This window comes from Sciurus vulgaris (genome assembly GCF_902686455.1).
Source record: "Sciurus vulgaris genome assembly, chromosome: 13".
Lineage (NCBI taxonomy): Eukaryota > Metazoa > Chordata > Mammalia > Rodentia > Sciuridae > Sciurus > Sciurus vulgaris.
The window spans coordinates 100,316,328-100,445,228 of NC_136474.1; the positions used below are offsets into that span (position 1 = coordinate 100,316,328).

The 128,901-nt window shown below is 49.6% G+C and overlaps 3 protein-coding genes across 6 annotated transcripts; 1 reads left to right on the top strand and 2 right to left on the bottom strand.

Annotated features, from left to right (window-relative positions):
- The first annotated feature begins 8,612 nt into the window (after nt 1-8,612).
- ADNP2 (ADNP homeobox 2) lies at nt 8,613-45,185 on the top strand. Of its 4 annotated transcripts, none has more exons than XM_079109150.1 (4): nt 9,156-9,283; nt 17,349-17,469; nt 38,282-38,371; nt 41,710-45,185. In XM_079109150.1, the coding sequence occupies exons 2-4, from the start codon at nt 17,362-17,364 to the stop codon at nt 44,980-44,982; spliced, it is 3,471 nt and encodes a 1,156-aa protein (XP_078965276.1). In that variant the 5' UTR covers nt 9,156-9,283; nt 17,349-17,361; the 3' UTR covers nt 44,983-45,185. The 4 variants fall into 4 exon arrangements, with proteins under 4 accessions (XP_078965275.1, XP_078965276.1, XP_078965277.1 ...); XM_079109151.1 differs by having other exon boundaries at nt 9,182-9,287; XM_079109149.1 differs by lacking the exon at nt 17,349-17,469 and having other exon boundaries at nt 8,613-9,283.
- Nucleotides 45,186-53,663: 8,478 nt separating this feature from the next.
- Nucleotides 53,664-109,382, bottom strand: PARD6G (par-6 family cell polarity regulator gamma). The gene is made up of 3 exons (XM_079109185.1): nt 109,075-109,382; nt 86,624-86,846; nt 53,664-56,267 (listed from the first exon to the last, which is right to left on the bottom strand). Exons 1-3 carry the CDS (start codon nt 109,144-109,146, stop codon nt 55,411-55,413), a joined length of 1,152 nt encoding a protein of 383 aa, XP_078965311.1. The 5' UTR covers nt 109,147-109,382; the 3' UTR covers nt 53,664-55,410.
- Nucleotides 62,625-63,244, bottom strand: LOC306642838 (adenosine 5'-monophosphoramidase HINT2-like). Its single transcript, XM_079108627.1, has one exon. It carries the CDS (start codon nt 63,203-63,205, stop codon nt 62,729-62,731), a length of 477 nt encoding a protein of 158 aa, XP_078964753.1. The 5' UTR covers nt 63,206-63,244; the 3' UTR covers nt 62,625-62,728.
- Nucleotides 109,383-128,901: the final 19,519 nt, after the last annotated feature.

The following is a 128,901-nucleotide window of genomic DNA, read 5'->3' on the forward strand; positions in this document are numbered from 1 at the left end:
CAAGCATAAGGCCCTAAGTTCAATCCCCAGCACCACAAAAAAAAAAAAAAAAAAGAGGTACAGTTGGTGGAGTTTTTTGTTGATGGTAAACATCTCCGAGGACAGATCACATGACAAGTCATAAAACATTCTTCAGTGAGTTTTAAACAATTGAAATCATATGAAGTATTTCTTCTGATCACAATAGAATGAAGCTAGAAGTGAATAAAATAAGAAAACTGGAAATTCATAAACAAATGAAAATTAAACAGCACACTTTTTAAAAGAACAATGGTCATGGGAGAAATCACTAAGCAACCTTGAAAATATTTTGGAATGACTGAAGACAAAACTATAGCATGCCAAAACTTATGAGATATAGTGAAGGTAGTACTCAGAAGTTATATGGGTAAGTGCTATATTAAAAAAGAAGGAAGTTCTCATATTAGCAATTTAACTTCATATCTTATGATCTAGAAAGAGAAGAGCAAACTAATCCCCAGAACAGAGGAAGGAAGGAAGTAATAAAATTAGGCAGAAATAAATGGAATCAAGGGTAGAAAAACAATGGAATCCACAAAAACAAAAGTGAGTTTTTTTAGATCAACACAACAGACAATTCTTTACCTTAGATCAACTAAGAAAAAAGAAGAGAAGGGATGGGGAGATAGCTCGGTCAGTAGAGTGCTTGCCTCACAAGCACAAGGCCCTGGGTTCGATCCCCAGCACCACCACAACAACAACAAAAAAAACAACAGAGAAGGTGCACAAACTGAAATCAGAAATCAAAAAGGGACACTAATACTGAACTGACCGAAGTTAAAAGCCTTTGAGGAGACTGTTATGATCAATTTTATGCCAACACATTAGATGATTTAGAAATTCACAACTCTGGGAAACACAAATCACCAATACTGACTCAAGAGAAAATCTCAATAGAATCCATAACAATAGAGATTGAATCAGTTATCAAAAACTTCTAGAAGGAAAGCCCAGGACCAGAGGGCTTCGCTGACAAGTCTATAAAACAGTTTGAGAAGACACAGCATGAATCCTTCCAAACTATTCCGAGAACACCAAAGGAGGGAACCCTTGCTAATGCATTCCATGAGGCCAGCACCACCTGAGACCAACAGGGTCACCACAGAGAAAGCCACAGACACACCCACTCAGTGGATGTGACCTTCCCAGGGTCACAGTAAGGGAGTATCACAAACCAGGCAGCTGAGGACAGCATGAGCGTCCTGGAGCCAAAATGCTGAAGTTGAAGGGCTGCTGGGCTTTGCCCTTTGGGGTCCCTGTGGGGGTCCTGTGGGGGTCCCTGTGGGGCCCCTGTGGGGGTCTGCAGGAAGTCTGTCCTTCAACCCCTGTTGTCTCTCGACCCCCTGATGGTTTTCCCAGAACCTCTGGAGCTCCCTGGCTTACTCTGCTTCACTCCTTCAGCTTCCTACCATGGTCTCCCTGAGTGTCTGTCTGCACAGAACTGTGTTCTTACAGGCGCACCAGTCATATTGGTATAGAGCTCCCCAACTCCATTTTTAAAGAAATAAACAGCATCTGAAATGGAAATGATTTCCGTTTGGTTTTTTTTGAGAATATCTCTTTGTTGAAATGATCTTTTGCTTCCTGCAGGTGCTCTTTCAGCTTATTGGTATTATCATTCATTGCCTGCATTTGCTCTCTTATCTCATCTTTTGCTTCGCGAATCATCTTAATCATGTATAATCTGAAGTCCTTTTCTGACATTTCTTCTAACATACTGTCATTGGATTCTATTACTATAGAATCTAGATTTGTTTGAATCATTTTCTTCCCTTGTTTTTTCATGTTGTTCATGTATCTTCCCCTCTAGCGCTGCAGATCTGGGGTATTGCAGATTTCCCCCTATAGGCTTATAGTGGCCCTATAGGTTTCCAAAACCCTTTCTTTAAGGGGAGATCAATATTAGCAGTGCCCAAACCAGACACTATGCAATCCTAGACCAAATAGCCCCTATGGGGACAATAACATCCTGTAAATAAGGGAGAAAGCGACTCTGAGGGAACAGGTAAACAGAAGGAAAAGAAAGCAAAAAACGTAAAGGAATAAAAACTTAATTTTTTTTTTAAAAAGGAGAAAAAAGAAAATCTACTGTATAATAGTCATATACTAATGAAACCTCCCATTGTTCAGTAGCCCGATGCAGGAGAGGTACCTGACAATGAGCTTCAAGCCTCCAGCAGGCGTCTCAGGATGGGATTTGCCCCACCCGAAGATCGGAGGTACTGCTTCCAGGATTATCCAAGATGGCTGCTCTGGCTTCCAAATGTGTTGGCAAATGGGGAGCTGCAGCTCAGGGGTGGACGTGGTCAGCTGGAGGTCCTGGAGACAGGATGCAGTTGGTCCGGCAGGGGTCCTGGAGGTCCGAAGTGTTTGGTGTGGTTGTGGGATCCTGGAGGCCGGGTGCAATCAGTCGGTCTGGGGTCCTGGTGATAGGGCGCAGTCAGTTGGTCTGGGGGTCCTGGTGGCAGGGAGCAGTCAGTTGATGTGAAGGCCCCAGAGGCAGGGAGTGATTGGTCGGGCTGAGGGATCCTGGAGACGGGACTCGGTCAGTCTGGCCAGGGGTCCTACAGGGCCTGGCTGTTGTCTCAAAATGGCGGCAGCCACGTGTAATCAAACCTGTAGGTACTGTGACAGTGAACTTCCAGGCAGCAGCAGGCAGCTGGTTCTCCACTGGCGGTCTGTGGTCAGTCTGCTGGCAGCTGTTGGACGATCGGGGAGGTGAACCTCGAGCGTTGGGTGATGGATAGGGGTAAGGCAGGCAATGGACAGGCGAGAGGCAGGCAAATGGCGGATGATAGACGCCTGACAGTGAGCAATCTGCTCTCAAAAAAGGCGTCGATATGCTGGCAGACTGCAGGTCATCACAGCAGACAAATGGGGTAAAGAGCAGGGGATCGATAAGCAGCAAAAACTGCCTCACCGAGAAACAGATATCCTCTGCTTGAATCCGGCGTTGCGGAGCGACAAGGAACGCAGCCTCCCTCTAGACCGCCATCTTGGATCCCTGAAATGGAAATGAAGAAGCAAACTATTCGTTTTCATGAAGCTGGTTCTACGTATAGAAAATCACAGAGAATTCACACTAATCTGCTCAAGCTGATAAGCTACAGAACACCGCTTAAGTAAATGGAAAGAGAACCACGTTTATGGATTGGGAGACAATGTATTTAAGATGGCAAAGCCACCTGGATACAGTGCCACATGCAGCCTGTAGGACAGTGAACAGATGTAAAGTTGTGGTATTGACAGGACTGCATGAAGTTAACTGTGGTACACTGCACTACTGTGACTTTTTGGGGGAGCCCTCTGTTGCCAATCAGAGTGCCCAGGAGTCACCAGAGTGTGTCAGTATCAGGGCAGACAGCAGCTGGACCCCAGCAAGTTGTGTCTGCAAAAAGGGATCTCACAGCTCTCGCTGAACATAACACATAAACACGAGTACATGTTGGTTTACTGTTCAAGTTTGTAGACTTCTGGTCCATAGCGGGCTGGCAGTAGCTAAGCTTTGAGGAGTTAAAAATTATATGTGGAGTTCAAAGTGGACTGTGAGTGGAGAGAAGACCCCAAAGAACCCCAAGCAGTCATGCCACCAGCCCAGTCACCATTATCTCCATCACACTCTGCCAGGCCCCATCACCCATGCCTATCACCATCCCCAACATATCCCGACATCACCACTACAGCCCAGTGTCACTATCGCACAGATACATATCACCACTGCACCCCACATGTCACCACCAGATCAGCTGTCATCATCACCCATCACACGCACCCTGCCAGTCACTGTCACACCCTACCCATCACTATTTTTTAATACTTTTTTTAGATGTTGATAGACCTTTATTTTATTCATTCATTTACATGCAGTGCTGAGAATCAAACCAGTGCCTCACACATGCTAGGCCAGTGCTCCACTACTGAATCACACCCCCAGCCCTACCCATTACTCAGCCATTGCCATCCCTGAGGAGCATGGGAGGCCCAGAGCCCACAGCTGTCTGATTGGCATGGCTCCACCCGGCTCCAGCACAGATGGCAGCTCAGGACTTAAAACTGATTGGGATTTGCTGGAGGCATCTCTTTTCACTCCTTTCCTGGTCTGAAGTTGTGGGGAAATAACAAGTGTTGGGAGGGTGGTATATTGGCAGCAATTGGCAGAAGATCAGATCATCAGAAGGAAACCTTTGGGAACAGTAAAATGGTTCAAAGTAAGAGTTGGACATGGCTCCATCAACAGGAAAACACCAAAGAAGATGTATCTGCACACAGGTGGCCATGATAAAGAACCCAGGGAGATCCTTGAAACACAGGAGATAGAGACGCTAGGTAGCTTGGTGGTGAAGGAGAAGTGGGTGTGAAGAAGCAAATGAGTCAGTTCCAGGGAGTAAACATGCAGTGGATGCAACCATCCCAGATTCTACCCACAACATAGGGATCTCCACAAACCATTGCAGGACTGCAAGAACAGAGTGAGGATGAGGAGCAACTGGTGAGTGCCCAGGGCCAGGCCCAACAACACCACTTGATGTAGGTCAACATTTCATGGCACACTGTGTGGGACCCCAAGGCTCAACCATAGACTTGTATAGAAACAATATCAGGTACTGTTTTCTAGAGTGCAGGAGGGCCAGGAAGACCTCCCAGGATGGGTGCTGGGTGCTGCCAGGGTGTAGGAGGGCCAGGAAGACCTCCTGAGCAGGGTGCTGTGTGGACTATAGAAGGGGACGACAGGAGGAAAATTCGGTTCCCCTATATTGAATGTCTTTTGAGGAGATTGTTGAGGGAGTGGGTGAGAGGTATACAGATTTTTCAGTCAGTGGATGGAAGAACACCTTGTTCCTCCACATATCTAATGTTTTCTATGTATATTGCAGAATTTAAAGACAGGAAGAATACAATTTGTTGAACAAGAGGACAGGAAGTTCACAGGTTCTTGATTCAGCAGGAAGGAAGAACAGTTTTGTTCACCTTACACCTTACATGACTCTGGTTACTGTTAAGCAAAAGAGAATTCTCACTTCTATCAGGACCTGCATCCATTGTGGACACTTGAAAATTTTGGTGCACTCCTGCTTTTTGGAAAGGTAATGTTATAAAATCCGAGGCACCGGGGGTGTTGAAGTTAGCACTCTAGAAGATCCTGTGCTGCTCAGTTTTGGGGTTTTATCTTAGCTAAAACCCCAAAGACCAACCTGTTGTTCTGGGAGTGTAGCTCAGTAAGTGAGTGCTTGCCTGGCATGTGGCACTGCTCACTGTGCGCCCCACACTAACCCTCTGGTGGGACTTATCAAGCACAGAGGCCATTTGTTCACATCGCTCATGAAGCTCGTGTTGTTCCTCTCACTTAGTCAAACTCTGGCATTTTTAGAAGGTTGTTGGTGGACTCTAAATGGACATCAGCTAACTCTCAGTGGAACTACTCATCATGCTACAGAGAAACTGATTGTATCTGAAGTTACATTAGCCAGAAAACTTAAAAAAAACTTAAAAAAAACTTAAAAAAAACTCTGAGGTGATTTTCAGGCCCACAGAGCAATCAGGGATGAGTCATAAAAGTTGAACCTGTTGGGGCCAAACCCCAAGAGCCCTTGTATACCTTTGGAGAATTTAATCCCGCTCTTTCCCTGCATGGGGTCTGAGTAAATTTTAGTGTGTTTGTGTGTGCATGTGTATCTGTCTGTCTCTGGGATGCATTGATGCACTTCCTTGTCCAGAGCTTCAGCCCTTACAGCTACTTCATGTTTCCTACCTGGACATCCCACTTTTCATATCCAGTGAGGAAGGAACACACTTTGGGCCCATTATATCAGAACTGTTATCTCTTCCTCAGAAACCACACTGTCTTTACCCCCATGGATTCTGGGAAACTTGAAAGAACAATGACATCTTTAAACTAAAAGTAGGAAAATTGGCAGAAACCCTTGTGATCCTTTGGCCAAAAGTACTCCTACTAGCTTTTGTGGATACAAGGTTCTCTCCCACAAGGACACACTTATGAAATGGTGTAAGGGACTGAATGTTTCTCCCCAAAATTCAAGTCGAAATGCTTCTCCCTCCCCACATGATGGTATGAGAGTAAGGCCTTTTGGAGGTAATTGGGTTGGGAGGGTGTGACCTCCATGCATATAATCCATGCTTTTGTCCCACAGGCCTGAGGCAGATCCATCAGCCCCTGTATCGTGGGGGAAGGATATAGTGAGAGGGTGGCTTTTCATAGGAAGTGGGCTGTCACCACACACCAAATGTGTCAGTGCCTTAGTCTTGGACTTCCAGCCTCCAGAGCTGCGGAAATAAATTTCTATCTTTTTATAAGCCACCCAGTGTATACTGTTTTGTTACAGAGGCCTGAATGAACTGAGGCTACTTGTAATGGAATGATCTATGCATTTAGGGATTTCACCTCTGATATTAGACTCTGGCCTATTTTATACAGACTGGCAACATTTTGCCAAGGACTCGTATTACCAGGCCCTGCACCAATAGGAGTCTTCCTGAGTGGCCAAACCTGGAGACCTGTGTCTGTTGGGAGAGATGGGCATGGGGGAAGGGGGGTGTATCTCTTGGGAAATCTATTCTCAGATTTCATGGGAACAACAAATACCTCACAGGAGGTTCTTCAGTAAGGACTCTCATAATTCAGAGTCAGAAGCACCCAACATAGGAAGTGGGCAATGTGTGTAGTGTTTGGGGGAGCAGGAGAGAGCTGAGGACTGGCCAGTTCTGGAAAATCTCCTGCCATGTTGACCAATGGGGCTTGATCCTGAGGGGATCTGGAATGAAGGAAAGAAGGACCTTGCCTTCAGAAAAGACCTGCTTTCCAACAGATTACTAAGCGACTGGCTAGGGAATGTGCCTGGGTCAAGCTGGAGGTCAGGCAGGCGATGACCAGCCTGCACACAGTGCCAATGAGAAAACAGACTTGAGGAACCTTAGGCTGTGACCTGCAGAACTGAAGCTGTGAAAACACATGGCTTACTATGCTGAGGGGACAACTGGGAGCATTTTGAATCTAAGGTGCCTGTGGGACACTCAGGTGGAGCTGCCTAATTGGCAGCCAGAAAAATAAAACTGAAACATAGGAAAGAGATGGAGATATTGGTTTGGTTCAAGTGATGAGGTTTGTAATTGAGATTAGTAAGGAAGAATATGCAGAATAAAAATGAAAAGCATGGGATTTCCAACACCTGGTACCATGCCTGACAGCAGCAAGTGGGTAGAGAACATGTGTTGAATGAAGAAGGAAAGCAGGCCAAATCTTGAGGACACCAACATTCAAGGATGGGTGAGGAAGTACGAGAACAAGGAGAGACTGGAGGAGATTAAAGAGCAAGTTGAGGAAGAAGGGCTTAGAAAAGGGGGAGTGCACAGGTGGTCACAGAGGAACGACAGGGCTGAGGATGAAAGTGTTCTCTTTTTGGAGGTTTTTGCAGAGTGGTGGGGCAAGAGATGAAGATGAGGAGTGAAGGGGTCAGGAGATGGGCCGTCCTAGACAGAGGACTATCTGCCAAGGTTGGTGGCCAGTCCATTGCCCACCTGTGCCTGAATCTTGTTTGCCTTGCCCTCTACTGAGCAGGGAAGGGAAGAAATGAGGTGAGGCGTTTAAGAGTACCTGGGACCAGAGGCATTATTTAACTATACTTTCCTCTCACTCCCACTTTCTCAAGGAAAGTCTACAGGAACAGCACACCTATTTACCACTGTAATTTACAATAAAAAATAAGGCATGATTCATAAATATATAGGGCAAAATCTCCTCCAATTATGACTTATCTTCCCAAAGGAATTTAGTGCAAATTGTGGTCAAGTGGCATCAGACCAGCATTTAAAAGTTGATATGGGCATTTACTGAGTGCCCAGTATGTGTCTAGTCATGGGCTAAATTGAGCAGAAGGCACCAGTAGAGAGAGAAAAGCTGCAATTTGGGGAGTGTGGATGATGCACAAAGAGGCTCTGGACAGGGCAGGGGAGATCCAGGAATGAGCAGGTGATGGACGGCCTTGGGCTGGGCATAGTCTGATAGTTCTCTGAACCTAGACAAAGCCTGATGGTTATCAGTAGACAGGTATGTATGTAGGGTTGGGAGGCCAAGGAAGCCCACATTTTGATGTGGTTTTCTGAAAGGAGACATGGCCTTCTGTGGAAAAGGAGATCTGGCAGGGCAGGTCCTGTCCGGGAGTTGCCAGACCTGGACAGCTCTGGAATAGTCTTTGAGGCACTGGGATAGGACAGGGGCCCTGGTAAAAGGTGTACTGTCAAACATTTTAAAAGTAGATGTTTGGGTTCGCCCTTCTCAATGCTTAAGCTTCCTGAGGTCTGCCTCCCACCCGCATTGCCCTCTGGCGGCTCTGCACCCCAGAGGCGGGCAGTCCACGCGAGGGTCTTGGTGACCAAACGATGGAAACCAAGAGCCACTTGGGAGAGCTTCTACTCCAAGTCTTTGCGCAATTTGATAAATATTCTACTATTATTACACAACTTAAAAAAATCTGGGCAAAAGTGAACTTTTTAAGAGTTTATGCAAATGCATACAATTAACTCTCTTCTTACACAACATATAGTAAATGTATCTTAAAAAATCATAATTCTCAAGAAAAAGTGGGACACAGGAGGCCCTAATCCGACATTCACCAAGATGTGTCAATCAAGGGCACACTTGTCCAAGTTCTGAGAGCCGAAGCCCTATTCTCCAATGGCAAGGCAGTATTCTAACAGTTTGTTTCTTATTGGCCGAGGTGTGGGCGGGGCCATTCCCTGGTGGGGCTGCCATTAGCTCCGCCCCCATTCCATGCAAATGAAGTCAAAGCTTTGGCCAGACCACGTGGCTAGTCACGTGGCCGATGACGCACTCTCTCCACCCCTTGATGACGTCATTACCAACCAAAACTCTCACGAGAGCTTGCCCAGAGAGGTGGGAGGCTGGCAGGACCGTCCACTGGGTCTGGAGGGCCCAATGTTGGGGGTGGCCTCCGGCAGGCCCCACCCCTCTCCAGAGCCTCGAGTGCTGCAGGACCCAGGGGCCCAAAGGGCCCCGTGGGAAGTGTCCAAGGGCCCCCAAGCAAGTCTGCGCCCATTGGCTGGCTACGCCGACATGCAAATGAGGCGACGTCACTTCCTGAGCCAGCTGAGCGCCATCTTCCCTTTCTGGCGCGCGGGAGGAGGGACGGGGCGCGGGGCGGGCGCGGGCGGGGGTCCCGCCGCGCGGGGCGGAGGACGCGGCGGCGCTGCGAGCGGCGGCGGGACGCGGCGCTCCTCGCGCCCGGCGGTAGGTATGGCCCGGCCCGCGCGGCGACGCCCTCGGTCCGTACCCGGCGGCCCACCCGGTGGTCCGCCCCAGCGTCCACCCGACGGTCAGCCCGGCCGTCCCCACCGTCGTCCGCCCCGCGTCCTCCCTGCCGCGGCGCCTCAGGACTTCGGGACGTTCGCAGTGCGCGACTCGCGGCCCCCGACGCGCCCTCCCGCCCCGCCCGCCGGTCACGTGGGTGCCGTGCCGCCCCGGGGGAGGGGGAGGGGCGGGGACAGGGACGAGGCAGAGGGGACGGGAGGGCGACAGGGACGGAGGGCGGGAGGGCGGGTCCGAGGGGACGGGAGGGCCGAGCCCAGAGGGGAGTGGAAAGGACTCGGGCGGCGCGGGCAGGGTGCCCTCCGCAGCGACGCGGGAACCACCCAGCAGCGCCTCCCTGGCCGGGCAGCCAGCCTGGCTCTCCCGCGGGATCCGCGGAAGAGCGGCGTGCGGGAGGCTTGCGGGGAGGTAGGGCAGCGCGGCCGCACCTGGAGCGCCCGGTTTTCCAGGGCATCCCCTGTTCTTTCACTGTTGATTGGTGTGGAAGGTCGATGAGCACAGGCCGACTCTTTAAAATTAAACTTTGCGGATGCCATTGATGGCCTTGAAATAGAGTCCCTTTACCAAATTTCTACAAGCATTTGGCCTAGGAACGTCAAAAATTGGAACTGCCAGTTCAAGTGTGGCATGTTGCCGAGCAATACATAATTACACATCTTAAATACCTCTGATTTGAGTGGAAGACCCTCCTGTCATTAAAACTTACTGAACATGAATAAAAATGGTGATAACTGCCTCAGGAGTTGTGGCGGAGACTCGAGGAGTAGGGGAAGCGGGTACCTGTAACTGCAGGTGGAACTGATGGAATGGTGCTGAAGGTTGTTGGAGATGCACACGATTTACAAATGGGGTCTTGAGGCTGGCAAGGTGTGCGGTTGAGAGAGGACCTTTGTAAGAAGTAAGAGTTGTGAAAAACTTGTTTGGCTTTGACTGGAAGGCAAGTCGTGTGTGCGACTTACCTAATTATATTACCTGGTAATGGCCACATTACCAGTGTTTTAGCATTTCAGGTCGAAGTGGGACTCTCTGGAGACATTATTGAGTCAGTGGTCCTTCAACCAAGTGACAGGTCTGTTTAGAAAGGCTGGGTGGGAGCAGGGAGGAAAGCTTAGTGCAGACTTCTAGTTGAAATGGGAGGACCGTGAGGGCTGGGTCTTTGGTTATGGGGGATGATGATAGGCAAGATTTTTAGTTGAAGAGAGCTTGGGGTTTTTGGGATACCTTTTAAAGTTTAAAGCCAAGCTTGCAATGTGCAAACATCAATGGTAGAATCTTTCTGTGGTTTGAATCCAGACCTTCTGGATCTTGCTTTTCTGTGTGGCGCACACATTTGTGTTTTTAAAGTTGGTTTAAAAGAAAGCCCTGTACCCTAATAGTTAGAACATTTTGATTAGTTTTTTTGGAGATAGCCAAGTGCTTACTGCTGGTGTTGACTCCATCCTAGTAGCTGCCCAGGAATTAGACCACATTCCCAGTTTTACAACAGGCAACTGAGGCCCAGAGGTAGTAAGTAATTTGCTAAGATCACACAGCTGATAAGTGGTGGAGCTGACCTCACCTGCCAGATGGCCTCAACCTGTGGCTGGGATTGTTGTGCTCCCTCTCAAAACAAAGGCCTTTAAAATTGAAAAGTAAGCTCTGTCTTAAAAAGTGTTTTGAAATTTTTAGAGTCTATGTTTTCCATAATCAACTATTTTCAAATGACCAGAATACCAAAAACAGCCAAGGAACCCTTTGAATATGCCTTCAGGAAAAATTTTTGTGTGCAGCCCTGTAATTTTGTTGTGGTTCCATGTCTACTGCAAACTGAGGTTGAAGACAAGTTGCCCTGCAGGAGGTGTGGAAACCACCCGTTGCTTTCCTAGCTCTGTCAGTCCACCAGACGGACGTTTTGTATGGAATCTTATGTTAGAACAATACAAAATTATGGGTGAAAGTCAGCTTCCTCTTCTCCAGGTGGTTCAGGCATCTTGACTTGCTTGAAGGTTAGAACCTTCTATAATTAACCTGTTTTGTTTTATTGTTATTTCGTTTGTTTCCCTAAAGCAGTGAACTACTAAGCAAAACAAAACAAAACAACCTTTCTCTTCTCCTTTAAAATAAAAAAGGAATCTGTGTGCTTTTTTTTTTTTTTTTTTTTTTTTTTGGGACCACAATATCAATGACAAGGGCATTTACATTTAGGAATCGATTGAAGAAAGAGTGGACTGACAGTTCCCAAGCATGACAAATAACTATAGAACCTGTTTTGAGACCTGCCAGGTCTGACACCATTTCAGTAGCCCCACTTGTGAGAATTGTGCTCTTGTTTCTGGGAGTGCGCACACCTTCCTGGTGAGTTTGCCTCCCAGACAGTGTAATGAATGTGACTGTCTTGCCACCACTCCAGTGGTTTCCTTGTTTGAGATGAGTGGATGAGGATCCTCTCTGTGGATGTGGAGAAAGAACCCCAGAGGTTAGAAGATAGAGGAGCTTGAAGGAGGAGGTCAAGCAAGTGTGATGGAGCCAGGCACATCTGGTAGAGTTGGTAGAGTAGCCAAATTATTGTTGCATCTTGCTTTGTCACAGCAGCCAGTTGGCTTGATGGTGACCTTGTGCATAGATTTTTGAAACACATCATGAGGTTCTTGGCAGCTTGTCTTCTAGGGTGTGGCCTTTGGAAAACAGACAATTCCATGCATTTTGTTTTAAAATCTTATTTTTTACTTCATTTCTATGAGTATACCCCCCAGTTCTTCAATGTTAACAATCATTAAAGCTCTAAGATACACTTTCCATTTAGGTAAACTTGTCTGAAACTTTTCCAAATTGGCTTTAAAAACTGTTTCATTGTTACTGCCCAAAATTCATCCCTCCGACAATAATCCTCTCTGCCTCCCTTTCCCGTTTTGCTTAAGCAAAATACCCTGGGTATATTCAGAGTTCCCTCCTTTACCTCAGTTTCTGATGTGATCTCTTGGCCTGCAGTGGGCCCTGGCTTCCCACAGCCTTCCCTCTTGTACCTCGGTGCAGTTCTTCTGACCCAGTTTTACTTTATGTCTTGTTCATTTAGTGAACTCGTACTGTGTAGTTCCTGCCCTGAGGAAGTCCAGTTCAGTAGGGGGCAGAGCTTAGTGGGTACCTGTGGCAGAAAGGGAGTGTGGACGAGGTGGTGCTGGTGACCCAGCCCTGGGGCTCACAGCCTGCTGGTGGTGGTGGGGAATGCAGGAGGGATGTGAGAGGGAGATTGCTTGCCCAGAAGTTGCCCTTTGAAATTTTGGAAAGTGTGGAAATTGTGATTTTTTTTTTTTTTTTTCTCCTGCTTGTCCTTATTGCTGTCTGTTATCAATCCTAAACATTATTATTTAAAAAAAATTTTTTTTAGATTTTTTTTTTTTTTTTTTTGGGTGCTGAGGATTGAACCCAGGGCCTTGTGCTTACAAGGCAAGCACTCTACCAACTGAGCTATCTTCCCAGCCCCCTTTTTAGATGTTGATGGACCTTTATTCATTTATATATTTGCGGTGCTGAGAATTGGACCCAGTGCCTCGCACATGCTAGACAAGTGCTCTACCACTGAAATAGAACTCTAGCCCTTAAAAGTTATTTTGATAGTAAAAAAGTTAACATTTGTTATTTAATATGACATTTATTCAACTAATGAAGTTGAGTAACAAAAGTGTTTGCCACTTGAACTTGACTAACATTTCTTTTTGGCTTTTAGAATGAATTTACACAATTAAATTTTTTTTGAAATAGTTTCAGATTTATGGAAGTGTTACAGTACAGAGAACTTTTCCCCTTGACTCATTTGAGAGTACATTGCTAACAGAGGTGCCACATTACCCCCGATATTGACTTTCCTGCACAGAAGAACATTGTCCTACATACCTATCAAGACCATCAAAATCAACACATATGGCACCTAATCTCAGATACCTTGAAAATTTTGCTTCTTTCTGGTGGCATTTGTAGGGAAGGATCTAGTTTAGAATTGACTTGTTGTGTTTAGTTATCTTAATTAAGTCTCCTTCAGTCTGGGATAGTTCCAGCTTTTCCTTCCATGATATGTTTACTTAAATGTAGGTTGATTTTTGGTAAATTTATAGAATTCTGTCACCACTCCAATCTAATATTAGGACATTTCTAGAATCCCCCCACCAACCCTGTCTATTTACTTACATGCTTCCATCCTCCAAACCTAGTATGCCCTTCATTTCTAAATATTTCTGAACATTTCATGTGAATGGAGTTGGATGATATGCGGGCTCTTGTATCTAGTCTCTTGCCTAGCGTGATGATTTTGGATTGATGCTGTAGCATGTATCAGTACTCTGGTACTTTATATTGCCCAGTAGTATTCCATTTGTTATTTGTTCACAGTTTTATGGGCACACTAGTTTTCTAAGGTTTGGCTGTAACGAACTTTGCTGCCTTCTGTGATCTTGACGTTAAGGGTACTGTGGTTGGTGGTTTGTATACTGTAGGTGATCTTGGCATTTTTTTTTTTTTTTTTGCGGTGCTGGGGATTGAACCCAGGGCCTTGTGCTTGTGAGGCAAGCACTCTACCAACTGAGCTACATCCCCAGCCTGATCTTGGCATTGTTAGTATTGCGACTGGTTGACTTGTCTACTTTGGGTGATCTTGGGGGTGATCTTGGGGTTCTGGGTATTGTGGTTGGTTGACTTATCTGCCTTGGGTGGTCTTGGGGTTCTGGGTATTGTGGTTGGGTGACTTACCTGCCTTGGGTGGTCTTCATGTTCTGGGTATTATGGCTGGTTGAATGTCTTGGGTGGTCTTTGTGTTCTGGGTATTATGGCTGGTTGAATGTCTTGGGTGGTCTTTGTGTTCTGGGTATTATATGGCTGGTTGAATGTCTTGGGTGGTCTTCATGTTCTGGGTATTATGGCTGGTTGAATATCTTGGGTGGTCTTGGCATTCTGGATATTGTGGCTGGTTGAATGTCTTGGGTGGTCTTCACGTTCTGGGTATTGTGGTTGGTTGACTTATCTGCCTTGGGTGGTCTTCATGTTCTGGGTATTGTGGTTGGTTGACTTGAATGCCTTGGGTAGTCTTTATATTCTGGCTATTGTGGTTGGTTGACTTGAATGCCTTTGGTAGTCTTTATGTTCTGGCTGTTGTGGCTGGTTGAATGTCTTGGGTGGTCTTCGTGTTCTGGGTATTGTGTTTGGTTGACTTACCTGCCTTGGGTGGTATTTGTGTTCTGGGTATCATGGCTGGTTGAATATCTTGGGTGGTCTTGGCATTCTGGGTATTGTGGCTGGCTGACTTGTGCAGTGTCTCTTCCCTGGGCTTGTGTGCCTGGCTAATGCTGATAAGTGTTATGTGGGGAGGAAAGTATCCTGCTCTTCATCACTCTTTCAGCTTATTTATATCAGTGTGGACTTGAGTTTATAGTTTGTGGGCTTTTGTTCTACTTAACTGTTGCTGTTTTCAAACCTCCTCAAAAGGAGAGTAAAAGTGTTTATTAAAATGGCGCACTAGTTGTGGGTCAGAATTCATACCACTTACCTTTCTTCAGTGTGGAGAGACTAGGAGGCAGCGGTGACTCGGCATTGGGCCAGCAGTGGTGTCCGAGGTCTCCTTCCTCTTTCACCATGGTCTGTTGCATCCTTATGAGCATAGTGTCTGGATTCTGTCTCTCTGAAAGAAACGTGTACTTTTTTTATATACAGGGTATATACCCAGGGTGTCACTTCTGAGGTGAGAGCTCTACCACTGAGCTGTATCCTCAGTCCTTGTTTTAAACTTGAGATGGGCTTGCTCAGTTGTCCTAGCTGGACTCCAGTTGTGATCCTCCTGCCTTAGCCTCCCAAGTAGGTAGGATTATAAGCATGCACCATGGTGCCTGGCTTGTGTGGTGGTTCTACCATCTAGGTTGGAGGCTTTGCTGGCATTGCTTCTTCCATACTTTATTGGTCAAGAGAGTGAGTATAGATGCTGCACTTAGGGGAGGTGCTTCCAGGTGCTGTGTTAAGAAGCTTATGTGATGGGAGCAGCAGTTGCGCCTCTTTTAGTGCCCTCATTTGCTGGGTGCTCAGGTGTAGTGGCATTGGCCATGTGACCCTCAGCGCTGGGTGCTTTGTGTCCTCATTCTCTGAGAATTGCCTTATTTTCTGGAGTGAGATGTTCTCGGCCTGTCTTGCCTTTACTATATGTCAACCCTGGAATTGGCCATTTTACCAAGGAATGCTGATTTTTTTTTTTTTTTTTTTTTATGATTGTAGTGTTTAGGAATTGAGATGGTTGTGCCCACTGCTGCTGGGATGTGTGACTGGAATCTCTTCTGGACAGAGTGTTGAGTGTGTGTATAGACACACACACATCTTTTTGTTGAAGACGGGTCACATCAGTGCCTCTCCTCTGGTCAGGTTCTACGGGGTTTATTTAATTTTATGCTGGTTTGGATATTTAAATGATAACTAATGAGATACAATTTTTATGCCATGTAGTTCATGCATTTAAAATGTGCAGCTTAGTGACTGTTGGCATAGTCAGTTGTGCACGTGTTGGCCACATTGATTGTCGAATATCATGGTTCCAAAAAGAAACCCTTTTCTTCAGCCATCACCTCCTTGTTCTCCCTCCTCAGGCCACCACCATTGTGCTTTCTGTGTGTAGATGGGTCTATTCTTTACCCTTCACACATGGAATCGTCCTCTGTCCTCAGGATTGTTTTGGGATTTGTCCATGTGGGAGCATGTTGCTGGTGCCTTGTTTCTTCTGATGGTCCCAATGTGGATGCAGCTGTCACGCTTGTTCAGTGTCTCTTGATGGACCCTGAGTTGTTATGCTTTTGGCTGCTGTGATCACCCTGCCCTGAACATCCTGGTCCATGTTTTGAGGTGCATATGTGCTGTTTCTGTCTCTTGGGTGGACTTGCTAGTTCACGTGATGCCTGTATTCTTCATCTTCAGAAGCACTGCCAGGCTGTTTTCCAAACTGCTGCTTTTTACTTTACCCTTAACAAGAATTCCACTTTCTCCATATCCTTGCCCATACATGTTGTTTTTCTTTTTTGTTTTAACTTTTTGAATCGTAGACATCCTGATGGATGTAAGTATTTTGTTGTAGTTCTGATTTCAATTCCCTAGTGACTAAAGATACTGAGCATCTTTTTACATCCCGATTTTATCTGCTTTGGAAAAGTGTTCGGATCCTGTGCCCATTTTAATATTGGATTATTGTTCTTTTAATTATTGAGTTACACAAATTCTTTTCTGGATTTAATTTTGTGCGGTACTGGGGATTGAACCCAGGGCCTTGTGCTTACGAGGCAAACACTTTACCAATTGAACTATATCCCCAGCCCTGATTTTTGCTGTTTTGATGATGACTTAGCTTTAAAGTTTTAAATTTTGTCCACGTAACCTATTTTCCTCTTTTGTTTATAGTGCTTTTTTTGTCCTATCTGAGAATATTGCCACATTCAAAGCCATGAAGATTTGTCTGTCTTTTTTCTTTTTGTGGTCCTGGGGATGTAATGCAGGACCTTCGTACATCCCTGGCCCCACTTTTAAATTTTACTTTATTTTATTTAAAAAATGTGTGTGTGTGTATGTGTATGAAATAGGGACATAATACCTTTATTTTATTCACTTTTATGTGGTGCTGAGGATTGAACCCAGTGCCTCACGCATGCCAGGCAAGTGCTCTACCGCTGAGCCACAGTTCCATCCCTCACTTTATTTTGAGACAGGGTCTTGCTGAGTTGCTCAGGCTGGCCTGGAACTAGCCCTCCTCCTGCCTTGCTGTTCCTCGCTTTCTTGCAGGCGTGTTGTGGTTGTCCATGTGGCTGTGTGATGCACTTGGTACTGCAGGTGGCGTGGGGAAGGAGCCTTGTTCTTTTGCATGTCACTTTCCAGTTTTTCCCAGCTCTTGTTTGTTGAAATTATATTTTATTCCTAGTGTTTAACCAACACTGTTAAAAAACGTATTTTTATATATTTATTTTCATCTTACAGTTTTGTTTTCTTTCCTTTTAAGGAAAATTTCAAAAATGTTTCAAATTCCTGTGGAAAATCTTGACAACATCAGAAAGGTGCGGAAAAGGGTGAAAGGCATTCTTGTGGATGTCGGGCTTGACAGCTGCAGGGAGTTGCTGAAGGTAAGAGGATGTCAGAGCAGCTGAAGACCTGGAGCATGTGGGAGAGTGGGCCTGCCTTCCCCAGTGGCTGTGGGAGCCCGAGGGCTGGTCTGTCTTTCTAATCGAGCAGTTGGAGCTGTTCAAGTTCTGAGCTACTTTTAGGAGGGAATTTTTGTAGTTATTAGTGACAAAAAATATTTGTTTGCAGGCATAACACTTTCTCAGTGTTAGAGAGATCAACAGGTGGGCATGCACATGTGCCATGCTAGTTTCACTTCTTTTATTGCCCTGATTCATGAACTTTGTATGTGAAGTCTTAAGTTTCAAAATTAAGGCCACAGTCATACTTTTTGATAAATTTAATTGCTTCTCATTTTTTTTTCTTATAACATTGTGACCATATGGTGGGCATATATAGTTTAAAAATGTTAAATTAGGGTTGATATCTATTCTTATAGTCATTGATAATTTTGTACATGTATTATTCATCACTAGAGAAATAGAAATGCTGTCTACTTTGAACTTTTAAAACTTGTAAAGAATTTGGGTCACAGTATGATGACCTGGGAAGAGCTCAATTTCTTAATCTTGAAATTTTAGACTTTCTACCAGATTTTTATTTACAAAAAGGCAATTTTTCCCGTCAATGGTCAGGGCTCTCAAGTAGATCAGTACTATGATTTTCTGAGGGGCCCCAGACAGGTCTCTGCTCAGACGCTCCCTTTTCTGGAAACATTCGTCCGCACATGCTGCCTTCTCTGTGCTCTCTGCTCTGTCGCCCTGTTTTCTTCAGAGCACTACTATTGGTCATATTTGTTGGCACTCGATCTTCTACTTGAGTGCGAAGGTGCAAGGGCCTCACTATGTTGTACCTACGATTGGAGTGGAGTCTGACACATGGAAGCTTTTGTAGATATTTTTGGAATGAAGGAATAAAATTAAAACCCACGTAGGAAAACATTTTAATTTTAATTTTTTTTTCTATTTTTTGGTACTGGGGATGGAATCCAGGGATATTCTACCACTGAGGTACATCCCTGACCCTTTTTATTATGAGACAGAGTCCTGCTACGTTGTTGAGGCTAGCCTTGAACTTGCAGCCCTCCTGCCTCAGCCTTCCCAGCAGCTGACATTACAGGTGTGAGAAACATGGTAAAGAGGGGAGCATGAGCATGCTCACAGGAAGGCGTGAGAATAGGAGTGTGCTGGAAGAGGACATGTTCAGGCATGACCTCTAGTTCAGCAGCAGTCCTAAGAAAAAAAAACCTTTCGGAGGTTTCTGCAGCTCTGCCTGCAAACCATACTTTATTCACATGGAAGGAAAGCCTGGTGATTGTTTGGAGATAAAATTGAGAATGCAATATTTGCTTAGTGGGTTGAGAGTGGATATGAGACCTTCAGGGCAGATTAGGAGTGTGACTGGGTGATGTTTGTAGAGAATGCAGACATGAACACCTGGGAATACAGTGTGTGTAGGCCATGAAAGTTTCAAGTGGTGGCACACAGTGGGTTCCCAGCACTGGTCCTGGAGCACACACTCCAAGGGGAGTGTGCTCCAGAAGGGCTCCTGTGGGGTGGAAGTGTCTTTTTTTGCACACACTACCTGTGTTCTTTTGATCACTAGGGAATGAAACAGAAACACCTGTTTTGTGTGTGTCCTGGGGATTGAACCATCCCCAGCCCTTTCTATTTCTTATTTTGAGACAGGAGTCTTGCCAAGTTGTCCAGACTGGCCTTAATTTGTGATCCTCCTGTCTCAGTCTCTGGAATAAACTGGGATTAAGGCATGCCCTCGTAATCCCAGGGAAGGGACGTGGAGAATTGAAACCAGAAAGCTTGCTCCCGTTGGGCAATGACAGTTCAGCAGAAGCTGAGACAGACTTGGGATAGTCATGGTACAGAGGAGGCGGGAGCATAGTGTCCAGTAGGAGCCTAGGGTGGCCTTTGTGGAGGAGTTGAGAGTTGAGTGTTATTTAAGGTTTGTTTTGTGGGCTGGGGATGTAGCGCACTAGTAGAGTGCTTCTATGGCATGTAGGAGGCCCTGGGTTCAGTCACCAGAACTGCACAGAAAGCAGTGAGGTTTTTTTTTTGTTGAGTCTGGTTAGGGTTCTCCAGTGGGAAGGATTGGAGGCATTTCAAGAACGTGAATTTAGAAGCCCCCCCCCCCCCAGACCAAGATGAGTGAATCCAGCTTCAAGAATGTTCTATTTGGAAACAGTAATTAAAACTTAGAGAAAAGTTATAAGAATAAGAATGATACAGAGAACAGATGTCCTGTTACCTTTGCCCAGATTCACTTGTGAACATGTTTTCCCCTCTTTGAGGTGTCCTCTTGCTGGTGCTCTGTTTTCCCCTGAGCCACTGCAGAGTAAGCCATACACCTTGTTACTCTTTTTACCTAAATAGTGTGCATTTTCTTCTGCAGTGCTGGGATTGAACCAGGGCCTTGTGCATGCTAGGCAAGTGCTCTACCTCTGAGCCACACCCCCAGCCCACTGTGTTAAATCTGAGAATATGGGTAGTCTCCTCTATTACTGCAGAGTGTATATTGGCTTATATGAATGCAGCACTGATAGGGTATTTTTTTGTCTGATCTGTCATGTCCAATGTTATTTTCCCCTTAAATACTAGATCACTAGAGTTGGGTATTGAATTTCATTGTTATGTCCTGTAATCTTCATTTAATGTGAATTCAGCTTTTAAACTGGAATTCTGTTATGTGATTATTTTCTTTCCACCCCTCCAATTTTTTGTGGTGTTGGGGATCTGACCATGGTCTTGGTAGGAAGGCAAGAGCTCTGCCTGTGAGCTAGGGCACTGTCCTTTGTTTGGTCTTCACTGATTAAATGCCAGTAACAGCTGTAGGTTTCACCCTAGAGGCCTTAGGTTTTGACTCTGAGTGGCGCTTGAACATGCTGATGAAGGTTTCCCTGGTGAACCTGAGGAGCAAATTGCACATCCAAGTTTGTTCAAGACTGTTACTGACAGAGACATCAATGCACTGCAGGGGAAACTGAGGGATTTCATGCCTTAAAGCTGTTGAGTTAGTGAGATCATTAACTATTGAGTTAAATAAGACTAATTCTTACTTTTGTGATGCTGGGGATTAAAACTAGGGCCTTGTGCTGTAGACAAGTACTCTACCACTGAGCTGCAGTCTCAGTCCTGGGACTGGTTCTTTTGGGGAACATTTTTATTTTTATTAATTTGTAGTTGTGTCTGTGTCTTATGAAATTTTTGAAAATGTAAGCAGCATAAAGGTTCATGATAAGAATTAGGAAATGGAGAGACTGGGGACCTAGCTCAGTTGGTAGAGTATTTGCCTCACAAGCACGAGGCCCTGGGTTCAATCCCCAGCACCGCAACAAAAAAAAAAGAAAGAAAGAATTAGGAACCTGAAAATAAGGCTCATTTATAACCATTACCTCAAAATATCTGTTGTTGTTAACATTGTAGTTTAAAAAAATGGAATATATTGTATTTCTTTTTCCTTGCAAGGATAGGCGTGAACCATACAAGAAGACATTGCATTAGCTTTATTTTCCTTTCACTGAACCTCGTATTAAATGTTTTTCAGAGTAGAGTTCACTGACTGACTTGCGTCACAGGGATCTCACGGGAAGGCTGTTGGCAGCTGGAAACAAGGGGCATTGCCTGTGGTCCTTGGATACCTGCTCTGCTTTCTGGTGGGATGTCACTGTGCCTTCACATCTAATTTCCACAGTGCATCTTATTTTTTTTTTTTTTTTGTGGTACTGGGATTGAACTCAGGGGTACTTGACTACTGAGCCACATCCTTGGCCCTATTTTGTATTTTATTTAGAGACAGAGTTTCAGTGAGTTACTCAGCGCCTCACTTTTGCTGAAGCTGGATTTGAACTTGCGATCCTCTTGCCTCAGCCTCCCGAGCTGCTGGGATTATAGGCGTGTGCCACTGTGTTCAGTGACCACCCCCCAGCCTCTCTTAGCAAGAGTTAGGACCTCACATGGGAGGTTGTCTGGTTCCTGTCAATAGTCTGGTTGAGAAATGAACCTTAAGGTGGATCTAAACCCTGCTACAATACAGAGTCTTGTGGAGAGTTAAGAAAATTTGTACTTGCTCAGTTAGACCAAGGCTGGCTGCATAATACGCAGGGCACACGCTCAGTGAACATTGGGCCTGGCTAGGCTCCCCAGCCTCTCCTTCCCAAATGCCTGCTGCTGTCTCCACTCCAGGGTGTGTTTAGTGCCTGGATCTAGGGTGGGCCTGCGGCCTCTGTTGGCTTGTCTTGCAGACACATCTTGCACTGCCAGTGCAGTCAGGAACGGCTGCCCCCTTGCCCTACCCTCGATGCCATGGCTCATGTTCCTTTCCAGCGCTTGTTTCCCACAGCATCTGTACCAGGCTCCCGTAGGAGGCAGCGTGGAATCTGGACCTCCTGACAGCTTGTTTACTGTCCCAAGTAAAAGCAGAATAGGGGAGTGGTGGCTGAAGGAGGTGGGGCACCGAGGGGAGGCAGAGAGTAGCCTCAGAATGGGTCTTGGAGGGGGACCATGTGTGCTGAGACCTCAAGTCCCTGGCTGTCACTCTGTTTTTCAGGCTCTTCCTTTCTCTCTTCCTTTCCCTCCCTCCCTCCTTCCTTCCTCCCTTCCCTCCCTCCCTCCTTCCTTCCTCCCTTCCCTCCCTCCCTCCCTCCCTCCCCTCCCTCTTTCCTCCCTCCCTCCCTCCCTCCCCTCCCCTCCCTCCCCTCCCTCCTTCCTCCCTTCCCTCCCTCCCTCCTTCCTTCCTTCCTTCCCTCCTTCCTTCCCTCCCTCCCTCCCTCCTTCCTTCCCTCCCTCCCTCCCTCCCTCCTTCCTTCCTTCCTTCCTTCCCTCCCTCCTTCCTTCCTTCCTTCCTTCCCTCCCTCCTTCCTTCCTTCCTTCCTTCCTTCCCTCCTCCCTTCCCTCCCTCCCTCCTTCCTTCCTTCCTTCCCTCCCTCCCTCCCTCCCTCCCTCCCTCCCTCCCTCCTTCCTTCCTTCCTTCCTTTCTTTCTTTCTTTCTCCTTCCTCCCTCCCTCCCTCCCTCCTTCCCTCCATCCCCCCTCCCCTCCCTCCCTCCCTCCCTCCCTCCTTCCTTCCCTCCTTCCTCTCCCCCCTTCCCTCCCTCCCTCCCTCCTTCCCTCCTTCCCTCCTTCCTTCCCTCCCTCCTTCCTTCCTTCCTTCCTTTCTTTCTTTCTTTCTTTCTTTCTCCTTCCTCCCTCCCTCCCTCCCCTCCCTCCTTCCTTCCTTCCTCCCTCCCTCCCTCCCTCCCTCCCTCCTTCCTTCCCTCCCTCCTTCCTTCCCTCCCTCCTTCCCTCCTTCCTTCCGTTTGTTTTGAGATGATGTCTCATTGTAGTGCCCAGGCCAGTCTTGAACTCCTGGGCTCAAGCCATCCTTCCAGTAGGATGACTCAGCCTCTCAAGTAGTTGGGACCACAGGTGCACACCACTGCACCTGGCTTTTATTTTAGCCATTCTTAAGTGTACAGTTTATTAGCATGCATTATGTTCACAATGTTTTGTAACCCTCCTCATTAACTATTTCCAGAATTTTTCAGTACCTGAAATAGAGATGTAACCATTGAGCAGTAACTCCCCACCCCCACACCCCCAGTCCTGGGTGATTTCTGATCTACTTTCTGTTTCTGTGACACTGCCTACTAGAGATGCTTCATTTCGTGGAGTTGGATGTAGTGATCCTTTTGTGTCTGGCTTATATCACTTGAGTTTTCAAGTTTCCTCTGTAAAATATTGTTCCTTTTTATGACTCAGTAATATTCCCTTGTATGGATGTACCACATTGTGCTTATCCTGTCATCTGTTGATGGATGTTTGAGTTAATTCCACCTTTTAGCTATTGTGATGATACTGCAGTGAACTTTGGCCTTTAAGTATCAGTTTCAATCTCTGTTTCCAGTTGTTTTGGGTAATAAGTAGGAGTGCAATGCCGGCCACACAGCAGTTCTGTTCAGCATTATGGGGAACTGCTGCATTTGTTCACATTCCCCCTGAGGACACTGGTGGTTCATGCTGTTGCCAGTCTTGGCTGTTCATTTCCTCACTCCCTGCCTTCTCCACCTTCCTACCTGTTCTGCCCTCTTTGCCTCTTGCTCTTCAGTTCTTTCTTCTCCCTCTCCTTTCCTCCCTTTCCTTCTTGGTGGGTGTGCAGTGGTATCTGGTAGTGGTTTTGATTTGTGTCTTCTTGAAGACAAATGATATTGAGCACCTTTTCATGTGCTTATTGGCTATTTGTATATTTTGGAGAAATGTCTATTCAAGTCCTTTGCCTGTTTTTTTTTTTTTTTAATTTTTTAGTTGTAAATGGGCACAATACCTTTATTTTTATTTTTTCTGTGGTGCTGAGGATCAAACCCAGTGCCTTAATGTGAGCTTGGCAGGTACTCTACCATTGAGCCACACCCCAGCCCCTTTACTTGTTTTTGAACTGGGTTGTTTATCATTTTGTTATTGAGTTGTAGGAATTTCTTTTTGTATTCTGGATATTAAACCCTTATCAGATAAAAGATTTGCAGCTATTTTCTCCCATTTTGTAAGTTGTCTTTTTACTTTTTTTTCCGTTGCAGTGCTGGGGATAGAACCCAGGGCCTTGTGCTTCCTAGGCTGAGCTCTATCATTGAGTTACATCCCCAGCGTTCTTTGGTGTTTTTGGGGATTGAGTTCAGGACCATGTGCATGCTTGGTAAGTGTTTCAGCACTGAGCTATATCCCAGCCCTTTTCACAGGGTCTGGTTGGGTTGCCCAGGCAGGCCTTGAACCTGACAATCCTCTTGTCTCAGCCTCCTGAGTAGCTGGGATTACAGGTGTGTGCCACTCTGCTTGGCCCCAGCCTACTTTGTTGATACCATCCTTTGGTGCACAAAAGGTTTTAAATTTGAAGACCAGTTTGTCTGTCTTTTCTCTTTTTTGCTGGGGCGGTGGGGGGTCCTGGGGATTGAACTCAGGAGCATTGAACCACTGAGCTACATCCCCTGCCCTCTTCTGTATTTTATTTAGAGACAGGGTCTCACTGAGTTGCTCGCTTTTGCTGAGGCTGGCTTTGAACTTGTGATCCTCCTGTCTCAGCCTCCTGAGCAGCAACTGGGACTACAGTCATGGCTTTTCATATTATATCTAAGAATCTGTTGCTTCATGAGGTCATGAAGATTTTTTCCTGTTTTTCCTGAGAGTTTTATTTTTGTGGCTCTTGTGTTAGGTTGTTGGTCTGCTTAGAGTTAGTTCTTATGTGTGATGTGAGGTGGGGGTCCATCTCCATTCCTTTGCATATGGATATCCAGTTGTTGTGGCACTATTTATAGAGACTCTTCCTCCTTCAAATGGACTTGGCCTCCTTACTGAAAATCAGCTGGTTGTACATGGGTGAGTTTATTTCTGGGCACTTGTATCCTATTGGTCCCTGTGCCTCTCCTTGCCAGGACTGTGCTGTTTGATCTCTGTAGCTTTATAGTAAGTCTTGAAGCCGAAAGTAGGAGTCCAGTTTTTTTTTTTTTTTTTTCTGTCTTCTTTATTGTTTTGTCTATGTAGGGCTCTTGTAATTTCATATGAATATGAGGAATTCCTTTCTATTTCTCCAAAGACTGGTGGAATTTAGTAGGGATTCTGTTGTGTATCACTTTGGATATCACTGACATTTTAATGATACTGCCTTCCTTCCAGTGAACATACTTGTCTTATTTACTTAGGTGTTTGATGTCTTTCCACGTTGTAATTTCCAGTGTTCTTTCCAATTGTGGTTAAATCCTTCAGAAGCTTATGGCTCCTTTCTTCCTTTAGGTGGAGTTGTGTTCTTGATTCCTTTTCACACTTTGATTGCAGATGTGCAGAAACAACTGATCTTTGGGTGTTGACCATGTACCGTTCAGCCTGCTGAATCTGTTGTTTCTCCTGGAGGCTTTCTGTGGATTCTTCAAAGGTGTGACTTTTTTTGACATAAGATCATGTCATCCATGAGTGGTTTTACTTTTCCAATGGGATGTTTTCTTTCTCATTGCATTGCTGTGATCAGTGGCGGCTGTGAAAGTGGGCACTCTTGTTTTGCTGCTGTGCCCAGGCAGGAAGGTGGTGTTCTTCCACTGTCAAACAATGTCACTGAGCCCCTGTATCCTGTTGAGGAAGTTTCCTGGGAACCTAGTATATATTGTGGAAGGCACTGGATGTTGTCACATCCCTTCTCTGTGTCACTTGAGGTGCTCTTGTCTTTGTACCCTGCGTTCTGCTGACATGGTGAGTCACGGTGATGGCCTTCCTTAGGTCAACCTTCACCTGGTCATGTGCAGTTGTTTTCCCTCTTTTGGATTTGGTTTGTAATTGTTTTGTGAGGATATCTGCATTTGTGAGGAATATTTGTAATTTTCTTTTCTTGCGACATCTTTATTTGGCTCTGGTGTCAGGTAATGCTGGCTTCAGTGAATTAGGAAATTTTTTTTTTTTTTTTTTTAAGAGGAATTGTGTTAATTCTTGAAATGTTTTGTAAGATTTGCCAGTAAAGCCACCTAGTCCTGGACTTTACTTTGTTAGAAAGTTTTTTTTTTTTTTTTTTTTTTTATCACTGATTCAATCTCTTGTTACAGAAATCTGAACATTTTGTATTTCTTCCTCAATCAGCTTAGGTGATTCATGTGCTTAGACTCCTTGTACTTCATCTGGCTTATCTTGTTTATGTAGAGTTTTTGGTTTTCTCCTTAGATCCCCTATTTCTGTAAGAGAAGTTGTGATAATCTCACTTTTATTTATGATTCTTGACTAGTCTAGTTAAACACTTGTAAATCTTTGATTCTGGGTTTTTTTGGCAGTGCTGGGGATCGAACCCCGGGCCCTGTGCTTGCAAGGCACTTTACTAACTGAGCTATCTCCCCAGCCCCTGATTCTGTTTTTACATCTCTTTTTTCCGACTCTCAGCTCTAACATGTAGCAGTTTGAGATCTCTGTCTTTTAAATTCTTGATACCCTGGAATCAGACTTGACCCCCAGAGCACTGAGTTAGGTGACATGGACTTTCCCTGGATTTTATTTTAGTGCTGTAAGGTAGTCCTGTGAAATTTTCTTTTTGTGGGATACTGGGATTAAACCCAGGGCCTCACGCATGCTAGGCTTGTCCCGTATCACTGACTTATGCCCCTAACCCTTTTCATTTCTATTTTGAGACAGGTCTTAAGTTGTCCAGTTTGGCCTCAAACTTGTGAAACTCATGCCCCAGTTTCCCACGTTTCTGAGATCACAGATCCATGCCACCACATCTGGCTCTTCTTTTCTCTTTTGGTGCTGGGGATTAAATGTGGGGTGCTCTACCACTGAACTGCACCCCCAGCTCTTTTATTCTGAGACAGGATCTTGACTTGCTAAGTTGCTGAGGGTGGCCTCAAACTTAGGATCCTCTGCCTCAGCCTCTTAAATTGCTGAGATTACAGGCATGGCCACTGCATCTGACTTGCATTTTCTCTTCATGTGTTTTGTTTACCTTCATCATTTTATCCAGAGTACTCATGGGAAATCTGACATTCTGACCACAGGTAAGTTGCTGAGGCTGGTCTTTTTTATGTTGAGTTGGGGTCTTGCTGAGTTGCCCAAGCTGGTCTTGAACTTGCAATCCTCCTGCCCAGGCTTTGAGCCTGCTGGGATTACAGGTATGCACCAATGTGCCTGGCAACAGCTGTCTTTTTAGAACTGGGGCTGGGAAAGATCTGCCCTTGTGAGTGTGCTGAGCACACTGTGCTCAGTCCTGCCACCTCTTCTGATGCTCCTCAGCCCCTTGTAGAGGGCCCCTCCCTTGAACAATGTTATCACCCATGGGAATGGAGGAGGTTCAGGATTTGGTAGCCTACTAACCAAAACACAGCTGTCACAAACTGCGAAGGGGGAGAGCTGAGTGTTGTTTGTGTGTGCCTGTGTGTTGCCCAGAGTGAGATTTCTGTACGGATCCTTTGGGTGTCAAGACCTTCCCAGGAGTTATTAGTTTCTCTGCTGGTCTGAGAATTTGTTAGCAAATGAAGCCCGTAATAAAAACTAAAATGTTAATAGATACTGATGTAATAAAAATACCCTCATTTATTTAAAGGTGTTACTGTTCCGAGCAGCTTTTGTCAGCCGGTGTGTTCTCCTTTTGTTTCAAGTACCCAAGACTCAGGCCTCGCTGAGGGGCTCCTGTGACCAGCTGGTGGGAGATGCTCACGTCCAGCCTGTCTTCGCCTCTCCTTGGGGCCACCACCTTTCTGTGTTTTTCTGTCATTTTTCTTGTTTCAGTGTTTTCCTTTTTTCTGTTTAGAGTTCATTTGTTTAGCTTTTTAATTTTTTTTTTTTTTAGGTGGCAGTTTAGATTTTCTTTTATCTTTTCTATTATGAATACCTAATGCTGAAACTCTCCTACTTGGATTTACTCTGTTGTCCTTTTCATTTGATTTGAAATATACTCTAGTTTCCTTAGTGATTTCTTCTTTGGCCCACAGATTATTTACAATGGTGTTTATTCATGGAAATTTTGGGTTTTTCAGATACTTTGTGTTTTTGGTACTGGGGATGAACCCAGCCAGGTGTGCTCTGGCACTGAGCCTCATGCTGAGCTCAGCATCGTTTGCGCTCACGTTTCTGATTTTTCTTACTGTGTGGTTTTTTCCAGTTTGTGTGAATTACTGCAGTGTGCTTCATGCCAGGTACCTGTGGGCCTTGGAGGGTGGGGCCGTTGTCGATTGGTCAGGTTGGCTGGTGCTGGTCCAGGCTTCCTTTGCTCTGCCCTGTGTTGAGAGACAGATGTTGGAGGCTTCAGCTGTAATTTTGAACCCGATTCAGTTTCTGTCAGTTTTTGCTTCATAAACTTTGAAATTCTTTTAAGTGCATACACATAACCCTTTGTCATTATGAAGTATCTTTCTGTAATTAATATCTTTCCCCCGAAATCTGCTCTGATATTAATATAACTCCTGTAGCTTTCTTTTGATTAGTGGTGGCATGGCAAATGTTCCCCTCCCTTTGTCTTTTAACCTTTAATCTATGGCTTTATTTAAAGTGAGTTTTTTATTGTACACACAGGATTGGATCTGCTTTCTTATCTGTTTGACAGTGTGTACTTCTTGACTTTGAATATTTAGATCAGGTGTGGGCAAATGGGGCCACATCTGTCTTGTTATCCCTTTCTATAAGTAAGCTTCATTGGAACACAGCTGGTTCATTGGTTCTTCACAGAGTTTGCTGACCTGTTGTTTGATGTGATTATTGACATGGTTGCATTGAGATCTCATTCCCAAGTTTGTTTTGACTTGCCTGGTCTGCCCACTGTTTGGCTCCTGCTTCCTCTTGGATTAGATGTTTCCATGCCTCTGTTGCTGGCTGGGCGTTGTTCCTGTCTGTCACACACTGTGCTGCCACCTTCACGTTTGGTGGTGGAACCTCTGGACAGCCTGCTATCATCCCCACCAGCTGCCCTTCTTGTCGCGGTACATTTAATTCTTCATCTATGTGCTGTAATTCTTACTGTGCATTGTTTTTATTTTAAACAGTTAAAAGGGGAGAAAGTTGTATTTGTCACACATTTGCCCTTTCTGGTACTCTTCATTCCTTTGTGTGAATGTAAATTTCCATCTTGAGTTATTTCCTTTTGCTGAAGTACTTTTTTAATATATTTTGTAGTGTTGGTCTGCTTCATTAATTCAGTGTTTTCTCTCTGAAGAAAAATTTAACTTCTGTGTAGAAAGATGTTTCTGTAGGAGTGGAATACTAGATATTTTCTCCATTTAGTGTTCTAAAGACTTTGCCATCTCCTGGCTGACATCGTCTCCCTTAGTATGCTGTCTGTCATGTTTGGTCTTCTGTGTTTGCAGCTCTGGAATTAGGACATGCCTTGGTTTGGTTTTCTTGGTATTTCTCTTGCTGGATCTACTGAGCTTACATTTGAGGGTTTATGGTTTTCACTGGGTTTGGAAAGCTTTGTGGCAGTGTGTCTTCTGTCTCTGAGAGTCCCATCACAGGGATCATCTTGTGGAGTCCTGGGTTCCTCCTTTCTGCTGTGTCCAGGCCCCGGGGCTTCTCCTGAACAGGGTCTGACCTGTTCATCTTGTCGCTGTGGATCACGCCTTTTCATTGAGCAGGTGCAGTTTGGGCTTTCATTTCTCTCATTGCCTTTGTGTTTCCTTCCTTCCTTTTTTTTTCCCCCCCAGTCCTGGGGATTGAATGTAGGACCTTAGCACACAGGGAATTGTTCTGCCACTAGCTGCACTCCAACTTTGCACTCCTGTCTTCTGTCATCCCTTGTGCTCCTGGTTTGGGTTAGACTTCGCTGCTGCTTTGTGTGACTGACATTTTTTGGATTTTGTGGTTTCCTTTAGATATAGTTTGAGCTTTGTTCTAGGACATATTTAAGGCACTTGGGATTTTTTAAGCCTTTCGAAGCTTGCTCTTAACTTATTAGAGTCCAGCACAGCCCAGGCTCTTTGCCACTGCAGAGGCAGTGCCTCTGTGAGGCTCTGCTTGTGCTGTGGAACCTGGGGTTGCTTCCTGGTGGCTCCAGCATCCCAGTACTGCACTGCTCTCTCCTTCCTGCTGCTCTCAGCTCCTCGTTTCTTCCCACTGTGCATGAGGACCTCTGGTTCAGAATCTCCAGGAGACCCCTTGCAGGCTTGTCATACAGTCAGTATTGCAGGGGGTCCCTATGTAGTAGTGCTTTTGAAAAGGTGATTTTGGGGGGATTTGCTGGGGATTGAACCCAGGGCCTCATGCATGCCATGCAAGCAGTCATGGTTAAATATGAGGTGTCCCTCAAAAGCTCATGTGAGAAAATGGCAAGAACTTTTAGAGGCAGATAATTAGCTCATGAGAGATCTGACCTAACCAGTGGATTAATCCACTGATGTGGATTAATTGGGGTAACTATTTAGGTAGGGTGTGGCTGGAGGAAGTAGGTCGCTGGGGGGCGTGCCTATGGGGTTTATATTTTGTCTCTGGTGGGCGGAGCACTCTTTCTTCTTCCTGGTAGCCATGTTCTGAGCTGCTTTCCTTCCTTGCACTGTTCCACTATGATGCTCTATTTCACCTCGACCCAAGCTATGCAGTTGGCCAACCATAGACTGAACTTTTGAAACCGTGAGCCAAAATAAGCTTTTCTTCCTCTAAATTGTTCCTGGAAGTTCTTTAGGGCACAGTGACACAAAACTAACTAAAACAAATGGGTACTGAGAAGTGGGGTCTTGCTGTGACTAACTTGACCTTGTGGTTCAGAAGCCTTTGGAGCTGGTTTGGTGGTGGTGGTGGGTATTTTGAAAAGATGCAAGCTAGTAAAGCTTTAGAATTGTAGGCATAGCTTAGTGGGTGATTCTGGTGGGAGCTTAGACCAGAATGCTGATAGAATTGTGGACAGCAAATACGGGCCCATGAGGTTTCAGAGGAGGACTCTATTGGGAATTGGACTAGAGGCCATTTGTGTTATGTTCTGGATAAGAAGTTGTCTGCATTTTATCCATGTACTGAGACTTTGTGAGGCCAAATTTAAAATGTGATTAGTAGTCTGGTGGAGGAAATTTCAAGGCAGCACATCATTCGGGAGGTGGCATGGATACTGCTAGAGGCTTTTTGCCAAATGTACTGTGATAATCAGGAGCAGAAAGCAAAGTGGAAAAGATTTGAAAAATTTGCAGTTTGACCAGAAAACTGGGGCTAGGGAAGGTGTGGTTGTTAAAGACATTACTGCCACTAAACAAATGCTAAATATTTTACTCAAAGACAATAGGAAAGATTGCTTGAGGGCATCTCAGGAATTGGCAAGACCACACCCATTTCAGGCTCAAAGGTGTAAAAGTAAAAATTCCTTTGGGAAGAGACCAGGGGCATCCTGCTTGCACAGCCGGTCCTAAGAAGTTTTTTGACTGTGCTCAGCCACCTACGCATGCAGAAGCAGTAGCTGTGGACCCAGGAGGCTTGGCTACTTCCTGAGATGATAGTAAACCTTGGTGTTGAGCACGGGGCTTCAGCCGAGAATTCAAAGGAAGGCCTAGGAGGCCAGGCACAGTGCCTCAGGGTTGGAGTCCCTGTGGGCTGCCCCTGAGAGGAGTGATGCATAAAGTGAGAAGGAAGCTGAAGCTGCAGGGGAGACTCCCAAGATTAAGACGTGCCAGTACCAGGGCACATCTGCTGAGGAAAGCTGCAGGAACAAGCCAGGAGAGGCTATGTGGGCCACATCTAGCAAGGCTTTAAGGGCGGAGCTACACAAGCCCTTGGGAGAGAACGGCACAGTGCCCTGGGCACCAGATCCTGGACTTGTAGCTACGGGACTTGTTTGCCCAGCTGGATTTCAGTCTTACTTTGGTCCCATCTCTTTTTTTTATGCCCCTCTTTCTCCTTTGTGGAATGGAAATGTTTACTCTGTGCCATTCTATATTGGATGTGTGCGACTTGCTTTTGATCTTTAGGGGAGAACATCCATGAGTTTGCCTTGAATTTCAGATGAGAATTTGGTCTTGGATTTTTGGGTAATGCTGGAACTGTTGAGACTGGTTACTTTTGGAAATAGACTGAATGTATTTTGCATTCTGAGGTGGACATAAACTTTTGGGGCCAGGGGCAGAATGTTACTGTTTAGATATGAGGTATCTCTCCAAAACTCATGTGAGACAAAGCAAGAATTCTCAGATGTAAACTGATTATATTATGGGAGGTATGGTCTGATCCGTGGATTAACTAGGGGGTAACTGTAGGCAGATGGGGTGTGGCTGGAGGAAGTAGGTCACTGGGGGTGTGTCTTTGGGTTTTGCTTTTTGTCCCTGGTGGGCAGAGTACTCTCTGCTTCCTGGAGGCCATGTCCTAAGCTGCTGTCCTTCACCGCACCTTCTTTCATGATGTTCTATTTTACCTTGCACCAGAGCTGTGAGTTGGTCAACCATGGACTGAACCTCAGAAACCATGAGCCAAAATAGACTTTTTTCTCCTCTGATTTGTTCCTGTCAGGTCTTTTGGTCATAGCAATATAAAGCTAACAAAAACAAGTCTTCTACCACTGGGACACAATCCCCACCCCAAAATAGTGAAGTTCTGCTTTGTGTAAGGCCATAATAAATTCATAATGGCTCTGGGCACTTCTGAATCCCTGGCTTCACTGTTTCTGGTGCTGCAGCAGGTTTTCATTTAACTGTGAGAATGCCTTCTATTTCTGGTTTAGTCCTTGGTGATGACTTGTCTTTTTGTTATTATTCTTTTTTTCGGGTTGGGGTTGGGTACCAGGAATTGAACCCAGGGGCACTAAACCACAGAGCCACATCCCCAACCTTGTTTTGTATTTTATTTAGAGACAGGGTCAGAGTTGCTTAACTCCTCACTTATGTTGAGGCTGACTTTGAACTCGCAATCCTCCTACCTTAGCCTCCTGAGTTGTTGGGATTACAGTTGTGCGCCACCATGCCTGGCTGTTATTTCTGAGTTGACTTGATATGTGTACCTCAGTGCAGTTGGAGCAGTTGTATTAATTATCATTCTCTGGTTCAACTCCTTTTTTTTTTTTTTTTTTTTAATTAAATTAAATTTTGATTTATTGTACATAAATGGGGTACAACTTTTCATTTCTCTGGTTGTACACCAATATAGAGTCACACTGTGTAATCATACCCGTACATAGGGTAATGATGTTTGTCTCATTCCATTATCTTTCCTCCCCCCAGCCGTCCCTTCCCCACCCCTCAATTCCCTCTACACAATCCATTCCTCCATGCTTCCCTTATCCCCCTTACCCCTATTATGTATCATCATCATCTACTTATCAGAGAAAACATTGAGCCTTTGGTTTTGGGGATTGGCTTATTTCACTTAGCATGATATTCTCCAGCTCCATCTATTCACCTGCAAATGCCATAATTTTATTCTTTTTGGCTGAATAATATTCCATTGTGTATATATAACACAGTTTCTTTATCCATTCATCTGTTGGAGGACACTAGGTTGGTTCCACAATCTAGCTAATGTGAAGTGAGCTACTGTAAACATTGATGTGGCTGTATTAATGTAATATGCTGATTTTAAGTCTTAACTCCTTTTTTCAATATTAAAAGCAACCTTTGATTGCAAGAAGAGCACTATAGACAGATTACTGTACAGAAGTAATCATTTCCCTAGAAAGAGAAACTTGGACTACCACATGGCCTCAGAGTCTTTGGCCCTGGCTCCCTATTGTGTGCCTCTTGGTGCAGTGTGCACGTGATGCCTGTGTGTGTGTGTGTGCATAGCGCTCCTTTCCCAGGTCTTGCAAGTCATACCTTCACTGCCTTTCTCATGTACCTCTGTCTTGTGTCGCTGGGTGGCAGTTGATGCCCCGTACCTGTTCAGGTTGTGCACTTTCCCAAACCCTGCTCACGTGTACTCTGTGGGTCTCAGGCCCCAGGCACCCTCCCAGGTGCATTAGCGTCTTGGAGATGGAAGTTGTGTAGAGAAGCTGTTGGCTTGTGTGGGACTGGAGTGTGCTCACCCATGTGGGTGAGCTTTGTACTTTTGGAGTCACATGGTTGCTGCAGTCCCAGGCTTTCACATTTTCCTGTTGACCAGGAGGTGGCACACCCACATTTTGAGGCTTGGCGGGCGCTGTGGAGTGAGGCTATTTCCTCCTTGTCTGTGCGCCCTGGGCACAATGGCCCTGTCCTGAGCTGAGTGCTGGTCTCTGAGTGGAAAGCCTCTTGGAGAGGTAGCAAGGGCTCCTCTCTTCTGAGGTGTTACTTTTCACAGTAGGTGGTTCATAACTTTTCGGGTTCATGGAGTTTCTTTTTTTCAGGTTTTTTGAGCCTTACATGGATTTCCCATGATTGAGTGTATTCTGGTTTCCATAGCCATAGGTCTTTTTCTAGGATCCTAGGACCCTAGATCCTGGACTTGCATCCAGGATCCTGCTAGCAGGCACTCCACAACTCAACTGCACCCACTCCCACCGGGTGTTGCTGCTGACCGCTGGAATGTGCCCAGGGTTGCACCTGGCAGCCTGTCCTCTGAGTACCTGCCTCGGGTGCTTGGGTCCTGAGCTTGCTCTCCCTGGACCCACTCCTTGGCAATTTGCATTTTTATGTGAACGAACTGCTGCTGCAGAGGTGAAAAGGGTGTGCAGGGAGTCTTGTGCAGCAGTTTTCACATGCTCTGGGATGTGCCCAGGGCAACGCCGGAAAATTTTCTTCTTTTCAACTCCGTGGAAAAAGAAGTGCCATGAGCCATGTGGACTGTAGACTGTTAACTTGAGAGCGCAGTGAGATGCTTCCCACGTGCTGCCTCCCTTGATAACTGGTCTTCCCTCTGGGAAGTACCTGTGCTCCTGCCCCTCCCCGCCTTCCTGCGGTAGTCGTCCAGGCTGTGGGTTCCCGCTCCCTGCTTCCTGTCCTGCACCCTGAAGGCGTCTGAGTGGGTCTTGCCAGCAGTGAGCCTCTGGGGTTGGATTCTCTGAGGCCTGCCTGACTTGAGGCTGAGGCTGGTGTTGGTGTGTGGAGCTGGGTGGAACTGGAGCCTCCCACGGAAGGCGAGTGTTCTCCACTGAGCTGCCCCCGGCCCTGCTCATGTGCCCTGTCAGTCGCAGGTGTGTGTGCCCTCCTTGCCACCTTTTTCAGTCGTCCTGGTTCACATGCCATTCCTGCCTCTTCCCCTCTCCAACTCTGTGTCCACCCTGCTCCTCAGAGGCCCTGGCGGTGCTTCTCAGGCTCTAGCGCGTTCCCCCAGCCAGCAGTGCACTTCCCTCCCTCACACCCTTGTCTGCACTTCTCAAAGGAGCAAGTAACTTTTTGAATGAAAAATAACTTGTTCCACCTGAGAAAAAAACTGCAGGTTGTAGTTCTTGGTTGAAATGTCCATCCTGAGAGGTAAGCTGAAAGCACACTTGCTTTCCTTCTCTAAGACAAGGACTGGTCATTACTGGGAGTGTTCATTTTATAGATGACCACAAGAGGGCTGGGGTTGTGGCCCAGTGGTGGAGCACTTGCCTTGCACGGGTGAGGCAATGGGTGCGATCCTTAGTGCCACATAAAAAAAAAATTAACAAAGTTATTTTAAAAAAGTGCAAATCATAAAAAAAAAAAAAAAAAAAGATTAAGGATGTAAAACCTCTCAGAGGCAATGAGACAACCAGGCAGTCCTTAGTCTTACAGGGTTAACAGACATACCAGAAAATTGGCCAGGACTCCAGGCTGTGCAGTGAAGATCTATACCTGGAGACTGAGGCTGGGAAGTCAGTACAGCCTTGAAAGACTGTGTGGTCAGCGGAGGTACCAGGAAGTCCGAACAAAGAGACAAGGTCACTGAAGTCATATTGCAGTGTCCCAGGTGGGGAGGGGCAAAGACCTCCACTAAGGGAACCTTTCTCTTTGTCTTTTTTCTTTTTGGTATCAGGGATTGAACCCCAGCTTTACCACTGAGCCACATTCAAGGTCTCACTAAGTTGCTGAGGCTGGCCTTGAACTTGGGATATTCCTGCCTCAGCCTCCTGAGATCACAGGCATGACTGTGGCGTCTGGCCTAGATACCTTTACTTCCTCAGGATAGTAAAATCACATCTGAAGGGGACACTTAAGATGGTGAGTAGGCTTGATGAGGAGGTGTGCAGGTCCCACTAGACCTCACCTCCTCCTGTCTTGGTGTTAGGAGGCTGGTCTTTGCCTGCCCCTCTGAGGCCCTCAGAACTGTGCATCTTTGTCCTCTGAGCTGGCCTGGCCTCTCTGTCCCCATGGACTACCTCCCTCACACTCATTCTTGAGAGTGGAGAGTCTTGTTCCTGTCTTGGTTGGGCTTTGTGTCTGATTCTTCTCTTGGAGGGTGGAGCTGATGGAGATGGTGGTGGTTAAGGATCAAAGCTCTTCTCCTTTCAAGTATTGCTGTTTCTTTGTTACTGCTTTATATGAGCTGCATATGCTTTAGAATCCTTTCCTGAGGTGGGTTCTTGTTTACACAAATGTAGTATTTTAGTCAGTTTTTCCATCTCTGTGACCTTAAGACCTGATAAGAACAGTTTTTTTTTTTTTCCCCACATAAGGGAGTTTATTAAGCAAACAGTGTCTCCCTGCAGGGTAAGAGAGAAAATGAGAGGAAAAGAAAGGGAACGAGAAAGGGCACGTGCCAGAGAGTGTGGAAAAGTGAGGAGGATAGAGAAAGTGAGTAGGAGAGAGAGAAGCATGAGAAAAGATGGCAGGGTAGCTACCGTGAAGCAGTTGAATTCCGCCGGGCTAACGGGACCAATAAAGGAGAAGGATACTTGCAAGCTGACTGATGAACCAATAGCTAGCTAGGATGTTCACAGACTGACAGTAGTTGGGAGGCGGGGAAATGGCTGCAACGGAAAGGGCGGGGGGAGCAGCTTTGTACATTACATTCCCCCGTTTCTGTTTTTATAAGAAAATCTTTTGTTCTCCAGTTCTTTCCGAAGCCTTCTCTCCCCTTCCTGCCTAAGTGACAGGGGCTGGTTTTGCAGGTGAGATGTAAAAAGTCCATTCTCCTTCCAGACTTCCAGAGGCAGATGGTTTTCATGGACTTCATTTCCTCGATTTGACTGATCCCCTATTTCTACATTAACTGCCTGTCCCCAATTCTGGCTTCATTCACCCCTCTAATTTTAGGAACTCCTTTGCTGTAGGAAAAGGGGGTTGATGACCGATCTGGCTTCTTTGAGCTGGAAGTGGGCAGCGTGGGCCAAGCAGTTTGGAGTTCCCTTTTTAGAATCAGGTTAATCAAGGGGTCCATGGTAGAAGTCTGGTTGGGGAAGAGCAGGTTGTACAGGCATCTGGGGATGGGTGCTTCTATGAGAGAAGAACAAAAAGACATGAGTACTGAAATGAGATTGATACAATATAAATGTTGCAGAATCTGGAACATGCCAATGAATGTCATAAAGATGACAGAAGTTAATAATTCCTCACCAGGGGAAGAAGTTGTTCCCATAACAAGGCCTAGCAAAGGCTGGAGAGGATAAGGCCTTTATTTGGGAACTTTAATATTGTCCAGGTTATCAGGAATGTAAACACAACATTCAGTAGAGATCTCTATACTTCTGTTACTAGCAAACATAGATTAAGCCTACCTGTGTCTGTAGGTCTTACACTGACTAAAACTTCTGACTCTGGCAGTCTCTCTTGATAGTTACCAGGCACATTTGCCTAAGAATCTCTCTTGTAGCTTTTAGTCTTTATTCTAGTGGGCTAACACAGGTGTACATCTTAAGTTACATTAAGTTAAGTATTATTTCTTTTAAGTGCCCAAGAATGGCTATATTTTGGTTTTAACTGTTTTGCTGGGTGTTTAAGATCAAGCTGGTCAAAGTGACCTGTACCTGACAAGAACAGTTTTGAGGAGGAAAAGTTTATTTGGTGCTCAGGGTTTCAGAGGTCCCAGTCCACAGATAGCTAAGGCTACTTCTCCGTGCCTGAGGTGAGGCAGAACATCATGGCAGAAGAACATAGCAGTCAAAGCAAAGAGAGCTCTCCGCTCACCAGGGACAAAATCAAACCCAAAGTCTTGCTCCCAGTCTTGCCTCCCACCACATCCTCTGCCTGCAGTCACCCCCCAGCTGATCCCTGTCAGTGGATGAGCGCACTGGTAAGGGTAAGGCTCTCCTAACCCATCCTTTCACCTTTCGACTTCCTTGCACTGCCTCACCTCATGCCCAGACTGTAACACGAGGTATAGATGCTTATTTGTCCGGAGGCCTCATCGGTTTCTTCTGTGATTGGGCTTGATCACTCCTGTACCTCAGTGCTGCCCTTGCCGGTGGCTTCACTTGTGTGTTTCTTTGCCCAGATGGATTTTAGGCGCCAGGTAACCTCATCAGGTCCTAATGAGTATTTCTTTATCTTTTGACTTTACATAATGATCATTTTTTCTACATTTTTTTGAAGGACCTTAAAGGCTTTGATCCAGGAGAGAAGTTCTTCTATAACACATCATGGGGAGATGTTTCTCTCTGGGAACCTTCTGGAAAGAAAGTGGTATGTATTTTTTATTTGGTTTTCAGTAGAGGGTGAGTGCGGGTTAGTCTGAAGCACGCCACAGGTGTTGGGATGCCTGGTGGGTGAGTGGGAGGGGGCATAGGGATTAGGAGGAGACACAGTTCAGTGTGGCCATGTAGGACTGCCGAGGCGACCGGACCTTTGACTTAGTAACTGTCCTAAGTTCAGCAAACCATGTCATTACATGTGGAGCCTCGCAATGCTAGGGCTTCTCAGCCATTGAGGGCTGCATGTGAACCGTGGCCCGAGCCGCTGCAGCAGAGTCGCAGTGTGGCTTTTGCCAGTGGTGTAGCTGTCGTTAAGGCCTTAGCCCTGCACACCGGCCATGCTGGTGTGACAGCCTGTATGCAGCAGGTCATAGGAGAGAGTAGCACAGAACTGTGTGCTGTGAGTGGCCCTCGATAGTGGTAGTCACCATTGTGTGTTGCTTCATGACAGGGACCAGTTCTGAGAGTGTGTCCTCAGGTGACTGCATTGTGTACTTACTAAGCCTGTGGGGGCAGCCCGCTGCACACCCAGGCCGCAGACCTCCTGCAGGTCACTCAGCCCTGCGGGCAGCTGTACAGGCTCAGTCGGTCTCTGCACTTTTGAACACACCTACATGTGGGAAAGGAAGACCAAACAGCAGGTAAAGATCAGAAGGGGGAACCCTGTGTGTGGATGGTACTCGCTGTGCACGGAGCTGTAGGACTGGGAGCTGTGATGGCCCAGGGCTTTGTGGACACTGGACCCACGTGTGATAAACAGCCCTAGCTTACCATAATGTTTCCATGCATAGACTTACGCGTGTAGGTGTGTAGATGTGCAGAGACAGCTGGTGTGCCTGCCCGGTGTTGAGTGACCTGTGTGAGGTTGGCCGCCCCCTGCCGGCTTGGGTAAGTAAACCCACAGACGATCTCACATCCTGGTTCTAGAAACTAAAATGAAAACACACCACTGGATCAGGGAACATGTCTAGTAGCTGGAAATCTCAGACTACCATACTGAAATGTGCAGCATGTGGCTGAATCTCCTTGCTGAGGGGCTCTGTGGGAATTGGCACTGTTGTTGTCCCATCCATCATTGTCAAATTGAGCCTGTCCCGGTTCACTTGCTGGTCCCTCACCAGTCCCTGTCATTGCTGGCTTTGGGGGCTTTGAGGTAAAATTCCTGTAAGTTATTCATTGTTTTGTAAAAATTTCTTCAGGGATGTTTCTTTTGTCCCACCCTCAAGTCCCATTTTTCAGTGTCTTGACCAGCTTCCTGGACAGGACATTCAGTTCTCTACTCAGACACAAGATTCCCCTGAAATCACCATGAGTTAATTATCTCCTATTTAGCACAGTTCATGGCTTTGAGAGACACCTTTTTTAAAAGATCTTGACATCTTGAATCCTAGGCCTCACTGATTCTTCTCACCTGAATTCTTAAAATACCCCACAGTGTAACAAGCAGTGTGTGTGATTCCAAGCTTTCATCAGGAAACATCCACGAACTCCTGCTGCAGAGCAGGTGACGAGCTCCGCAGCACCTGCTCTGGAGACGTAAGAGTCGGGGGTTCTGTTGCCCCGGGAATGTGTTTCTTGGAGAGAACAGGGCCTTGGTGTTAACAGACACCACTGAGGAAGGAGTGACATGGAGCCCCAGTGTCGCGTGGCGCCTGCTGGTCTATCATTGCATTTGCAGGTGGCCCCTGTCAGTCAGGCTCAGGGGACGGGGTTTAGGGACAGAGACCAGACAGTGTCAGAGCAGGAGAGTATTTAGTATGCCACACCGTGTGGCTTGTGGTGCAGCGAGTTCCTGGAGGGCTCAGAACAGAGCCCTGTGATGCAGCTTAGGGCAGTGGTCTCTAGGAGCTCCTGTGGGTGTGGTGCAGAGTGGCTCTGCAACCTGGAGTCTGGCTTGTGTGTGTCTGCCCCTCTCGCGGGGAGGCTTCTGTGCACACGTGGTTTTGTTTCCCAGGTGAGTGCTTGGGTGTGTGGCTGTGCCATTCCTCCCCACCCGCGGCGGGCATTGCTGTGGTCTTCAGATGGTGTGTGGCATGGGTGCCTCCCTTGCTCGGGTCTGCATCTTGCCCACAACTGAAGACCTGGAGCTTGTTGCCTTGTGTCTCTTGGTATCGGATGCCCTCTTTGGAAAGAGTTCATATCCATGGTTGTTAGAGCATCAGGTCGCTTGTCATCTTAGGAACTTTGACCTTGAGACATGGCTTTTGTTTTTGGGTGACTCCCAAGTTCGCATCCGCCTGTAGTGCCACTTGCAGTTCTGAGCAGCATCTTCCAAGGAGCAGAAGCTTGTTGTCTCCATGAAACCCAACCATCCGCCCTTTCCTTTCGCAGGTCTTGCCTGTGGCGTTGCGTTTTAGAAACTTCCTCCCGGTTGTTTTCAACTTCAGCAAAGGCTGGTGTGTGCTTATATCCGCTTCCACTGATTCTCTGTTGAGCGTTGTTTTTCATTGAAGTGCAGATTTTCAATACTGCATTTCATTGAGTAGAAGGTGGACCATTTTCAATGAACTACTAATGAAACTAGAATAATACTTAAAACAGTGTTGTACCTTGTACCAGCCCCAGTGGCTCGGGCCTGTCACCCCAGTGAATGGGAGGCTAAGGCAAGAGGATTACAGGTTTGTGTCTAGCCTGGACACTGGTGCGACCCTGTCTCTAAATTTTAAAAAGGGCTGTGTGCACAAGGCAGTTGCTTGCTCCTTACAGTTCTCAGACTGTCAGGCACCTGCTTGACGTGAGGCATCACCATCTGTTGGCTGTTAACCGTTTCTAGCAGTGGGAAGTAAAAAGACAATAACAGTGGGTCTGATGGATTGGAAGTCAGGTCAATTGTAGGTGAATTCCAAGTTCTAGAATTGGGAGTAAAATGACATAACCAAGAGAAATGAAGAGCTAGGGAAGAAAAGACTTTCTCTTACAGAAAATTTTTATTGCAGTTCAATTCAAAATACAGGGCTGGAACTTGTGGTTTCAGGGCATGGCTTGGGTGGGTCAGTAAGCTCTGAGTTTTGGGCCAGATTTTGGGTTTGTATGGTTGACAGGCTAAGTATATTTGTTATTTGTTAGGCCTGTTTTTTTAAGAATAATATTTGGAATGTGTGAAAATCCTGTGAAATTGGAGTTGGTTCCATAAGTAGAGTTGCACTGGGACACGGCAGCTGTGCCCATCCCTCACTGGGGCAGGGCAGTGTCACTGTTCCACTGTGGACAAGCCCCCCACCCTGGCCCGGAGTGAGCACTGCTGCTCAGGGTGGGTGGCGTTGGCGTGCACCACAGTGGGGAGCCCAGCTCTTTCTTCATTTGCCTAAGACTTGTCTTTTCTTTTGACAGAGATACCGAACAAAGCCATACTGTTGTAGCCTGTGCAGATACTCAACAAAGGTGCTTGCTTCGCTCAAAAACCATTTACATCGTCACCACGAAGATGAGGCTGACCAGGAGCTGGTGATCCCATGCCCCAACTGCACCTTTGCCTCTCAGCCCAAGGTGGTGGGCAAGCACTTCAGGATGTTCCACGCACCTGTTCGCAAGGTCCAGAACTACACAGTGAACATCTTAGGTGAGACTAAGTCATCTAGAAGCGACGTGATCAGTTTCACGTGTTTAAAGTGTAGCTTTTCGAACACCTTGTACTACAGCATGAAGAAGCACGTGCTAGTGGCTCATTTTCACTACTTGATCAACTCTTACTTTGGCCTGAGAACTGAGGAGGCGGGGGACCAACAGAAAGCAGGCGATGCTGCTTCTGAGGACAGGACCTCCCCGCCTGACCGGTACTACTGTAAAAAGTGCAGTGCCAATGCCAGCAGCCAGGACGCTCTGATGTACCACATCCTGACATCCGACTTGCACAGGGACTTGGAGAACAAGCTGAGGTCTGTGATTTCAGAGCACATCAAGAGGACGGGGCTCTTAAAGCAGATGCACATTGCCCCAAAGCCAGCTGCCCGGGTGGCCATACCACCCAGCAGCAGCGCCCCTGGCATCTCAGCACCACCACCTTGCTTTCGTCTTACCTTGCCACAGAGTGGCCAGAGCCCGGCTGTGGTGCAGCCAGTGACAGTGGCCCCGGGTTCTGCTGGGAGCCTGACCCACTCCCCGCCTGCGGTCGCTCAGTCCCATGTGACCCTCGTTTCCAACCCTCTGCCTGTGTGCCAGAGCGGCCTCTCCCTGCAGCCCTCTGCCCCCCAGCCTGTCCTTCTGTCTCACGGGGTGCCACTCAGCCAGCCCGTGAACCCCCCTGTGTTGCCCATCACCCAGCCTGTGGGGCCCATGAATAAGCCTGTTGGGAAGAGCGTCCTCCCCGTGAGTCAGGCTGTCCGCCCTGGGGTCCTGCCCCTCACCCAGCCTGTGGGACCCATAAGCCGACCTGTTGGGCCTGGTGTCTTGCCTGCCAGTCCCTCTGTCACCCCCGGGGTTCTGCAGGCTGTCTCTCCAGGGGTGATTTCTGTGGGTAGAGCAGCGCCATCGGGCGTCCTTCCTGCAGGCCAGATGACCCCTGCGGGGGTCATCCCTGGGCAGACAGCGACTTCTGGGGTCCTCCCCACTGGCCAGGTGGCCCAGTCAGGAGCTCTCCCTGTTGGCCAGACAGCCCCATCTCGGGTTCTTCCCCCTGGTCCGACAGTGCCCTTGAGAGTTCTCCCTGCAGGCCAGGTGGTCCCATCTGGCCTGCTCTCTCCCAACCAGACCGTCCCTGCAGGGGTGGTCCCTGTGAACCAGGGTGTGAGTTCTGGTGTGCTGCAGCTCAACCAGCCAGTCACACCGGGAGTCCTTCCTGTGGGCCCACCTGGGAGGCCTGGAGTGCTGCAGCTCAGTCCGTCAGTCAGCACGGGTGTCCTGCCCGTGAGCCCCCCGGTAAGGGCTGGGGCCTCGCAGAGCACCACCTTCCTCACGTCAGGCTCCATTCTCAGGCAGCTCATCCCCACTGGGAAGCAGGTGAATGGGATCCCCACCTACACCCTGGCTCCGGTGTCTGTCACTCTGCCTGTGCCCCCTGGCACCAGCATGGCCACTGTTGCCCCCCCGCAGGTTCCCGTCCAGCTCTTTCCCTCGGGCACAGGTACGCACGGGGCCAGTTCCCTGCCCAGTCTGCCCTCCCCACCGGTGCTGGTGAGCACTGCCCAGAGCGTGTTCGTTCAGGCCGCCCCGTCCGCAGCGGATGCCAACCAGGTGCTCAGACAGGCCAAGCAGTGGAAAACCTGCCGGGTGTGCAACGAGCTCTTCCCGTCCAACGTCTACCAGGTGCACATGGAGGTGGCTCACAAGCACGGCGAGTCCAAGCTCTGCCGGGTGTGCAATGAGCTCTTCCCATCCAACGTCTACCAGGTGCATGTGGAGGTGGCTCACAAGCATGGTGAGTCCAAGGCGAGCGAGAAGCTGGAGCCCGAGAAGCTGGCTGCGTGCGCACCCTTCCTGAAGTGGGTGCGGGAGAGGGCCGTGCGGTGCCTGTCCTGTAAGTGTGCAGTCTCGGAGGAGGAGCTCATGCGCCACCTGCTCATGCATGGCCTGGGCTGCCTGTTCTGCCCCTGCACCTTCCATGACATCCGGGGCCTCCTGGAGCACAGCAGGACTAAGCACCTGGGCAAGAAGAAGCTGCCCCTGGACTACAGCAACAGGGGCTTCCAGCTGGACCTGGACGCCAGTGGCAACCTTCTATTTCCCCATCTCGACTTCAGCACCATACTGCCGCGGGAGAAGCTGGGGGAGCGGGAGGTCTACCTGGCCATCCTTGCTGGGATACACTCCAAGTCCCTGGTGCCCGTGTACGTTAAGGTGAGGCCTCAGCCCGAGGCTCTGCCCAGGGCCCCCAGCAGACAGAAGCTGACCTGTCCCTTCTGCTTTGGCACCTTCCTGACAGCTGAGGCCTATGAGCTGCACCTCAAGGACAGGCACCACGTGATGCCGACTGTCCACACGATGCTCAGGTCTCCAGCCTTCAAGTGTATCCACTGCTGTGGGGTCTACACTGGAAACATGACCCTGGCGGCCATCGCTGTGCACTTGCTGCGCTGCAGGAGTGCTCCCAAGGACAGCAGCTCGGGCCTGCAGATCCAGCCGGGTTTTATTGAGAGCAGCGAGCTGCTGTTGGTCAATGGGGAAGTGATTCCTGATTCTACTTTTCCTGTAAAGAGGAAGTTGCCAGATGGCCATGTGGGAACAGATGACCAGCCGGAGCGGGAGGAGCCACTCCTTGTCCTAAACACTGAGGTAGCGCCAGGTCCAGAGAAAGGGACAAGTGTCGTGCCTCTGAAGAGACAGAGGAATGAAGGCAGGACAGAGGGACCCACGGCTGGCGATGACATGCTCCAGGTCTTGGTATTAGACCCTAAGAAATATGAAGGCCGTTCCTACGAGGACAAAAAGCAGTTTCTTAGAGATTATTTCCATAAGAGGCCCTATCCTAGCAGAAAAGAAGTAGAATTGCTGTCCTCGCTCTTATGGGTGTGGAAAATCGATGTGGCTGCGTTTTTTGGGAAAAGGAGATATATTTGCATGAAAGCAATAAAAAACCACAAGCCCTCTGTGCTTCTAGGCTTCGATATGTCTGAACTTAAAAATGTTAAGCACAGGTTGAACTTTGAATATGAACCACAGCATTCATAGGAGAGTGAGCCTCAGCCCCAGGCCGTGTGGTTCCTGGACATAGACTGCCCTGCTGAGTCCGAGTCCCGCCTGCTGCTCTTCAGGTGCTCGGAGAGACTTCTGCTGAGGAAGAGGAGGGTTCTTAGATTGGTTGTTTCCTGCAGTTGGGGTCTAACAGTTACTCTGTTTTCTTCTGTCATGTAAATTAAATCTTTTGGTATTCATGCACGTCTTGTTTTCCTAGTAGCTCAGTATTGGATGAACTGAAACCTGCAAGTACTTGGTTTTTAATTTTAGGAAATGTCAGCTTGTTGGAGAGTACTTGATCCATGGGAGATTCCTACAGACCTACAAAGTGGCGGACACAGGGTTGTGTCAGAGGAGTGCACCCTGTGATGTGTGCAGCTCCCTGTGGACACCCTGCATTAACTTCTGCCGGTTCTTCGGAAGCTGCTTGCTTATGAGATTATAATTCTGATTTAACACTTTTTCATATTTGTCTTGACGACTTTTTTTTTTTTTAGGTCATAACTCATAGAAAACCAAATGTTTTCATTTATTAAAAATACCCCGAGTCTAAGGTCTGGCGTGCAGCTTATCATGGAGCTTTGCTTATTAAAGTCACCGTAGGAGCAGAAGCACTTTCCAGCTCAGACTTTGGCAGGCCGTGCCTCACTCAGGTCAGCGGCTGCTTAGTGCCTTTAGAGTAACACCCCCCAGCGTGCTGCTCCAGCCTGAGCTGCTCCCAGGCAGGGCAGTGGCCTGGCGAAGGACCCAGAGCTGTCCCTGCGGTGGGGTAGTGAGGGTTGGGATGCGTGGCAAGGGGATCCTGGGCTCTCTCTGCTCTGGCCCGATGGTACAGGTGAGTGGTCAGGGTGGCTGCTGAAGTCTTCACCTGTGGTGTCTCAGGGTGTGAAGTAGCACGAGCTCCCAGCACCAGGGCCGCCCCACGGGGCTGAGCGGTGCTGTGGGGCACGCAGCAGAGGCCAGGACAGTCCTGGGAGGCCAGCAGTGGATTGCTTGCATGCAGTTGCTGTGATGTGTGCTTTTGAGGCGGTTGTGAAACTGGTCTGTGGCACTCGGTGTACTCTTGTAAATTCAGAGAGCTTGTTGGACTTTATAGTTGGTTTTTTTTTTTTTTTTTTTTTTTAACCTATTGTTTCAGAGTGTCTATTTTGAATTAAAATTTGTTACACCACTGCAACTAGAACTGGTTGATTCTTTTAACATTAAAAGATGCTGTGAGCCAGGTATGGTGGAGCTCAGGAGTTGAAGGCCAGCTGGGCAACATAGTGAGACCCCATCTCCTGAAGAAATGAACAAAAAATTACCGACTCATAGGAATAGTCTAAACAGGGACATAGATACACATTTATTGTTAAGGATCATTACTTATGTGAAAATAAGCATGACTCAAGGCCGATCACCAGTCACCACGTTGGTGCATTTGTAAATTTGTTTTTGTTACTGTGAGAAAGTATCTGAAATTGGGTGGTTTCATAAAGAGGAGAGGGTTATGTTGGCTCATGGTTCTGGAGGCCCAAGGTGGGGGAACTCACCTGGTGCCCTCTTGCTAGTAGGGGCCTGAGGGGGTGCAGGGCATCATGAGGCAGAGACTGATCCTTCTGCTCTCAGAGCCACCAGGGTCCAGGCTGAGGGCCTCATCCCATCTGAACCCTCCCAGAGGCCATCTGTGGGCCACGTGGAGGATGCAGTTCCTCTGCCTAGTGCCTCACAGAGGGATTAGGTCTCAGCCTGTGTGTTCGTGGGTGGCGCCCAGACCATAGTGTGGCTGGGGTTCCCTGTTTGTGGCACCCCCCCACAGTGCCAGGGAGGACACAGCTGGGAGGTGGGTGCCATGAGCTTTGCTCTTGCTGCCCCTGTGCTGGGTGGTGGAGTCTGGGTTGGCCCTTCTGCCTGCGTGTGTGCTGGGGCTCCTCAGCTGCCATACCTGCCAGAGAGCAGCAGCACACCATGCCCCGTGGGGCTGCCCAGTGGCCCCTGGTGAGGCAGAAAGCCTCGGGAGTGTGACCACCATCAGGACATTCTGATTTCTCACGCATTTTTAGCTGTGGTACAGCTTTCGATGTTGAATCTTAATGCTGTGTGAATTGCTAGTTACTAAGCAGATTTATAGGGGTATAGATAAGTAAAGCTGAGCTTTGGAAAGCACACGTGAGAGTTCTTGCTGATGTAATAATTTATTACTGAAAAATGACAATAATTTTTAAGGTCTGCCTAGAAATACCAGCTACTCAGTATTTGCAGGGAGATGGGCTGAAATATGGGCAGCCAGTCAGGCCCACTTGGCACTGCCATCAAGGTGCCTGCCCTGACCTGTGGCTGAGGGTGGGTGCTCAAGGGGTGGGCAGGGGTGGGCTTGTGTGCCTCCTCGAGTCCATGCAGTCTCGCAGGTGAGGACACGCTCGGGTGAGCTGGCCAGCTGCACCCGTTTGCTCAGGAGTTGGGTCTCCAGATGTGCAGGGCTTAAAACTGGAATGTGCAGGCAAACAGGCAAGCTCGTCGCCCATGTGTTTCTGCTGCCCTGGTGACATGGTCCTCAGCGGTGCCGTGCTTCTGCTGTAGCTCCTGAGCTTTTGGGGTGTGCAGGCTGCTGGACGTGGTGGCATGCACCCATGGACCCAGGTGCTTGGGACTGAGGCGGGAGGATCAGGAATTCAAGGCCAGTCCAGGAAATGGGCCGGTCTCAGGATAGGAGAGGGCTGGGGATGGGGCTTGCGGTGGAGCATTTGCTCAGCATGTGAGAGGCCCTGGGCTCCATCCCCAGCACTGAAAAACAAGACACACAGGCATCCTGACTTGCTCTGCCCTTTCTGGTGTTGACACTGCTGGTTCCCGGAACCCTTGCCTCATGCCTGGTGCCCTTCTGGACCCTGGGAATGAGTGCACGTGAAGCCCGCGTGCAGGGTACTGGCTGGAGAGCGGCGAAGCTGCACACAGCTGGGGTCAGGACTCCTACGCCCTCACCTGGGCAGTGCTACTGGAAATGGCTGGGCTCAGAACTGAGCCATGTCCTCGTGCTGGTCAGTGGACTGCTTTCCCCCAGCAGCCCTTTCCTTCAGCTCTGTGGTCCAGTTACACGGGCTCCGGGGCCACACCTACTGACCTGGGCTTCTGCAGCTTTGGTTGTTTCCAGGTCCCACATGCCAGTCTCGGACCTCTTCCAGTTCTCAGTGATTTCTCCTTATTATTAATCCGTCTTTAACTACAAGCTTTAAGTCATTTTGGCAGCACAGGTGGTAAAGGATTGAGACCAAAAGGGAAGCTCCTTTGAAATGTCGCAAATGTGCCCTGAGAACGCTTACTCAACAGCGTGTCCCCAGGTGAACATGCAGATCCTAAACCTAGGAGTTTGCAGTTTGTGACCTGTGTACCTCCTGGGAGAAGGGCCCGAGACACTCAGAAGTGTGAAAGACAAGTCAATATCATCAGGCTTTTGTAACAGTTGGGATGAGGGTTGAGCTAGGCACTGTCACCCTCAAAGCTCTAGGATCATCCTTCCCAGGACTGCTGTACTCTTAGGGGCTGCTCTGTGGGTGCTGGGGCTGGTGTTTCTCAGCCCTTAAAAGAAGGTACTCCCAACCACTTGTCCTCTTCTCTTTGTTCTCCTCCTCCTCTGTCAAAGGGCAGGAACTTCCTCTAGGCCGGGGTCTGGTGGCAGCAGTTTCACAGTGTCAGCTTGGCGTTGACTTGCGTGGTCATCACAGGTGGAAGCCACGCTCTGCTAAAACCTGAGGACACACAATCTGAGGTTTGTTGCTATGGCGATTTTCCTGGGCACAGTTTGCGATGAGTGATCAGATGATGGGGTCAGGGAGCTCCTCATTTTATGGTTCTCGAGGGGCTGTACCATTTGGAGTTCTGGTGTGTTCCATAAGCTCGAGGGCCTGGTTTATATGCCCATGTATCCGTGTGCTTCTGATTAATTCTGTAAGTTCACAGGTGGTCATTCTTAGTAGCATGATTAATTTATCAGTTTGTGTCTATGGTTGTGCCAGGCAGATGGTAGCTGTTTACTTTTACAAACAATGTGTGTAGTCATTTCACCTCAAAGGTTACACTCAAAATGGAGTAACTCCTGGCACAATACTGCTTTATAAGATAGTAACACAGGTTTAGGCACAGTCTGAGAGCTGCTGTTCTGCACACCATGGAGTCACTCAGGGCAGGCACAGCCTGAGAGCTGCTGTTCTTCACCATGGAGTCACTAGGGCAGGCGCAGCCTGAGAGCTGCTGTTCTACACACCATGGAGTCACTAGGCAGGCACAGCCTGAGAGCTGCTGTTCTGCACACCATGGAGTCACTAGGGCAGGCGCAGCCTAAGAGCTGCTGTTCTACACACCATGGAGTCACTCAGGGCAGGCACAGCCTGAGAGCCACTGTTCTACACCATGGAGTCACTCAGGGCAGGGTACAGCCTGAGAGCTGCTGTTCTACACACCATGGAGTCACTCAGGGCAGGCTCAGCCTGAGAGCTGCTGTTCTGCACACCATGGAGTCACTAGGGCAGGCACAGCCTGAGAGCCGCTGTTCTGCACACCATGGAGTCACTAGGGCAGGCTCAGCCTGAGAGCCGCTGTTCTGCACACCATGGAGTCACTTGGGCAGGCGCAGCCTGAGAGCTGCTGTTCTGCACACCATGGAGTCAGTTGGGCAGGCACAGCCTGAGAGCTGCTGTTCTGCACACCATGGAGTCACTAGGGCAGACGCAGCCTGAGAACTGCTGTTCTACAAACCATGGAGTCGGTAGGGCAGACAAAACCTGCTCTCCACAATTCCTGTCCTGCGAGGGAGGCAAGTCAGATTTACCCATTACAGATGAACCAAGCATGGCCCAGAGGGCTGAGTGGCTTTTCTTGAGTTGTAGTAGAGTCCTGTGTGCAGTCGCATCTTAGCTGAGACCACTTGCCAGCATGGGAGAGTCTTTAGAAACTGCTGAGCTGCATGTTATTAAGCAACTTCTGTGAGGAGAAACTAGAGAGCAGCCTGGTGCTGGGCTGAGGAGCCCTGCTGAGCAGGAGTAGGCGGGCCGGCTGCTCCACATTGGCATGCATCAGCTGGGGATGGATCCGGGTATAGTTCTGCTGGTGTTTGGCTTTCACATTCCCCAGCAGCAACGTTCTGCCCACTGGCAGGGTGCAAGCAAGTTCCTGGAGAGAACTGAGGTGGGAGAGGAGAGCAGAATGTCCTGGTGCGTGTGGTCCTCAGCCAGTGACTGCCAGCTGGAGCCTCGGCTGTGTGGTGGGAAGCCCTGCGAGGCTGGCACAGGAAGGGCTCTGCATCACTCCACCCAGGAGGTACTGGGTGCCCCGTGCCACAGGCCCTGCCTGCTGCCGTGGCTGCATGATCTTGGGTGCAGTCAGACCCCAGCCCCAGCTTCACCAGACCCTTGTGGCAGCCCTCTCCCAAGGCATTGAGGCAGTGGTAGCATTGGCTTTAGGCCCTGCAGGGGAGGGCTGCTTCCATTCTCTCCACCACAGCAGGTGGCCTTTGCTGAGACACTCAGGTCAGAGACGATGGGCCTGCCACCCCCACCAGCACAGTGTGGGCCCAGAGCAGAGTCCTGGCACACAGCTTCAGCCACTCGAGTCTTTCCTGCAGAGCACCTTGTGTGATCTGGGACTTTATTCTGAGCGTTTTCCTTTGGACGCTGAGTTTTGGATCCAGTTAGAAAATACCACAGTCAAGTTCTTTGTTTTATCCTCAGTGCTGGGGACTGACCCCGGCTTGTGCATGCTGGCAAACCTCTGCCACTGAACTGTGTCACCAACCCTTCTTATTTTACTTTGAGGCAGGCTTCAGCTTGTGACCCTCCTGCCTCAGCCTCTGAGATGATGGGATTGCAAGCACGTGCCACCGGGCCCACCACAGTCATGGTCTCCCTGGTCACCCCATCTACTTGCCACCCTTTCCTTGCTGCTCCTGCCTCCATCACTGGCTGATTCTCCACCTCCCCACTGGGTCATGTCGACACTGGGGGACCATGGTCTTGCCCTCGAGAGCTCCCAGCCCTGAAGCTGTGACCCTGTGCCCTGTCCATGCTGCAGAATGTGGAGAAGGCAGGCTGACTGGGGAGAGAGCTGGATCCTGGGTGAGGGCTGGGTGCTGGCGGTGTGCCCGTTTCAGGCTGGCAGCAGCACCAGGCAGCTCTGGGCTGCTGCTTCTGGGCAGTGCCCCCCCCCCCCCCCCCCAATTCAGGAGTGCCAGGTAGTAGCAAAGAGTTAGACTTCAGGGTTAAGTTCACAAATGGGATCAGACCAATAAGCTGGAAGGTTCTGGAGACATTTTGCTGAACAAACGTGATGTAAATCACCTTGGCAGTAAGTGGCCAAGAGCCTTCCTCCTGCTCAGTCCTGTGCTGAGGCAGAGCATAGCTGGGGTACAGCTGGCAGAAGGCCCAGCAGGCTGAGGAAGGCCCATGAATGAGGTGTGGTGCCCAGGAAGTGATGCAGGGGCGCATGTGGGGTGGTGGCCTGGGGATGGGGAGCAGCGTGTGGCATGCAAGGCACTGATGGACTAATGCATCAGGGGTGACAGAAGCAGGCTTCTTGCTGTGTTGGTGGACTTTGCTTCATTATGACCCAAACACCTGCCCAGACAACTTGGCTCACAGTTCCAGAGGTTCAGGCCATGGTGGTGACCCATGGCTTTGGGCCCACGGCGAAGGACCTCAGGGCGGAAGGGCATGGCAGAGGAGCGCCGCTCCATTCGCGCCATCCCGGAAGGTGGCGGATGAAGCCTCCCAGGCACCCCACCTGCCTACAGTCACCACCAGTCAGACCACTGAAACCGGGATGGACTGGTTGGGCTACAGCTCTCAGCGCAGCCATTTCACCTCTGGACGTTCCTGCACTAACAGGAGCCTCCGGGACACTCATCAAAACCGTAACACTTGCAGACGAGGAGAGGGAGACTAGGAGGGGAGTCCTGCAGAATAGATGGGAATGAGGTGTTGGAACTCACGCGGGAGAGATGGAGTGGCAGGGTGGGCACACGCGCCTGTGTGAGGACGATCAGGCGTCAGCACTCGGCTTGGAGCAGCTGAAGGACTCAGAAGTTCCTTTCACTTGCAGCTGTGGCTTGTCCAGTAAAAGGTTGCAGACAGTGTCCTCCAGGGGAGATGCTGGTGGGCTCTGGAGGAGGCCGGGTGCGCAGTCTCCGGGGAGTCACGTGGATGCTGTGGCTGAGCAAAGCAGGGGCGGCTGCTGAGCCTGAGTCCCGCAAGCACACAGGAGGCTCCCAAGCTCCGGAGGAAAGTGGGGGTCACCTTCAGTCTCGCTGTCGAGCAGACTGTCGAGGTGAAGGGTGTGATGCTGGTCAGTGAGTGTGTTCCTGAGGGCAGCCCAGGAGGTGGCCAAGGATGAGCAACTCAGGCCTAGGGCCGACTTCCTGCGTGTGTGTGTGTGTGTGTGTGTGTGTGTGTGTGTGAGAGAGTGAGATTCTCCAAGGCTGCCCCTGGGAAGGCCTGTGGCCGACTTCCTGCGTGCGTGTGTGTGTGTGTGTGTGTGTGTGTGTGAGAGATTCTCCAGGGCTGCCCCTGGGAAGGCCTGGGGCCGACTTCCTGCGCGCGCGTGTGTGTGTGTGTGTGTGTGTGTGTGTGTGAGAGAGAGATTCTCCAGGGCTGCCCCTGGGAAGGCCTGGGGCCGACTTCCTGTGTGCGTGCGTGTGTGTGTGTGTGTGTGTGTGTGTGAGAGATTCTCCAGGGCTGCCCCTGGGAAGGCCTGGGGCTGACTTCCTGTGTGTGTGTGTGTGTGTGTGTGTGTGTGTGTGTGTGTGTGTGTGTGTGAGATTCTCCAGGGCTGCCCCTGGGAAGGCCTGGGGCTGACTTCCTGTGTGTGTGTGTGTGTGATTCTCCAGGGCTGCCCCTGGGAAGGCCTGGGGCCAACTTCCTGTGTGCGTGTGTGTGTGTGTGTGAGATTCTCCAGGGCTGCCCCTGAGAAGGCCTGGGGCCGACGTCCTGCACGTACGCGTACTTCTAGGTGTGTGCTGCAGTGCTCTCTTGCATGCAACGCCAGGGGCTGCCCCGTACACCCAGGAATGGGGAGCACACCTGGCACCTCATCCTGTCTTCTGATGGCTGTTCTCCTTAGTGGCACCAGTGCTCCCTGGGGAGAAGGTGAGCGTAAGATGGACCAGAATGTACTCTGAGAATAGTGCAACAGAGTGCGAAGGTACACAGGGGCCTGGAGACACCCACTAGTCAGTCTTTTTGACATTAAAACAAACAATGAAGGTAATGGATTATAACTACAAAATAAAACAGGAGTCTATGTGTTTATACTGATGTAAGTAAATAAAGAATTCCTTAAGTTGACCAGGACTGTGAGGTACCCATGCTCTCTAGGCGTCTTCCCACAGAACACTCAACAGTTACCCAGGAAAGAGAACGGCTCTGTGGGGAGGCCCTACGGGTCCTCCTGTGGTGACTTGGCCAGACCCTTGGTGGAGGGCGCCCGGTGAGCCCCCCGCTGTCCTGAGAGGCGCACAGAGCTGGTGAAACTGCAGCCAGGTGCGTGGAGAGCACCACTGAGTATTCATGGGTGCAGTGCAGGTTCTCTTCCGTAGAGTGGGAAGCACGGCACCAACTCGCAGAGAGTGTGTGAGGGTAGGTGAAAAGACCAGACGGCCAGCCCTCGGCACCAATGGTCCCCGTCAGCATGCACGAGACACTGGTAACACATTTCATTAACTCAAAGGCAAAAAAATTTATTCTCTGATATATAAAACCAAAAAAAACTTTAATATATAATGACAAAGTTTTGTTGCTTTTCTTTTTTTAAAGAAGAAAATTGCAGAAGTATAGACTTGGGTAGAAAAATACACTTGCACAGCTCTTCCCAGCAGCCTGTGGTCCCTGCAGTTACCAGCCACAGGCACGAAGCTGAGTAAGCCTTGTTCTGTTCAAAACACGAATTCACATGTGTGTAACAACTTAACATCTGGTAAGAAATACAGCTTCCCTTCTTGGTAGTGGACACGGTTATTCCACAGACACTAATACCAGCAGAGTCCCGGTGAAAATGCATGTCCTGGTGACCCTCCTGGGCATTCTCTCAGCTCCATGGCATGTCTCCCTGGCTAGCACCTCCCCTGCTGCAGCTCTGAGTGTCTTGGGGGCCCCCCACGGGTGCCTCACACTGTCCTGTACTCAGGAGGTATGTTGCGGCCCCTTGCACAAAATAAGAAATTCAGACACAGGCAGAAAGCTACTCAGTAAAGGTTACTCTGCCCAAAAAATAATTTCCAGAAGGAAAATAAGTTTCTTTTCACTTAAATTTGGGACAAAGGCAGCTGGGCTGCCTTAAATCTTTCTGACCTTCAGGGATCAGGAGCGGCCTGCCACTGACCAGCAGGTGGTGCTGGACCACGTGGAGAGCGGCAGTGAAGTTCACGCCTAGAAAACCTGGAAAATACTCTTCCTGTGTTTGCACGAGACTTATTTGGCCAAAGTTTGTTCTCAAAGCAAAAATGTAATATTTTCTCCCTGACACTGGATTCAAGCAGAAAACACACTTCAAATAAAATTTAATTGAATCAAACATGAATAACCCTCTAAAAGTTCAAAGTGACAATGAATTTAATATTTGTCAAAACCATCATGTTCATGTGACTTGCTGGTGGTCAAAAGCAAGAGAACCCCTGCTGCTGACCACCATGGTAGGAATGGAGATCAGCAGGTGTTTTCCAACTGACAGGGAGAACTGGCTACTGCGGGGGCAGAGAACCCCACCTCTGGTGCCTGGGGCTTGCTGTGCGCCACCTCTTCAGGAAACACCCAAAAACCACCCAGGATGAGTTGGGCGCAGGGGCTATCAGTCGCACCTGGCTGTCTCGGCACCACCCCAGTCCTGCTTTCTGAGACAGCCATGTCAAAACCCACAGCTGCAGGGCTCCCATGTGCCCGCAGGCTCCTGGACTAGCCCGAATGCTGCGCCTGGGCTGGCACAGGCATGCGGTCTCTGTCCTCTTATAGTGGTCTCGTGCAGGTCAGTGGAAACCTCGCACAGCATGAGCTGAGTTAGAAATGTGAAATTCACTATTTGAAGAAGTTATTTTAAAGCTTAAATTAAAAAATGAAGTATTTTTAAAGTTTAAAAACTAAGTATTTCTGCACTCATATCTTTCACTTTCAGAGGCACTGGAACCTGCGTGGGGCCTGGCCTGGGGTGGGCACATGTCTATTAAGTTCTGGGCAAAATTCAGTAGACGTCGTGCAGAGTCGACAGAGAGAAGAGGCTGTGCCGCTGACCAAGGAGTTAGGGACCACGTCACATGAACGGTCCTCGTTCTGGGTGGCACATCATCAGCATAGTTCCTGCTGGGAGTTTTCTGCCTGAAATCACAGTGTCTCCTGGGGCCACCAGCTCCCGCGCCCCCTGCGTGTGACAGGGAGCACAGCTCACGCGGCCTTGCCTCGCAGCCTGGACCTAGAGAGTAATGGCCGGCCCGTGCTCTTCCACCCCGCCCTGTGGCAGGACCAGACTGTGGCGGGGGTCTGCCTTCAGGGAGCAGAGAAGTCTGTGGACGCTGCCATTGCTCTCCCGCCCGGCCCCGTGCAGGGCCAGGTCCCGCTGCAGCCTGTGTGTGAGGGTGCTCCCGTTGGCCCGGGAGAGGCTGCCTGAAGCTGCGCCCTGCATCCTGGGGACACTCTGAGGCTGCAGAGTGCCCTCGATGACGATGTCGGCCTCCTCGTCACTCTCCAGCTCCTCGGGGTGGAAGTTCTGCAGGACGTGGGTGGCCGGCAAGCTGTGCTGGCTGGTGGTGCTGTCCGTGGACTGGCCAGAGCTGCCGGATGTGCGGCTGCTGCGAACCACGTTGTTCCTCTGGTTGGCAGGCTTGACAGTGACGATAAGGTTGTGGCTGTTGGCGATCATCATGTCCGTGACCTGGTCCAGTGTCTTCCCTGCCACCTCGATCCCGTTCACCTCCAGGACCTCGTCATTCACTGCCAGTAGCCCAGTGCTCTCTGCGAGGCCCCCAGGGACCATGCGGGAAATGAAGATGCCTGGAACCTTCTCAAGCCCGTGGGGGGTGACCCGCACGCTGGTGCCGTCTCGGATGTAGAAACCCAGAGGCTTCTCGCAGCCATGCCTGTAGAGCCTCACTCGGCGGTGCGTCTCGGGGAGGATGTCCACGTCGATGATGGAGGACACAGGGCGGAAGTCGTGGGGCAGGCCAATGTCGAGGTGGGCACGCCGGCGCAGGCCCTCGTCCCTCAGCGTCACCAGCACCTTCTTCTTCCTGGATAGGGTGCCAGCCCCGAAGCTGTAGTGGTCTGCCTCTTCTGAAACAGCCCAGAGAGGGGACAGTGAGAAGCACGTCACACCAGTAGTTGGCAGAGCGCAGGAGTAGAGCCTCAAGCCACAGCGCCCAGGGCAGGGCCCGCTGGGCAGACCAGCCTTTCCCTGCTACCTTTAAACTCCCTGCTGGGTGCCCGAGCCCTGGCAGAACTGCCGTGAGGGCCCTGGAGCACAGACACATGGGTATGACTTAGTGTCACTTCACCACGCCTGCCACATTCAAGCTGAGGCCCCAGGCACACCTGAGTCAAGTGCAGGTGCAGGTGAGATCCCCCCACCTGACCCACAGGTGACCAAACCCAGCAATGAGCGGTGGGGGTGCTGAGGGCAGATGAGAACCTGCGCGGGGCCAGGGCCTGGGATGTGTGCTTCCAGGGGCAGAGGCTGGACTCTGTGTCTCACACAGCACCTGCCTCGGGGGTCCCAGGACAGTCCCACACCTTGGCCTCCCTCCCTGCACCTCAGCACCACGAGCAGCTCAGCCTAGTGGAAGACGCCTTCAGGACTCGGTTCTGCCTGTTCATGGTGCACGTGGCCAGATATGGGACTGTGGCTGCCCCAGTGTAAGGCTAGGTGAAGTAAGACAGGTCAGTGGACCGACCGACAGGCAGAGAGGGTGCCGAGGGCTCAGTCTAAAGGTTCTGAAAGTTGAAAGAAGACAAAGGGGTAGCCAGGTGGTGGCTGAGACCCTAGAGGAACATCTCCTGGTGTCAGAGAGAACTTCCTCCACACTTTCAGTTTTGACACAAGGCTCTGCAAGAGCGTGCTTCTGGGCCCAGATGGGGCTCCTCCCAGGGAACCCCTGACACACGGGTCGCTCTCTGTGCTGGTCCCCTGGAGTCTGTACCTTGTGGTGGCCTGCTCTACGTGGCTGGGGGGCTGTTCTATCCTTGCTGGTGAAAGCCTGGCCAGGACCTGTGCCCCTCACGCCCCTCCCTTCAGAAGCTGACTGTTCCTCAGACCTGACTCCCATCTGGCCAGACACGGAGGGGCAGCTGGCTCACGGCAGCCCTGCATCGTGGGTCAGGCAACACAAAAGGAAGACGAGGAGAACAAGATGCAGCGGTGGGGCCGGCAAGAGCATTCTCCGAACGCCACGCCACCAGAACTAGCGCCTTCTTGCCAGAGGCAAGAAATCGAAGCCTGCAGCAGCCGAACCCCATCCTCAGCTGCTCCCCACCTGCTAGAGGTTCCCGAAGGCTAGTGCACAAAGAAGCACTCAGTTGCGTAACCCAGGGCTGAGAAGAGGCTCTCAGACCACTGGCAGCAGCTGGCCATGATAAGATTGGTGGCCTTGGGTGGCCAGGCGGTGAAGTCGCCTGGGGCTACCCTGCCAAGGCTGTGCCTGGGGAGTGGTGCCCACCTTCAGCCAGTGTGTGGAGGTGCAAGGACACAGAGGGGGCAGGTTCCCAGCAGCCCCTGTGGCTGGGTCTTGTTCCCTTAGTCAGGCCCTTCTGCGCGGGACACACCAGGAGCCTGTCGCCACCTCCGCAAGAGCTGAGCAACGCGGGCATCTCAAACCACCTCAGTGCTGCTTCCAGGACTGTGGACGTCCAGATGCCAGGGACCCATGACCCCCGGCACTTGGAAAGGGGAGCACTGTGCAGAGCAGCCAGGGCTGAGCAGAGGCTGCGGGCTTGCAAGTTCTACCAAAAACCAAAGCCAGGCCTCAAGGCTCCGCAGGATCCGATTTTGCTCTAATGAATGGGATTTATTCTCACATTGTGTTCTCCATCTCTTACTACGGGCCCAGTCAAATAATGGGTACATTTTGTTGGTGTCTTAAAAAGTTCTTGTTTGCCTGGAGGTAGGGTTCTGCCTCTCCTCTGAGGCAGGTCGGAGAGAGCAGTGTCTGCAGGAGAGTAGCTCCTTGGCCTGGAGGTGCATCCGGGCTTCTGGCTTCTCAGTAGTCTCTCACCCTCCTCCAGCACAGAATCAGTCACCCTGAACAAGCCAATGTTGAGCTGCGTGGAGGAGCCTTGGCCCCTCAGGCCATGCTTCTTGGTCACTGAGCATGTGTCAACTAAGCCTCAGTCTTTGCCTGTCCCTGTGATCGCTGTGGTCTGCCTTGGCATCAGTCTCTGAATCAGCAGGGCAAGTGGGAAGTTCGGACTGCAGAACCCCTCACGGAGCTAAGCAGTGATGTGCCTGCTGTGGCACGCAGTGGTGCTGTTCCCCGGGCACGTGGTTCTGTCCTGGAGAAGACAGAGTTGCTGAACTGGGTTGCCCATACTGGGAGGCAAGTATCTGTAGGACAAATTCCCAGGCTATTTTTTGCTGGGTCAAAGGACTTATGCAGTTTAGTTTTGGTAGATGGTCCAGGTATCCTTTAGGTATGTACCCACCTATGTGCCCTGGAAATGGACAAGTGCTGGACCCTGGCCCATGGTGGCAAGGCTCACCCAGAGACCATGTGGTGGGCGTGGCACTCCTCAGGCCCCCTTGGGGGTGGGTGAGGCTGGAGGAAGGGGTCAGACTCAGGGTCCCTCCTCTACACCACAGTCACCTCCTTCGTGCTCTAAGACCTCATGAACCTGGGCCCCTAACCTTTGGCTTTTATTGCTGGCTAACACCCACTGCTGACTCCTCTGGCCTTGATCCTATGTTTCCAGCTCCAGTGACTTATTTAACTGCCACAGAGGAGTTTTAGAGAAAAGCCAGCCATTTTCTTTAGGGCCCAGGTGTCAACCTGGGGGACAACTTACTTTGCAGTGCAAGACATATCAGTCAAAACAAAGAAAGTGAACAATTACAAGTGGGCCCTGCTGGACCCAAGGACCTCGCCCCACTGCAGTCTTCTACATCATGTGGATGTGTGGGCACTCTGGCCCACAGGTGCTAGGAACAGGCACCTGGGGGCAGTCAACTTGCAGGCCGTGTGCTGCAGATGCATTTTGGTTGTGGGTGGGGCATCCAGGGGCTCAAAGTCCTAGAGGGGAGGTGGGTGCTATGTGCAGCCTGCACCAAGCACAAGGTTAGGTAGGCTAGGTGTCAGGACCCTTCCCTGACTCTGAAGAACTCAAGGGTCCTGGGAGAAGACTCTGTGGGAGCTTGGGCAGAAACCCTGAGACCCCCAGGCCTGCCCCACCCCCCTTCTCCTGCCCTGGCAGATGCCTCTCTTGGAGAGGGTGGTTTGACTTGGATGCCCTGACTACACTGCTCCTTTGGGAGACATGGAGGGAGAAGGATGAGTCCAGCAGAAGTGTATTCAGTGGATTTTCAAGGAATAGGCCATGTGTTCTCAAAGCGTGGTGATTCTCACTGAGCACAGACTAGCCAGGCAGGCTCTGAGCTGGGGCCTAAGGTGTGAATCTGAACCCTGGTCCAGGCTGTGCATTCTGAGCCCTGGCCTGGGAGCACATTCTGAATCCCAGAAAAGAATACAAGTCTGAGCCCTGGCTTGTGAGTTCTGAGCCCTAGTAAGGGATGTGGGTCTGAGCCCTGGCCTGGGCCATGGGTTCTGAGCCCGGCTGGGTGTTGTGCCGATACTCTCAGAGGGGCTATGCTCTGGGTTCATGGACTCATCCTGAGTAACAAGGGAGTACTGAACCAAGGAGTACGTCTACCACTGGCAGACAGCTGTGTCAGTGGAAGAGGAGTCTCTAGACAGGAGGTAGAAGCATGGGCTGCGTGGTGAGGGAATGTGCAGATGCCCCACAAGGAGAAAGGGGTATGTGTGACTCTGGTTCTTTCCAAGCTCCTGAAGAGTTGGCCTGGCCCTGGTTTTGCCTGAAACCCTTTCCCAGCACCCAGGGATGGGCATGTGTGGCTCCAACTGTCCAGTGAGCCCAGCCTGCAGCTGCCTGCCAGGGCCTCCAGTGGGGTTTCAGAAGGCACCCTGTTCCCCTCACATCACCCACAACATGTGAGCTTCATTAATCAAAATTCCCAAACTCTCTGAATGTGCACTTAAGCACTGAGCACATCCCAGGCCTTTTTTTTTTTTTGATATATATTTTTTTAGTTGTAGTTGGACACGATACTTTTTTAAAAATTTTGCAATATTAATTTTATTTGTATATGAAAAACCATTTGGTTAAAAATACAAATAGTATAAACTAATTTTTCAAACTTAACCAAAATGTTATGAAATTTACCTCAGTGAAGCTCTGCCTTAGTAAGTTAAAAAAAACTGTGAGGTCTAATATTCATCGTGTAAAACAAGCAGCAATCCATTAGAAAAGGGGTGCAGAGGAGGCAGATTCCTAGAGGTCCCACCACTCTACTGATAGCCATATTCCTAAAATCATCCTTCAGACAAGTTGGTTAGGTACTTTAAACCCTTTTAAAATCACTATTGAAAACAAAATAAGTGACTAAAGGGTTTCTAATATTGGCACATGAATTTCATGGATTTTAATCCAAAGGTCTATTGGAGAAAAAAGAGGTGCATAAGTATTTTTGTTAGGTGTGTGTTTCAAAGGTGTTGAAACAAAATCAGAATAAAATGTTTCAAAAATTATAGCAACAAAATTTGATTGAATCTTTCCTTTTTTTCATAGACATTATTACAGTGGTGAAGTCAAGCAAATACAGGAAAAGTTGCACTTCATACCTAGAAGTGGCCATGTAGTTAACTGTTGGCTGGCCCAAGACAAAAATGTTACAGAATTGATGTTGCCTTCTCCCACTCATCCACAGGGCTTGCTGTTCACATATCCATTAGTTTTATTCTCTGTTTCATATTTAAGTTGTTATTTCGAGGTGCAGTTCCCAGAGAGGGGTCCTGTCATTCTTTGAATCCTGGATGACTTTAGATTGAAAAGCCAAAATACTGGCTGCTTTTTCCTTGGCCCTTTCACTTTTTTGCATTGTTCCCCATGTTTTTGAGTTTAAACGCCAGGCAAGACAGTTTCACAGAACGCCTCTCTGGTTCAGTCTGAGGCAAACTCACACCATCACCAAATTTCTTCAGCAGTCTGCTCTCAATAACCTCCCCAGTCATCTTGTATTCTCACCTTGGAAGAGGGAGTCGCTTGAAGGCCAAGCCTGATCAAGAAAGCTAGAGCAAGGGCTGCTCTCAGGTCCCATCTAGGGTGCCAAATTTATTGCCAAAAGTTTAGTCCTTATTCCACACGCCAATCTAATAGTGGGGACACAGTTTTGAGCAAAATAAAAAGATGATTTATTGCTTTGCTAGCAAGGGAGAAATAGGGGGCTCCCGTCCTAAAGTCTGTGATTCTCCCTATCACGATGCTTTTATTTTTTATTTTTATGCAGTGCTGAGGATTGAACCCAGGGCCTCATTCATGCTAGGTGGGTGCTCTACCACTGAGACACAACCCTAGCCCTCCCAGTCCTTATTTATATTGTATTTTGAAACAGGGTCTTGCTGAGTTACTTAGGGCCTTGCTCATTTGCTGAGACTGGATTTGAACCACAATCCTCCTGCCTCAGCCTTCCAAGCCACTGGGATTATAGGCATGTGCCATGGTGCCCAGCAAGACACCAGGACTCCAGGCTCACACAACTTTGTGCTGTGTGGGAGCTGCATTGTAGTCATCTTGCCAGGCCCGCTGAGGGGGTGTGGACTGTCCTGGGGCACATGGTGCAGCTTGTGGGGGTAGCCATCTTCTCCTCCTTGGCTCTTCCTGGAGGTGGTTTTTAAAGAACAGAATGATTCTTTGATTGGGAAATGGCACCTGCTTTTGCCATCTTGCTGAGGTCTGTGTGTCTACACGGCACATTTGGGCTTCTCTTGTCCATGCTGAAGGTTAGAAGTATGGGCCCAGTACTGTCCTGCTTGGAAATACTCTAGTTCATCCCTTGCTGCTGGACATGTGTTCAAACTCCATCTGATCTCACAGTGGTGATGCTGTGGGCCCCTGGGGACATCTCTGGCCATTTCCTTGAGGTGAATGCCCAGGTCTGATGGGACCCCTTCATCAGGACTCAGTGTATATGGTCCATCTCAGCAGTTTGGAAGTGTGCTGGGCCCTACTCATCCTCAACCACAAAAACAAATGTGGGTTAGAAGACCCATGGGCACTGGCTATGACTTCCAGTTTTGGGAGCTGTATTGTGTATGCCTCAGGGACAGCCACTCCAGTCCCTCAGCAGTGCAGGACCTTTGTTCTGCACAAGCAATGTCCAAGCCAGGCTTTGGGCGGGGGGACATGTGAATCCTGGGGTCATGGCAGCAGGTGGCCCTGTCAGGGTGGTTTCTGGTCAGGATGTGAGCTGGCAGGTGGGCACCTCCCTGCCAGCCTCACTTGCTGCTGGGCCTGCCTGCCAGCCCTGCCAATGGCCTTCACCACGGCCACCACAGTGAGGAGCAGCGGGGGAAGAGGGCCAGCTCTGCTATTCACCTCCCACTTTTTTTTTTTTTTTTTTTTTTTTTTTTTTGAGGGAGAATAGGTTTATTAGCATCACAGTTTCCCTTTTGCCATCCAAACATCCAGATCCAAGTTTCTTGGGTCAGTTGGCAGGTTCAACCTGGAGGCCACTAGAGTTGCCGTCCTCCAAGTACGTGAATGTGAAGGTGATATACAGACTGTGCTCCCAGCTTTCCATCATTGATCACAAGTCGATATCCATCTCCCAGGCCTTCAGCCTTTGCTGTCTTCTTGGCTACAAGGAGAAGGTGTCCTAGAAGCTGTTGGTCTTCTTCTTCAGCCTGGCTAATACGAGGAATGGGCTTCTTAGGAATGACCAGAAAATGCACAGGAGCCTGAGGGGCCACATCACGGAACACCAGACACTGCTGGTCCTCATATAGAATGTCAGCGGGAAGGCTTCTGTCCAGGATCCGGGAGAAGATGGTGGGAGCTGCTCCTCCAGGAGCTGCCTGCTGGGCCTTGGCCACTTCACTCCCGTCTGTCACACCTGCAGCTCCCCGGACCTGCGCCCCCCGGAGTCCAGAGACCGCCAAGGCTCTCCTCGCCGCGCGCACGCCGGCGGCTAGTACCACAGCCGCAGCCATTCTCCCGGAGCTGCGGGAACAACTCAGTCCTGCACCCAACTCACCTCCCACTTTCATTCTGTGAGCGCTCGACAGGGGCGCACCAGATGGATGCAGAAAAGGAGCCATGGAGATACTGTCTTGGTCCCCTTGGGAGCAAGAGGCTAGAGAAGGGCTCAGAACCTGAGGCAAGGTCCCAACTCTGGACCTTTCTGACTCCTCTGGCTTACCTGTCCTATGGCTGCTGATCCAGTTTTTCTCCACCTAGAGAACACATCTCCTTCCTGGGATCAGGTCCCAACTTCAATGCCATGAAGACAAGTGGGCAATGGGACCTTGGTCTCTGGCACGGCGCACCCCACTGTGCAGCCCCTGCTTGGGAGCAGAGGGTGCTGCTTTAGTACAAGCAAGGTTTTAAAAGAGGAGAGGAAGGCGGGAGGAGGAGGCAGGAAGAGAACATGCTTCTCGTCCTCTCGGGGACATCAGGTGACACGCTGCACATGAGCGCAGCTGTGGGGTGCAGGCCTACGCGCACCTGCTCCAGCCCCAGCAAGCCCCCGCTGTGGACCAGCCCTCCTGCCACAGCTAAGGGCAGGCACAGGATGCATGCCGGAGAACCATGCCACGGAGTAAAATGAGCTGGCACAAGATCCTGCTCTAAAGACAACAAAGCATCAACATCTTTCAGCCACGGATGCTGAAAAACAAGATGTGCGCACATGAAGAAGACCCAGGATTCCTGCAGCATCAGTGTCCTGACACGGAGGGTCTCATCTCCTCTCTGCCCTCACTCCAACCCACGCATGCCTGGCGTGTGGGCAGGGCAAGGTGCCCTGCTGGGGCCCTGCTGGCAGTGCTGCTGAGCACCAGGCTGCTGTCTCTGTGATGCTAGGGATGCATTCAGCATGCTGGGCAAAGGCTCACTAATGAGAGCGCCATGCCCCGCCCCCGCCCTGTGTTCCCCAATTACACTCTCCTCACTGGAGATCCCAGGAGGCCGAGAGCCCCGCTTGTAATAGACTTCCTGCCAAGAGAAGAGAACTCCCCACACACCAAGTCCTAGTTTTCACTCGAGCAGTCGTTCTGTGACTTTTCAGCAACAGGAAAACAACCCAGCAGTGAACAGGTCTCAGCTCCCCTTGGGTCCTGTGTCTGGGCACAGTGGTCCAGTACTCGCACTTGATAATGGAGACCTGTAGGTAGGCAGGAGCAGGTTCTGACCTGACGTGGTGAAGAAGCAGGAGAGGGGCTGACAGGACAGCACAAGTCTTCCCAGGAAGCACTGGCCCTGCCTCTTCATTATTTTCCTTATTAAAAATACCTACCCAAGTCCTGACCTGGTACAGCTCAGCAGCAGAGCGCTTGCCTAGCAAGTGTTACCTGGGCTGCATCCCTAGCACCACACAACCAAAACAAACAAAAAACAGCCCAAACCACCTGCTTTCACTAGAAAATGCTGCCCCTGCAGTCCCAGGCAACCCTGGCCTTCTGGTGTCTCCTCCAGCAATCGAGCTACCTCTGCAAAGTAGCCCTCAGCATGGGCCTCCCCACAAGCTCCCAGGAAAGCTCACTCAGCAAGGAATGGCAGCTGGTGTCTGTCCACCTGTCTCCAGGCTGCGCAGGAGGCCATACCACCCTGCTGCCCCATCACTAGCCACATTGGCTCTTTGTGCACATTTGATTTGAATTTCTTTTAGATAAAATTTACATAACATAAAATTCACCATTTTATCTATTAAAAATTTTTTTAGTTGTAGATGGACACAATACATTTATTTTTTAAATTTTTATGTGGTGCTGAGGATCGAGCCCAGTGCCTCACACATGCTAGGCAAGTGCTGTACCACTGAGCCACAACCACAGCTCATTTTATGTTTTTAAGGCCCACAGTTCAATGGTTTGGGGATGCTGTGGAGCCTTTATCTAACTACTAGACATTTTTAATCACACCCAAAAGGGATCCTTGCCTCCCATTGCCCTCCTCTCCACTGCTGGCTTCTCATTGTCTGCTATCTCTGGAGTCCCGTTCTGGATACTGCATTAATGGAATCACAGAGCACAGGGTCTTCTTCTGGCTTTTCTAAGTCCCATGAGCTTCCGCAACCCAAGGTTTCCATGAACTTACTCCACATTCAAATCCTTCCTCTCTTCATTTTTCCTGGCACCAGGGACTGAACCCAGGGTTCTCTACCCCTGAGCTATATCCCTAGTCCTTTTTATTTTTTATTTTGAGACAGAGCCTCACTAAGTTGGTGAGGCTAGTCTCAAATTTGCAATTCTCCTGCCTTAGCCTCCAAGTTTCTGGATGGTAGGCGTGGCCACCGTGCTTCATTTCCTTTTATGGGTGAATACTCAATTGTGAATAACACCCTCACTTGTTCATTCTCTCAGTCACTGAAGCTCCTTTGGGCTCTCTCTGCCTTTTCCCATATGAATAATGCTGCTGCAGATGTACGTGTGCTGAAGCTTGATGGTCACGTAGCAGCTCCAAGTTTGACTCTGTGTTGGTGCTGGAGACTGAGCCCAGGGCCATGCACACACGCTAAGCACATGCTCTTACCACTGACCATGCCCCAGTCCCAATTCAGCCTTTTGGGGACAGCCATGCTGTTTCCCATAGTGGCTGTAGCACTTCACATCCCTCCAGCAGTACAAGGGGCCTTGAGTTCCTGTCCATGTTTTCAACCTGATTTTGATTGGTTTGACTATAGCAGTCCTTGGTTTGACTTGTTTCCCTCATGACCAGTGGTGTCCAACAGCTTTCCATGTGCTTGTTAGCCATTTGTTACTTTCTCTGGACAAATGTCTGTTCAGGTCCTTTGCCCATCTCCAATTGGATTTTCTGTCTTTTTATTGCTGATATGGGAATCCTCACATGCTCTGGACCCAGGTCCCTGAGAAGGTATGTACTTTGCAAATGTTTTCTTCCAGTCTGTGAGATGTGTTTTTACTTTCTTGATCATGTCCTTTGACACACAGCAGTTTTAAAATTTGATAAGTTTTGATTTTGATACTATTTTTTCTTTTGTTTCTTGAGCTTTTGGTGTTATATTTAAGAAATCACTGCCTAATCCTAAGTCGTATCCCTGTGTATTTCTAAGCAACAATGGCAACTGTTGCCTGGCTTATAAAAACAGAAACCAAGTTCTTCTGTGCACCTGTCCACCTTCAGGGAGTGGTCCCACCTCAATGCCAGGCAGCAACAGAAGTCACCTAGAACCTGCATGATGCAAAACAGACCACCCACCACCAGTGCAGGAAGTCCCACTCTGAGAGATCAGCCCAGCTCCCAGTCTCCCCAGCTTCCTGTGAGTGTGATACATACTAGGAACTGTGGTGCTCTGGCATGAAAATGTCCATCATGCTGGATAAGAAATGATGGAGGGCCACTGAGGGCTGGGTTGTGGCCTCCTGGGAAAGGTCAGTTACAGAAAGGGTGGCCAGACCCCAGGGATCACACCTGGATGGGCAAGAAGGCAGGAATGGATGCCGCTTTTCTGTTAAATGAGTTTCTTCACATAGGCTCTTTTTTGAGTGGGGTGTCCCAACGTGGACACCCCTCCGTCTGCTAACAGAAGGTCATGTGGAGATGGGCACAGCTCCCTTGTTGGGTTTTGCTTTCAAAATCCCTAGCTACTGCTGTGTGGAAGCCCCTGTGCTCAGTCCTGGGGTGGTATCCAAACTGACAGAGGAGACTCAGTCCCCTGGTCAGGAGCAGGTACTGATGCCATGTGTTAGCTTTAAGACCTCAGTGGTACAGCACTTGCTTAGCATTCACAAGGCTCTGGGTTCGATCCCCAGAACTGTAAAAACAAAACAACCACCATACACCACCAACAACAGCTAAAGACCTCAGGGTACAGGAAAAAAATCCCTGGCTGGGCCAAGTCCAGAGCCACTGCCCACTGTGTGAGGCCTGTCGGCCCTGGGGAACTGGTTGCCATTTCTGAGTCTGGCCGTGACACCTGTCACTTGGGGCCACGTTGCCCTGTGAGACTCCTGGAAAACCCTAGGTCTGTGCCTGGCACTCTTACCTCTCATTCTCTGGCAAGTTTATGGCCAGTCCCGTTCTCTCCAAGCCCTGTACCCCACAAACCATGGACAAATGGTTATCATGGGCAAAAGGAACTGGTGTATGACTGGATGCCAGGGACTTCTGCTAGCAGAAGTCCCACGTTGGGACACCCCATTTAGAAAACAGTCACAGTTTGAAGGAACTCATTTAACAAAACCTATCTACTTCTGCCTTCTTGCCCATCAGAAGACCTCTTAGGCCCGTGGGAGCTGCCCACCTACCTCCTCCTCGGTCTTCACAACCCTGCAGCCATCACCTTCCCTGACAGGGGAACTGAGGGGCTGCAAGATGATGGCAGGGACTAGGTCCTGCCTCCTGCACTGAGGGACGCAGCCCTAGGGGCCCACCCTCTCCCAAGGCATACCATGCTTTACAAAACACGCACATGAATTCTGCAGCATGTCTCTTCAAGGACCTTGGGTGCTCGACACAGGCCAGGCTCCCGACCCAGCACTGGGAGAGGATGGATGGCAAGCAGACTGGATCAAACAGAGCAGAGGTACGCCATACCCTGCCAGCTCCCTATAGTCTAGCGCAGTGTCCCCGATGACTTGGTTGTACAGAGAGCTCTCAGCACAGAGTCCCGAAGGAAGCAGCACCCAGCAATTGTGCTGTGGTAAGTGTGAGCCACCACTGGCATCAGGCAGCATGGCCACCACCTTAGGCTCAGGCACAGCCATGTGGCCCAGGCACCAAAGGTGGTGTCCAGGCTGGTCCAGGCTCTCTTGCCAAGGATCTTCAACCTCCTTGCCATGTCCTTGTGGGACAGCGTGCGATAGGGTGAGCTTGTTCTCCTGTGGCATGGGCTTCTCGCAATGGCCTTCATTGCCTCCTGAACTCCTGCGGAACCAGGGCTTCAACACAAGAACCTGGGACCCACGCTGGCTGCAGTGCCCTGTGCACTGTCTCCCCTGCCCAGCTTCCTGCTTCCTGGGGCACAGCTGTTCTCCACTGTTCACAGCACTTCTATGCAGCTCTGTCCCTGTGGGTGGGCACCTGGCCACTACCAGACACCCACCCTTCCAGCTGTGCAGGCTCCAGCCGTGCAGGCTCCCACCAGGTCTCTGGGAAGTCTCTTCCTAGAAGCAGGGTTGGTGTTTGGGAAGCAGCATGAGACTCAGGCAGCTTCTCTGAGATCTCACAGGCAGCCCCCCATGCCTAAGAACCCCACATGTGCACCAGCCACAGCCACACTGGACAAATGCCCTGCCAGGCACTGAATGATCTTAGGCTGGTGGTCCTGGAGGAGGTGGCCTTTGCAGGAGGGCAGGTTGGCTGGCTGAGGGCCTGTGGGGGCAGCAACACACAGTGGGCATGTGCGGAGCCATGACAGCTACAGCTGAGAGAAGGCTGGGCAGGGCAGACAGGCAAGGGTTCTGGAGATACATGGACACCCACCAAACCCAGACACAGTGCTAGGGAGGCATGCTGATGAGGCAAGAGCACAACCCAAGGGACAGGAAGGAGCAGTCTGGCAAATAACCTGGTCACTTTCCAAGTATGTGCACATGCTTTCTACTCTGGGGAGATGTGTAGTCTCCCTGCCCAGCCTTTTGGCCATCTTTGCTCTGGGAGCACCTTGGGAAGGCAATTCCAGCCCTGGCCTCCTCACGATGGCCTCACAGAGCCAGCACTGGTGCTGTGGTCTGTGTGGGGCTGGGAGCAGACCCTCAGGGAGTTAGAAGGTATGTCCTTCGGCATAGCGCCAGAAGGTCAGAGAGCATCTCACCCATGGAGCAGGGCAGCAGCACAGAGTCAGTTGGTGTCAACAGGGGCAGGTGTGGGGGTGGATACCCAGAGGGGCCATGCTGAAGGGATATGGACATAGCAAGTGGTGAGGGCAGCTCAGGCCTCTGAGTGTCTTTTCCAAGAGCTGAAGGAGGACGACAGGCAGGCCCCTTCTCAGATTGTGCCAACTCCAAACAGCTCAGAGGGCTCAGGCTGTGGCTCTTCTTGCTGGGAGGGAAAAGCAGGTGGAGCCCAGCTGCAGGGAGAGAGCAAACTATGGAGGGCAAGTCCCTGTTTCATACATTTTTGCAGTGGTATGGAGAGAAGGAGGGGAGCTGGTCAGGAAGTACCAAGGGGAACTTGCTGCTCCCTCTCAAGCCTCCCCTGGGTACTGCCAGGAAGGGGGCATGGTGCCTGGTCAGCTCAAGTGGTATGGCCCACTGCACCTCCAAAGGAAGGCCCCAAAAGTGACTGTGATCATCTCTCTCTTTTTAAATTTTAAGTAGAGGGGAATGTTTTCACTTGGTAATCCCAGGAGCTGAAGTCACTCAGGTGAGTCACACTGAGGCCAGCCTCAGTGCTTAGGGCTCACTCTGGGCAATGGAAGCACACACCCATGTCAGTAGGTCACTGTCCTGAGCCAGCAGAAGGGCTGAAGAGGTTCCCAAGACCTACCACTGCCCCTTCCTATGAACCACACATGGAGGTCTGGCTTGAGACCCCCTCTGCCTCTGGGTAGACCTGCAAGAGTACAGGGCTCAAGCTGCCTGCTGTTCAACTCCTCATGGGATAGGACAGTGCAGCGACCAGGTGGTCCACCAGTTGTTCACATTCTGATTGGGAATGAAATGGTCCAAGAACACCTGGAGGTGTGCGAAGGCTCAGGTGGTATGCTGTCTGGCCCCAAAATGGAGTTGCCTTCTGGCAGTAGGTACGCACTTGGCTCCTGAGAGCTGCTGCAGCTGGGCCTGTCTCTGTCCAGGGATGCCAGGCCTGACACGAGCACCTCAAGGTGCCTCTGGCAGCAATGACATTCAGTGTCTGCAGAGAGCAGCACGGCTCCACAGAAAGGGCGGGGGGCCTGGCTGTGACAGAGGCCAGCCTACTGGCCTGGCCTGGTTGAGCTGGCTGCCTACTGAGAACTGCTGCTGTGACATGCATGTGCACAGCCCTGCTTACCTGAGGTCCTGCTTGGGGAGTTCCTGCTGGCAGAGCAGGGCTGGTATGGGTGGCAACAGCTGCTGGCAGGCAGGGACATGCAGTGGGAGGAGCAAGCACTGCCACACAGCACCCAAGTGGGGAACCTGGTCCACACTCGCACTCCAGGCACTGCGGGGGTCCCCCAGGCCAATCCCACCAGGCTCTGGGGTTCTTGTTCTCTGCCAGTGGCCCTGACTATTTCTGAGAGGGCAATTTCATTTTCAAATGTTCCCATGTCTGCCCAGATTCGAGTAATGGGCTGCCTGAAGCCACAGAGACTCTCATCTCTGTAGGAAGTGGGTGACCCAGCACCTCTAGTGACCTTGGCACTCCTACTCCTGAGACCCAGCCTGGCCTTTCCTAGACTGTGTGCCATTACATCATCCTCACACCAGCTGAGGGGCAGGCCAGATCCTGCAGGCCCAGGCCCATCTTCCCAACCCTAAGCCCAACACTAACCATGACACTGGCAGCCACTCACCACTCACCTGGGCTCCAGTCCCAGGGGACATGTAGTTCCTGTCACAAGTGGCTGGGCAGACACAGCTGGCATCTACCTGGTGGTGGCGAGGGGTGCTGATCAATAGTCTACATTGCATGCAACACCCCAGAATTACCCAACTAAGTGTCAGCAGTGCCAAAGGAGCAGCCCTGCCTCATGCATACACTGAGCAAAGGAGTGCTCTTTATGATCCCAAATCCAACTGAGAAGGTAGCTGAGAACCAGCCCTGGCAGGAAGGAGGCAAAGTTGCAAGGCTTAATGCTCATCTGGGTTCTATGCCCAAGGGAGATGCTGCAGATCATGGGGAAGTAAGAGCTTCCACAGGTGCAGAGCAAGCATGCCTGCGCCTGCTGACAGCTGGGAATCGACCTACACATTGCAACCACCCAGCTGAATCGACTTCCACGTAGTTCAAATAGGTCTCACTTTAAGGTAGTGCTTTTGGCCAGAGTATTTTGAAAACAAACACAAAACTGAACAAAAATAGCTTTCACAGGGCAAATAAAGGTGCTAATCCAACACTTCTTCAGTCACCTGCAAGTAACTGTGGCAGAGAGAGCAGCCTCAGCTCTTCACGGAGTTATTCATAGGGCATATCAAAGTTTAGATTTATTCTTTAAAAAACCATGTCTTATGCATGGGACAAGTGTTTCTGGAGACCTTCTAGACCAACGCTAGGTTTTATTTTTCAGTTCTGGGTGCCGGGCTGGACATGAGGCTATAGCTACCAGCCCCAAGACTCCTGAAGGCTCCTTGCCCTCCAGGCTCCAACTCCTGCTCTGTGGAGGGAGGTGTTTCTGCCTATTCACTTGCAAGTGGGCCCTGAGACATGCACCTCAGGAAACAGGAAGGCTCCTGCAGAGAAAACTTTCTGTCTGAATTAGGCTTCTGCAGGGAAATCAAGGAAGAGGAGAGACAGAGGAAAGGAGCAGATGTCAGAACAAGAAGCCAGGCTCATGCGCAGAAAGAGCACTGCCAGGCACAGGCAGCAGGAGCAAAGCGCCTCTCTACTGCACACAACTCTGCTTCCTGGACGCAGGACAGGTGCACCCTGGCCCCGGTGCACCCGGGCTGGTTCCCTCTGAGGCGGAGGCCCTCGACGCCTGCGTACCTTCCTTGGCTTCTCAGAAGTGCCACACGAGAACCAACCGTGAAGACTCCTACACAATTTTCAATCAGCAAAGAAGGGAGAGCACTTAATAGATTTGACCCTTTAAATGAAACCTCAACTCCTCCCCCAGGGATTTAGGGTAGACATGAAGCCATGCGTGTGGATGCCGTGGGTTGACATGCTGATGTCCCGTGTGCGGTTTGTGTGTGTGTGTGTGTGTGTGTGTGTGTGTGTGTGTGTGTTTGTGTCCCCGCAAAGCACTTTGGCTCCTGCAAGAGGCCTTTCCTTATACCATGTTAGTACTGAGCAGCCACTTTTCCTGGTCCCTTTTGCCTTCCAAGCAAATGACGCTAATAACCTGCCCCAGGTGATCCCCTCCTGGCAGGAGGTGGCCCCAGCAGCAGCAAGGCAGGCGGTGTTGGCCCTGGCTCCTCCATTCAGGGCAGGAAACAAGAAGCGACACAGGGTTTCCAGGGGTGAAGCGAGACTTGGAGCTGTCCCAGGCAGCTTCTTGCCTAACTTCTGCAGAAGCCACCAAGCTGAGGGTACACAGTCACACGGAGGCCTGCACAGAGCCCCCACAGCATGTTATTCACACAGGGCAAAAACGTGCGCACAGCACATGTCCATCTGTACAGGAGCAGATGCAGGGAGCTGGTGCAGGCCACATGCCGCGTGACTGCTCTTACATGGGGGTTCAGCAGGGGAGCTTAGCCAGTGGCCAGTGATGGTGGGGAGACATCCCCGCTGTGGGGTCTCAGATGTTCTGTGTGGTGGTGGCTGCGTGACGGAACGCACTGACAACCAGGAGAGGTAGGTGCTGGGTCTGCTGGCTTTAGGATGCGGCCTTCCCAGCAAGGGCTGTCCCCAGTAGCTGCAGCCTCAGACCCCTGTGAGAGACGTCTTCCCTCTGCCGCAGCCCACATTCTTCCTCATATCAGATTGAAGCCAACATTAAGGAAATAGTCTGCCAGTTTCTGCCTCCACCATACCACCTGAGGGGTGCCAGCATGCCTGCTCTGTCCCAGGACACCCCCTAAACTCCAGCTTTAGCCCACTAAGTTCCAGGTTTGCAGTTCTGTGGATATTGCAACAAAATTGACACAGGTACATGAAAACAGGTTGACTATCTTAACGTGAGCTTATTGTTCTCATGTTCCAGCATTCACCCTATACTCATCTCAAAAGAATAGAACACTAAAGATAGTATTTCTTTCAAAAGTCATAGTAAGTGGTACATTTGTTTTTCAATTTAAGTGTTTAAACATGTCCAACATCTGGGATGTGGGGACTTAACTGGGAAGCCTTCTGCCTTCCCCAGGATGAGGACCTTGCAGGTGTGCAGCCAGAGTTGCCCTGGGAGCCATACCAACTGTGCTGTGTGCTGGCCTGAGCTCGGGATAGACTCTGCTCAAGAGCCTGGCTCAGCTGTCCTGGCTGGTCACATACACAATCAGATACTACAAGTCTTATACAAACTGACCCTTGCTGTACATTTTGGCCTCTATTTTTGTTATCAATGAGGGTTTTCCATCACTAGAGACTGTGGGACCTGGCTCTGCACAGCATCCCATGGCTCTGCAGAGGGAGGTGCGGTCGCCAGGGTGACCTGAAGCCCAGTCTGCCTTTGCCTTCAGCCCAGGGCAAGAGGAAGGTGGCAAAAGGAACCTGTTCATCATTTATTGTAGGTAAAAGCAGAACCTCTCAGACACTCTCAGTAATTTGACAATATCATTTCATTCATGGCAATTGCACCTTTGATATGCAACTGACAAGTAAAACATCTTCTTTTCATATGAGGCAGAAAAGCTACAGGAAACCAAAGGAGGAGCTGACAGAAATCCAGACTCTGCTACCAGGTCAAAAGCAATCAGTTCTTGGCTCCTGTCACTGGGCAGGAGGGACAATCTGCAGGCCTGAGAGAGCAGCATCTGCCCAACCCCACAGGTTTCATCTCTTGCCCGCAGCATCCACACGAGGCTCTCCCTACACGGGAGGTGCAGTCCCAGAGCCTCAAAGGTGCATGAACTGGTGGTCAGCATCCCTCCGAGATCCAGTCACATGAAAGCCTGCCGGTGGAGCAGTAGATAGAGGCGCAGGCTGCTGGTGAGAACACAGAAGCTGAGAAGATGAACTCAGTGTCATGTCAGTGTTTGGACATGTCCCCTGGGCCACTCGCAGGTACTCTGAGCTGGAGACAGAGCAGGCAGCTGTGGCAGGAGCGGGGCATGTGCTGAGGACTGGAGTCAGCACACACACACACAGCGGCCCTTGCCAGGCCACACCTGCCTGCAGCTCCAGCTGTGGCTCCAGCTCCTGCTGCTGTTCAAGGATGCCTGTTCTAATATGTCCTTTTGGCATATTAGAAAAGCACAGTCCAGGACACCCACATGCCAGGCACGCTTGAGCTCTGCTGGGCACCTCAGCAGGCACCAAACGCCAGAGCCTGACTGAGGAGGGTGTGTGGGTGACTGACGCGCAGGAGCAGCTTTCTCTCATAAGCTCGCTGAGTGGCCGACAAAGGTGATTGTAAAATCAGTTTTAATTAAAGTAAATTAACTTTCATGATCTTTGTTTTCTATTTATACTTGGAGCCTAAGTTGCCTCAATGTGGTATCACCCTGAAGTGAACTTATTCCAGGCACAGGACCAAGGACCTTGGGCACAGTGGGACAAGCTCACGCACACACTCAAACATGTGAGCACACATGCACCTACGGCCCTGCACGTCCACACTCCAGGTGTGCATGCACACTGATCTGCTGCTGCTATCTTTAACCACAGGCTCACGGCATTCTGGCTGCAGTTGCTGTGCCTCCCGCTGTTTTAAAAGTACATAAAATTTTACTCAGACCTTCAAATCTGCATCTTGACCACCATCTTCTCATTCTGGTGTTTAGAAGTGCCTTAAGAAATTGTGGAGGCATCATGCCGTTCCTCTGCTGGCCTGAGGCTGGGGTCTTCTTCCCAAGGATGTGGCTCTGCCTGCTCCAAGGTCTCTGACCTTCAAGGTGCATGTCCTGCTCCAACCTGGTGAGCCGACAGCAGCCCAGGACAACAAGCTTCTTACTGTGAAAATTGTACTGTGGGACGCTGGCTTTACTGGTTTTAAAATTTTGCTTCTGAATGGATGGAATTGGTCTCCCAGAAGGATGCTGTGTGATCTCCATGTACCGTGGACCTAATCTGCCATATGCTTCTGTGAGAAGGACATGCAGCATGCTAGAGGTGGCCTTGGTGGCTAGCTGATCAAACCTAGGAATAGTGGGAGGACTGACTGGTCCCTTCATTGGTGCTGAGCAGGAACCCCCAGACCCACCTTCTCCACGCCCTTCCTGTACACACACACCCTCTGACTTCTTCTGTATGCTGAGAATCTCTGATGCCCAGATCTGTTCTGAGAGGTTGCTGAGAGTTGACCCTCCCTGGCCAATGTTCAACTTATTTGGGAAACCTAGGCCCAGGGAGCCAGGATGACTTGTGCAAGGCCATGTGGCTGTGGAGCTACAGAGCAAGACTCATTCCCTGGGTGTGCAGTGCAAGGGCGAGGCTAACCCAGTGAGCAGGACTTGGTGGTTCTGAGGGCCAGAGGGTGGGAAAGCCCTCTCAAAAAGTCAGCTCAACTGAAAGTGCTCGCAGCAGGGGGATGCCCTGGGCAGCAGGTCATACTCTCTGCAGTTCCCATCCCTCCCGGCTCTGCTGCAGTCAGTGTTGCTTTGGCCTCCGCACATGGGGAGTGCAAGGTGCAGTCCCCTGTGTGGGGTGCCAGGGACTTGGGGTCACAGAGGAAACCCCAGGGGGTCCTTGGGAACACAGACTGTGCTTCCTCAACAAGCACATTTTATAATGCAGATACAAGGAGACTGGCACCTCCTCTTGCCACCCCTTCCTGCCAAAATCCCTGTTCTAGGCACCAAATGGCAAATGGCCATGAGTTCCACTGTCCATGCCCCCTCACCCTTCCTGGGTGTGAACCAGGAGAGGGCCCCTCAGCCTTTCTTGACTCCCATCTAAAAGGAAAAACCCAGAATTCCTGAGAGGGAGCATGGCAGAGGAGGGCAAGGCCTCGCCAGGCACTCTGGGCTGCAGGAGAGCCGGGGTGGCAAGTACCCCACAGCTCCTCACCTCTGGAGATGACCCCACCATGCCCCAGAACACAATGGCCTCAGGTTATGCTGGAGGAATAGCTGCTGGGCACCACCTGGCCTGGCCCAGCTGCCTGTCCCTCCCAGACTCTGGGCAGGACCCTTCCAGGGGCCGTCCACGTGTCCTCCCACCCCAGAGCTGGCTCTGTGGGTCCACTGTGATTCAGCCTGCATTTATGCACCACTGCAGTAGTTACCAGAGAGCACAACTGTAATTGAAATAACCAAAAATAACTGTTGGCAGAAAAGCCCATACTTAGGGCAGGCCTACTTCAGCAATTCTCATTGCTGTGCTAAGTCACCAGCCGAGACTTTAGGAGCCCTGCAAAAGACTGGGGGCATCAGTGAGGTTCTCAGCTGTGGGCTCCACATGGTAGGTCAGTCTAAGACAAACACAGGGCACCTTGTGCGTGGAGATCACTGGCAGATGCTTCTGTCACCCTTTGAGAGGCCAGTACAAAATGCCAGTGGCAGAATGTCCCTCTCCTGAGCCCACCAAGAGGGCTGCTTATTCAGCAGCATGGTGGAAGCCCAGGGTCTGGCAGTCACCCTCAGTTCCAGATTGAGTCCTCAGGGTGGACCTCCCTGCCTGGCTCACAGCCCTGAGAACCAGCTCCTAGCATGTCCCCAGAGGCTCCCTCAGTCCCGTCAGAGTGGGCTCTCCCAGGAACAGGGCTGGGTGAGGACCTCTCAGTACCACAGGAACACTAAGTCGAGACTCCCTGTAGTGCTGATGTACCTGCTGGAGGCCCTTGCTTTAACCGTAGTGCAAAGGCCTTCAGAGATTGGCAACACTGAGCACCTCAGATTCCAGAGTGTTTCTGTCATCTCAAGGGAGCCCCAAACCACTGGCATCCAAAGACTCCACAGCTACCACCGAGGCTGACTTTCCCTGGCTTATGGATTATTCTAGAGTCTATTTATGCAAATACTGCTGTGGACATGGGTCCATATTGTCCCTTGGTCACGAGGGTCTCCCGCAGCTGTCTGTCTTCCCTCCATTCCTCGCAGTTCTCTGGGCTCCACTGACCCACAGAAAAACCAGCCAAAGAACCTCTTACAGGGAACACCTGGGTCCACACAGCAGCTCATCCCACAGCCTCTGCATGAGCTTCTGGGGTGCTGACACGCAGACGCAGGTCTCCCGCTACGACGGCACTTCAGGGACTCAGACTCGGGCACTCGAGTAACTGGGTCGACAGGCACTTATACCACTCATGTCCTCCAAGTCCAGCCAAGTGGGGTGGCCACACCATGACGCACAACTCAGGAGGTTGAGGCAGGAAGATTCCAAGTTCATGAGCGACTTGGTGAGACACTGACTCAAAAAATAAAAAGGGCTAGGGGTGTAGCTCAGTGGAAGACCACATCTGGGTTCAATCCCAGTACCACAAATAGAGAAAAAAGAAAAGGAAAAACAGGTTTGCAAATGCTCATGAGCAATATGAACGCATCTGCCAGAGGTCAGGGCTCAGATGGCCTGGCCAACGAGACGACTTTCGGATTTCTTTAGCTCCACACTTCTGATTCCACACAGCAGCAGACTTGGTGTTTGTTAAGTACACGTCTAGGCATGGACAACTGACGAGGGTGGTAGAGTGTCTGCTGGGGAGGCCGTGGGGTCAGGAAGAGCTTCTCCAGTCAAGCACCACCAGCCTCCTGATTAAAAGTGGTCACAGGTATCAACCCCACCCAGAACATCAAAAATTTGGGTTTCATGGTGCAAGAAGGTCATTGTTAACCACAAGAAGAGTCCCATTGAATCTTTAAGGAATCATTGGAAATCCTGTAAGGTGGTGGGGTTGCAAGGCTGAGGCAGTGCATCCCACAGAAGAGGCTTACCCTGAGGGACCCTCTGCTCATTCCAGAGAGCCAGGGTATCAACACCCAAGGCTCTTTGGGTGTCTGAGAGCCTGAAGTCCCCACTGAGGCTGTTGGTAGGCCTCTAGCTTGGGGAGGCCTTGGTTCAGCTGTCGTTTGGAAGCAGATCTGCATAGAAGCCCCAAGGTGAGGCCTCAACAGGGCTTGCCCTCCCTGAAGCCCATCACCCAGATGGAGCCAAGGTGGGGTGGGAGGGCAGATCCCCTGATACCCAGGAAAGACCGTCAGAGCCCACGGCTCCTCACACGAGGTGCAGAAAGCCAGAGAAGCTGGAAGGGTAGCCAAGGAGGGAGACCAGTGCTCTAGCTTGGAGATGAGTATTCCTGCCCTGCAGCACCCCACCCTTCAAGCCCTGGGCCAGACACTTCCTGCACTGTGCCTGGGCCGGGGCTGTCCTGCTTCCCTTTACTCCCTGGGAGGCAGAGAAGAGGGCTTGGAAGGAAAGCCTTGTGGCTCTTTCTGGGTTGGAAGGATCAGTGCTGCAGTTTTCTAGAGCCCTCCAAAGAAACACTGCCCAAGCCTGGAACCTACTGCCCAGGCAGTGTTTTCAGGGGTTTAGAAAGGTCAGGCACAGGTGGCACGTGCTGCAGATGGTGACCTCCACAGTGGCCCCTTTCCAGAGGGGAGGTGGAAAGTACACACAGGAGCCTGCAAGCAGCATGGCCCACAAGCATAATGCAGGCTGCTGACTAGTCACATCCCCGGTGCTTTGCTTCCAACGCTTGCCCTTCCCTCCCACAGGAGCCAGGAGTGAGCAGGAAAGAAGGAGCCACAGCAGCCAGGAAGCCCTGGTGTCTCTGCAGGGGTTGGTGCCTCCTTAGCAAGAGAAGTCACTCCTCAAGTGATCTGTCTTTTGGAGGAGTGTAATCCCTCACCTTTGATCTGAAACATCTGACAAGGCTGGACGCCAGTAATAAAAACACCCTGTGGATGTTTTATAGAAATCAGTTCCTACAGGCATGGAGCTACTTTCTGGAGTTTGGGAACACTGAGAAGACTGGAGCTTGGTGGTGGTGACAGCTGCGGTGTGGATGTGCTTGACACCACTGAAAAGTACCTGAAATGGCTAACAGGGCTCATTGTGGTCTGCACATTTTGCCACTATAAAAAGTACCTATTGTTTATTAGTAGCATGTTTAATGCTCTCCTTTGCATCCCCACTTTTCCGAGGGCTGTGGTGGGAATGCTGAAGCCTGGCAAGGCCACGTGGACACACCCAGCACAAGGACCACGAACAAGGCAGGAGCACACACGCCACATGAATGGAGTCCTCACCTCTCACCTCTGTGCTCACCAGTGCGACAGGATGGCTTGGGTGGATGAGAACCAGGGACAGGTGGCACGTGCTGCAGATGGTGACCTCCACAGTGACCCCTTTCCAGCAGGGAGGTGGAAAGTACAGAGATAAGGGCAAAAACAGGAAAAGAAACTGCTGTGCAAGAGGAAATCCAAATCTTGCTTACGTTTTTGGAAAAGAAGAGTTCATGGTGGAAATTTCTATGCCTCTGGATTCCAAGCCAGTGGAGGTAAATCATTTCTGCAATGACCTTCTCTACACTTGTGCATGGTAAATAGTGGCTCTCCTGGGAACACTGATTTCCTGCAGAAATGGTTTGGCCATGGGGCCCACTCCAGCTCCTAAGCTGATTGTTCTGAGCTGTGGGGAAAGTCTCCTTTTGAGGAGCAAAGCGACAGCAGAACACCTACACCTATCACCGGAAGGTGCAGTAGAAGCCCTGAAGAGCGGAGACACCACAGAAATTCAAACTTCAGCTGAGAAGAGTTTTGTTGCTTGACTTTTCCTGAAGCCTGTTTCATCACGTGCTAAGTGTGAGGAATCATGCAATGTGGTTTGTCATAAGCGTCATGTAACTTGAAGAGTCCTTGGTTTACAGTTAGATCAGTGTCTCTCCATGTTCTCTCCATGTTCAGGTAGCAGGTTGTGACTCTCTGTGTGCCTGAGTCATGGAGAAGCTAAGTCACAACCTTGGACCCCAGGATCCTGGTTCGAGGGTGGAGGGTCCACACTGCACACTTCACAGCCACAGTTTGGAGGCTCTGGTGTGGGGCCCAAGGCTCCACAGAGCAAGGAACCAATGCCTTTGGCGACACAGTTCCCTGTGTATACCTGGTGGGACTGGTCAGAGGTCCTCCTGGGGCCAGCTGCCAGACCACGATGCTGTTGCCTGAGCTGAGCATCAGGAAGAGGGTGGGCAGGAGACCAGTTCAGAGAGCTGGCCAGCCCAGCCTTGGTCCTGGGCCAGCCCATGGAGCTCCAGAGCCCACATAGTAGCAAGGTCAGGAGGAGTGTGGGGAAGCTGTGGAGTGTGCTGACCTCAGACAGAGCTTGGGAATTAAAGGAGAGAGACGGAAAGGAGAGGCACCCTGTGCCTGCTAGCCATGAGCAGTGGCCAGCAGGCATGTAGGAAGTCAGGAATAACTGTCCAGTTTGCCTGCCTGAACAGTCCACCCACAAGACCCCAGTATGGCTAGAGGCTGGGCCTCCCTGTGCTATGCCACGGCTGGTGATGCAGTCTTGCAGGGGCGGTGGTGGGGGTTGGTTTACCTAGGCAGCCATTCTAGAAGGCTGAAGAATTCCTCCAGCACAACCCTAACCGCCCCAGAAAGAGACACAGCTGTTACGTTATCTGAGGAGCATGTCACTTTGGGTTTTGAAAGATTCATTTCAAAGACAATTCCTGCTAACACAGTACTCTGAAAAACAATCACTTTGGCCCAGCTTATTATTGCCTAACCTTGAAAAGAAAGCTCAAAATTGGCACAGATCTAATAAGCACATTCATCCTCACACAATGAGCCACTCTTGGTGGCAGGAAAATAAATGACAATTTTAAGCCATTTAATACTTTGGCCAAGGTGAGAGCAAATTATCCCAGACCATGAGCTTCCAGGCCACAGTGACAGTTCTCAAAGGTGTGTCTTTTTCAAAGGAAGAAGAACCAATCCAGATGCTGTTCTAATGCTCTGCCAAGCAGAGGGATCCTGGAAGTGAATATTCCCGTTCAAAACACAAGCTTCTAACCTACCAGTTGACACCAAGAGAGAATCTGGTAAGTATATGAATGTGCCAACAGAGTGGCTGCTGCTGAGGACTAAGGCAGTCTAAATGGCAGTCAGCAAGAGACCCACAGCACTCCTGGCTCCTCACTACCAAAGGTACAAAATACGGAGCCTGGCCAGAGTGATCTCTGTAGTGTCCATGATATGGCCTTTAAGCAAAATCACATCCAGCTTCCTGTTACAGAAAAAGGCCAGGATGATTTCACCACCATGTCTGTCACAAGTGTGATCTCAGGGTTGGACTTCCATGGCACCTGGATTTCCTTACACATATATGAAAGAATGAACAGAAAAGACTTTTTAAAAACAAAATAGTTTACAAAGTGTTTAATGCTAGGATATGTTTTTGATACATTGTATTTCAAAAGCAAGAATCAGGGATTGTGGTTCAGTGGTTTGGCACTTGCCTAGCATGTGTGAGGCACTGGGTTCAATCCTCAGCAACACATACAAATAAATAAATGAAATAAAGGTATTATGTCCATCTCTACCAAAACAAGCAAGCAAGCAAACAAGAATCATCTGGGCATGGTGGGGTGGTGCATGACTATAATCTCAGTGACTTAGGAGGATTGCAAATTCAAAGCCAGCCTCAGCAACTTAGAGAGGCTCTGTTTCAATCAATCAATCAATCAATCAATCAATCAAGCTGCTCGGGATGTGGCTCAGTAATTAAGCATCTCTGGATTCAATCTCTGGTACCAAAAAAAGAAAACAGAACCAATGCAGAGAACATGGACTCTCATCCCATCACAGCAGGTGCCATGGCCATGGGCTGCTAGAACGCAGCCCTGGGGCTCAGCTGGAAGGGTCAGCTGCACATCTGGGGGGTGGGGCTGGGAGGCGCCTGGGCCCTCACTCCTCTGGGACAGGGCCTTTGGTCCTTCACTTTTCCCCCGCTGCATCAGCACATTCTCCCCAGCCCACTGCAGGGAGAAGCTGCGGGCGAGCTGTTTTCTCCGCATTCCCACGGTGGGGCACTGGGAGGTTTTTGCCTTTTGAAAAAAAATTAAACAAAACAAAACAAAACAAAAAAAAAAAAAAAAAGGAAGAAGAAATCTTCCAAACATGCGAACTTCTGGGCATCTGTGGCAGCAGGGCTCATGAGTCTTGTGAAGGGGTGACAGCCTGGCTTCCTGCCATCCCCATGAGCACAAGCACCTGAGGCCAGGTCAGCACTCACACCTTGAGACTCTAGGCAGCTCCCAAGAGCAACATGGGGAGGGGTCAGAAACTCAGTTCTCACAGCTTGCTGGGTGCCTCCTGCTGAGGAGGCAGCCCCCAGCTTAGATCCAGACACACAAGAGTCCAAGAAAAACAGGAGCAGGATTCATGTGCCTGAACTTGGACACTTCGCCAGGTCTGTATCAAATTCCCAACTGTCCTACACATTTTAGCCCGAAGAACATTCCTTATTACTTTTCCTAGCAACTCACCTAAGAGAAATCACACACAAATTCACCTTCGGGCAACTTCTGATAAATCACAACATTTATAAACACACTCTCCTTATTCCAGGAGCCCAGAAGAGTGCCCGGAATGCCCAGGCAGTCACAGATGCTGGCAGGCCTGTGACATGCCCCTCTGGCTGGGCAGGGTGTGGAGGTAAGTAGCAAGACCACGGGTTTGCTGGTGCTTGAGGGCTTATCTGATGGGTTAGTGGTGAAATGTTAGTGTCTGTACTTCCTGTTTATTTTGCTAAAAATAGAGACACTGAGTTTCTTCTACTGATCTTGGTCCTGTGCTCACTGGCTGGGTCAGCTTTGCAAATATTCCTGCACCTGGGGAGGGAAGGGGTGGCAGGGGCACAGAACACGGGTCTTTAGCACCCACCAAGTACTGGCTTGCAGGTGCCTCCTTGACCCTGAAGCAATCTGAGGATGCTTGAGAATACCTTTTGGACTAATGGGTTTAAAAGCATAAAGAAAAATAAAGAGGGTTACACAGGAAGTAAGTTATTCTGGAAACAACTGTCAGAATATCAATGGTGCAATAAAATGTTATATGTGCTTTCTTATGAATATATTAAGTAACACCATGTACAGTTCTTTTAAAATAACTATAAATACAAATGACATTTAAGATACCTGGATACACATCTCACATGATGTGAAGATGTCTGATTTCTCCTGGTGACAAAGTGACAGGTGCTGCAGAACCTGCGGGCTGCACAGGTTGCATCCCTGCTGAGGACAGAAGGCCATGTGCACAACTGGGCCCAGCAGTGAGGTGCAGGGTTTCTACAACCAGAGCCCTCCTGGGCATGCACAGGGGGTTCCAATTAGTAGGGGAAGAAATGATTTTAAAGATTTTGAACAAACATGACAATTAAAGAGCTAGAATTCTCAACGTGGTGAGGGTGGCTGACCTAGGGAGGTGAAGGCTGGAGGCAGGTCCTGAGCCCATTGAACTGGGGCCTGGACCAGGTTGTGTTGGGAGCCATCTTGGCCAGCCTTGGCTCTCTTCTACCACTTTGCTGAAATGCAGTGTAGAGTTTATGTGTCCAGAGGTCTCTGGGTCTAGAACATCTCATCACCCCAAGAAGCAGTCTGTGCCAGCTCTTCTTCCCTTTTGTGCCTGTGGATAGGTCATCCTGGACTTTTCATATACAGCTGACTCTCTTCCTTTGAGGTTCTTAGTGAACATGGAGCTGTGGGTCCCAGGGAACAACAGGTGGGTCCCTGCAGCTTCTGGGCATAACACTGTCACCAACTGGCCCATATATCACCTTGTTTTCTGTTTAAAGACACTGGGTTTAAGGTGCACTGCAGCACCATGAACACAAAACTCACGACCAGCATGTCTGAACAAAGCTTCTCCAAGCACAGTTCTTCCCCGTGAGGCACAGGGCATCCAAGCAGCAGGTTCAGGATCCCAAGAAGTGCAGGAATGTGGAAAGTGTGGGGCTGAATCAGCAGAATGAGGAAAGGACACTGGTCTATGGCATGAGCAAACGAGGAGCAGAGACCCCTTGTTGACCTCAGCTGGGAATGTGCAAATTGGCCACTTGAATTTCTTACCACTCTGTCACATGACCACAAAACCATAGCTGAGTATCGATTTGGGGTTACAAATAAATTTTAGCAGGCAAATTTGCAAATACAGAGGACTGAGCAAGGATGAACAGTAAGAGCTGCCATGCAGTAACCTATGTCTGGTGCAGTGCCCTCGGCTGATTGGGAGTTCATTGAGAGTCATGTGGCTGGTAACATTCCACTGTATGCATACAAGTCTGTCTGTCTGTCCATTCACCAGCTTATGGACACTAGGTTGTGTCTGCCCTTTGGCTGTTGTGAAAATGAATGTGAGCACTGTGCGTGGGTCCTGGTAGGGTGGGAGTTGTTCTCGTTCCAGTGTTTGCTGGGCTTACACCTACATCACCAGAGATGCTGGCCTGAAGTTGCACAGCCATGTCTTTGTGTGGTTTGAGGGAAGAGATTTTAGTAAGTGGTGGACAGTTGTGGGTTATTTCAATATGTATTAGGAGGATGGTGACTTTCATTTGTGATCATAATATAGATTCCTCTTAAGACATATTCAATAAGCTACGCCAGTGTGGAAAGTGACAGCATGCCACTCTGGTGTTGCTGCAGTGGAGGATGGTGAGCAGCAACTGGCCTCTTGATGCTGATGCCCGGAGGCTGTGAACTGTGAGCCCTGACCCTGGGGCCTCAGAACCCAATGACTTCAGTCACCAGTCTTCTGAGGGACAGATCGGCAAGCTGGTCCTAACATGAGGGCGTCTGGCTGTCCCCAGACATCTGATGCCTAGCTCCCTGCCATGCCTGTCGTCTCCAGTTGGAACCCACTGAGGAGGGTGAGAAGATGGCTATGACCCCCACAGCATGACAATGGGCCAGGAGACATACCTAGGCCCATCTTGCCTCGGTTTAGTGGTCCAGCAGTAGAGGCACCTTGCTCAGGCTAGCCCCTGCCCAGCTTCAACCCACCCTGCAGCCAGGGACAGAAAGACTGACTTTCTGTATAATGCATGATAAGGCCCATGTCCACAGCTGTCTATCCAGGGCTTTCCACTCTTGTCCTGCCCCTGGTGAGCAAGGCTGTGAACTGGGGCTGCTGTGGCACAGCCAAGAGTAACCCCAATGGGCTCAGGGTCTGGTGGGGATGGACAGCACCCTGACAGCTGTGAGTAACAGAGAGGAAGAGAGAGCAAACCTGAGGGAAAAACAGGTGAAGTCCTTGCAAGCAAATCAGAGCAGATTGAGACCAGCCCTTCTGAAGACAGAGAGTGCCACAGATTCCCAAGAGACGTGAAGGGGCAGAGAGTTCCAGGCAGGGATGAGGTGCAGGCAGCCATCCCAGGACCGGCTGGGCAGGGGGTGGCCACTACAGAGAACACAGTAAGGGGATGCCAGAGGCTGCACAAAGCCATTCAAAGACTGTGGCCGGTCCTGCTCCCCAGCAGTGGCCCTGGCTGCTGTCAGGAAGGCAGCTCTGTGTTGGCCCCTCAGACCAACAGCAGGGTCTGCAGACTCAGCCAGGTCTGCAGATGCAGAGGCTTTGATCTCATGCCTGTGACTCAGCCTGTTGTGAGGTCAGCGGTCTCCTGCTGTCCCTCCATTGCCATGAGTGGGAATAACAAGAAGAGCTAATATTTACAGAGCACAGACTATAAGCTAGCTCACTGCTCAGAACTGTACCATTGCAACTCAGTTTGCAAACAAGAACACTGAGGTACAGGACACAGAGGGCCGACCTGCATATGCAAAGCCAGTGGCCAACTTCCACACCTCAGCTCTCCTTGTCTCTCACCCCCATGCAGCTTCTTCTAGTCTCTGCTCAGGTTCCCCTCCATGGAGCCTTTCCTAAGTTACCAGAGAGTCACTTACAAGTAAGTACAAAACTGCAGATGCAGCATGCTGTAGTGTCACTTTGCAAGGGTCCCAAGGCCATTCTGCTTTGAGGCAGTCAGTTCTCACTGTGCACACAGCAGGTCTGTCCCAGGAGGGAGGACACCCTCTCCATGTCAACACAGGTCTGTCCTGTCCACATAAGTCCTCACTGTGCACACAGTAGGTCTGACCAGCAAGGAGGGAGAGTCATTACTAAATCAATTGTAAAAATGCCACTTTCCCAATTTCAAGTCTTGCCTGCAGTTCATTCCTTCCTCCAGCAGATTATTTTGAAATGACAAGGTTCTCCCAGACATCTTGAAGAGGAAACAGTCTCAACTGCACTGTGGGATGTGAGCCGTGTGCGGTCCCAGACGAGCACGCATCCGGCTTCCACCCCCTTTCAACCACCAAAGCTGGTCATTTATGTTTTCATAAAATGATATCATTGCAGCAAAGCTGGGCCTTTAGAGCTAAACATTAACCAAAGTTATAATTTAAAGCTAACATTTTGTTGCAATCTTAAAAGACATGGAGAATACACACTAGTGCCCTCAAATTTCATTCTTAGGCTACTGATGAATGGCCTCTTCATTACTGAATTTGCTTGCTTCCAGTTATAATACTGAAAGTATCAGTATTATTTTCCCTCAGTGTTTAAAAGACAGAAGTCAACACTATTTAAGGTGCAAGTTGCAGTTTAGCCATTGTTAAGCTGTTCTAATAAGTTAATGTTGACCAAAACGTTTAATTTTTTAAATCTCCTACGGGTTGGAAAACAGAATCTCATGGTCCTGTTACAGCAGTCAAAACTAAAGCCACATGTTTTAATAAGCAACTCTAAGCCACTCAGCCTCCTTACCTCGTTTCTGGATGAAGACCCTGAGCAGGGGGTTGGCGCTGGAGACTGCCTTGCAGAAGTTGTCATCGTTGTTGATGGGAAGCAGGTCCCCATGCACGTCTGCATAGCCAATGGTCACCTCAGTGTTGGAGATGTGGTGGGTGTGCACGACCAGCTGGTAGAAATCTTCAAACTTCCCGGGCTTGTGGCGGTTCAAGGAGAACCTTCGGAATTCGGCCCCAAACTACAATGCAAGAGAAGGGGGTGAACCAGAGGAAGGACAGTATGTTCATGGAGCAAGAGGCTCCTGAGCCTCAGCCAGGCCCAGAGACAGTGCCAGCTGCGCCACGGTCACTTAACTGACCATGAGCAAATGAGAGACCACCAGGCAGGGAGGGGCGTCAAGGAATGAGCCTGTACAGAGGGAGGAGCAGTGTACTGGCTCACACTGACAGGGATGCAGCCCAACTCCTGAGGACAGGATTGGAGAGTCCTTTAGGCTCAGTTTGTCAGAAAAGCAAGGTCAAGTTCACACAGACCTGGAGGGTGAGACTCAGGAGTCCATGCTGACTATAATCCTTCCTCCATTCCTCAGAGGTTCCAGGGGTGTCTACACAGTCCCACAACAGGGCCAGGAGATTCAGGCAGAGAAGAAATATCTTCCAGACATTTTTATAAGGGCAAGGTGAAGTCTTTATGAGTTTTAATCTTAAACTAGGAAGTGCCCTTATTTGATTTTTTTTTTTTTTCCTTTTTTGGTACTGGGATTGAATCCAGGCATGCTTTACCACTGAGCTACATGCCCAGTCCTATTCATTTTTATTTTGAGACAGGGTCTTGCTAAGATGCTGGGGATGGCCTTGAATTTGCCATCCTTCTGCCTCAGCCTCCTGAGTTGCTCGGATCACAGTGCCCAACTGATTTCCATTTTAATAGGACCAAATAGCTGCACTTCAAAAGGATCAGGAGTGGAAATAAATTTGAAAACACAGAGGAACCTAGTGTAAAGGACTGCTTCATAAGTCCAGGGAGATAGGTAGTGAGTTCTGGTCCCTGGCAAAAAACAAACCCAGAGTCTTCACAAGGCATACCATACTCTGCCTTTGAACTGTAACAGGTGCCCCACATGGGGAAATGCCCAGGCACCAACCCTTTTCCCACAGAGTTGCCCCCACTCAGTTGCCCACAGAGCTGCTTGCAGAGTGGGTGGCCACCTTCCTGGAGGATCCTGGCTCCTGTCCACATCACCTGAGGCATGCCACTGGCCCTCACCTGGCAGTAGGGACCTGCATCCCTTAGTACAGGTGAAAATCAACCCAACAGCCTCCAGAATGTACACAAGCTAGATGTCTGATGTTCACAGACACCTGCCATTATGCCATCTAGACACACAAAGAAGTCCTGGACAAACTCTCACATCACATGGGCTGTCAGAATCATCACACCTCAGACTGGGGTATGACCCAAGAATCTGTGTCTAACGTTCCCAGAAGAAACTGGTGCTGTTGGCCTTGCAGAGACCACTGTTCTGTGGGAATTGGCCACCAGACCCTAACTTCAAGGTGCCCTGCTGGGAACCAGTCCCCTTTCTACCTCCTGCAGGTCATCTAAAGCAAAGAAGAAAGCCTCTCCCACACCTGCACTGCCTTGGCATTTGACTGTGAGACAACGCAGCATTCTGGTTTGGGAAAAGCCACCTTCAGTTACTGAATCCTCAGCCCCCTCTACAGTCAGCAGGGGAAGCAGACCCCCCGAAAGTGCAGTGTCTGGACAGTCACAGCTCTGACGGCAGCTGCATCCTGCAAGTGCAGAGGAAAGGCAGTCACGGGGTGCAGAGGACGCCCCAGACTCCCTCTTCTGTTACTCAAAGAAGCATTACGTTCCTCCTCAGCACTTAGTGCCAGGGTGCACCATAGGTGGGCACGCCCTGTGGACCCTGAAGGCATCCCCACACACTGCACCAGGAGCACCTGAGGACCCCAAGGCAGCTCCACCCACAGGGATGCACACCTTCAAGGCACAGGGGACACAGCTTGCGACGTAAGTTTCATGTGATTCTCTTGGATTTGGTTATCCTATCAAGTCACACAACATTTATTTTACTGGGGCAGCTTCAAGCTGCATCTGGGACAACCCACTGCACCCCCCAAAGCAGTTTCCTCTCTGGTCAGCAGAACCTCTCTTCCCACTATCCATGACAGAATGCAATAGTGGGTGCTGGTAGTTTCTGGCTTCACATGTGGTTCTCAGAGTGTCCCCACAGGGCACATGGGAGCGCACTGTCTTCCCTCACCAGCACCCTCACTGTGGCCTCAGTGCTGAGGGCACCCAGAACACCCGCCTACAGTGTTCTGCTCCATTCAGCAGCTACTCGAAGATAGCTCGAGAAGTTTTAATGACTTCTCTCTTGACATATGTTCACATCGATTTGAAAAGAAGAGTGGATTCAGGCCTTTCTTGAGGCCAAGCAAGTCTCTGACAATGACCCTGGTCTTGCCCTGCTGCAGTGAGTAGGCCTCCCATGTTCAAGGTGCTCAGAGTGTCACAAGAGAGATGTGGAATGTGATATATGGAGCATTTTATTTAAGAATGTTGCTAGCATGGGACTCTAGATTAGTAGTTTATTTCCCCCATTATATCGGATTGAACCAGGGGCCTTCAAATGAAGGAATTAACCACTAACACATGGTTTCAGCACATTTACTCAAACTGAAAAAGCACATGGACTTAACGATCAAGCAATAAATCTCATATCAAGTGGCTTCCCATTATTGGCTTTCATCAAAATCAAAAGTTGTCCTAGTTGAACTGTCAGTTAATAGATTATTGAAACAATTTTAATGACAGACCACTTCACTCTCTTGTTTCTGGCAGGTGACCTGGAGAGATTTGCTGAGCGAGTGGGGCAGAAGCCCCTCGCACCCTGCTTCCACCTTCCTTGGGGAAAGTGTTTGATTGATCTGTTTGTGTAAACAAAGCTATGCTTTGACACCACAGTGAAGAAGCTGCCTGTCCAGCTCATGTAACACAAACACCCTCGTACAGGAAGGATTTTAAATGCTCACTTTGAATACAAATAATTCTTCATCAGATTTTGCAACTATATTGCAATCATGATTTGATAAGAACTGCAAAGACTCAATCTGGAATTTTTTTACTGTGATATATATACTTTGCTACTTAGCCATTATTCAGTGCACAGTTGAAGAATGTTAATCAGAGTAAATCGGATCTCTAGGACTTGTCCTGAGCACTGAAACTTCACACCAGCTTAGAAGAAGCTCTAACACAGAGTCATACAGTATCATGAGAGAACTTTTAATATCAATGTCTATAAATATTGTTGCAGAGAAAAGTATACATTGTTGTTTCAGGTAATTAAGTATGTATTATTAGGATAAAATAATAAAACAGAATTTCCTGGGAGAGTAATGAAAAGAAGGAATCAAGGAGAAAAAAAGCACATTTTCATGTATAATTTCTGATCGTTACAAAAAGCTCATCCATCCTATTTTAAAACATCTGCTGGTGGTATCAAATCACAACAGCTTTCACACATCACTCGCTATATTTAAAAGATCACATGTTAAAAAGCTTTATTTTTAAGTGAAATATTTACGGCATGGTGGAAATTATATCCTTTGTACTATTTATATTTCAAAAAACTTCAGATGCTAACATTAAAGTACATTATCCCCTATGGGACTTTTTGGTGCTGGGGATGGAACTAGACACACCCTCTGCCACTGAACGACAACCCACTAGTGGTAGCTGTTCAGAATTCTTCAGGGACTCACGGTGTTGGGAGACCATGCCCCAAGCCACTGTGAAGACTGGTGGGAGCATGGTCACTTCCACTGAGTCTTCCAGGGCAGGTTCATACTTGGCCTCAGACCAGGCACCATCCAACCTCTGCTGCCCCACACATGCTGCCAAGGAACCCACTGTCCTGCGAGATGATCTCCCTCTAAATCAGTAATCAAATTCAATCCAAGATCAGGACCTACTAAGAAAGGTTTTAGGGAAAGCTTATCTTGCTGTGCCTGGCGCGGTTGGCAGGCAAGTTAGTAGACAACGTATCAAAAAGCTTACCCCTACCCCTAGCACCTGATTCAGGCTCCATCATTTCCCCCTAAAAGGACGCAGGGCTCCCAGGCAAAATGGCTAACCCTAGGCAGGAGGCAAGAAATGAACTCTCTGCTTTCTGATAGCAGTGTAAGCTGTTTTCCTTTGCCAAACTCTTCCACTGTGGTGTTCAGCCTTACCTCAAACTCTGAGGAATGGAGCTGGCTTTCTAAGTACTAAGACTTCTGAAACCATGAGCCCTCAAATAAACTTTTCCTCCTCTACAATAGTACTGGTCAGATCATTTAGTCACAGCAGCAAAAAAGCTGACTAAAATGAACAGAAAAAGAGAAAAGATTCAGATTACTAAAATCGGAAGCAAGTGGAGGCAATACTACTGACCTCGAGGACTGAGGACTCTATAGGCATTCCAGAAGCACCAATCAAATCTTGCACCCAAGGAAATGGGTCCTAGGAGAAGGGTCTGATTGTAGGAGAAGGCACAAGGAACATGAACCTGGGTCACCGAAGTACCAGAAAGCCAGGAAGTGCTAAATACATCCCCCCCAAAACATGCAGTGTATCAAAGAGAAACAGGAACCAATTGACAAGTTCCCAGTGGCCAAAACAAACTAGTGTTGAATTATAACTCAAAGTATAAAATAAATGTCCCTGAGTCTACAATGATATGAATAAGTGACTTAATAAATAAATGAAGTATAATAGACAGACCTCCAATGCAGAAGGACATCAAATAATTGATATGGACATAAGCCACCCCCAAGCGCAGAGAGCATCAATTCCCCACCTCCCACATGTAGGCCCAACACAGTAAGTTTGTTCCCAAGAGTACAGTGTAGAAGGGGAAAGAGTGACTTTAGAGTGGACACGCTTGGAAGACATCCTCAGCCAGAGGACCAAGGGCAGCATGGATCATGGTAGATCACATGGACAGCACATCCCTTAATAACAAGTGATAGAAGTGGCACTATACTATTGTGGTCCTCATCCCTGAAGTCCACAATCTCATTCTAACACTGAAAAACACCACAGACAAATCCCAACGGAGAGAGATTCCTCAAAATATCTGACTAGTCCTCAAAACTAACATCCAAAGCAAGGTAAGCCTGAGAAATTGTCACAGCCAAAGGGAGCAGAAGGAGACATCATATCAAATGCAGTGAGGTTTCCAGGACAATTGGATAACCCAGAAGACATGGACAGATTCTTTTAAAGACACAAATACCAGACTGAATCAAAAAGAAATAGAAAATCTCAATGAACTTATTACAAGTAAGGAGATTGAATTCACAATTTTAAAAATGCCCACAAAAGAAAAGTCCAGGCCCAGATGGTTTCACAGGGAAATTGTACCAAATGTTTACAAAATTAGTACCACTCCTTCACAAACTCTCTCAAAAAATGAGGAGGAAATGAGTCCCAATTTATTCTGTGAACCAGTTTTACCTTGAAAAAGAAACCACTGGGGCTGGGGAGATAGCTCATTTGGTAGAGTGCTTGTCTAGCAAGCACAAGGCCCTGAGTTCGATCCCCAGTACCACCAAAAAAAAAAAAAAGAAACCACTGGAGGAGAAAACCACACAACATCCATTAGGAAGAGTTGAAAAAGAGTCAGAAATATTAGTAAATCATAACCATTAACATCTAGAAGAACTACACACCATGATCAGTGAGATTTATCACATGAATGCAGGGTTGGTTTAACATCTGAAAATCAATGTCATACACAATATTAACAGACAAAAGTCACATGATCACCACAATAGATAAAAAATTAAAACACAACATCTTTTTAGGATGAAAATACTCAACGAAATAGGAACAGAAGGAAACTTCCGCATCCTCAGAGGGACTTCTATGAAAACACTGTCCACGCCATGTTCAACAGTCAGAGACCCATGCCTTGCAATCCAGATCAAAGCAAGAACCATCACTGTCACATCTGCTATCTAATATCGCACAAGAGGCTCTACAGAAACTATCAGGGAAGAAAACAAGGGCCACTGGACTGAAGGGAAGAAGTTGCAATGGCTCTATTCACAGAAGGCACACACTTATATACAGGAAATCCTAGGAATCTAGTAAAACATTTGCCAGTGCCAACAAATTCAGCATTGCTGCAAGACATGATATCAATATGCAAAAATAAATCATACATATAATAGCAATGAACAATCTGAAAATGAAATTAAGAAAACAATTCTCTTAAGAACAGCATTAAAAGGATAAAATATTTAGGAATAAAATTAACAAAAGAAGGGAAAAACTTGCACATGGAAAATTACAGAATGGTTTCAAAATATTAAAGAAGATCTAAATGGACAGGAAGATATTCTATGTTCATCGATTAGCAGTCTTAATATTGTTAAAATGGCAATACTGGGCTGGGGAGATAGCTCAGCTGGTAGAGTGCTTGCTTCGCAAGCACAAGGCCCTGAGTTCGATCCCCAGTATGGCAAGAAAAAAAAAATACTCCCCAAATTGATCAACAGGTTTAGTACAATCCCTATCAAAATCTTGGCTGCCTTTTTTTACAGTGATTGGCAAGATGGTCCTAAACTTATTTGGAAATACAAATGACCCGATGTATCCAATAGGCTCTTGAAAAAGAGTAGAGTTGGAGGCCCACACTTCCTGATTTCAAAACTTATGGTGTAGTATTGACATAAAGAAAGACATACAGATGATTGATGGGCTAGGACTGAGGCAGGGGGGAGCCCGTTGACGTCATAAGAATGTCAGGACAGTTCAATGGGGGGAAGAAAGTCTTTTCAGCAAACATGCTGGAAAACTGCAGGTCCACATACACAGCAAGAAAGCTGGACTCCAGCTCATTCCATACAGGGAAATGAGTTCAGACTGGATCACAGACCCAGGATGGGCCACACTGTGAAACTCAGAACACACAGGATTCCATTTTCAGTACTTGGGTAAGGTAATGATTTCTTAGATGGGATACCAAAAGCATAAACAACAAAAAAGTGGATAAAGTGTATTTCATAAAAATTTAAAACTTTTGTGCTTCAAAGGGTACCACCAAGTAAGTGGAAAGATAATCTGTGGAATGTGAGAAAATATTTTCAAATCAGATATCTGATATCTGATAAGTGACTTGTACTCAGAACATACAAAGAAATCTTAAAACTCACCAGTAAAAAGACAAACCAACCCATTAAAAGGTGGGCCAAGAACCTGAGTAGACATGTCCTTAAAGAAACGGACTCTAGAGAGCTCACAACATCAGTCACTGTGAAATGCAAACTGAAAGCGGGAGTCACTGCACACCGTGTGTTGAGCTGTGGTCCCTAGGGTGGTGCTAGTGTGAGGGACCTTGGAAGAGCTGCCTGGTGGGTGTGCCCCTGGGGACCATGGCGGGGGCCACCTTTACTTTTTGCTTCCTGGCTCATGAGAGTGCTTTGCTCCCTGCTGGGATGTTGTCTATCCACTAGCCCTGGGCAGGGGCTTGCATGTCAGCTTCCAGACCCACAAGCCAAATTTTCTCTTTACAAGTTAATTGCCTCAAGTATTTTCTTATCGTGATGGAAGTTGACTAATACGGTTATCATTTCAAATCCATTAGGATAGTTGTCATAAGAAAGATAAGAACATTTGGTAGAAATGAAAAGGGATCTGAACCTTTATGCTTTTTTGTAGGAATATAAAATAGTACAACTGCTTTGGTAAAGAGTTGGCAGTTCCTTACATTTTTTGGAGGGGTGGGGTGGGGTACCAAGGATTGAACTCAGGGGTACTCGGCTACTGAGTCACATCCCCAGCCCCATTTTGTATTTTATCTGGAGACAGGGTCTCACTGAGTTGTTTAGTGCCTTTTTTTTTTAAAAATATTTTTAGTTGTAGATGAACTCGATACCTTTTTTTATTTATGTGGTGCTGAGAATTGAACCCAGTGCCTCACATGTGCTAGGCAAGCACTCTACCACTGAGCCACAACCCTAGTCCAGTGCCTCAGTCTTGGCTGAGGCTGGCTTTGAACTCACAGTCCTCCTGCCTCAGCCTCCCGAGCTGCTGGGATTATAGGCATGTGACATTGCACCTGGCCAGTTCCTTAAAATATTAAACAGTTACCACATAACCCAATAATTTCAGTCCCAGGCATACATCCCCCCAAAATGAATGCACATGTTCACACAGAAACGTGAGTATGAATCATGACAGCATCATCCAGAATGTCCACCACTGAAGAACAGATAAAGAAAACATATGAGGATCACATCCAGACGTGACTCAGCCACAGGGAGGCATGCAGTACAGCCTGCACTACAGCAAAGATGAACCTCGAGAGTATTTGACCAGGCGAAGGCACCAGACACAAAGACCAGGTAGCATTTGTGTCCACTTCTGTGAGACACCCAGAGCAGGCAGTTCAGCAGAAGGAAGAGTGACGATGCTGCCACAGGCTGGAGGAAGGAGCTGCCAAGGGGTCTGAGCCCTGGGGGTTTCTTTTTGGGTGAATAAAATGTTCTAAAATTAGTGGTAATGACTGCACAACTCTGTGACTACTAAAAACCACTGAACTTTATACTTTACAGGTGTGAATTTTATTTCACATTAATTATAGCTTATAGAGTTGTTATTTAAAAAGAAAGGTTCACCTTAAAGATGAATTTTTTTTTAAAACAGTCAATTGAAAGCTGATTGAAAACCATGTTCATAAACAGGAGGAGGCTCTGGGAGAGCACTGAGTGGAAGCCCTGCTGCTCCAGACACACAGGAAGGACGAAGAGATGGGTCCCAGCACCTGCTGTCAGCACAGCCAGGCAGCAGACGGAAAGCCAGGACTCAGGGAAGGCAGGGCCTTGTCCTGCTGGGCTGCTGGGGAGGCACAGGATGTGCACATCGGCCCGGCTGGTAGGGCGAGCTTTTCCAGTTCAGATGGGTCGCAGCGTTGAGGGTAAGGAGGACAGAGGGCAGGCACCCGAGCAGGGTGGAACCTGCCTTCCCTTACACGCTGGTCTCCACCCTGACCCCAAACTGCTAGTGTTCCTGCACCTGCCTTCTCAGTGTGGAGCTGGAGTTGCACACTGATGACCCCTGGAGTCGCAGGGCTCTGACAACATGAGTCTATTCCCATACAGTGTTTATTCCCAAGGACAATACCTTGACATGATCATGATGATTTCTTATTTTCCAGGTCAAAAGATATTAAATATGTAAAATTTTCTTTTTCTTGATAGCTAAGGGGTAAACATACCTACATTTAAACAAATCCATTCTGTGTAGAAATATTTAATTCAGAGCATAAATGACTATAAAATATACACACTTTTCTGTCTAAAAGGAACAGAAGTCCCCAGTTCCAGCCTGCCTGAGACATCCTGAGTCCTGATTCAGCTGGTAAACCTCACTGGCAGGTCCCTTGCGGTGGGCTCACTTGGGCCCACTTCAGCGTGCTGCCTCGCTGTCTTTGTGGCCTCAACTAAATCATAAGCGTCTCAGTTGGAGGTGTCCTTCCAAGCCCCTCTGCTGGTGACTCGGGAGGGTGAAAAGCTGTCCCCGGTTACAGAGGGCTTAAGTCTAGGCTGGAAAGAAGACCCTTATTGCGGCCTGCTCCAGAGCTCTCTAGCACAAACTCAGCCACTTGCAGCCTGGCATGCATGCACTCTCACTCTGAAAACAAGGTCCCCAGGCTTCATCTCCAACTTAGCTACTATTTATTTAAAGGCTTCTTGCTGAGCCAGGTGCAGCTCCTGCTGGACATGGCCTCCAATATGCTCCTGAATCTGTAAAGCAGCTACCACCCTCACGCTGAGCCTGGCCATGTCTTCCTCGCCAGGGTTCAGAAGAGTAAGAACTATAAACAGTCCTGTCCTCATCAGCTGTTGTCCCATAACAGGAGGCACTTGGGGCCTGGGTCCTCTGCTGTCCTTCAATGACCTGAGGGAGGGGCCTCTTGCAGGTTCCATTGCTCCTGTAAAGGCCACGCCTGTTCTGCTCTCAGTCCCATCACCCTGTAAGCAGGTGGTGTGCAGTGACCAGGCGGCTCACCCAGTGCTTTCCTGGAAAAGGCTTTGTTTCCAGATGACCCAAGAAGGAAGTCCAGGGAGCACTCATCCACTCACCTGCCCCTGGCTCCACTGAAGTGGCGCTCCATGCCTGACGAACACCAGGCAGCCCTCCCATGCTTCCCTCAGCCAAAGGAACTCTGGGAAAAGAATGGCTAAGGACACCAAGCCACCAGGGCTCAGAAGGACCAGGTCACATTTATGGATGTACCTGAGTGACACACGTCTCTTTCCTTGAACTCACTCTTTACTTGATCTACTCATAAGTAGGAACTTATTCACTGTGCCAGTTTCTCCCCAAGTTGTGTTTTGGTGTTGACTTTATCCCTCAAAGCCTGGTGCACCTAGGCACTCAAACATAGTCAGTGGAAGAGGATGTTCTTGGGGCACCTCTTCACACAGGTCCTGTGCCGCACACCTGGGAATGTGAGGACAGGCAGAGGAGCCCTGTGTCCTCAAGAAGACAGAAGCAGAGCTGAGCAGGCTCACTGTGTGCTGGAAGGTGGAAGAGCGGGAGGCTCCAAGCCCTCGAGGAGGCTACTTGCAACAGGGACCTCTGCAGCACAGGGGTCACTCTGTCCTCCAGTCTCCTGAAGCTGGGTCTTGGTGTTCTCAGGTGCCCAGTTCCCTGTTGGTCATGCAAAGGAGCCTGTGCTCCCCACCTGTGGCCTGCTTTCCAACCCTCTCTTCCCAACAGCATGGCTCCAGTCCTGTGGATGCCAGCCCAGGTCCTCTGGCCCCCTTGGGCATGGCTGCTAGGGTGGGCCAAGGTCAGTCCTGTTCCTGAGGACAGCCCTGAGTCCCTCAGGCTTCCCTCCTGCACCTCCACATCCCATCACAGGTGTGCTGCCATGGGAACTCACCCCCACCCTGTCATTTCTGGTCCCAGAGAGGAACACGAGGGTAGCTGCCCTTGTTGGAGAGGCATGTGCCCCTGTGTGTCAGGAAGGTGCAGAGTGGGAAGAAGGAAGACTTGGGGGATGCAGGGGCAGGGACAGAGAGCCTCCAATGTGATTCAAAGGACCCTCCTTCTACCTAGCATTCAGCGCCCTAGACTTAACTCTGGTTCGACCTTCCGAGCTCCAAGGACTGCAGGCCCCCACAGCAGGTCTCCCAGGTTGTACTGGGGAAGGCAGAGTAACTAAGGGAAAGGAAAGGACCTGAATGGACTGCCAGGTCCCTGCATGCCACTGCTCTGGACCTGGGAAAATGCGTGGCCTCGTGGTCACATTTTACTGGGATGTTATCTTCAGGCTACTCTGCAAAGTGCTCTCTTTAGATATCAAGTTTATCTTGCATGAAAGGCACTCCCATCTTTCACACATGAAGGACCCCTCAGTCTTCATTTTTATGGTTCTATAGTCTTTTCCCCATATTTTTATTTTTGTATTATAATTATACATAATAATAGAACTTGTTTTTACAAATTCATACATGCATGTGATATAACAATGTAATTTGGTCAATATGGTTCCCCAGTATTTCCCCTGTCCTCCTTCCCCCTGATGGTCCCAATAGACTTTAAACAATCAGTGACGGTGCTGTTTCCAGGGCCACTGCCCTGGACCATGAGGATGCACCCCTAGAAGAGACCCCACCTCACCTGAGCTAGGTACCCTGCAACTTGTGAGGCCCCACCCTGAGACCCTTGGTAAGAATAATCGCAGGTCATCCCAAACACTTACAGAAATTCCCACAGAAAATGCTCATCAAAATATTTACAACAGTGAAAAATGGAAACTGTAAGAGGACATAAGTGGAAATGACATGTTCACAAAGATATGACGACTTCAACAGAAGTGGTGTTTAAAGAGGGTTTAAGCCTGGGCAAAGGCACATCCTCTAGTCCTCAAGCTTCCAGCCTGGGCAGCTTGGCTAGATTCTGTCAAGAGAGAGAAGGACAGATGAAAGAGACAAGGAATGAGAGCGAGAGAGAGAAGAAAGAAAGAGGGCTTAAAGAACTTCAGGAATTCTTTGCACTATGTGAGGGAGAAAAACAGAACACAATACTGAACTGGATGTGTGATCTCAAATGGGTTGAAAATTACTTTGACAGGACAGTAGAGGTTCAACACCCAAGCTGGGAATCCTGTCTGAGCCAGGGGCCTCGACAGACCAACAGAGTCTGGGCCTGGTGGGCCCCTGCAGGAAGCTCCAGCACCTGCTCCTGGGGGTGTCCCTTGAACCAGCAGTACCAGTATCCTCTGGAGCTACTGCAGCACAAGCCCTCAGCCCCCAGGTCTAAGGAACCAGACCCCTTCTAGAGCGAGGCCTGGCCTGCACTGTGATGACCGAGGACCAGGCTGTCAGCAGCTCATACACATATGAGCGTTTTCCATATCCATTCATTCAGCAGGGTTAGGGTGTCCTGAATGCCTGCTAAGCCTGGCCCCAAGCTGGAGTAGGTCCACGGTGCCCCAAAACAACCTGCCTTCAGGGGGCTGAGGGTGTGCTGGCCGGCAGGACGTCAAACAGTAGGCACACGGTTATAAACAGGGACGCCAGCAGTGCGGCTACAAACCCAGGCTCTGATTTAAACTGGGCGTGTAAGGAGAGGAAAGAGTGGATGTGGAGGGAGGGTTCACTGTGGCACAAGCTGATGGAGCCTGCACAGCCCCAGGGCCAGGGCAGCACAGGACAGCACATGGGGCCCATCGTGGGCAGGGAAGCAAGCACAGACATGTGCTGCAATGGACAGTCACCTCTGGTGTGTAGCTCTCCTTGGAGGTGGGTCCTGGGGTCACAATAGCAATCCTGGAGGAAGAAGGCTCACCTGTCTTTCTGTCCAGCACTAACCACAGAGCAATCTCAGACTGTCAGAGACCTGGCCCAGAGCAGAACCTTCAGGAAGGGGGTCAGAGGTTAGATCACCAGCCACACCCACACATCCAGGCTATGAAGGGTCTGACATGTGTGTGGTGGGCAGGATTTGCCCCGACCTTTGAGGGGCAGAACCTAGCAGTGTGTGTGCATGCACATATTGTATAGAAAACTGGAAAGAACGCTACACAGGAAAAGAGGAGGCAGCAGGCTAACAAGAAACAAGCTGTCAACCAACGAGCTATCTGTTGGAGTGTGGGACTGGGCAATGGTGTACCGTGGGATGACTTCCTGGCTGACACGTTGGGACACATTTGAAATCGGGCCACAGGCTGTGAGTCAGACAGGGTGGGACCTGGCCCCTTCCTGTGCCTTGTCCACCCACTATGGCCCAGGGTGATGGTGGTGCCGTGGTCACACCTATAGAACTGTCTGGGCCATTACTGCATGGTGCATGAGATGCCTAGGAACCTGCTGGGGCAAGAGCCCACCTATGCCCCATGCGTCGCTTCTGTGAGGCCATGCACCCTGCCCACAGGCCTGCTGTTCTGGCCTTGTGTGTGCTCTGCACCCAGGGTACCAGCACTGCTAACATAGGCTTGGTTGGTGTCGGGAGAGGCCCAGAGATGATCCAGACCACAAAGTCAGTGCTAGGCCTCAGGTGCATGCCCTTCAGTCCTGACACCAAGCCTATTTGGAGAGGTGTCACTGTCCCCATTTCACAGACCAGAAGAGTAAGACCTAGCTTATAAGTCACAAAGCTGGTAATGAAGGAGCAAAAGTCATATTACGAGAGGTGCTAAGACAAAACCTGCTCCAGTGGTGGGGGGGTGGTCAGGAGTAAGGGACACCCCAGAGGGGAGAAGACAACTGGGTGTGGATGAGAAGGGCTCTCTACAAGGGAGCTCACAGTGTGGGCTGCTCAGAAGCTGGGCACAGGAAGGCACAGAGAGACCTGGGGGCCAGCCAGGCTTGGGCTGCTGGGGCCTGCTCATGGGATTTCTCCAGGCCTGCCTACCTCCACTGGGCTTTCCCGAGAAGTCATTCCACGGCTGCAACCCTGGCCTGCAGAGGAAACCGCGCACATTCCAACATGCACTCATGATATGTGGAAGAGTCAGGTGGTTTCCAGGTTAGAGATGCAGAGGAGCTGAGTGAGTACACGCTGGATCAGGCAACTTACAAACTCAGACAAAAGGGCCAAGTCAGGTGGAGCCAGGCTCCAGGTCCGCTGGTATTGTAACTCTGGACCATGTGTTAAGCTCTGAGCCTGTGCTCCCTGGTAGGACAGGGATGAGGGTACATTTCTTGAAAAGCTGCTGTGTGATAGGAATGCATGCTGGGGCTCACACTGTGTGACATGGGAGAGTGAGACCTGCCCTGAGCTGCTTGTTCCCTGCAGGCCTAGGGAAGCACAACATGCCTACTCTCAGGTGCTGAGCCTCAGGACCAAAACTTGCACATGTTTGTGTGTGCATCTGTGACAGAGTCAGCTGTGGGGCCTAGCTCACACGCTGTGAGCTAGGACTGGTCTTTAGCTGAGCACGTGTCCTGACTTCTGAGGAGGAGCCTTAGCTTTCTCAGCCTGTCCCTTCCACTGTGGGAAGGCAGCTATTTTTAAGGCCATTTTCAAAACAAAAAGGCTTTATTGTAACTCCATGAAAGACTGGACCCTGCAGCTCTGGGTGGAAGCGGTGCTCTCCGGTGGGCCTCTGCTAAGTAACCTTCTGTGCCAGGAACTGAAGGCTCAGTAATACTCCAGACCAGCCACAGAGAGCCACTGCAACAGAGGAAGTGGGTAAGGGGGCCAGGCCTGTGCTCCTGGTGTGTACTCCCTGTATCTGCCAGATAGACTGCACAGGGCCAGACGTGCCCACCAGCACTCATGGCAGGATCAAAGGCCCAGACTGCTAAGGAGAGGGGATCTCACAGGATGCAGGAGGCATTTAGGAAGCGGCCCAGCCCCAAGTCGGTGTCCGGAGACAAGGGAGGGAGGCAGCGGACGCTGACCTCAGCACTGCAGGTGTTGTCTGTTTCTCTGGGGGTGGAGGCAGGGATGATGAACTAGATGTATGCAGGATGGTGTTGCAATTCAGAACTCCGAATGGTTCCGCCTTGTTGAGCGTCAGGGGATACTGCCTACCATGTAAGGTGTCATGAGCAGCAACAGAGACCTCTGCACCTGGCAGATACCACTGGAGAGAGGAGCCTAACATAAAGCTTCATTCCAAAATGCCACCCATGCCTGGACCCTCCTGTGCTCAGGTGGCAGCTTCTCCCACAAGCCTGACCAGGGTTTTGGAGCAGGAAGGGGCCCACAGAAACAGGCTGCAGGAAGAACCTGAGGCAAAATCACAATGGCACACCTCAACCATTAAGTAACAGGTGCTAATCCTTGGCCAGGCCATGAACACTTCCTAAGCTGACCGAGGTACCTTCAAGTTCCTTGCCCTTCCCATAGCTAGTGAGGCCACATGCCCCTTGGGGGACAGACCTCGCATGCAGGGCCCCAGGGCTCATCATCTTGTGAGGCAGGAGTGGGGCTTCCTCAAGGCCCTGCTTCTCATAGCAGTGGCTCCCTGACATCTACAGCCCCTGTTGATAGACATGGGGTCACCCTGCAGGCAAACGATGCCACCTCCTGCAAAGAGGCATGTTCCTGTGAAGTTTTCAGACATAACCAAGCACCTAAATGACATGGTCCAATTTCAGGAACAGCTCAGCTGCAGAACAGACCTGGTGGCGAGTCTGGGATCATTCTTCATCGCTGCCTCAGTACTGGTGTTGATAGGCCCCAGGGGCTGCAGTCACAGAGTGTGGGCAGGGGCCACTGCCTCCACAGCAGGCAGAGAAGTATGCTGTGTCCCACAGTGACACCCTATCAGACCAGTGAGGAAGTGATGTCAGGACTGTGGGCAGCCAGTGGCACAGGTCCCTCGCCCACAGAGAGCAGAACACCAATATGCCTTTCATTTTGGAATTCCTCTAGGATAGCTGCCCACTGCATTAAGGGTCCCAGTTTCCCTCTTGGCCCTTTCACACCAACATACATCCCCAAAAGAAGCCAATGAGGGGAAGTGTTCTGGGTCTGGGTGCTTTAGTTCATCCATCCTGTCTCAGCAGAGATCTGCGGTCACAGACTGAACCACGCCTTTGACATAATCCAGCCTTTGACAGGAATACCAGTGAGGTAAGGTAGAAATAAGACACATTCACTCAGAAGGCAGGACTTTCAGAAGCAGAGAAGTCCCCCACATGCAGCAGCGACATCCCCAGCACAAGTGCAAGAACGGAGCCATGTGGGAACTGAGAAGGCGGAATGAGCAGAACTGTCAGCTCTGACCCAGCCCACTTCCCCACAATGCCCCGCTGCTGTGGATGAAGAGATCACCAAGACACTCAGAAGTCATCATCACCTCAGCATTGAATAGAAGGCTGGAACCTTCACACAGCAGCAGGGGACCCTAAGTTCTGCAGAACATACTCTTCCTGATTTCCTTTAATTGATCCACAAGTACTTAAGAAGTGTGGTTAAGTCTTCCTGGGACTCCTGTGCCCTCATACCTGACACAGCCACAGCTTCACCCTAAATCCAGGCAGGGGCCAGTCTATGCACACAAGTAAAGACAACCCTGGTGCCGGGCTGCAGGTGGGACCAATGCTGAGGTCACTCCCACAACACAGCCAGAGCACAGGTAGCATGGAAATGGAAAAGGCGCTGAGGTTCCAAGTGCTTAATGCTTTGGATGGACAGGCTGTGAGGGAGCTCAGGGAGAGGTGGGGCAGGGCAGCACAGCCTGGGCCCCAGGAGCAGGGAATGACAGGGTGGAGCAGTCCCAAGTGACTGCCCAGGAAGTGGTCAGCTCCTCTATTCCCAGTGGGTGGTCTTGGCACCCAGGGCTCTGCTGGGGGAAGTGGGCAGTGCTGGATCCTGGAGACGCAAAGCGGCCATGCAGAGCACTGAGAAAGTCAGGAGACCCAGCAGCGGCAGAAACAGCAATGGAGTTTCAGCTTTCTAAGTTGTTTTGTCTTGTTGAGCTCATCTTCTCCGGCCCTGCCCTGCACTGACCCATGGCACAAGCATTACCCACCTTTACAAGCAGGGAGGGGACAAGGCACTGGCATTTCTCTGAGATGCCCTGACAATAAGCCAATTGTAATTAAGTATTCATCACCTTCTTCAAAAAGTAGGTTATTTCCTAAAGTACCCTAATAGCTAGTAACTAGTAGCTAACAGGAATATCCAGTCATTTCTCATTTGAATCAACTTGACAGACATTTATTGGGTGCCTACTGTATACCAAGCACCACTCTTCACGTTAGATGCTGAATTTTCCCTTGGCGCATCTGATTCAGGAATCCTGTTAATTTCTGGCCTCTCAGCATACTAAATCCCTTGAACACATGAGGGGAAGACTGAAAAGTCCCAGAGTAGGCAAGGTCCAGACTGGAGCCTAGTACCCTCCAGAGGAGCCAACCCCAGACCTGAGCCAGCCCGCCTGGCAGGCCTCTCTGTCATAGAAGAGAGAACAGATAAGAGCAACCCCAGGGCTTCAACATGTCAGCTGCCATTGCCCAACAGAGAGCTAACTGGGCTGCCCTGGAGTGTCTGGTTTCACAAAGATATGAAGTTAAGGATTTGAATGTCGGGATAAAGGACCCCACCACCCAGCCAAATCTGCCCACTCACTTGACAAAGGCAGGGATGGTGTTGATCCTGGTTGTCCTTGTACCCCAGCAAAGGTCCTGTGGCTGGCATGTAGCTCAATAGAGGAGCAAGCAAATAAGCAAATGAATGGACCAAGGGTAGGACTGGACTTCATAGAACAGCCACAAAACAGAGGGCTTCCCTTGAAGGTTTGCAGCAGGAACCTTCTATGGTATGCAAGAAGAACAGAGCTTCTTCTCTCTAAAGCACAAGGCTCATTCCCCAGTGCTTCCATGGGCTCTAGATCTGGACAGCCAGGGCCTCCTATCCTACACAGAGGCAGCTGGGACACCTGCATCTATGCCTTGGTCTGGGCTTCCTAAGAAGAGCCGCCAATCCTTTTCCACCAATAGCAGACCGTGGCCCAACTGAGGATGCTGGAGTCAGGCTGTGTGTTCTGTGGGATCTAGGTCCTGTGCTGAGCTTTATGACCCTGGGCAGGTCAGAGGCTCCTGTGGCTCAGTGTCCTTTTGTGTGTGATGAGGGTGTGAGAGAGCCTTTCTTACAGGTTGTGACAGGGATTGATGAACTGTTATTTGTACTTGCAATACATTTGGCACATATATGCACATAAATATGGAGGTACATTAAATAAATGTTAAGACATGTTGTAGAATGTAACCTTTGAACAGCAGGCAGTGTTCAGGGTAGCTGTAGAGCAGGGCTCTGGTGTGTGCTGGGAAGAGACTGGCAGGGTGGTGGTGAGCTGAAAGGAGATGGCACCTCCTCAGGCTCCCAGGTTCATGTACAGTTGAAATTTGTCAAGAGGAAGTGGGAGCCACTAGACTTGGATTTGACATGGAAACAGCCAGCTGGACAAACCCAACTGCCCAGCTGTTCTGCCGGGGTCATCCCCAGCTCTCTTTCCTTGTTTTCTGTAAAGGTCCAGGAGACGCCTATACAGAAAGGTCAGGATGTCTCTCCCTTGGTTCTAATTCCAGACATGATTCTCAGACGTTGAAGCATCTGAGGCCTTGAACGGCTGTGTTAAACTGTGGACACCCTTCCCTTCCATAAAACTGGGAGGATGTTGCCCTGTATCTGAAGTTTTCTGCGTCCTAGGAAAGGGCTTGACTCCTTGCCTGGATGTGGTGCCCCAGGAAGGCCGTCAGAATGCTTCACCACAGGTCACAGACCCACAAGAGGTGGGCAGCCTTCTGGGTGCACTAATGCCACCATACCCCCAGACTGACGTGCTACCTGGGTTCCTGACAAGTCTCCTTTGAATGCCATTTCCCAGATCAAGTCCCTGAACCTGTTTGAACACATACGTGCACAGTACAGCAAACCAAAATCTTAAGAGGGTGTAGCTGACACACAGGTGAGTCAAACCATGTCCAGGCAGTTCTCAACTAGCCCACGGAAGGCAAGTCCCCAGCCACTCAACAGGAGTCTGGCCTGGGCTCTATCTTACCCAGTGTCTCATCCCAGAAGGAAGGGTGTGCCCCTGAAGTACCATGGTGGCCAACGAGATCAGCTAGTGATAATATCTTGGGGACCAGAGGAGACATGCTAATATAAGACACTGTGCCCAGCTGTCCACAGCAGACTGACCAGCCAACATAGGATTGGCTTGTGCCAAGGTGATCCTTATACCCCTCTTCAGGAGGGGCAGGGCTAGTGCCTAGAGCAAGGCCCTTAGCGAAAGGACACCAGCTTCACTCAGCACCACCTGCACTAGCAGATCTCATAACTAAAAAATAGCACTGATAGGAAAAAGGATACAGGACAAGAGCAGACAATTAGAAATAGATATACAAATAGCCAACACATATGAAAACCTTCAACTCACTAATAGCTGCAAATTCATCCAAACAATGGGACATGGTTTTATTTATATAGTTTGGAAGGTATGAAAAAAGTCCAGTATTGGGAGGAAAAGAGGAGAGAGAGATGGATAGACAGATATCAAACAGCATAGAAACTGGTAAGAAGAGACTGCCCAGAACATTTGGCAATATGTATTAGCCTTAGAAATGTGCATACCAAGCGCTTATCTAGCATGCAGGAGGCCTCAGGTTTAATCCCAGCATCATACACACACACACACGAAGGCCCAAAAATGTGTATACCTTTCTTCCAAGTAATTTTACTTCTAGGGATTTGTCCTAAACAAACAATAAGAGCCCTACACTGACTTAACAGAACCCATAATCTTCATATAACACACACATGTACATTTTTTATATGAAGACTTAAAAGCACTGTTTATTATGAAAAAAACTGGAAGTAATCTGAATGTGAGATTGGTTAAATTAATTATGGTTTAGACATGAGAGGGGTCTGAGGAACTTTTCAGCTCTGATCTCGAAATGCCAGAGGATCCTGATTCACGGCAATGAGCTCTTGCCATGGTGGGCTCTGCTCAGTCTTGGGCTTCTCTCACATTCATTGTCTCCTTTCATCTTGGAAGGTAAGCAGATCAGATATGATGTCCATTTTACACGAGACAACTGAGGTTGGGAAGGGTTTAATGACTTGACTGAAAGCCCCAAAGGCAGCAAGTGGCAGAACCCAGGTACACTCAACTCCTTGACTGCTATGCTTCCGTGGTGCTCCATCCAGGCTGCGTTAGGTCCTACTCTCATGAAGTTCTGCTTCCTATATAATGATAATAGCCACTGCGCAGAGGCGGACTCCACAGAAAGAAGAGCCATGCAGACCCTCAGACAAGCAGCAAGTCAGGCTGTGTGATAGGAGATATGACAGCTAGATCAGGGGACTCAAGTCCATGAGGCCTCCCATGTACTCCCAAGTCTAAACTCCAGCTCTGACACTCACTGCTCTTGAATTTGATTGAGCCCACGGGGGTGGGAGTGGGGGTGGGAGTGCACCTCTTTACTGAGCAGGGCTGGAAGAGGCAGGCAGACTAACACCCCATGGACAGGCAAAGGCAGATCCCTACTCCAGTCCCTGGCAGCCTGCACAGGCCCAGTTCCAGAACTGCAGGGTTAGGACCAGTGAGAGCACCTCCTCCAAATCTGACCTAGGGCCTTGCTATGTTTGAAAAGACATCACACATGGCTACTGACCACCAAAACAATGTTCAGTACTGACCAACTCACTTAAAATGAAGTAGCCATGCACAACAGGCAGTAGGAGGGGTCTTGTGATGGATGTCCCTATACCTGGACTAGGCTGAGGGCTTCGAGCACTCAGCAATGTGCTGATATCCATAGCCAGCACAAGCCACACAGTGCCAGTCACATAAGATGTCAGCTTTGGGGGAGGCAGGATGAAGAGTCTTTGGGTCTCTCTTCTCTCTCACATCTGCTTGTGAACTATGATGATCTCAAAACAAGAGGTTAAGAAACATCAAACACTGGTGCCCTTAGTGGCTACTGTAGGTAGCTCAATGGGGCAGTTTCTTCAAACTCCCTCTGGTGCTATGGGTCCTTCCTTCACAATTCATAGATGGTACACTGGATATAGGGGTTTGGACAGAGAAGATGGGCATAGGGTAGGGACCACTGAATTAGCATTTGGGGAAAGGGCAGGCATTCAGAAAAAGACAGTGTTATCCCAAGAAAATCCCGCAACTCCCTGCAACTCCAGACCGTGGCCATGCCCCTTGCTAGGTTCTCCACCAACCCCTGCGGAGGCCCTGGAAATCCTACACCAAAGGACCCTTTGGGCCACCACTAGCCCAGGATGGGACTCCCCAGAGCCTAGGCGTGAGAACACGGGCCCTGTGCCTAAGGTGAACATAGAGTTGGGGGCAGAGCCCTCTCTGGGTGGCTCGGCCCCTTTCCCACCACTCCGGCAGCTCCACCTCACTTTACCGAGAAAGGGTGCGCAGCCAGAAAGGGTGAGCGGGCCACTCACTACTCTCAGGCAGTAGTCAGCAAAAGGATCAAGGGCCCTGTACCACAGGGCTGCGAATAATTGCAGCTCCTCCTCTGCTCCCCCGCCCCGCGCCCACCACTGAGACCCTCCCAGACAAAAGAGTCTGGGGAGAAGAAGCCGCCCCCGCAAAGGGCAGAAGCGCCAGATCCTATCAACCAATTACCCAGACACGCACGGCACCCGCAAGTTAGGGCACGCTCGGCCCGGCGCAGGCAGCAGGAGCTGGGGCGCGCCCAGGGGGTCTGGGTCTGGCTCTGGGGTGCGTCCGGTAGCGGGTCAAGGTCTGGGCGCGCGCACGGAGGTGAGGGTGCTGGGGCCAGGGGACCGCCCCAGACCTGGGGTCTGACTGAGCTGGGGGAGCTCCCGGGTGAGGTGTCTGAGTGGGCGCAACGTTTGAGGGGGGTGGCTGGATCTCGGCCAGGGGCGTAACTCAGGGTTGTGGGCTAGGGGCGCGACCAGGGCCAGGGAATCTGGTACCCGGAGCCAAGTTGGGTGCCGGGCCAGGCCCTCCTCCCGGAGCCTGCGACCAGTCTCCTCGCGGGTAAGGAGGCTTCTTCGTAGGAAGGGGCCCTCCCCAGGCCCCCAGAGGCCCTTCTACAGCCCGGAACCCGAACAGCCCCTGTCCCCCAGTTCGCCCCGGAAACGCCGCCCTCCCCTAACGTGTGGCGCGCCCGGGTCGCCTCTCACCCGTGGAACAAAAGAGCCCCTCTCGGGGAGCGGGTCTGGAGCCTGCACGGGCTGTCCGATAGCCCTCGGCCCCAACAGGATCCTCCCCAGGCTGCCAGGCTTTGTGTCTGTGCAGGGGGCGGGAAGAACGGTCGGGGTCCCCAGTGCACATCCCACGGACACAGCGCGCAGCGGCGCGCGGCGCCCGAGCTCGAAAGTTGGCGCCGGTCGCCTCCCACACCGCTCCAGTCCCCCTCCGCGCGGAGCCGGATCGTTTGCCAGGGGAGGGGTGCAGATCGCGGGGTCGGTCCTTGGGGGCTTACCTTGCTCTTGACTTCCACCGCGCTGCAGTCGTAGAAGCGCAGGGTCTGAGACTTGTGAAAACTCCGGTTCATGGTTTCGGCCCCGGTCAGCCTCACTTCGCCCTCGCTGCTCAAGGGCCGCAGAAAGACTCTTGGGGACGACGCCCCCGCCGTCGGCCCCGACTCCGGCCCCGGCCCGCGCTCGCTGGAGCGACGGGTTGCCTGGAGTGCAGCGGGCCGGAGCTGGGCTGGCCGCGCGCCTCCGGGACTCCAGGGGCCGCGCGCGGGAGGAGCGCGGGGACGCCGGCGCGCGCCGCCCTGCCTCCCCACGCCCCGCCTCTTCGCCTTCCCACGCCCCACCTCCCTACCTCCCCGCCTCTCCGCGCCCCGCCTCCCTACCGCCCTACCTCCCGGCCTCCCCAAGCCCGCTTGCGCCCCGCCTCCCTACCGCCCCACCTTCCCGCGCCCCGCCTCCCCTCGCCCGGGAGGACCCGGCTACTCCCCGACCCGACTGCGGTTCACGGTAAACTCAAGTTTCTCTGCGATCCCGAAGCCTGGGATTCATTTTGTTTGCCTCCACCAGGCGGCCTGGCAAAGGAGTTCACTTGCCGTTGTCTTGGGTAATTATTAAGAAGGGTACTAAGGAGAACCTGCGGAGGCCTGATCTCATTTGGCATCACCTGCCTGCACTAACTGCCAGGCTGCAGGTGGGAGAAGGGTCTTCAGGGGGGCGAACTCCAAAAGTGCAGTCATGCACAGGCCAAATGAAAAGGGACAGGAACAGGTCAGAGTGCCTCTCTGATGAGAAGGGAGATTTGAAGGCATCTAATAGAAAAAAGGGAGAGGTTCGGAGAGAGGTGGCACGGATTATTAGCAACGTCTCTGAGGACTTGTTAATAGGCAACTGAAAGAGGGTGAAAGAAACCAAAATACAGCCTGGCTCTTGAGGAATTTGTGAAGACTCTGGAAAAGACAAGGCACGGGGTTTTAAAAACACTGTTACAGGGCTGGGGTAGAGCGCTTGCCTAGCATGTGTGAGGCACTGGGTTCGACCCTCAGCACCACATATAAATAAATAAAATAAAGATCCACTGACAACTAAAAATAAATAAATAAATAAAAACCAAACAAACACTGTTGCAAATTGGACTGGACGGTCCAGCCCTGTACTCCCAGCTACTCAGGTGCCTCAGGCAGGACTGCAAGTTTCAGGCCAGCCTGGGCAACTTATCAGACCTTAGGTCAAAAAAGAAAAAGGGTCAGGGGTGTGGCTCAGTGGTAGAGCACCCCTGCATTCAACCCCAATGCTGCCAAGCAAACAATAACGAAAGAATGTTGTGTTCTACCAGTTTTTGTAATCTGCAGGCTACATAATTATAACGTTGCTATAACCTCATCGCAAGAGAAACCTGGAGTATCCAAGGAGGTGAAAGCAGAGTGAGATCCCTGACGTGGTGGGATTCCACTCACCTGAAACCTGGGTGCCATAGGTGCCCACCACCTCTCTGCATGTGTGTGACCATGCTATTTGTATAGTTTTGCAGCCTGCTTTTGCCACCTCTTGTTGCATAATGAACATTTTCAATGTGTTCTTAGAAAACACATCTTAAACCTGCATATGTCATAGGCATGATTTATGATCATTCTATTTTTACTGAATATTTAAGATGTTTCCAATGTTTAGATTTTATATAATACCCTGTTTCCTGAATTTGTTTATTTTTATCATTTATTGAAAATCAACACCTAAAAATGCAATTATTAGGCCATTAAATACACATATCTCTCAAGCATTTGGTACAGATTGTGAAACTGCATTCCCCAAAATTTAATTTTCATTTAATTTTGCTATACATTTATCCTGTTACATGCCAGGAGGTTAGTGCTAGGGACTATGGCCATAAAGGCTCAGAGTTACAATCCCTGATCATAAGAGACATGCCAGACTGGGCAGAGGGTCAGATTTATAGGCAGAGTCCCAAAGAGATCATGTGGGGTGAGTGAGCTAAGAACAGTGCCAGGGGGGCACACTTCACAGCAGCCTGGCAGAGGAGTGACTTTCTTTGAAGGGAAGCTTCCTAAATTGAATGCAGTCTTTGGCCTCCTGCAGGGTCACAGGCCTACCGTGATCACAGGCTGCCCTCTCCAGGAAAACCTTGTTTTGTGGGTGGGAGAAGCTGAGGAGCATCATGAGGGATGAGCTCCAACCCACACATTTTCAAGTGGAGAGATGGACAGCATTCTGGAGGGGGAGGCGGGAATTGCAGGCTTGGGCTCTCGGTAACAAGCAACCCTTCCATGGGTAGGTGGGATTTAAGTGCCCCCAGGGCCACCTGGTGGGGCACCACGCTCTCCGAAATCCTGTGGGAACCCTGTGGCTCAGAGCGTGGCCAGGCCGACATTTTCACAAGGCTCCTCAGCAGGGTCCCACCTCCCCTGCTGAATCAGAGCTGCTGAATGAGGTCCCCAGCACCCAGCTCTTAATCACTGCTGCCCTCAGGACTTGTTTGGCATGAGAAACAGCAAGAGGATGAGGAAGCTGCCAGTGCCCAAGCTGTTTCTAGCTGGGACTAAGCATGGTTCTCTGGGCCTCAAGCCTGACACCGGGTTGGGTGTGGATAGGCACAAATCAGAGCTTTCAGCAGGAAACATTTTCACATTTTTTTTTTTTTTTTTTTTGGGTGCTGGGGATCGAACCCAGGGCCCTGTGCTTGCAAGGCAAGCACTCTACAAACTGAGCTATCTCCCCAGCCCCACATTTTCACATTTTCACATTTTGATCTCAGAGTTAAAAGCAAATGCCCCACGGTCCTGGCCTGAAAGCTCATCTTTCCGCACAGCTGTAGGACCTTGGGTGCTCACTTGTTGATGAACTAGTGTCAGTCAGAGAGTGAGAAAGAAAACAGTCAGACCTACTCTTCCTCAAGCCATCGCTTCAAAGAATCCATCAAAACTGCTGACTAAAGCCAGGTGTGTGGCATGTGCCTGTAATCTCAGCCCCCAGGGAGGCTGAGTCAGGAGGGTGTCTTAAGCCCAGGAGTTTGAGGCTGGCTTGGGCAGTAAATGAGACCCCATCTCAAAAACAACAACCTACTGCTAACTGAGCACAGACCCTGCAGAATGCATGCTTTGGGTTGTCAGTATATAAAATGAAAATTGCAGGAGACTTCAAAATCCCAAACACATTGGTTAGAAAGAAAAGAGATTGGCAATTCACAAAGTTTTCTGCTTTTCAGATAACAAAGCACAGAGAGAAGTTGTATTTAGGATCCCTGGTAACAGAATAACAGGGCTAAGGGTTGGGCCCATCTACTACTTGTGGCAGAGATTGGGCGTCAGGCCAGGCCACCTGAGCAGGAGGTGGCCTGGTGAGGTGCAGCAGTGGTGGAATCTTGGTGGGCACAGTGAGTCCCACACAGGAGGGTTGTGCCCTACCTTCCCCCAGGGGCATATCTGTGGTCAGGACACAGGGTGTGCTGCTAGCTGGTGGAGACCAGTGCTGCTGCTGAAGATGTAACAATGCCCAGGACAGTCCCACAAAGAAGGGTCAGCCACCACTGTGTGTTTGCTACTGCCAGAAGTCCTGGTCCCTGCCCATCCCTCCCTGTCCCCAGGAGGTGGGCTGTCTGCAACTTGGTCAGGTATAAAGACCTTCTGTGGTCCACCATCAGTTGGTAGCCTGGTCCCTGGCCTTGGTAGTCAGGAATAGAAGGCACTTGTCAGTCTATGACTTCCCTGGCTCTGAGTGGCCTGCACTCTGTGCCAAGATATGCTCAGAGGTTTGCTCTTCAGTAGGGCTTGGGCAGGCCAGACTCTCCCAGTTCCATGTCCTGCTCCAGATACCTTCAGTACCCTGCAAACAGTGGAGCAGAATCTGCACGACACCTGTCCCAGAGCAACCTCAGTGCCAAATTGAGGAAATTCATCCAGGCTAACATAGTTGTCGCTTGATATAAGGGATTTCCACACTTCCCCTATGTCCTCTGCATTTCAAAAAGTCTGCTGAGCGTGTGCCTAAAATCAAGCCACTGAAACTGCAACACAGTGATGGGAGGGATGGCTGTGGACCCACCCTGTCTATACAATCTAAGGCAGCTACCCTGGAACAAACCTGTTGTGAGACAGATGCCATGTTTCTTGGATCCTCAACTGTGGACAGAGAGGACAGACCCTCTAGAGGCTCACGTCCAAAACAACCCCTTTAGTAATGTCCCTGTGGATGTGGCATGTGCCAGAGAGGGTGATACAGGCATTTGATTTCCACAGCTTAACCTCAGTATCTCAATGCAGAGGAAACACAGGTGCGTTTTAAGGAGGCTGTCTGTGGACAGGCGCAACACTGGTACCCCTGGCCACTGTGCTTGACCTACCTTTGTGTGTTTTGAGAGTAGTCCTTACATCTGAGGCCCAACAAGAACAAATCCTGAAATAAAAATTGCAACTGAAGCTATAAAGACACAAAATTCCCTAGATGTTGTTTATTGAGAGCCTGGTGTGGTGGGGCCAGTTAGTACTCTACTGTAGGTACCTACTACAGCCTACAGTGACTGCCCCATTTTACTAGGGAAACAGGCTTTGAGAGGCCAATTCAAGGCCATACCACTGGAGGCTGCAACACCGGGGTCTCAGCATGGCTCCCAGCTCTGGCTTTACCTTGACTTGGAAGTCCACGGGCAGGATTTGTGAATTTGAAGAGATGTAACAGCAAAACAACAAAGCCAGGGAGTGTTCTGTTTAAACCTCAGACTGTTCAGGTAAAAATTAAGTGTCATGTTTTCAGTGTTTCAAATCCAGGCGTCCATAGGGGTGCAGTGGGCACACTCACTTGAGCAACAGCTGTGCTAGAGGACACACCATGTTAGCCTTCTTCTGTTGGATCAGGTGGAGCTTTTTCATCTGCTGCCCACAGTCCTGCTGCTGCTTTGGACTTGGTCACAGGCAGAGCTGGGCAGTCTGTGCATGGCATGGTGAGAATTCCAGAGGTTAGAAGTATACCCACCCAGTGAGGTGCCACCCTGCCAGGCCCTCCCCACTTCCACCTCTCCACTGATGGAGCTTCCTCTTCTCCCCAGGCCTCTCCTGCCTGTAGGTTTTCATAGATTGCTAGTCTGGTAGACATCTGCAGGACTCCTTTTTTGGGTTAATTTGGAGTAACTTGCTGGGTGTGTTAGTGCAGAGTCTGTTTGCCATTAGGTGTCTGTGTGGACACAGCATTTTCCCCAGGACCTGGAGGGGCTTCAGTTGATTTTTTGGGGTCAGTGTACAGCATCACAGGTGACCTCTGGGATGGGTCCTGGTTCCACTCACTCATGCTCTGCCTTGGTGTCCTCACCTGTGAAACACAGGTAACCCTGCCCAGGTCTGTTCTGGGGATGGATGTTCAAGTGCTTTCCAAGCTTAGAGGCACCTGTGTTTCTGCTGCTACCGCACAATAGGATCAGGTGTCACCTTTCCTTCATTGGTACCAGGCAAAGGAGGTCCTACACTCTCAAGCACCCCGGGCAAGGGTCTCCAGAACTGTAGGGTATGCTGGGGAGGCCAGGATGTGGGGTTAACACAGGAGAAGACAAGACAGGCCTGGCAGGACCAGGAGCAGGAGGCTGCAGGGCCAGTGGTTCCAGCTTGTGAGCACAGATGGAGCAGGAGAAACTAGGGCTCTGCTACACCCAGCTGCCCCTCTAAGTCCCATATTTTCACCCCTGAGTAGAAGCCATGGTAGCTGCCCAAGCCCTGAGACCACTGCTGAACTCACAGTGAACATGCAAATTAACATGGTGCTGATGTGTAACCTGGAGCCCAGGATGAGAACTGGTTTCACAGATGCTCAGCAGGCTCATCCCTGACTGCATGCACAAAACTCCTGCTTTTGGAGGGGCAAAGTCTGCCCTCACTCAGCATCTCAGATGCGGCACTTCAGGGAACCTTCTTTCTTTCTGGCTATTTGCTTCCCACTTCCACCTCCTGCCATCCATTAGTCACCCCAGCCTTTAGCTTCCTGTAAGGACCCGAGCTTGCAGACTCCTGTGGACATCTAAAATGTGCAGACCTGAGCTGCCTTCATTTTTGGTCCTTGAGCTGGAGACACCAAGCAGGAAAAGTTGGCCTGCTGTGAAACTAACAATAAAAAATCACAGGCTCTGCTGTGCCCTGGGGTTCCTCAGCACTTCAAAGAAATGTGCACAACACAAGACACATCTATGCATTAAAATGAAATTGTGCTTAAAGAAATCTCATTAAGAACTTTCTCTTTGAAGATGATACTTCGGTGTAAAAATCCCCTAAGAAAATGTGTTTTTGAAAGCAACAAAAATGAGATGAAATTATAAACACAAAGTATCCATTTCAGGGGTAGAGTCCTTTTTTCCTATTGCTTAAGGGGGAGTGACCAGAGGATTCGGCTGAGATCCCCCTGCAGCCAAGCCTGTCTCCATCAGGGTGTGCTGGGTGCACCAAGGGTCCACAGCTGGGAGGGTGCTGGCGTCCCTCATGTTCTGGTGCTGTTAAGGCCTAAGGTGGGCAAAAGCACAGAGGGGGGTGGCAGGTAGGAAGACTGCATAGGCCCCACAGTCGTGCCTCAAGCAGGCCCCAGCACTGGTCCGTGGCACTGGGAGGATGTGCAGTCAGAAGTGGCCTTCACCAACCCTAGGTGCTGCCAAGCCCCACCTCCCTGCTGTCGCTCATCCTGTCTGTGTCCCTCTTGGGGCCATTCTCTTCCAGTGTTCACCCCCATCCAAAGGGCCTCCTGTCTCCCACCTTCTGGCTGACTCCACCCACCTGTGGGAGTCCCTGGGTCTGAGTTCTCCTGAAAGCTCCTCTGGTCACACTGTGCTCCTTTGCTCTCCACCTCCGACCTCACACTAGGCTGACAGCCTGCACTGCTGCTGCAGGCTGGTGGGTGCATGTACATTCTGGAGTTGTCCTGGAACAGTGGGCTCAGGATCCTCAAGGAGCAGAAGGGCCCCATGGCCTCAGTGAAGGATGTGACCTGGGGTGAGGGACTCATGGAGGTTGTTCTGTGGAAGTGGTACTGTCTGATGTCACTGCCTAACCAGGTTATGTGAATGTCATATGCGCCAGAGGCCTAGGCAACAAAATAAGTGGCTAATTCCCAGGAAAGAATCAGTTCTTTTTAGCCACAAACTGGTTCATGTAGAATCAAAGGCAAGGAGTAGACATGGTGGGGTCATCTCAGGAGGGGCAGCAATGGGATGAGAGCTGGGTGGCGCCTGCCCTGAGCCACATCCCTCTCTTGAGCCATGTCCCTCCCAGCTCCTGCTCCAGTGTTGGGGCAAAGGATTGAGCTGTTTCTCTGAAAACCTCCTGCCACTGTGGAAAGTGTATAGGCGCATCCCAGAGCCTCTTGATCTGCCCCCAAGTACTTAAAGTATATTTGTGAGTGATTGTATCTTCAGTGATAGGATTGTTTCGAAGAGTCATCTCTGCCAACTTATTAAATACATTGTCACCAAGACTCTTAGGCTGAAAATCTGTTGCTACAATATATTTCCTAGAAAACACTCTCCAGGGCACAGGTTTTAGATAATAGGAGAGTGTCAGGACTCTGAGCCCATGCTGAGTGCTCCCTGTATGGAGCAGGAGACACTGGCACAGCCACCTGGAAAGACTACCTTTGCTAAAAGAACTGACGCCTCACCTGGTCCCGCAGTTGCCCAGTGGGAAACTAAGGGCAGGATAACCAGGTGTCTCTGCCTTCAGTTTGTATTTGTTTTCAGATCCCTGCTCTGCTCTGTAGGGAGGCATGTTAACCACTTAAGGGTCATTCCTCTAAAAATTAGTAACACAAAGTTTATTAGCTCTAAATTTACCCAACCTCTCTCATCCCCTTCAGGACTGAGGCCAGATTTACAGGTAAATTTGCAGCCTCCTGTTTCAGACAGGAGTGGCATTTAGAAGTCTTCAGTCATTGTCTTATACCTTTATAAAGTCACCCCATAGTGAGACTGCATTCTACCCCCCAGCAGGAGCAAGCATCTCACAGGAACCGAATTGAGACCTCAAAGATAAAGACTGCAGAGCCAGCACTAAAGAACTGTCAACCAAATCATAGTGTGACCAAGGCCCTATTCTTCTTCTTTTTTTTTTTTTTTGCGGTACTGGGGATCGAATCCAGGGCCTTGTGCTTGCGAGGCAAGCACTCTACCAGCTGAGCTACATCCCCAGCCCAAGGCCCTGTTCTTCCTCCATTGAAACCTAAGGCTCACCTCAGCACCCCAGCGATAGGGCTGAGGAACCTGCCCTCATGGTGACTTCCCAACACAGTCACATTGAAATTTCCTTCTCAGCTCCTCAGTATTGCCTTTGGGGCCCTGGAGTCTGCCCTCTGGTCCAGGAATCTATAACAAATGACACTGCTTCAGTTGAAATTGGCACAGTGAGGCTTTCCCATCCCACTACCACACGAGTCTCATCCAAAGGCACATTTATTCTTACTAGGCTTTCCTCTGCACCTGCTCAAAGAGGCCTCTCTGTCTTTTTGGTGAAGTGATCTTGGAACCTCAGGAAACTTCACAACCAGGGACTCAGCAGCATCTCCCTGGCAGATGCTCGCTCAGCCTCAGCAGAACACATTCCCTGCATTCCAGAGCCATGTGGAAATCATTGTTTGCATCTGTGCATTTCTAACAGAGTGGCTCTGTTGGACGCCTTAGGACCAGTATGGGGCTCCTACCTTCATGGGTTGCAGTGTGGAACCTGCTTGCTGGTCCATGTAAGCTGCAAGCATGTGCCCAGATGGGAAGCTGACAGACAGGCAAGCATCACCCAGCTGTCTCTGGTTTTGTACTACAATCCCATAGCACACATTCAGAATATAAACAATGTATGTGGGACACCCTGCCAACTGTCCTGGTTCTTAGGGTCACACCAAGCATGGGTTAAAGTTTCAGGATCTTTCTTTATTTTATGAGTTGATTTAGCAAACTTTTCACTGCCAGGTTGGGGAACATCTGAATGTGACTTCCTGCAGAAAAGTGTGGTCAACACCTGTGTCCAACTTTGGTTCGCTGACACTGTTGTCTCCTGTCCCCTACCAAGGCAGTTGGAAGTTCTTGGGAGCAGCCCTTCTGCCAGGCTGCCACCCACCATTCTGTGCTGGTCTCTGGCCCTTCATCTTTTCCTCTGAGAGATGCTCTGTGGATAACCCTCCTCCTCCCAAGATTCTCCCTCTGCTTCTCTGGTTTCTTGCTTTAGGTACAACGTGCCTGAGAAGTGAGCAGCTCAGACAGTTCCTACTCATTCAAAAGGCCCCTTTCCTGGTCTTGTGCTCCATGTTCTCCATGGCCTCAACTCTGTCCTTCCCATGCATGTCTCACTGAAGGACTCCTGGTTCCTGCTTTCTCACTCCCCATCCCTCCTAAGCAGAGCCAACTGGCTGCTGCTCCCATGTTACTAAAACACCTCTAGCTGAAGCCATGACTTTGGCCAGTGACTCCTGCCCAATGGACTCATGGGCCCCTCACTAGTGGGGTCTCCTAGGGGCATCCAGTGACAGGCTTTTCCATGTCTCCTCTGGCCCAGCTAGCTGCCCCGTCCCACCTCACCTCCCAGCCTGCTTTGCCTCCTGGCTCCATGTGCTCCTGCCTCCTGGGGATCCATGTGACCTGAAATCCCATCAGTGCACCACGGTCCTCCTGCTCCTCACACTGCTCACTGAGGGTTCAAACCCCTGAACTTCGCCTTCTCCCAGTTCTCTCCTCTGAGTTCTGAAGCCTGGGGACCAGAACCTGGGTGTCTCAGGAGCTCTGTGGTTAAACAGGGTCAGCACTTCACTGTCCATGGCCTCCCTTTCCACAAACACCTGTTGCCCTGACCTGCCTCTGCAGAGACACATGGGGTCACCCCATCACCAGCTCCTGCTCCCTGTCCCCACCAAGGTGCTCCCTCCAGGCCCCTAACCCTCCTCCTGGATGGCTCTCAGGACTGTTTCCTCCTTGACACGCATCTCCTTTCCTCTCAGGTCAAGCTCTCATGGGCTGTCACCTGGCTGGCTTACTCGAGTCCCCAGAGACTGGCCCTCCCTTCTGCCCACCCTCCAACTTTTCCTTCACAGGCCATCAGTATGGTCTTGTCACCTTCTTCTTATGCCCTCTGTTGCTTCTTGTTGCTTCCAGGAAAGCCCTAGTCTCTTGACACAGTACCCAGGGACTCCAGCCCAGCCTCCCACCTCCCTCCCTTGTGTCTCCAGAGTGAAAGATCCTCAGTGTCCCCAATACTCCCTGCACCCCAGCAGATAGCACCTGCCACACGGATGCCTGCAGAGACATGCAACACTCAGTCTGCAGTGCCCTCTTGACACCCATCCAGGGCTCTGCCTTGGCCTTGTAGGTCAGGCACCCAGCTCTGGGTGCACCATGGCCATGTGCTGTGATGTGGGGCACCCCTGGAGCTATCTTGAAGAACTGGGACAGTTTTGCTCCCCAGTTGATTCCTCCACTCCTGCTCCTCCCTCAGGAATAGACCCAGCCTGAGGACTGTGGACACCTTCTGCACGAAAGAAAAGGCAGGAAGAAAGAAGCAGTGATGTTCGTGCTTGTGGGTGTTTAAAATTTCCAGTTCTCATTTAATTATTCCAAGCAGGAATTAATAAATTCTAAGACCACTGTATAAATGCAGAGACTGAAACTCTGAAAGGTCAGTTAACTTCCTCAAGGTTTCACAGCTGGAACATCTGACCCCAGGCATGAACACTATGAAGCCCACTTGCCTGTACCCGCCTTCCTCCCTTCCCACTTCTCCACCCACAACTCCACCCGGTGGGACACGCAGGCCCCCCCTCCTCTTCCTCACAGTTGGGCTGGGGCCTCCAGGTGCAGTAAGTCGCCCGCTGCCCTGCTGCTCCAAATTTGCCTCATGCTTGTCTCTCCAGGTGCATGGTTCTAGGAAAGACATATCTTCTCACTTTCAGACCTAACTCCTCCTACTATCTAATCCTAAAACACCTGTTCAAAAGGCCTGAGAAGGGCTGGGGAGATAGCTCAGTCTGTAGAGTGATTGCCTTGCAGGCATGAGGCCTTGGGTTTGATTCCCCAGTACCGCAAAAAAAAAAAAAAAAAAAAAAAGGCCCGAGAGGAAGACTGTTTCAAACTGGGAAATACTACATGGAACCAGGAAGGCTAAGATAATGCTTCTTGCAACACAGTTTACCGTATGGCTTAAATCTAAAGTAATTGTAAGGACATGTACGGAGTTTGCTACTCTTTTTTTTCTCCCACTTTTTTTATTGGTGCATTATAGTTGTATATAATGGTGGAATTCATTGTTACATATTTGCCCATGTGCACAATATCACTGTTGGCCATTATCATTCCCAGTATTTCCCCTTTTCTGCCCCTTCTATCTCCCCCTGGTCCCTTTCCCCTATTCTACCGATTTCCCTTCGAATTTCATGAGCTTTCCCACCTCTCTTTTCCTTTTTCATACCTAACTTCCACATACCAGAGAAACATATGACCTTTAACTTTCTGACTTTGGCTTATTTTACTTAACATACTATTCTCAAGTTCTATTCATTTTCCCAAAAGTGGCAAAATTTTATTTAAAAAGAATTCTGAATAAAAACTCCATCATATATATGTATCACATTTTCTTTAACCAATCACCTGTTGATGGACACCTAGGCTAGTTCCATAGTTTGGCTATTTTGAATTGTGCTGCTATAAACTGGGGGTGCACATTCTGCTCTAGTATGCTGACTTTAATTCTTTAGGATAACTACTGAGGAGTGGTGTAGCTGGGTCATATGCTGGATTCACATCAGTCTTTTGAGGAGCCTCCATACAGATTTCCATAGTGGTTATATTGATTTACAGTCCCACCAACAGTGTAGAAGTGCTCCTTTTCCTCCCATCTGCTTTAGCATTTATTATTATTTGTATTCTCGATGACTGCCACGCTGGTGTAAGATGAAATCTCAGTGTAGTTTTGATTTTCATTTACCTAATTGCTGATGATGCTGAACATTTTCTTGTGTATTTGTTGGCTATTTGTATTTCTTCTTTTGAGATGTGTTTGCTTAATTCATTTGCCCATTTATTAACTGGGGTTTTTTTGGTGTTACATTTTTTAAGTTCTTTATATATTCTAGATATTAATCCTTTGTCTGAAGAATAACTAGCAAAGATTTTCTTCTCTTCTGTATGTTCTCTCTTCATATTCTTGTTTCTTTGCTGTACAGGTTTTTAATTTGATGCATCCCATTTATTAACTCTTGGCATTACTTTCTGATTTTTAGGGGTCCTATTGAGAAGGTTGTTGCTTGTGCCTATATGCTGATGTGTAGACCCTACAATTTCTTCTAGGAGTTGGTTTATGGTCTAATTCCTTTGATCTGTTTTCAGTTGATTTTTGTGTAGGGTGAGAGACAAGTGTCTAGTTTCATTCTTGTACCTATGGATAGCTTGTTTTCTCAGCACTATTTGTTAAAAAGGTTGTTTTTTCTCCCAGTATGTTTTTGTCAAGGATCAAATGACTGGAGGTGTGAGTTTGTCTGTGTGTCTTCTACTCTGTACTGTTGGTCTATGTGTCTGTTTCTATACAAGTACCACACAGTTTTTGTTACTATGGCTCTGTAGTATAGTTTGAAGTCAGGTATTATGATGCCTTCAGCATTATTTTTTGTTTGTTTGTTTAGAATTGCTTTTGCTATTCTGGATCTTTTATTCTTCCAAATGAATTAAAAATTTTTTTTTTCTAGTTCAGTGAAGAATGTCAATTGGTAGTTTGATGGGGGTTGCATTGACTCTGTATATTCCTTTTGGTTGTATGGCCATTTTAAGAATATTAATTTTGCCTATCCATGAACATGGGAGGTCTTTCCATCATCTTGAATCTTCTTTAATTTCTTTATTCAATGTTCTAGAATTTTCATTGTAGAGGTCTTTTGCCTCCTTGGTTATATTTATTCCTATGCATTTTATTTTCTTTGAGGCTATTATGAATGGAATAGTTTTCTTTATTACTTTCTCAGTAGATTAATTATTGATGTATAGGAAATCTACTCTTTTTTTTTTTTTTTTTTTTTTGTGGTGCTGGGAATTAAACCCAGGGACTTGTGCTTGACCAGCAAACACTACGAACTGAGCCATATTCCAAGCCCAGAAATCTACTGATTTTTTACATTGATTTTGTAACCTGCTACTTTGCCAAATTTGTTTATTAACCCTGATAGACTTTTGGTGGAGTTTTTTTCTTCTTTCTTTCCTATTTTTATCCCTTTTATTTCCTTCTCTTGCCTAATTGATCGGGCTAGAATTTCTAGCACTATATTATATATGAGTAGTGAGAGTAGACATCTTTGTCTTGTTCCAGATTTTAAAGAAAATGCTTTCAGTTTTCCCCCATTTACTGTGAGGTTGACTTTGGGTTTGTCATATATACCCTTTTTGGTGGTGTTGAGGTAGTTTCCTTCTGTCCCTAGTTTCTTCAGTGCTTTTGTCATGAATGGATGCTGAATTTTGTCAAAGACTTTCTCTGCATTTATTGAGAGGACTAAAGAATTATTGTCCTTAGTTCTATTTATGTGATGAATTACACCTGTTCATCTGTGGGTATTAAACCATCCTTGCATCTCTCATATGAAATCAACTTGGTTATGATGCACAATCTTAATATGTTGTTGAACATGATTTGATAATATTTTATTAGTTTTTTTTTTTAAATCTAAGTTCATCAAGGATATTGGTCTGGAGTTTTTTTCCTTGGTGTGTTCTTATCTGGTTTTGGTATGAGAGTGACACTGGCTTCATAGAATGAATTTGGAAGTACTCCATTCCTTTCTATTTTGTGGAATAATTTGAGGAGTATTGGCTTTAGTTCTTCTTTAAAGGTCTTGCAGAATTCAGCTGAGAATCCATTTGATCCTGGGCTTTTATTTTTTGGAAGGCTTTTTTTTTTTTTTTTAATGGTTTCTGTATCATTATTAGTTATTAGTCTGTTTGGGTTTTCTATGTCCTCTTGATTCAGTTTTGGCAGGTTGTATGTGTCTATTTCTTCTAGGTTTTCAATTTATTGGAGTATAAGTTTTCAAAATAGTCCCTAATGTTCTGCTGGATTTCTGTGATGTCTGTGGTTTCTCTTTTTTCATCTCTAATTTTTATTAACTTAACTCTTCTCTATTTTCATTTTGGTTAGTTTTTGGCTAAGTGCTTATCCATCTTGTTTATCTCAGAGTTAGCCATTTTATTGCACAAAGTATGTCCACTGAAAGCCCATTTCTGTGCAAGGACAAGCCTGCATTTACTTCCCCTTGGCCAGTCTTTCATGTCCTGCTCCTGCAGCTGCTCTCTCTTTTCAGTAGCATCCACTGGATTTAGACACTAGAACTTCTGCTGGAACCCAGACAGCTTGGTGGAAAACTCTGTGTCCAATGGGAGGACAACCTGGCGTCTGTGGGACAGGGAACCTCCCTGGCAGTAAGGAGGTGGGGCTTAGTTCCCCATGGGGAAGGGCCACAGGCAGGAGCAGTGTCCAGGGTCCAGCCAAGTGTAGTATCTGTCCTGCAGTCTTCCTTTCTACTCTCATGTATGCGATGTAGGAGTACCATTCCACCTGTTAATTGGTATAGTTCAGTTATTCAAAATCAGAGGCAGGGGCTTGGTTGTTTACTCAACAGCACTCAAAACTCTTTGCATTTTGACCCAGGCTTAGACATGATTCCTAGACATAACTTTGCTGCAGTCCCAGCCTCAACATCATGTATAAACTCCATGCCTATCAGCTTCCAGCCCCATCATAGTGCTGGGCCAGTCTTAGATGAAGGAAAAATAAACCTACCTGCATCGGGACACTGGGAAATCTCAGATCCCAACTGCAGGCCTGAAAGAAAGGTTGAAGTCTTGAAAGGGGCAATAGCAAATGAGGGCATTTACTGTATATGCTTGTCCAAAACTGCGGGGTGTATTGAAGTATGTGTGAGTACCTATGTGGAATTATGTCATGGCTGCAGTGGCACAGAGCCTGAGCACAAGTTGAGTGTGTAGCGAAGTCTGCATAGACTCTAAGCTGGCTGAATCTTGGACTGGGGAGCAGAACCCACCCCAGAGGGTGGCAGTGCTGCAGAGCCCCAGAGCGCTTTCCAACCCTGAAAGACCCAGCTGCTTGCCGCCAGTCGGGCAGGGGCAGGACAGCACTGCCAGCTGCTGGTGTCGGTGGAAAACTACAGCTCAGAGGCATTAATTCACTTGACCAAACCAGGCAGGTTGGGCCAGGGTGCAGTGGAATTAGAACTCAGAAATTGCGACCTGGAATGCAGCCCCTTTTCCCACTCCAGCACCCTGGTTGACTTTGTATAGCTTGGGGAGGTCACTTGTCCTGCCCAGGTGCAGCTTCAGGGGTTCCAGGTCTCCATGCTCTGCTGCCAGAAAGGCACCCTGTTTGTGTTACCCATAGGAGATACCTGGCAGGGTGGGAGCCAGGTTGTAGGTTACTGAAAGGTGCTCGACCTATCCTGCAGTGGAGACTGTGGGCCTGATTGCCACACACCATGGCTCTGCCCTTTCCCCTCCAGGATCCCCAGACCCAGGAGGCTCTTACCTGCTGTGTGCTGGGAGACTCTGCTCTGATCACCCAGAGGACACCTGCAGGATTTCAGTGGGTTGGAACTACAGTTGTTAACCTCAGGACCTCTATGGCTCAATGAAAATTAAGGGAAAAGTAAGCTGGAACAGGTTAACACCTCTGCAGCCTCTGGACACTGAGAAAGTCACCCAGATGGTGTGCAAACCCTGGCAACTGTTAAAATCAGAGCACATATGTGAAGGAGCTTCCTTCTCCTAGTGACATCCCTGGGAAGACACTGTGGCCTGGGCTATCTGGTGGCAGTGTCCATAGTGAGGGCTGCCTGTGTGCAGAGGAAGCAGTTCTGTTATGTTCTTTACTTTCTCAGTTAACATTTTAGCAGGACTTATTTTACAAAAGTATCCCTAATTGAGGCTTTGGCCACTTGCCATCATAGCGTGTCAAAATACTTTGTTTGGATTGGGGGTGTTTCTTGGGAGAAATCCCAGGACAGAAAGGGGAAATAGAGATACTACCACAGGATGGGACAGGAAGGGCAGGGAGGGCAGGGAGGGCCCATCATCTGAAGCCACAGTGGGGCCTGAGGGCAAGAGCTAAGGCATACCTCATTGCTTGCTTTATTTTTGGTGGTGGCAGGGAATATCAGGGATTGAACTCAGAGGCACTCAACCACTGAGTAACACCCCCAGCCCTATTTTGTATTTTATTTAAAGACAGGGTCTCATTGAGTTGCTTAGTGCCTCACTTTTGCTGAGGCTGGCTTTGAACTTGCAATCCTTCTGCCTCAGCCCTCCTGAGCAGCTGGGACTTACAGGTGTGCTTCACATGCCTGGCATTGCTTGCTTCTGTTCATGTTCTAATGTCTCTTTTTGTTATAGTGTTAAAGTACTTGAGAAACGTTGATTGAAAAGTTGATGTATTAAAACTCAAAATTACTTTAAGTGTAAATATTGTATTTGTGTCTGTTAAAAGAAGAATCTAATGGATGAGGTGGAGGTAGTGGAGGCGTTACCAGCATATGTGAGGGTCTAGGGTTCAATTCCAGGCACTGAAAGAAAAACCAAACCAAACCAAACACACACTGGAAAATTCTGCACTATAAATTCCTACTATTATCAATAGGTAAGTGACGAGCAAAGAAAAGGAAGGAGGACTTAAGATTCATTAATCACATGCAATAGGTGCTCCTAGTGTGAATCTGATTTGTTTATATCTAACTATAAAATTAATTTAAAATACTTGGAAAAATCTGTGTATTGACTGGGCATATGGAATTAAGGAATTATTCCTGATTATTTCCAATGTGAAAATAATATTGTCACTGCCTTAGAGTTCTTCCTATTACATGACTAAAATGAAAAAAAAATTTAGATGTGGAGGGACACACACGTATTTTATTTATTCATTTTATGTGGTGCCCAGGATCAAACCCAGAGCCTCACATGTGCTAGGCAAGTGCTCTACCACTGAGCTACAACCCCAACCCCTTGACAAAAATTTTTGTACAAGAAGCCAGATGATACTGGGGTTTGCTGAGTGAGCCTGCTCACAGTGAGGTGGACTGTCTGCCAAGTCCCAGGATAATGACTGTTTGGGCAGTCACCTGGCTGCACTACTCAGAATTCTTGGGGTACTAGGGCCAATCTGCAGCCTGCAGCACCTATGGACCCAACAATATGAGTTTTGTAGACAAAATTCTGGACCTCACCACCCAGAATAGTCAGGGTCCCAAATCTCTTAGGAGCCTCTGCTGTGAAGGCTGCAAGACAGAAAGCCAGAGTACACTGCCCTACACTGCTTAGAATTCCTGGGCATGCCCATGTGAATGCACAATCTGCAGCTCCCTTGGTCCTCCATGGTAATGACTGTGTGGGAAGAACACTAGGCTACACTAGCCAGAATTCTTGGGGATGAATGGGCAGCCTGTAACCCTGAGAGCTTTCTCTGTTGTGGGCTGCGTTGGTAGAGCATTAGATGACACTACTTCAAATCCTTAGAATACCAGAACAAGCACGTGGGCTGCAGCTTTCATCACCCTCTTGGTAGGGGTGTGCAGGCAAGACACTGTACTACATTACCCAGAATCCTCAGGTGTGGCAGCTCCCTGGATCATCTGTGGTGCGCAGGCAAAACACTGGAGTACATTTCCCATAATCATTAGGGGGCTGTAGCTCCCAGAATCCTCTTTTTGAGGACTATTAGGCCAGAGAAGTGAACTCTACTACCTAGAAACCTGGTGCAGGGGACTGTCAAGGAGAATGTGCAGCCTGCAACTCCCTGAGATGTTCACTGTGAGGACTGCGCAGGCCGAAGGCAGACTACAGTACTTAGGTAGGGTAGACTGCACTACCTAGAATAAGTGGCCCATGGCACCCAAAGGACTGTAAAATTAGGACTGCAGAACTGACTAGTGTCCAGAATTCTTGGGGGGGGGGGGGGTGGTTCACAGCCACAGGAGCCACCCTGGTGAGGCTGTACAAACATAGCACCAGACTACAGTTTCCATGGTACTTGGTAGACCTGCAGCCTCCAGAGGCCTTCACAGCAAGGACTGCATTGTAGAATACTGGATTACACAGTCCTGATTCCTGGGGCTGCCAGAGCAGACGTGATTGCAGCCACCTTAGGCTTCCAGATTGAGGGCTGCACCTGCAGAACAACAGACTGTGCTGCCCAGAAATCTTGGGGACCTGCATCTTCAAAAGGCCTTCACACTGAGGGCTGGGTGGTAGAGTGTCAAAATGTACTTCTGGTTCATATCTCCCAGAGGGCTCTTGGGTGAGGGCTGCATGGTCAGAACAGGACTACTCTGCCCAGTGTCCTCTGAGGTGCCTTGGCCAGCACGTGGCACTCAGCTCCCATGATCCTCTATAGCAAGGCCCTTGTGAGCGGGACACCAGCCTATGCTGACCCAGATCCCTGGGAATGCTGGGTGAATGTGCAGGCTGTGGCTCCCAGAGGCCTATATGGTGAGAGATGGGTATGTAGGACAGACTGAATTATCTAGATTGCTTTGGGGCAAGGGTGGGCATTGTGGCCGTCAGCTTCAGAGGCCTCTGCTGCTAGAGATGGGCTGGTAGGATGGATGGAACTGTCTAGAACTGAAGCCAGAATTGGGAACAGGTAGTTAGTGTAGAAATAGGGGATCGGGTCAAATCGAGGAAATGGAGGGCATAAAATCATCTGCCTCTGGAAGTTGGAAACTGCCCCTGGAAGAATGGAATGTCAAGGAGCTCCGGAGCCCATTGATTACCAAATTTACCTGCCTTTATCAAGAACTGCAAGCCAGGAGCTGCTAATTAATGCCCCCTGGGCCCTTGCCTGCCTGAATCACCTTGTCCCTCCCCCTGACCATGGCTTCTCACTTAATGCAAAACCAAGCCTAGTCACGTAGGCAGGAAGGAGAGATAAGGGGGGGGGGGGGGGAGAGAACTAGAGAACAAAAGAGAATTTAACCTATAAAAGATGTAGGGTGCGCTCACTTCTTGGGACTTTAGAACATCAGCCATGGCCCCCTTCTCCCTGCCGGGAGGGAGAAGTCGGTATTATTAGCTTTAAATAAAACCTGCTTAATATGCTTGCCTTGGCGTGCTTCTCTAGTGTTCAATCTTCAACATTAGAAGGAGAACTCGTCACCGGTAAACGACGGTATCAGATTGACCTGGGGCAGGGAGGTGGGGTTCTGCCTGCAGCTCCCATAGGCTTCTGGGGGCTCTGCTTCTGAGTGCAGGTTCTCCTCATCTTAACAGTGGCCACCATGGGCTGGCATTCGACTTCTTAAAACCCATGATCTTAAATTGGGGCAGTCCCTGGCTAAGTCGCTCTGTCTCAAAGAGTACAATTCCGAGGGGCCTTCCACCTTTGGCAGGCGGGTGACCTGTCCGGGGCCTCCCTGCGCTGCGCATGTCTGCGCCTCTGCCGGCCTGGCTCAGGCTGCTGCTGGAGTGCCGGGCGGGGTGCAGGGAGGGGGCTCCCGGACTCTCTTTCTCCTCTCCTGAGATTCCACTCCTCATGATGCCACAGCCAGGTCTAGCTACAGCAGTGGGAACAGATCGTGTTCAGTAACTGCTGAATAAGGAAGAGCTGAGGTTCACCACAAGTGGGCAGTGAGCGGCTCCTCTGCTGGGCGTGGCCGACTGGGGGCGTGGCCCGGAGGGGCGGGGCGTGGGCGCCATCTTGGCCCTCTGCCCCGCCTCCTTCAGGTGTGGCCTGACCCCGCCTCAGAAGACACGCGGGATCCCGCGGCAGGGATGGCCAGAGCTCCTTCTCCTCAGAGCAGCCTGGGGACCCTCGTGGGTCATGTCTAGAGGGTCA

Bases quoted from the DNA above. Each gene is read 5' to 3' on its own strand.
- ADNP2 (XM_079109149.1), top strand. From the start codon at position 8,807: ATGCAAATGAAGTCAAAGCTTTGGCCAGACCACGTGGCTAGTCACGTG. The intron at 9,284-38,281 runs GTAGGTATGGCC...ATTTTTTTGAAG, and splicing joins GGCGCTCCTCGCGCCCGGCG to GACCTTAAAGGCTTTGATCC. The intron at 38,372-41,709 runs GTATGTATTTTT...TTCTTTTGACAG, and splicing joins AACCTTCTGGAAAGAAAGTG to AGATACCGAACAAAGCCATA.
- LOC306642838 (XM_079108627.1), bottom strand. From the start codon at position 63,205: ATGGCTGCGGCTGTGGTACTAGCCGCCGGCGTGCGCGCGGCGAGGAGA.
- PARD6G (XM_079109185.1), bottom strand. From the start codon at position 109,146: ATGAACCGGAGTTTTCACAAGTCTCAGACCCTGCGCTTCTACGACTGC. The intron at 86,847-109,074 runs GTAAGCCCCCAA...CTTGCATTGTAG, and splicing joins CGGTGGAAGTCAAGAGCAAG to TTTGGGGCCGAATTCCGAAG. The intron at 56,268-86,623 runs GTAAGGAGGCTG...GGGCTGTTTCAG, and splicing joins GGTCTTCATCCAGAAACGAG to AAGAGGCAGACCACTACAGC.